This window comes from Mus caroli, unplaced genomic scaffold, assembly GCF_978045245.1.
Source record: "Mus caroli unplaced genomic scaffold, Mus_caroli_1 scaffold_8, whole genome shotgun sequence".
Classification (NCBI taxonomy): Eukaryota; Metazoa; Chordata; class Mammalia; order Rodentia; family Muridae; genus Mus; species Mus caroli.
The window spans coordinates 82978126-83121661 of NW_028227263.1; the positions used below are offsets into that span (position 1 = coordinate 82978126).

The following is a 143536-nucleotide window of genomic DNA, read 5'->3' on the forward strand; positions in this document are numbered from 1 at the left end:
TACCTAGTATCACACATTACCACACAAATGCCCAAATTCCCAACACTTGCCACAGCCCAGGATTGGGAAAAAAACATACATCTAATCTGTAGTATACAACTGCCTTCCTCTGGCCTTGTCCATCACCCATCAGCCACGCCCTTCAGATAGCTCTAGTGCCTGAAGGAACCACAAGCACTTCAGTGGAGGGTGGGGCGGGCGGGGGAGAATGGAACTGGTCCATTCAGGTCAGAAGCCTCAGTCCCCAAAGATTTCCCTTCCAGATGTTGTACTTTACCAGCTTTGGAGTTTCCATTTGTTTGTAGTTTCAATGTTTCTCCTTCATAATGTTTGTGTTTGTTTAAATTCTTGAATATTAGTCCATTTTCTATAAGTCAGGAATACTATAATCTATCTTATTTGTTATTTCTTTTCCTTTTTTTTTTTTTTTCCTCCAGAGACAGGGTTTCTCCGTGTAGCCCTGGCTGTCCTGGAACACACTGTAGACCAAGCTGGCCTAAAACTCAGAGATCTGTCCTATGGGATCAAAGGAGTTGCCACCACCTTCTGGCTGTACCTGTTATTTCTTGATCTGTTACTACTAATCCGACATTGATGAGGGGTTGGCCTCTTCCCATCCCCCCTCAGACAGTCCTGTGTTTTCTGTCAGTACTTCTTCTGCACAAGCACATGAGCCTTTTGAGGTCTGCCTTCAAACATTGTTAAGTCCTAATGGTTATTTACTTCTGCAGTCTCCATTGAACCAATTTGGTGTTCAATGATGAAATTAAAAGAGGCTGGATCAGCAAGATGGCTCACCAGGCAAGCCTGGCCACCTGAGGTCATGAACTGCGGTATGTGAGAGCCCATCCCCCACCATACACACCAATAAAAATAATTTATCTTTTACATTTTTTTCTTAGATTTACTTATTATTTTATGTGTATAAGAATTTTGCCTGCATTTGTGTATGTGTACCACACACATGCTTGATGCCAGTAGAGCCAGAAAACGGTGTCTAAAATCTGGAACTAGAGTTACAAACAGTTGTAAGCCACCATGTAAACACTAGGAATTGAACCCTGATCCTTAACCGCTGTGGTTAAGTGCTCCTAACCACTAAACCAAATCTTTAGCTCAATTTAATCAATTTAATTTTTTTTCTTTCTTCTGAGACAGAGTTTCTCTGTATGTAGCCTTGACTGTCCTGGAACTTGCTCTGTCACCCAGACTGGCCTAGAACTCAGAGATACTCTTGCCTCAGACTCCCAAGTATTGGGATTAAAGGTTTTCTGTGTCTTTAATAATTCTGTTTTTTGGTTTGTTTTTTTTTTTTTTTTTTGGTTTTTTTTTTTTTTAAGGGAAGATTTCCTTTAGGTTTGCAGTTTCCAAGGTTTCGGTGCATGGTGACTGACCCCATTTCTTTGAGCTTAAGATGAAGCCATGCATCCAGGTAGATCAAAGCTGCCCAGTTCATGCTTACCAGGAAGGAGAGGGAAAGGACCATCCCTAGATGATGTAGTAGCCAAGCATCTTCCCCAAAGAGCCCACTCCCTTTAGCTGGCAAACCCCTAGCTCATCAAACCACAAAACCATTGCTGAGGGCAGTGCCCTCATGAGTCAATCAATTCCCAGAAGCCCTCCTGGGAACACTGCTGCTTTGGGACTCAAGTCTTCAACACATGAACTTGGGAAGACATTTCAGGTAGGCACCATAGCAAACGGGGATTCTGGCAGGATGGAACAAGAGCTTTCTCAAAGTCTTATGAGCACTGATAATTACACTGGCTGCTGCCCTCTAGCTCCCTAATCTTGGCTTTGACTGCTTGACTGTCATTCGCCCATCCCTGAGGAGATGCAACCTACATAGAGACCCAGTGCACATCCGAAGACCCAAGAGGGCCCCGTGCAGATCCATGACCTTTCTATGCCTGGGTCCTTTCTCAGTTTCCCTGACTCCTGAACTCTAGCCTGTCTCCTTGGCTAAGTGCAAACATGGTCTCTGATAGGTCCTTCTCTGCAGAGGCCTAGGCAGTGCCTACAGGAGAACTAGGGGTTCTGTAGGATTCAAGCTCTTTTTGGCTGAGGCTCCTGTACTACCTGTAGCCCCGGTCAGCAAACCATTACATTTATTTCTTCCATTTTGAAACTGCAGTAGTAAGGACTTTTGTATGGTGATCTGTTGTAATTAAAAGTGAAATTCAGGCTATACAGAGAAACCCTGTCCTGAAAAACAAAACAAAAAAGTGAAATTCAGCTTATTGCAATTGGAAATGGAAGTATTTGCCAGTTTAGTGTTATGTAGGCAAAACTCCAAGTTGCTTCTTTAAAATGTTACCTGATGAAGGAGATAGCCTCAGAAATTATGTTAAAGTTTTACATACTTTGATTATGTCTTCAAATTTTAATGCATCAAAGTATTGAAAGTTATTCTTATTCATAACTGAATATTACCCTGGTAAATTGCCCCCAAAAAGAAATCAGACACATGGAACTGGAGGTGGCTTGGTGGTTAAGAGCACTAACTGATCTTCCAGTGGACCTGAGTTTGATTCCCAACACCTACATAGTTATTCACAACTAACTGGAAACTCAGTTGTAACACCCTTTTCTGGCTTTTGTAGGTACCAAGAACACACATAGTCTGCAAACACGCATGCACGTGCATAAACGTACACCCATAATTTCAAAAATTTTAAAATACTAATAAAATTAAAAATTTTCTTACTAAAAAAAAAAAAAAAAAAAGGAAGCCGGGCGGTGATGGTGAATGCCTTTAATCCCAGCAATGGGAGGCAGAGGCAGGCAGATTTCTGAGTTTGAAAGTAGCCTGGTCTACAAAGTGAGTTCCAGGACAGCCAGGGCTATACAGAGAAACCCTGCCTTGGGGGGGGGGGGGGGGGAAGGATCAGATCAGCTGTAGTCTCCGTTTTTCAACAGTTACCACTCTTTTTGTTATAGCAACCAAGTATGTACTTTATTGTTCATATATCTCTATAAGTTTGAGATAATTAACCCATGGAGTGCAAATGTTATTTTGGTATCTCCCTAACAGAGCGGGTCTGCTGAGAAAAATCAAAGCTTGTCAACACACACAGCGGATCGATAAGTAAATTGTTTCTTGGGCTGAGCAGAACTGGCTGTGTCTGCATCTGGATGGCCGCTGGTGAGGAAGGCATGATTTGTCTGAGAAACCCCTGAGAGCTGTAGCCTCTGGTGGCTGCCCTCATTTCCCCTGGGCACACAGGGGACAAGCAGAGAATCAACCCTTGGTTACACAGGCCCCTCCCTCCCCCACTCCTATGAGGCAGGTTGGCAGAAGGGACGTTGGGGACCATCTGTCCCAGTTGTCCCTGGAATCCTTCTGGATTCACTCATTTGCAGTAAGTGTGACTCCTTTCATTAAAAAAAAGAAAAAGAAAAAAAAGAAAAGAAAACAAAAACAAACAAACAAACAGAAAACATGCAATGCTATAAGGCAGTTTCAAATACAAGAGACCAAGTAAAGAAAACTGGGTCAAACAGAATTCTTAAAGACAAGTTGCAAAAAAGCAGGATAACAACTGTAGTAAGAACTTTTGACAAAAGCTATTTGCTGTGAATAAACTCAATTATTTAAATTCCTTCTCCTTAGCAGCCAGGACAAAACAAACAAAGAGTGTGGTTTAAAAAGAATGGTAAACAAAAAACAATACAACAACAAAAAAAACTCTTGCTGTCCAATTCTGTCGCTCTTAGTGGAAGCCCCAAGGAGGGTGGGGGTACAGGGGTGTGAAGGGGCCTGTATCTGAATTTCTGAATTCAAACAGTTGAGGTCTAGGCACTCAGGATACACACATGCTATGGATTGAATAACTCTTCTGCAGGACTCAAGACAGCATCCTGTCACTAAGAAGATTCACATTTCTGTGGTAAAATATGCAAATATCTGTTCAGTCTTGACACAATGTCTAACCCAGTCAGGGTTTGCCATCACATGAGTTTGCTACCGATTTAGGCAGAATGTCTTGGTTTTCAAGAATACTTAAATTTTAGAATTGTGTGTTAGAGGTTACAGGCCTGTAATAGAAGCTGTTAATTAACCTCTGGGGAGGGAGAAATGTTTTCCTCGTTCAGATATTTAATACCATGTGGACTTAAAGATATTGCATAAACAATATAAACAGGCTCACAACAGGGGTTTCACAAAAAGGGCATTGTTTCAACCAATTCTACCCAATGCTGCTAAATGGGCATCTGGCCTGTCTACAAGACACAGGGTCAGACAAGAGAGGGCCATTTAGGAGGGATGACCTCTGCCCTTCAGGACCCCAACTAAAGGCCAGAGCACAGAGGGTCAGAGTAGGCTTTGCAGGGGATGGGGTAAGTAGGATGTGTAGGGCTACAAAGGTGGAGAATCCAGTTTAAGCTAGACACAGCAGTCCAGACGTGCAATCTCATTACGGTGGACAGTGTAGCATCATAGCCCAGGCTCTGTTGAAGCTTTCTAGTCCTGGATGTTCTCAGGGGTCAGTCTTACCATAGGCTGGTTAAAAGATGTGACATTCTGAGATGCAAAAATCAGAAGGAACATTCTAGACCATTGCTCCCTGCAGGTTGGCTTTACCAGAAAGGAGACTCCCAGTGTATAATGCTTATTGGTGGGATTGGGGCTCCCAGACTCCCAGCTGTGGGGATGTGGCAGGGACCAGCTAGAACTGATCCCCGATCACATGCAGGGGACATCTGTGAGAAAAGGTAGGTGTGTATCCTGGTTAGCTTTCTGTTGCTGTGATAAACACCATGGCTAAAACTTGGGGAAACAAGGGTTTATTTCATCTTATACTTCCAAGTAACAGCCCAGTATTGAGGGAAATCAGGACAAAAACTTAAACAGAAGCCATGGAGGAATGCTGTTTACTAACTTGCTTTCTGTCTGGCTCTTAGGTAGCTTTCTTTCTTTCTTCTTCTTTTTTTTTTTTTTTTTTTAACTTTTTAGTGTGTGTGTGTGTGTGTGTGTGTGAATTTCACATCATACACCCCAATTACCCTCCCTTTGTACCTGCCCTCCACCCTTTCAACATCCCCCATAACAGAGAAAACAAAACAAAACCTCCGTGTGGAATTTTTACTGTGTGTTCCATACTATACCCTTTTGTCCACACCTTGCTTGCAAATGTCCATTGCAATGAATGAGTTTCTGGTCTGGTATGGGGCCTCTGGCTTTTGCCACACTATCAATACTGGAACTTCACTGAGTCTCCTCTTGGATATCTCATTGATACCCTGTGTTATGGAGATCCTGTAGTTTTGGATCTGTAGAACCAGTCCCTTTACACACTCTGGCAGTTCACTGATGGGGTAGATGCTGGGGTGGGCCAACTCAAAGCTCTGGATATGTGCCTAAGCAATGTCTGAGCTGGCCAGTCTGCCAGCTCTCCTGCATCCACACCACTGAGGACAGCACTCCTGTCCTGGCCCATTCAGAGTCACAGATAGCAAGGGCTAGGACCAGGTCTCCTGTTCTCATGCCCTCAGGGCTGGCTCACCTGTAACCTCCTCAACCAGGGCCAGCTCTACCCTTTTGCCCAGGCACTCCCAAGTGTTGCAGCCAGTGAAGCACAGCGTCAGTTCTCCACTCTCATTACCTTGGGGCCCAGCTCTCCTACCTGCCTGTGGTGAAGAATGAAGGAGACAAAGAGGGCAACTCTCCCTTGTCCAACCACTACACAGTAGACAATAGGCAGAGCCAGCTCCCCCAGCACCACCACCATGCCCTCAGGGCTAGCTTTTCTATACAGCCAGGACCACCTGCCCAAGGAATAGTTCTGTCCACTCTGGGCTGATCCTACTTGTCCAATCAAGATTATTTCTCACAGGTATGAATGACTGTAGATCATTTTGACCTGGCCACACCCTAAGTTAAGACTTCCTATTTCCGGGTAATTCTTGGCTGGGTCAAGTTGAGAATAAAAGCTAACCAGGGGTGGGCTGTGGAGGAGCACGCCACCAACTGGGGAGCACGGGGTGGGGCAATGCCCACCTTGAGAAGATACCATGCCTTAGGTATGTGGGATAAGGACTTGCATAGGGGCTGGAGAGTGGGATGCTGGCCATCCAGGCTTATACTGGAACTGTCTCTTTAGCCAGAAGGAGCAGGCCTAGGCACATAAAGAGGGTGAGCAACTTGGTCTGGCTCCCCAGATCCCAGACTCCTGCAAGGCTGCCAGGCAGAGGAGACGGGAGCCCACTACTCAGTTAGTGTCCCTGCTCTATACACACACAGCACTGATCTCTCTCAAGTCCCCAACCCTGTAGATACTGAGCAGGTATCCCACAAATCAAGAGCATTCCGTCCCACAGGCTGAGGACTTAGTCCCATCGCATATATCAGATATGACACCTTCCTGTCACCTGTGCTTTGGAACCATGGGCTACAAATCAGTGAGCTTCTAAGAGTTCTTCCTTGGGTTCAAACATGTATTGGAAAGCTCACAGAGTTCAGAAACAACAACAACAAAAACTCCACAAAAATAAATAAATAAATAAATAAAACCACTCTGCTTGCACTTACTGCTTTCATTTTTTTTACTTGTATTTGAATCTTATATCATTTTACTTTATTTTGTTTCATTGAAGCCAAAGCCTTACATGAGCCTGGAAACTGACTCAGGTCCTCAGCCCTGAGTAGTACTGAGGCATGCAGATGAAGGGTTGGGTAGGAGAGATGCAAAGGATCGAGTAGATGGAAGGGACAATGAGCCTCCGCTTCTCTTCCTCGGGACATCCATCCTCCATGGGTTCAGCAGAAGTTCTCCAAACTGTCTCTATAGCCCATTTCAGAGGTCTCCTTGTGTACACACAGTGAAAGACATTGCTGACCATTAATGAGTAGTTCTGTCTTTTCATCTGCCCCTGACCCCAGGTGTACTGGATGGTTTTGTGTCAACTTGACACAAGCTGGAGTTATCACAGAGAAAGGAGCTTCAGGTGAGGAAATGACTCCATGAGACCAGCTGTAAGGCATTTTCTCAATTAGTGATCAAGGGGGGAGGGTCCCTTATGTGTGGGACCATCTCTGGGCTGGTAATCTTGGTTTCTATAAGAAAGCAAGCTGAGCAGGGTAGTGATGGCGCATGCCTGTAATCCCAGCACTTGGGAGGCAGAGGCAGGTGGATTTCTGAGTGCGAGGCCAGCCTGGTCTACAAAGTGAGTTCCAGGACAGCCAGGGCTACACAGAGAAACCCTGTCAAAAAAAAAAAAAAAAAGAAAAGAAAAGAAAGAAAGAAAAAAAGAAAGAAGAGAAAAGAAAGAAAAGAGAAAAGAAAAGAAAAGAAAAGAAAAGAGGAAAGAAAAGAAAAGAAAGGAAGGGAAAAGAAAAGAAAAGAAAAGAAAAGAAAAGAAAAGAAAAGAAAAGAAAAGAAAAGAAAAGAAAAGAAAAGAAAAGAAAAGATGAGCAAGCCAGGGGAAGCAAGCCAGTAAGTAACATCCCTCCATGGCCTCTGCACCAGCTCCTGCTTCCTGACCTGCTTGAGTTCCAGCCCTGATTTCCTTTGGTGATGAAGAGCAGTGTGTAAGTGTAAGCTGAATAAATCCTTTCCTCCCCTTCTTGCTTCTTGGTCATGATGTTTTGTCCAGGAATAGAAACCCTGACTAAGACACCAGGTCAAGGTGGGTCTAAGAACTACCAACCCTCTAGTATAGGGATCTCCATCCTGAGGCTGCCTGAGAACCTTGGCCACCAGAGCCCTCGTTAGCACACAAAAACGATGCCTCATTTTGTAGCTTCCTTAGGCTTCAGGCACCATGTGACTAGAAAGGCAAGAAGGCCAACCACAAAACTCTCAGCCAGTTCCCAGCAATTGTGACAGAACCATCTGAGATACCATACTTAAAAAGTGGGAAAATCAATTCCAGAGCTCCTGTTTCTTTGAGGTGTCAACCGATGGTTACTTGGCCTTGTTAAGTCTTCGAGCCTGTGGCACAAAGAACACGAGGCAGGAAGTGTATGGGTGGAATGAAGGGGCTGTCGTCTTCATGGTGCCTGGCAAAGCAGGGACAGGAAGGGGCCTGGGCCTCAAGGATACATCCCCAGTGACCCAACTTCCTCCTAGTAGGTCCCCTTTCTTAAAGGTCCCACCACCAAGCAGAAACATCCAGCTGGGAACCAGACCTTTGAGGGAACACTCCACATCTGAGCTATAACACCCCACATGCAATGCATGCTGCCTGGTGTCTGGAAGAGAAAGGAATGTGTCTGGGACCTGCACACAGACTCCCCTTAGGGAAAAGCTACCATTTCTTCCGCTTGGTCTCAGTGGAGGGGGGCTGTCTTTGTATGGATTTGTCTCTGTCTGTGAGACCCACTCATGCCTGAAATTCAAGGAAAGAGTTAGTGACTTGGGCAGGAGGTTCTTGCTGTTTTACTCAGATGTGAAACTGCGCTTCTGAGTAAGTTGAAACCTGACTTTAGTGGCTTCTCTCCTCCTCCAGCCAGGGTGGCCCAAACTGAGGCAGGAAGTCAGAGCCAACTGATCAAAAAAGAAGGGACTGGGGAAAACGAGGGAGCTGAGGCTCCAGCCAGCTCCTCAAAGCCCTGCTCTGTCCCTGTGGTCCTTCTCACAGGGAAAAATGTGACAGTCAAGCTCCTGTGGTATAAGAAGCCTGTGACAGAGACAAAGGGATAAGGTTCTGGGTAACGCTGGGCCTGGTTGCTGAGAGCACAGAGGGACACAGAGGGAGGAAGGTCTTGGGGGTACTTTCTCATTCTGCATGGCTCCTTAACTAGCTGGGCTTCCACTGTGTGGGTCAGAAGGAAGGATGCAGAATCCAGCCCAGAGGAAGGCAGTGGGGCACACCCATCTGGCTGCCACCCACCCTCTGTGGTCACGTGCTGTGCCTGCCAGCCAAAGGTCCACAATGCAGCTTTGTGTGGCAGCTGGCTTCAAACACACGTCAGTGTCTGGGTTAGCCCTGGCTGGCCAGCAGTACCAGTCCTGGAAGCCAGGGATGCCAGGCTAAAGAGGGAGAATGTACCCTGCCAAATCCTCCAGGGCCTGGGTCAGGCGCTCTCCAGGAAGCCCATGGGTGGCATCCAGGATCCTTCAGGGAACACCCAACACCCCTAGGGTCTATATATGGAAAATAGTTTGGCAACAGTGCATCAGCTAACAGGGTCCGCACAATGCACAAGGTCCATTTCCCTGGCCACTCAGCCACGACAGAACCATATTGGGGATTTCTCCAGATATTCCCAACCCAAAAGGAAGGATAAAAAAGACAGTTTTGATATGTTTTCATAATGATGCATGTTTTTATTTTTTATGAGTTTTTTTAAATGTTAAAACACATTTTATAGATGAAATAATAAAGGCTTGATAGAGTATTTGTGAAAGATACTGGAAAAATTACATTGGTGATTCTATTTTCATCTGCTTAAAAACTTGGCCAGGCGGTGGTGGCGCACGCCTGTAATCCCAGCACTTGGGAGGCAGAGGCAGGCAGATTTCTGAGTTCAAGGCCAGCCTGGTCTACAAAGTGAGTTCCCGGACAGCCAGGGCTACACAGAGAAACCCTGTCTCAAAAATATCAATTAATTAATTAATTAAATTAAAAAATAAAACTTTTAACTCATGGATATATCTGGGCACATGCTTTTAATCTCAGTGCTAGGGAGACAGAGGCAGAGAGATCTCTGAATTCAAGGCCAGCCTAGTCTATGGCCAGCCAGGAGTCACGTAGTGAGACTCCAATTTTAAAAAAAAAAACTGCCGGGCGTGGTGGCGCACGCCTTTAATCCCAGCACTCAGGAGGCAGAGGCAGGCGGATTTCTGAGTTCGAGGCCAGCCTGGTCTACAAAGTGAGTGCCAGGACAGCCAGGGCTACATGGAGAAACCCTGTCTCGAAAAACCAAAAAAATTAAAAAATAAAAAAATAAAAACTTTTTTTTCTTCATGAAAATTGGCATTAATAATCCATAGTATGGCTGGGCTGGCTGGGTGCATTGAGAGCAGATGCTGGGTAGTCAAATAGGTAAAGGGGTTTTGTTAGCCCCCAGCAGGGAGAAGCCCAAGGTACCTGGGCTTCCTGAACCCTGTTTACAGTGCTGGGACCATACACTCTCCCCTCTAGCTTATGGGGATGGAGATGCTGGTGACTAGCTAGTCCACCCAGTGCAAAATGCACCTGCTTAGGTTTTCCTCAGCAGATGGAGGCACTCTGCATTCTCTCTGACTCCGTTTGTCTGAGTGTTGTCTTCAAAGGGACGATTGGGTATGAAGGAGCAGAATTCTTGCCTGAATAACTCCAGTAAGGCCACCGGGTTCTAAGAAACAACAGCCTTCCCCTGGCCTGTCCCCATCCCTACCCCACCACTCAGCCTCCTGGGGGTAGCTGTTCCGTGTACACAGGATAGTCCACCTGCCTGGCTGCCCAGTGGGAAGCTTCATCACCAGTTCTGCAACTTCACATCACAGTTTTGGGTTTTTTGTTTGTTTCTCTTTCTCTCTTTCTCTTTCTCTCTCTCTCTCTCTCTCTCTCTCTCTCTCTCTCTCTCTCTCTCTCTTTCTTTCTTTCTTTCTTTCTTTCTTTTTCGAGACAGGGTTTCTCTGTGTAGCTCTGGCCGTCCTGGAACTCACTCTGTAGACCAGGCTGGTCTCAAACTCAGAAATCTGCCTGCCTCTGCCTCCCAAGTGCTGGGATTAAATGCGTGCGCCACGCCACCACGCCCGGCTTCACATCACACAGTTTTAATGGCCTGCACTCCCAGGAGATTTCACCAGGCTAGACAGTGGTCCCTGAGCACCAGGGCCACCAGGGGTTCTTCCTTGGTGGATGTGCTTAAGAAAGGAGTCTAGAGGAAGGGCTGTTTAGCTTCTTCTATTTGAGGGCACAGCAGCACATCACACTCCATTTAGAAATGCTCTCATATTTGTATTCCCTTTGCCTTGGGTTGTATGGAAATTCTTAAAAATGCAAAAGGCCCTTTTTACTCCAGTCTTCTGGTTTTTAACTACCTCAGTTCTATGGATAGTATATGTCCAGACCAGTGGAGACAGATCCAGCTCTGAGTGGCTCTTTACTTCTGAAAAGCCAGTACTGACATCCCTACTGTGGAAGTCCTGGACAGGGCACACACTCCACTACCTGTCTCTCGGGATTGGGAGAATATAGGAACCTTGGTACACACACACTTGGTGACAAGATCTCTGCACTAGAGCCTCCAAGAACTGCTTGGTCTATAGGAGGCTCTCAGAAGTCTCCCAGGAGTAAACAAAGCAAACAATAGTAGTTAATGGTAGCTGGGAGGTTGGAAGGGATGACAAGTCTCCCAGAACAAAAACAAACAAACAAACAAACAAAAAGGATTCCCAAGTGAGTGTGCCTGAGCAGGTATCCACTTAGACAAGGAATAACATCCCACTGCAAATGTACATTGCCTGGCTACTGGGTCACTTGCTCTCTGCACAGCTTGTGAATTCAAGTCACCCAGACACACTCGGCTGAAGCTACAGATCGGGGTCCCCTGGTGTTTATCTCACAGCCTTGGCTGTGGATTTGGGAGGCTGAGAGAGGCAGTGTGGAGCTGGAAGAGCAAGCCTGTTTCCTTAGCTGATGCCAGGCACCCAAGAGACAGGAAGACAAGCAGCAGGACCAGCTCTGTGTGTCTACAGGGATCAGCCACTGTATGTCTAGGCCGTGTGATCTGGGTGCCTATAAGCCTCATGTCTCCTCTCAGGGTGTCCCTGCTTAGGGAGGCCCAGAAGCAATGTATCTATTTCTGGACTTTGTTCTATTACGCTTCTAAGGCTCTGTGGTAGCAGGGACTGGGGACCCTCCAGCTGCTTATTCCTCCCTCCACTCTCTAGCCAGTGGCAGAATCCAGCCCAGGGGACAATGACAAGTGTACTCAGGAGAGAGAAAATTCAAGAAGTGCACTGCATACTCCTCTGGCTGTGCAGGGCTGTGAGTGTCTAATGAGCAAGGCTCAAGCCTACTGCACCAATCTTGGTCAGGGCCACTGAGACCTGGCAAGGTCCATCCATCCCCGAAGCCACCATAAGAGGCAGTGTTTAAGCTAAAAGAAACATAATCTTAAGACTGTTCTCAGGGATTGTCTTGGTTAGCATTTTATTCTTGTGAATAGACATCATGACCAAGTCAAGTCTTGTAAAGGACAACATTTAATTGGGGATGACTTACAGGTTCAGTTCATTATCATCAGAGCAGCAACATGGCAGCATCCAGGCAGGCTTGGTGTAGGAGGAGCTGAGAATTTTGCATCTTCATCTGAAGGCTGCTAGCAGAATACTCCCTTCCAGGCAGCTAGGTCTAGGGTATTAAAGCCCACACCCACAGTGACACACCTACTCTAATGAGGCCACACCTAATGGTGCCACTCCCTGATCCAAGCTTTATACAAACCATCACAGAGCTCATCTCAATAGTTCATTACTAGAGGAGTTTTTCTGTGCCGAGCACCCAAGGCTGTGAGGTGGAGTTCCCTCTTCTGTGTGAAGCTGGCTGTAGGTGCTGCTTCCTGCCGCTGCCTTGAGCCATTAACGATCCATCTTCTCTTCTTGGAGAGAGTGAGAGGAGGGGAAGGCAGTCTGAGTGGATTTTGGTCTGTCTTTTATGGTTACCAAAGCGAGATAATTTTAAATTTTACTCAAAATCCCCAGAACATAACTGTAGTCATCTGGTATCTTGCTTTTTTTGATGTTGTTTTTGTTGTTGGAGGGGAGATTATGGTTGTTTGTCTGTTTATCTGTTTTCATTTCTTTAAGGGTTTTGTAAGTTGTCTGCAGGCTTTTTTTTTTTTTTTTTTGGTTTTTCGAGACAGGGTTTCTCTGTATACTGTATAACCCTGGCTGTCCTGGAACTTACTTTGTAGACCAGGCTGGTTTCGAACTCAGAAATCCGCCTGCTTCTGCCTCCCAAGTGCTGGATTAAAGGCATGCTCCAACCGCCCGGCGTCTGCAGGCTTTTTTATACTAGAGTTTTATTTGTGAATTTTGGACAAAATTTTGTGATTAGAGTAGAGATTTGTTCTTCTCTGAATGAAAAAGAATCTTTTTATTACTTGTTATTATGAATTATTATCATTATTATATTGTATATGAGCATTTTGCCTGCATAAGTGTCTGTGTATCATGAGCACACCAGCTGTCTGTGGGGGCCAGAAGAGGGCATCAGATCCCTGAAACTGGATCTACAGAGGGTTGTGAGTAGCCCGGCTGTATGGATTGCTGGGAACTGAACCCAGGTATTCTGCAAAAGCAGCAAGTGCTCTTAACTGCTGGCCTTCTCTCCAGCCCCAGAAACACCCTCTTTAAACAGGCTCCATTGACTAGCACTAGAGTCTAAGTGGCATGTGTGTAATGCTCACAGTATTTCTGCCGCTTTCTTGGGAAGGGGTTTTAGTTAGTTCAAGAATAATGGAGGGGGTATTAATTGTTGTATAGTGAAAAGGAGTCTACACCCAGGCAAGACTTGGGTAGCCTCCACCTTCTCATATCACAGAGGGAAAGATGATGCCCACAGTCCAGCATCCCAAGCCACAGGGAGGTGACAGGAAAAGGGGCTGACTCTGCCTGAGTGGGGAGACATGATCTCAGGCTCCTTAGAAGCCTTGCAGCTCCCCTGGGCCCAGCCTCTGCACAGAAGACACAGATGATCCAGAAAAGATCTGATGTCACTGGCAAGTATGAACAAATGTCCATGCTAAAGAGCAGGTGCAACAGAGGGTCCCAAACTCTGCCAGCCACCTACCACTGAGTGAGCCGGAAGCTGGAAAGGGCTCTCCGTGGTGCTGTCAGAGGTTTTGTCCCCTGGGAATGCTTGAAGATTCTCTATGCAATTCATTCTAGCACCTGAATATATGCTACTAACACTTTAGGTTTCTGAACATTTTGCAAGTACTCATGGCTATCCATATAGGGCCGTCTGCCCTTTCGGGTTACCTGGGACATCGCATGATACCTGAGCCCCAGATAAATCAGTAGCCCAGCTCCACGCCTAGCCTCGCCAAATATTTAGCTAGTTTTAGCTTCCTAATGCTTATATGAGAGTGAGTGGGTAGACTGCACCAGGTGATAGATGACCAGGCTGGGTGTCCAGGAGGCGCTAAGGACAGGAAAGCTACTGTCTGATCCAGCCTGGCCTGCCTACCATTCTTTATTCTCTTCCCGTGTCTCCTCCTCCAAACTGCACCTGAGAACTTGCAGCAGGAAGAGCATGAGGGCAGGTCTACAGAGGAAGAAGAGAAATACAGGCGGCACCTTCCCAGAGCTCTTGTGTTCCTTGAGGCTTAGACTGCCTTTCTCACTTCCCAAGTCTATGTTGATCTACAAGGCCAATCTCAATGAAGGAGTCTAGATGTCACCCTCAGTCCAGTGGGGCAGAGAAGATACCCATTGTGGTATTTTCTTAAAAGATAAGGAGAAAAGATCTATGTTATGTAAGGGGGAAAGGGATGCCTCCTCGGGCCCATGCTGAGGTATCCCTTCCCCCCTGAGGCACCAGCCACAGGGCAGTATAGTATAGTATAGTATAGAATAGAGTTTATTCAGGGCATGGGGAGGGGAGTTGAGAGGATAGTAGAAACAGAGGGAGATGGAAAGGGAAAGGAGAGGAGTAGAGGCCAGCCATGAGCACATGGAGAGAGAGGGGGAAGGGAATGGGGAGAGAGGGGGAAGGGGTGAGAGGACAGAGGAGAGCAAGAAGGCAAGAGAGCGAAAGAAAGCCAAGGGGGCAAGCAAGCCTTTTATAATGAGTCAGGCATAACCTGGCTGTTGCCAGGTAACTGTGGGGTGGGCGGAGCTTAGCTGGGATAGCCACACCCAGAGTGAGATTTCATCTGCCTTCCTTCCCAGAGCTGAACACTGTGACCGTTGTGACTGCTACTCATAACTACCCATCAGAACTGCTCGATGGCCCACACGATGCCAGCTCAATGCCATGGGTGAAGGCCACTGCTCCCTGTTTGCTTCCAGGAGACCCTTTTTTTCCCTTGCACAGATAGGGAGGCTACAGTGACTTCAGAAGCAAGCAGTTTCCAAGTCTGGAAGGTGGGGTGGGAATGGAGGGAGTGGCAGGGGATTGGCAAGCAGGTGGGCAGCAGCCGGGCCAGCTGGGCCTCACATCTGCACTCACACACCTGTGGGTAACAGCCAAGCTGACCATACTCCAGCCCTCCTGCCCCACATGGAGTCCACCTGCCTGTCCCCCATCTCCTGTCATTACTCACTTACCCACTAGGTGCTTTGATGGGAGAAATTCAGGGCTATAAGTGGGCAGCTCTGATGAGGGGCATTGGATCCCCATCTCCCTCGAAAAAGGGGGGACTGAGGCAGCCACTTGGATCTGTCACAGGAGGTTGGCAGCCCTGTCTGTGTTCTTTTGTGTTCCTGGCTTTTCTGTTTCTCGCTCCAGGTAGCACTCTGCAGACCTGCCATGTTCTGTTCTCATCCTGTAGGTGGGAGGCTGAGGCTGAGAAGTCCCTGTGCCTCAGATACGGGGTGTACCTACAAAGGCAGCTCTCCTAGGGGTGGTATGCAGCCTCTTCCTGTACTCTGAGTACTCCACTGGCTGAAAATTGCAACTGCCTGTTGTTGTCATGGTGACTGGTCCTGTGATTCCATCCTGCAGTGCTATGTGCCCATGGCACCCAAGGCAACCTATTTCTGCAGGAGAGAGAATGTCTATTGAGGGGAGGAGGGCTTATACCATATCCCACCTCTTCCTAGGCCACTGCCCTCTCTGCTGCTGCAAAATAGCAAGCCTCCAAGACTCTTTGAGTGTTGACTCCTGGCTTTTCACAAGACAGCTGACCTGTACTCACCTCCCAGCTCTGCAGGAGGCCGGCCTGAGTGCCAGGCTTTTGTTTGCTCACTGTCTATTACATAGGTACGGGTACACAAGCAGCACCCACCCTGGAAATGTGCAGTTGGGACCTTTCCAGTCTCTGGTTGTTCCAAACCAATCTGCAGAGAATAACCTCAGACATATGCCACTTTGCACATGTGAGACTATTTGGAGGAGAAATTCCTAGAAGTAACTTTACTGCGAAATGAGTGTGCGCACCATGTGGCGAGTACGAGCCAAGCGACCGACTCAGTGTTTTTTTTTTTTTTTTTTTTTTTTTTTTTTTTGGTTTTTCGAGACAGGGTTTCTCTGTGTAGTCGTGGCTGTCCTGGAACACACTCTGTAGCCCAGGCTGGCCTCGAACTCAGAAATCCGCCTGCCTCTGCCTCCCAAGTGCTGGGATTAAAGGCGTGCGCCACCACGCCCGGCCCGACTCAGTGTTTTGTCTGGATTGTTTTGTCTCATCTCACTCTAGGCCTAAAACAGGGGACATTTCTATCGTCTCTCACGTAAATGCAGGTCCAAAGCAGTTTGAGAACTTGCCATTCACTGTCCAGGCCAGTGTGGTGGAACAAGGAGAGAACCTGCAACTCCCCTATAGATGCGTGGGCAACGGGTACTGGCAGAGGGACCCCAGTCCTTCTCACTTCTTACTCAATCCCCATTCAAGCTTTGCCTGCCCAAGAGCCCTAGACTAGCCCCCTTCAGAACCCCCCAGGCTCTCTGCATCCTGACACTGGCCTTCCCACCTAGTCATAGAGCACCCCCCACCCCCTCCTCACTCCTGCCTATGAGCTACAAGACAGTGTCCTTGATCTAGCCACCTGCACCGTTCACAGTACCATCTTTTGGTCTCGACTTTCTTTCCCAGGTCCTGTCATCTTCTAGTAAGACTGTGGGTTCACAGAGAGTCAGGCGGAGCAGCATGGCAGCAGGCCCTGGGGAGGACAAAAGGAGAGGCTAAACTAGCTCTGGGACCCAGGAAAGCGGGCTGCCTTCATCTGAATCACAAAAAGGTTAGCATGCAGGCAGAGGGGGCGGCTATGCTCCGCCCTCATTTGCATGACAAAAGTGATTGCCCAACGGCTCTCCCGGGCTTTGTTGTGATCTGGCAGCCCTCTTGAGTACAGCCTCGGGAATTGTTCCCTAGCACAGGTCGTTCCCTGGCTCCAAAGCCACCCCAGTGACAAAGCCACATTGTAAGGCCTGTAGCAGCTGCCAGCACCTGCTCCCAACCCGCTGTTGTCCAGGGTTCCCGCCGTGTACCCACTGCCTTCACTAACCATGGTCATAGTGTCACACACACACACCCCTCCAACACAGTGACCGTAGAGGAATCTTGGCTTGTCCCCAGGGGTCTGGAGAATAGGCGCTGGCTAAGTAACGTTGAGGTCTCCAAGGTCACCAGTGGGGAACAGTGATTGTAAGCTTAGGAGAGGAAAGAAAAACCGTACTTTAAGGTGTGCTAGGCTGTGCCAAGGCATCACATTCTCACAGTGAATGCTCCCAGGTTTTTCACACGGGGGAAATGGGCTCAGAGTGGCTCACTAACGGGCATCAGCCAGCAAACCAAGGTTCCAGGGGTTCAAACCTTAGGCAAACTGCCAAGGTCAATTGTCCCTTTCCTTTCCCAAGTATCTCAACCTGCCCTCCCCTCCTCCTCCCCAACCGTCTTCCTCAGCAGCGAGCACATGGCCTCTCTGCCCTTGCCAAGTCCCTCGGATAGTCATTACTTCCCTCTTGGGTGCCGCCCTCTGGCTGTGCATCCCACACCTGAGAACACCTTATTAGTCCTAGGCTATTCTGGCCGTGGCCTCCAACACACCCGAATTCCCTTAGCCTTTGTCAACACCCAAACTCTTGTTATCTGTGAGCCTCCTGCTCACATCTCACCTTCCTCAGAAGCCATCTCTGAGTGCCACCTCTCCGTGTACACTTCCCTGTCTTGGCAATGTGCAGTTTTTGGTACTGATAAGACCTGGAAGCCATGTGGTAGTGCCTACAGTCAGCCAGCACCCAGGGACCTCTGTTGCTTTAGGCTATATATTCCACAAGATAACCATGTGGTTACTCTGACTTGTAGGAGACTTATTTAACTATGTCCCGCCCTTCAGGGGCATGGGGTTGTGCTAGTCACAGTACACAGTATAATCATGGATCTCTCTTGAGGCCTTGACAAAGACATGAACTGTGCAGAGGGGTCAGATAGGTGTGTGTCCTTGTCAGGGATGGCAAAGATTAGGGACAGGGAGCTGTGCTTTCAGCTTGGAAACAGCTGGATGCTATTTCTCCTCAGAGCAGAGTCCTGCTCCTACAGGAAACAGCCAGTCTTCTTAGTCCCAAGGAGAAGCCCCTCTTCTTCTATCCATAAGATCTCCTCTTGGGAACCCCATACCTAGCCCATATAACAATCCCCCTGGGGGAAGAGGCAAAGTGGAACAGAAGGGATCCTGGCAGAGCCCAAGGAAAGCTGCTGAGTGACAGCCTGCACCAAGCCTGGGTGCCACCAAGCAGGACAGGACATTGGAATGAACTGATTGTGCAGATAGGGAGGCAGGCTGAGGCCAGGCCCCCGAAGAATTAGACGTTAGCCTCTACCAGGGTGGACCAGAAGAAGAAACTTAATGTAGGAGAGACCCAAGGAGAAGCTGGAGGTGGTGGGCTGGAGTACAAGAAAGGGAAGACTAGGTCAATGCAGGCTTCAGTGCCACACCCAGAACAGGCTTGCTGGCCTAGATATTGTCCTGGGGGAAACTCAGTATAGCCAGGAAAAGATAAGAGTCAACTGTTGGAGGAGGGAAGGTCAAGGACAGTTCTTTAGGGCATCTTTCTTTCTTTCTTTCTTTCTTTCTTTCTTTCTTTCTTTCTTTCTTTCTTTCTTTCTTTCTTTCTTTCCTTCCTTCCTTCCTTCCTTCCTTCCTTCCTTCCTTCCTTCCTTCCTTTCTTTCTTTCTTTCTTTCTTTCTTTCTTTCTTTCTTTCTTTCTTTCTTTCTTTCTTTCGAGACAGGGTTTTTCTGTATAGCCCTGGCTGTCCTGGAACTCACTTTGCTGACCAGGCTGGCCTTGAACTCAGAAATCTGCCTGCCTCTGTCTCCCGAGTGCTGAGAATAAAGGCATGCGCCACCATGCCCAGCGAGGGCATCTTTCATCAACTCCTGTGAAGGGGTCTGTGCAGTCCAGTCCCCTCAGTCAGGCTCATAGTGAGAGACAAATGGACTGGCAACACTCTCAGGAGAGCCTTGGAATCTCAGAAGCTGCCAAAGGAGCCTTTAAGCCTCTGTTCTTCCTCTCCACTGCAACCTGACGGGAAGATATCTAATCAAACCTTCAAGAGGACACGGTACTTAAGGGAGTTCTCTAAATAGTGCAATGTCCCACAGCCTGGGTAAGGCAGTAGGGAGTGTACCAGGACGCCCTGTGGTGGGTGTTGTGGGAGATCCTATGGACTTTCTCCCAGGCTCATGCTCCACTCTCTGATCCTGGCACTGTGGTGTAGCAAGTGTTCACCATAGCCAACAGGAAGCCCAACTCTTTGGGAAATCTGTTGCTTGGGGTTGAGGGCTGGTCATGTGCTTTGACCACATGCCTGGCTTCTGTTTCTCGTTGCAGGCCCTGAGCTGGAGCCTTGGCATGTACCTCCTAAGCAGAAAGCTAGACTCTGCATGGTAGAGCAGCCATGAGAAGCATCTAGAAGCTTCTAGTGTTCTTTCTAGTCCAAGGAGAGCCACTCCCAGAAATCTGATAACGGGAGATCCTGGTTCCTTACGAGATGGTTGCCCCTGTCTTATTACTTGTAGTCCAATGGGACATCCTGGTTCTTTGAGAGAGAGTAGACAGTGTCCTGTTACCTATAGCCCAAAACTCTGTGTGTGTGTGTGTGTGTGAGAGAGAGAGAGAGAGAGAGAGAGAGAGAGAGAGAGAGAGAGAAAGAGAGAGAACGCAGAGTCATGAAGCATAAAGCTAAAAGCCCTAGTCCTCAAAATGTTTGTATCTACTAAACCGGGTTTATAAACTTGGTGAGTTAGTTTTGACTATCAATTTGCCATAATTCAGAATAACCTAGGAAGAAAAACATCTCACGAGGAATTGTCTGGATTAGGTTGGCTTGTTGTCTGCGGTTGGAAGATTTACCCTGAACATGAGCAGCAAGCACTATTTCGCCTTTCTCTGAATGAAAGCGGAGAACAGCTGAGCACACCGGGCAAGCATCCACACAAAACTCTGTTTTGTACAGTGGATGTGACTAACTGCTTCAAGTTCCTGACACCTTGATGCCCATGCATTGGTCAACAGCAACCTGGAATTGAGCCAACTACACTCTTTCCCCCTGAAGTTTGTCTTGTTAGAGTGTTTTATCACAGCAACAGAACAAACTAAAACAAACTTTGAATTGGAGTGGAACTTCAGCAGAAGTCCTAGCATAGCCAGCATGTGACCCACTGGAGTCATCAAAATGGGTTTCCTTCTTGGTAGGACTATATTCCTGCTGCATGCGGGCTTAGGTGGCTGTAACAAAATGTGGCAGACCATGTGGTTCTGACAACAGATGTTCCTGTCTCACCATTCTGTAGCCTCAGAAGACTGAGAAGTCCAAAGTCGAGGTGCCAGTAGACTGAAATCAGTCAGTTCTACACAGGCTGTTCTGCTCATTCTTATGTGGAAGAGACTCATTCATGCCCCTGCACCCCTTTTCTTTTTTTCTCTCTCCTTACAAGGACATCATGATGATCATGAAAATCAGCCTTCTCAGTCAAAGGCCCTATTTTCCTAATACCACCACACAAGGTGGTAGGACTTCAACATTTAAGCTTAGGGAAGACTCAGTCTAGTCCATAGCCATTTGGGAGAGCACTGGTCCATTCATGAAGTCATTGTAGGGAGCAGACAGGCCCCAGAAGCCAAGTGCTTAGTGTCAGCAATCGGGCAGACATTGGGCTCCATCAGTATCCTCCAGGAACCTGCCCAGTACCTGCTCTACCACCCAGTTGCACCCTCACTCGGGATGTTAGTTTCTGCCTTGAAAGAATGGCATGGTACTGGAATAAAATCTGGGGAAGAAGAGAATCAGGTACCCTGGGAGCTGATGGGCAGGGTCAGTCCTGCTCCTGACTCTATCCCTTCCAGGTTAAGTTCTACCCATACAGTGGGCTCATGGGGGAGGGTGTATGTGTGTGTGTGTGTGTGAGTTTCAGCTCTTTCTGCTGGCCCTTCATTCTTCAAGGACAGACCCCTGGGGGGGGTGGGGGGGCATTGTTCTTGCCAGTAATTCTCTCAGGAAGTTACCCTGAGGACACTACTAGGCAGGTGAGCCAGGTTGGCTGCCCAGAGAAGCTCTCAGATCCTATCTACTGGGGGAACCCTGGTGGGTAGCCACTAGCAGGGGTCAAGAACACCCTTGGCCTTCCAAAGGAATACCCAAGGGGACCCAACCCATAGTGCAGGGTGCAGCTGGTCCTAGTTGGGTGACCTTGACCATCTGATCTCACCATCCTGAACCAGCATGTTGTCCTCTCATCCTTTGATGTCAGGAGGGACTCCTCTGCCTGTTGCAGGGCCAGCCATTGTGGAGGGAAGTTTTCCGGTCTAAACAGATATTAGGCTACCACGGTCCCAGCCAATGTCACAACTACAGGCTCCTGAGACACTCCCCAGTTTAGCCATTTCCAAATCCACAGCCAGTAAGGAGCTAGTGATTCTTGTGATCTCAAGGCACTGGCTCCTGGGAGTTTTGTTAGGCAGCGATACAGGCATGTAATTAACAGCAGCAGTCACAGTGTGTAAGATAGCATGGGGTGGAGGAAAGAGCGGCAGATAGAGAGACAGTTCCTGTCCCCAGATAGTGGGACTTCTTAACTCTCTTGAGTTTTACATGTATTTCAAATTAAATAAGGCTATGAAAAGGATATAATTTGAGAGAGCCCTCTTATTCTCCTGACCTCAGGGAGGGCCAGTGCAGGGCTTAACTCTTCTTCATCTCCTCAGGCCAGTGGCTCTGAGACCTCAGCTTCTCTCTTCAGGTCCTTGGCACAGATAATGACTGGTTGCTTGAAGTCACTTCCTGTTGCTTTCCAGTTACCTGAAACGCAATTAAATCTGATATTTGATGGTCTCTGGCTCTCTTCCCCTTTCCTTGCTGGGGCAGCTTGTACTCTCCCTCTTAGCTTATCAATGGCCAGTGATTATGCAGCCCACTGTTTTACATATGAAAGAAGCCTCATACCTCACACAGAAAGCTTGTTACCAGCTGCCAGAGAGTCAACCTCAACTAGTACTGTAGTTTGGAAATATTTTAAAGCAGCTTATTTCGTGATAAAATCAGGCCTGATAGCTGCGAAGTCCCCCAAGGCCCTGCCCCTTGCTGCACGCTTTGTGGAGGACCTGAAGGAAGGAGTTGTCTAATCCCCATGCTAGCAGGTAAGATGCCTTGCCCAGGCTGCAAGAGCTCAGCAGCTCACAACCATTCCACATGCTGAGTCTTCATGACACCAGATAAGGCCAGCAGCTTCTCACTTCTGCTCTAGCAAGGACAACCGCTCCGTTTGTGTCTGCCCAGCTGAACTGGTCACTAGAACCAGGTGCACAGTCCTAGGTGTCATTGCAAGGATCAAGGGACAGAGCCTGCAGCAATCCAAGGGTCCTCCAAGAATACGGTTGCTCATCAGACAGGATCTTCAAAGAGCCCCAGCATTCTGTTCCATGACACACATTCCCATGAGGTAACCAGTTTCTTTAAGACTGGAAGCAGAGGTTCCATGATGAGGAAGGGACTCTAGATCCAGTCTAGGCTTTGGTTCTTGTGTGTTGCTTCCCAGAAGTCTCTTCTCTGGCCAGTTTTCTCACCCAGTGAGCTGAGAAGGGAGAACACTCTCCTTGTGTGTCAGAGCAGCGCATGTGCTGGGCTCACTATTGTTGACCTTGGGCTTGGCAAGAATTGGAGTCAAAAGCATGAAATGCAGCAATCGACCCTGGGCACCCACCCAAGGGAGAGAATTACATGTCATGAATGTCAGATGACCAAGGAGTGGGAGAGGAGGGGACACACACAAGAAGGAAGCATTGTCACTGAGACCAAGCTCCCTTAGATGGTGACTAAAAGGGTGTGCATGGGGGTGGGTATTGATGTCAGTGCCAGGCTTGGGAGTGGGGGCCATCTGCTCATCAGCAATGGAGCCAAGTCATCTCGAATGCTCCTGTCACACTACAGCAGACACTCTCAGTGTCACCCAGTCTGAGACCGATGGCGACTCAGTCTCAGAAGCACTTCTGGATTTAATCTTTGTCCATGTAAATGCACACCAGATGTAAAATGAGCTTTCATCAGGAAAACTCGATGAGTTATTTTGCACTCTGCAAGGCAGAGAGACAGAACATGACGTGAGAACAGCTTTCTACCGACTCCCCAGGGAGTAACAGCTCAGCTTGGTCCCTCTTTACATGTCAACCTGTTAGCCACTGAGACTAGGTTGACTACATGTTCCTCTCCCAACAATTAGTTCTGAAAAGGATAGATTTGAGGGTGGCAACACCTTTGGAGTCCTCAGTGGGTGATTCTTTAGTATCATTGGGGGTAACTTCAATGAGAAGCAGAGGAAGGGAGATGCTCTGGGACATCCCACAGCTAATGAATGAGCCCCAGGCACAGTGTGGTAGCTGAGGTGCCAGTCACAGGTGTTATGAAATGTCCTGGTTAGCCCAGCCACCTCTGCTCCAGGTTACTAAGTGGAAAGAGAAGAAAGAGAGAGAAAGAGGGAGAGAGAGAGGGGAGGAGAGAGGAAGAGGGAGGGAGAGAGAGAGAGAGAGAGAGAGAGAGAGAGAGAGAGAGAGAGAGAGAAATGGTCAGTGGTGATGCATGCCTTTAAACCCAACACTCAGGAGGCAGAGGCATCTTTGTGAGTTCTAGGCCAGCCTGGTCTACAGAGAGTTCCAGGACAGCCAGGACAACAGAGTGAAACCCTGTTTTAAAAACCCAAACTAGGGTGTGGTGGCACACGCCTTTAATCCCAGCACTTGGGAGGCAGAGGCAGGTGGATTTCTGAGTTCAAGGCCAGCCTGGTCTACAAAGTGAGTTCCAGGACAGCCAGGAACACAGAAACCCTGTCTTGAAAAACAAACAAACAAACAACAACAACAACAACAACAACAACAACAACAAAAAGTTAAAAAAGCAAAGCAAACCCAAACAATACCACCACCACTCCAAATAAGAGAAATAAAAATGAAATAAAAGGAGATCATGCTTAAAATATGGAGAAGGTTTTTGTTGTAGATATAAGGGAGAGAGTAGGCAGAGGGAAGTGTATAGGCTGAACATGGCCTGCAGATTAAACCTGACCATGAGAGGAGAGAGTAGGCGGGAGATCAGGAGAGAAGTTGCAGATCAAGAGAGGTGTCCCAGGCCAAGAGGCCAAAATGGTTGAGTTCCATAGGGATCAGGTTAGGGTTCAAGTAACCCGGGAGGAGCCACAAGTACTGAGGAATGCAGGGAGAGCTGGCCAGTGTTGGCTTTGATATGTTAATAAGTAAGCCAGCCATTTGTCCAGGGTTTCTGAGACTTTCTGAGTTACATATCATGAGCCAATGAAGATAGTTCATAGGTACCCTACAAAGGAGCAAAGATGGTACTGAGTGTCGATATCTTGCATTTTGACCGAAGAACACTCTATAGAATGAAGTACAGCCCTTACTCGTGGCACCAGTTTCATTTCACACACTTTTGTTGTTTTGCTTCCTCATTCCCATTAACGTAGGCTAATTAAAGAACCCTTCCCCCCCAATCTATGGATCCAACACAGTGACAGTCCAAGAGGCCCAGCTCCCCTCTAAAAGTCTAAGGATGGAGAGGAAGAACTTGGAGCACAGAGGCCGTAGGGTTTGCCTATTGAATCCATCCCTAAGTCATTGGGGGTTGTAAGGTTCTATCCCTAGCATGGTGGTAACAGGAAAGGGAGACCCTTTAAAATGAGTGAGGTATTTAGGCCACTGGGGAGATTTACAGACCCAAGCCATGAATTTTAGAGTTGGCCTCACCATCTGCGCCTGCCCCAAAATGCTGCTTGCCACAGGCCCAAAGCTGCAGCCAAAAGACCAAAATGTGAGCCAAAAGAAGGCCTGTCCCTCTGAGAATTGCTGTTGTGCTAACAGTCAATTTACACAAAGATACTCTTTCCTCAAAGCCCCAGTGCAGAGGTGGGACAGCTGCTCTCCTATGTAAATGTCTGGAGCTCGCTGGGCTAGGGTCCCACCTAATTGCAAAGGTACGTGGACTCCGTGGTCATGGCAACTGTGGAAAGGGCTTTCCCAATTTTAGCTTTTCCCTGCATCAAGTCATAAATCACCCTCTGTCTCCACTGGGGCACCTGTATCAGGACCCCTTGTAGATTAAAAGGTCCGAGGTGGCCAGGCCTGATGGCACACGCCTTTAATCCCAGCACTTGGGAGGTAGAGGCAGTGGATCTAATTGAGTTTGAGGCCAGCCTAGTCTACAAATTGAGTTCCAGGACAGCCAGGGCTACACAGAGAAACCTTGCCTCAAAAAAAGCAAAATGAAACAAACAAAAAAGTCCATTTAAGGATGGCAAGGTTGTGTCCTTGATGTTGCTTCTAGGTGGCTTTTTACACCTAGGGCAAGGGAGTGTCGAGTAATGACCAGGTGTGCTGTATTGCTTAGGGAATAATTATAAGAAAGCCTAGACAAAAGCCAGGCGTGGTGGCGCACACCTTTAATCCCAGCACTCGTAATTTCTGAGTTTGAGACCAGCCTGGTCTATAAAGTGACTTCCAGGATAGCCAGGGCTATATAGAGAAACCCTGTCTCAAAAAACAAAAAACAAACCAAACAAACAAACAAACAAACAAACAAAACAAAACAAAAAAAAAGAAGCCTAGACGTGTTCAGTACTAATGCAATTTTAAAAAGTTGTTTTCAGTTGGCAGCTGGCAATGCAGGTGTCTCATTGGCCAACATGAGGGCATGCAGTGTGCATAGGGTGTATGCTTCTTCTAGCAGAATATTCTCACAAGTCACACAGCATAGGGTAGGTATGCATTCTTGCCACCGCTTAAGGAATTGCTTAGGGTCTTCAGATGAACGATGCATTCTCCTCTCACAGTAGGGCCACTGTTTTGTGCTTTGTGCTCCTGGTCAACAAAGACTAAAACCAAACTGCCTGGGTGGCTTCCTTCCGGATTGAGGTACTGGCCCAGGTGGCTATGTAGAAATCTGCTGTTTGAAGTTGTGGACTGAGGTCTCTTTTCTAGGCAGCTGTGAGCCAGGGCCACTTTTAGGAACCAGAAGGCCACCCTCATTCCCTGTTGTGAGCTACTCACCGTCTTAGCCACTTCTCCTTCGCTGTCAGGCTTCTGGTCTCTTCACCTCCCAGTCTGTGACCTCCCCGACCTCTAGTCTCAAACTTGTGTCTGAACTCCATTCTGGGCTTTCAGTTTCTGACCCCTCCCCTGTGACCTTTAGTCTCTCAGGCCTCCATTTGTAACCCCCTTGACTGGTAGATTCTCTGACGAAGACTCCCCCCCCCCCAACCCCCACCCCAGTCCTTTGACCTCAGGATCCAGATTGAATAAACTCAGGTGACCAACTGGTTCACATCCTCTCATGTTATCTCCTTAGCCTAACCGCAACTGATTAGGGACAAAGCCGAAAACACTGGACCAACAGCAGTGGGGTGCTGGCTTCTACCGAAGCACTGCTACTTCTGATTTTAAATTCAGGGTGTGGTCTGTTGATTTCTCTGGTTGATGTAGGTGTGGCTCTTTTTCCTTCTGCTTGTTCCCATGCACACACCTTACTGTCCTTGGAGAAACGGATTAGATTATGATGCCTTTGCTCATTACCACCATAGAGGAGACACTGCCATGGAAGCGAACTTTTCCATCCATTTCATTTGCTAATTATTTCAAAACTCCAAAGTTTCTGCCAGTGTTTGCAGTCTTCTCAAGTTAGGTCAGTGCCCCTGGAAACCTTGGGTGCTTTCCTGCTCAGGTCCATTCCTGCCTTCAGAGCCACTGGGACCTTTTCCTGAGGGAGAATGCTGTTCCAGCCTATCCAGGGTAGGGTTATGAAATACCATAGCCAGGACTGGAGAGATGGATTGAGGTGAAGATTTTGCAGAGGACTAGGGTTTGGCTTCCAGCACCAATATGGTGGCTCACAACTCCAATTCCAGGGGATTGGATGGCCTCTTCTAGTCACCTCAGGTTCCAGGCACATACATGGTATATCTAAAATAAAAATAAATAAATCTTTTACACACATATACACACACACACACACACTACCATATTCTGTAGAGGATACAGGCAGTAGACATCTATTTCTCACACTTTCGAATTATGGGAACTCCAAGATGCAGATACGGGAAGATTCCATACCAGGTAAGGACCTGACTACTGGAGTACTATATTTGGCTATATTCTTGTGTGTGTGTGAGAACACGTGTGTGTTATATTCTTGTGTGTGTGTGTGTGAGAACATGTGTGTGTTGTGTGCTTCCTCTGTAGTCTCTTTGTTGGTTGACTCATGACTTTGCTCTGTAGCCCATGTTGGCTATAAACTCATTTTGGTTTTGTTGCTGTTGTTTTTTTGAGACAGGGTTTTTCCATGTAGCCTTGGATGTCCTAGTACTCTGTAGACCAGGCTGGCCTTGAACTCAGAGATCTGCCTGCCTCTGCAACAGGAATGTTGGAATTAAGGCTGGTTTATGCTAATATTTTAATCTGTCTCTATCCTCTGGATAAATAAAGGCTGGGCTACATTCTTTTTTTGTTGTTGTTTTTTTGTTTTTATTTTTTTTTTCAAGACAGGGTTTCTCTGTATAGCCCTGGCTGTCTTGGAACTCACTTTGTAGATCAGGCTGACCTCGAACTCAGAAATCCTCCTGCCTCTGCCTCCCGAGGGCTGGGATCAAAGGCGTGCGCCACCACGCCCAGCTTTTGGGCTACATTCTTGATTGATTCCTTTTTCTTCATTTCATCACACCCGTTTTGTTGTTGTTGTTGTTTGTTTCTTTGTTTTGTTTTTCTAGACTGGGCTTCAAGGTGCATTTCTGGCTGTTTTGGAATTTGCTCTGTAGACCAAGCTGGCCTCCAACTCACAGAGATCAGCCTCCCAAGGGCTGGGATTAAAGGAGTGTGCCACCAGTGCATAGCTAGCACCAATTTTTTTTTTTTTGTTGTTGTTGTTGTTTTTGTTTTGTTTTTTGAGGCCAAATTCTTTAAACTAGACAAGTCAGAAAGGCTAAGGTCAAACCCCAGCCAATGGGGAAAAGATGAAGTCACCATCTGAGTTAAAATCACTTCCTGTCTCAAAGTGCTCACTCCTCCAAGCACACCCTCTGGATCTATGGTAAAATGTTACCATGTCAAACACTTTGATTAGACTGTTAGTCTCTTTTATGATACACCGCCCCACAACTGGATTCTAATACAGCTAAGACATTCACTCCATTTTGAGTCCTTACAAGGCTGGGACTCAGAACAACCCTTGCTTTGAGCTTATGCACATAGAAAGCTTATGCTCCTAGGCTTGAGGGAACCACTGAGTTCCCAGAAGGACATAGTCCCCAGTGTCTACTTCATGAGAGACTGAGGAGCATAGCCACAAAGGAGAAACCTTGGGAGTAGGGCAAGAGTTACTGAAGGAAGAATTTCCTCTCATGGGGAGGGCAATATTTGCCCTGCAAACCTGCAAGGTCATTATGGATACTACAGGCTGCCTGCCTGTCCCCCAAGTTGGTCTATTTTGTGGTGTTACTCTGTCCCTATATATTGCTGTACACTGACAGTGATATACAGAGGAGTGTGAGTTCTTTCATTGTTGTTATAACCAAATACCAGAGGCTGCTCCTTCATGAAGAAAAGAAGTTTATTTACTTTAGACTTTTGAAAGTCCAAGATTGTGTGGTCCCATGAGTTTGGGCACTGGTAAAGATGCTCACTGCTCTGTCTCAGTGTAGTAGAAAAGAGAAGTTGGAGTCATTCTGAAATTTAGTTTCACTCTTCTTCTAACAACCTGTTTTGTTTGTTTGTATTTCTAAAGAGATGTAGCTGTTTTATTTGTATGTTTCCCCTGTATGTATGTTTGTGCACTAAGTGCATGCCTATAGCCCTTGGAGGTTAAAGGAGGGGGTGGGGGTGGGCAGATTCCATGGAACTGGAGCTATGGATGGTGGTGAGCTACCATGTGGTTGTTGGGAAGGGAAACTGAGTCTTCTGCAGTAGCAACACTTAACCACTAAACCATCCATCTCTCTAGCCCCATAACAACCCATTTTTGTAGGCACTCACACCTTCCTAGAGACTAGCATTCATCCCTTTTGAGGTTGGTGCTTCCTTCCCACACTTAGGCCCTACCTGCTAAAGGTTCCACCATCTCTTTCTTTTTTAAAATTTATTTATTTATTTATTTATTTATTTATTTATTTATTTATTATATGTAAGTACACTGTAGCTGTCTTCAGACACTCCAGAAGATGGCATCAGATTTCATTACAGATGGTTGTGAGCCACAATGCAGTTGCTGGGATTTGAACTCAGGACCTTTGGAAGAGAAGTCGGCGCTCTTAACCGCTGAGCCATCTCACCAGCCCCAAGTTCCACTATCTCTGAATCCTACCTAAATACAGTGAGGGCTGTGGGTACTGACAATTTACTTTTAGGTTATAAGCCTCTAGACCAAAAGGAACCATATGGGCTCTATGGAGAATCAGAGCATCCTACAGAAGTTCTGGGCCTTAAGGTAGATGCCACACAATGTGTTTCAGTGAATTCCTTCCATTCCTTCTGCCTATAGATCCAGATTTAAAAGGCACTTGAGATTAGGTCAGGCCACCCAGAGAGTAGAAGATGTATTTTGTGCAGGGAGAGGGGATAAGTAACATTGCAAGGTTAACGTTCTCCCTTCCCCTCTGCCATGGCAACCAGCACACTGCAGAGAGAGGCTGTACCATCCACCTGCTGATTGCAGGCACCTCATGATGGATGTGCAGTGTTCCAGAAACAAAGAAATGCAACACAGCCAGCCCTTTCTAACTGATGGAGGATGCTGTCACTCCAGGCTCTTGAGCAAGCAGCAGGGCAGCTCTTGGCTGGAACTTCCTCTGCCCTCTATCCTGTGTTTAGTACTCTGTTTCTTGTCCTCTTCAGTTTGGTGACTCATGAGCTCAGGTAGCTCCTACCATGAAAAAGATACATTTCCCCCACAAAGGGAAGGGAACTTTTGTTTTGTTTTGTCTGCTTTTGTTTTTTTAAGACAGGGTTTCTCTGTGTTGCCCTGGCTATCCTGGAACTTCATCTGTAGACCAGGCTGGCCTCAAACTCACAGAAATCTGCCTGCCTCTACTTCCTGAGTGCTGGAATTAAAGGCATGGGACACCACTCCCCGAACAAAAGACTGTTTTGGGGGGTTGAGGGTGGGTGGGTTTCGAGACAGGGTTTCTCTGTGTAACTCTGGTTGTCCTAGAACTCACTCTGTAGACCAGGCTGGCCTTGAACTCAGAAATCTGCCTGCCTCTGCCCCCCCAACCCCAAGTGCTGGGATTAAAGGCATGCACCACCACTGCCAGGCTGGGAAGGGAACTTCTTGAAACCTCTTGCGTTTAAAATGCAGTCAGGCTGTGTAGCAAAGTTTCTGTCAGTTATAGACAACACACATCACCATGATCCCTAAAGGGAATCCCTAATAGATTCCCATCACCTCCAATACGCCAAGTATGGCAATGTTCACAGGGAAATGAATTACTTACCTGGGGTATTGGCACAAACCAGCCTACTGTTCTGCTGGTCATCCAAAAGCAGAGGAAGGCGCATCCGATAACTGTTACTCTTACAGTTTGGTGTAGTTCCTACCAGGACAGCCAGGGCTATACAGAGGAACCCTGTCTCAACTCCCCCCTCCCCCCAAAAAAAATCATCGTAAAATAGTGTGTTAGGATTTTTAAAACAGGGAACGGTTATTCTGGCTCACAGTTTTAGAGATTTCAGTCCTGGACAAACGGCAGCAGTCATCAAGGATGAATGTAGAAGAATGTCTAGGATCTCTATCTCCTCAAGGGCTTCACCATAACTCAATAGTATGCACAGGGTACAGTTATCCAAACTATGGTGAAGAGTATTAATTCAAGCTTTCTGTGTCTCTTCACTGTAAAAACACACCATACCCTTTGGGGTTACCAACACACAACTCTCAGTCTTGCATGGGCACTCTGCAGTGCTCACAGCAACTTACCTGCCCAAGGAGACATTTCCTACAATGTATCCCTCCCTATTGATGGATGGTTATATTTGGATCACTGTCTAGCTCCATGACAGCTATGGTAGTTTTCCTCTTGCATTCCCAAATCTGTTTCTTTGCTCCCAGCAGCCAGTCCAGCTGTGAGAAGCCCATTATTCTGACTCCAGTTCATAGGTGAACTACAATTAACACCAGGTCACCTTCCCTGATACTCAGAAATTTCAAGAGTGGTAAGATGCAGTGTGGGGATTTTCTCTCAGGCCCTTACTCTCGATGGCTGTCCCAACACATGTTCTCTGATTGTCAAGACTTCCCTTGGACTAATTAATTCATCAGTGATTTTTTTTCTAGCCACCATGTCAAGGTTAACTGACCAAAGCACTTTCTGGTTGATTCATTTTTTTTTTTAAAGATTTATTTATTCATTATATGTAAGTACACTGTGGCTGTCTTCAGACACTCCACTTGAGAAGAGTCAGATCTTGTTATGGATGGTTGAGAGCCATCATGTGGTTGCTGGGATTTGAACTCAGTACCTTTGGAAGAGCAGTCAGTGCTCTTAACCGCTAAGCCATCTCTCCAGCCCCCTGGTTGATTCTCTAATTTTCTTCTTTCTTTCCATTTTATGCTTTTGTGGATTCTTTCTGGTTAATGTTCTCTCTCAGTCTTTCCACTGAAGTCTTTGTCATTTATATGCTTGCTACTTTGCTTTAATGCTTCAAGAACTCTTTCTTTTACTCCTAAATATTTCTTCACACATACATTCCCTTTGCAGACTGTGGTATCCTTTTACATTTCCCTGTTGATATTATTGGCTGTTTTGTTGATGTTTACTTCTCTCTATATGGCTTGTTTCCTACAACTTAACAAAAATAAAACCAAACAAAAACCAACCCTATTGTGCCTTTGTATTTCCTGATGCAGGGTTTCCTGACATGTCAGCTCAGCTGCCCACTCTTGTTTGCCTGGGAAGGACTGAGATGGATCAGAAGTCCTGTGTCAAGTGGCACCTTTCACTGTGGCCTTCTGTGTAGTGTGCTAATTGGATCCTTGAGCAGCTATGGATGTCAGACTGTTTTGATCATTCTCTGTGGCCTGGTTAGCTCAGCCCAAAAGCCTCTTCTAGGCTCCTGGCTCCCTGTGCCATGGAATCCCCGAAAGGGGCGTGTAGGTATCAGTAGGCGCATGCGTACCTACTACCTCTGATGCTGGGGACTCATCTGTCTCCTTTAGATAGAGACAGTCTCTCCTCAGGAAGAGGAAGGGGAAGGAAGCTGTGAGGCTACATGGAGCTGGCAGCCGATCTAAACCTCTCTCAACAGACTCTAGTACAATCATTTATCATCATTCTTAGTTCAAGTCCCTTTCCCTTCCATATCCAGTGTCACTATTTGTGAACCTTGTGGGGAAACTTTCCTTCCTAGTTCAGGCTTTCATTTTCTTAGGTCTATGGGTACATTTCAGCTTTACTGGCTGCGGCTGCTTCGTCTGCTCTTGTCCATGTTCTTGTCTTATAGTTGAGATTTCTACCTTATATTTGAGGTTGTTTCAGAGGTTCCAAATGGAACACAAAAAACTTCACCCGTCATTAGTTCTCTTATGGTTCATTTGCTCCTACTTGGTCCACTCTGATCTGTTTTGTTTGGGTTTCTCCTTTTCTTTCCAGCTAAAAGGAAACATCCCTATCTCACTTACCCATACTATTGTTGTCAAGTTCCTACTAGCACAGAAATGTGGACCTAGAGCTATGAGATATTTACTGGAGAGTAGAGCCGTACCCCTAGGATATTTCTATCTGGGTTTGGGACAAGAAAGGTCTCAATTTTGAGATCCCAATCATTTTGTACTTGGTGAGTGAACTGGTGAGAAACCACTCAAGGTAATGCCTCTTGTATATAATATCCAAAGGGGAAAACCCTTTGGGAGACCATCAGGAAGAAAGCTTGGATGGGGTATGTCAGAAGGGTTGATTGATGCAGGCTATCCTAGAAGCCTGTAATGTAGGAGTCCAGTGAATATGTATGTCCTAGGAAGGTCCACCTTGTCTTAGTGTAGGCAGAGCCCTGGAGGACACCACCAAAAAGTTTTTTGTTGTTTTTTTTGTTGTTGTTTTGTTTTTTTTTTTTTGTTTTGTTTTTCGAGACACAGGGTTTCTCTGTGTAGCTCTGGCTGTCCTGGAACTCACTTTGTAGACCAGGCTGGCCTCAAACTCAGAAATCCACCTGTCTCTGCCTCCCAAGTGCCGGGATTAAAGGCGTGCATCACATCTGACCAAAAAGTATTTTATGTACTGCAGAATGCCCCTGGCTGCAGAGGGACAGGAAGACATGCATGGACTGAAAGGCAGTGTAGGGGCCAGCTCTTTCCCAATGAGATGACTGTCTGTGGCATGTGGTGGGAACAGAGGAGCAATCTGAGTCATCACTTGGTCAGGACACAGTCTCTTAAATGTCATCAACATAATTTGCCTGGAACAAAGATGACTACTTTCTGCCAAGTGGAGACCCTCCTACAAAGCCCTGATCCAGCTTCTCCACAAAACAGCAGCCCAATAGTGCGGAAACTCAGGGTGTGTGCTCACACTCCGGGTGTTCAAATGTTAACCTAAAGTTTCACAACTGAAAATTCCAAATTGCTCAGTTTCCTCGATTATCAGAAATCAAAGTCTTTTATATTTTAGGCTCCCATTTAACTTGGGGAAATCAGAGCCATGGTTCTTAATTTTCACCAGTAGTAAGGTGACTGACCCTTCTTTAGCTCACTGGGGTAGACCAACCGGCAGTCGGGTCTCTCTGACTTGGTAGCTGACTTATTTCAAGGTATCATCCACAATGAAAAGGAGAGGCTGCTGATCCTATCCTCACAGGTCAGAGGCCAGTTGCGGCCGGAGTCTTTTGAGTGTGTTAAGATTGGTTCAAATGCAGTTGGAAGCTACGGTCTCTCTGATGATGGCCTAGTGTTCAGAGAGGAAAGAACACGAATGTGTGTCTAGACTTTAGAGCAAGGTGGCCTAGTTGGAAGGCCCCGGCAGGACGCAGCAGAGCATTTCCTTCAGAGGCCCAGACAGTGGATGGGTGGGGCGCCCTGGGCGGGGTCCTCGCAGCTGGTGGTGTTTGAAGCCTCCACGACCGCGGTGGGAGAGGGGCGGCCTGGAGAAGTTGGCAGCAGGCCTGGGGCAGGAAGGGGGAGGAAGGGGCCCCGCGTTCCCTGAACAGCCGCGACCGCAGCCCCAGCACGTAGCTCACTCCCTCAGCACTGGCAGTGGTGGGTCCTGCATCAGCCAGGTTAACATAGGCTCAAGGGCAGTTCGGCCGCGCGGGGGCGGGGCGGCCCCAGTGGTGACAAGGCTCGGGCCAAGGTTGCGTAGAGAACCGGAGCTCAATAGGAGCGGGGTGAGGAGGTGGCTGGAGATGGGCAATGCAAGCCCGGCCACCAGAGAACTCCGCTGCGGTGGGGTGAGGCTCGGTAATGTCCCGCCCATAGGCGAGGTCGGCCGCTTAGGTCCCACCGGGACCGATACGCCACCTTGCCCGCACTCCAGGCGGGCGGAGCGACCACAGGGTGTCTTGCTCAGCGTTGCCATCCTCGTGCCACCCACTGCTGCCTGCTCACAAAAGCTCTGGCATGGAAAGGGCCGGCGGGGTTCCCGCTGCGGGAGGCACGCGCCCCAGCCCTGCGCCGCTACACAGCGGCCCGCCACCCTCGGACGTCATGCGTCTGCGCGCCGCGCGCCCGGCTCCGATTTCCGCCCCTCCTCTTGCAGGCCCAGGGGCACGCCCACTGGCGCGCGCAGGTCCCGCGGCCAGTAGAGCCCTCTCGAGGACCGGATTGGCTGCATAAAGTACTCAAGAGCCAATGGAGTTCGCGTCTACCACTGGCCACGCCCCTCCTAAGGCGCGGGCGCGCGACCGCACCGGAGGGACGGTGCGCGCTCCAGGCTCCCCGCCCCCTTCGTGCGCGCTGCTCCCTGCGGCCGCTGCCGCCTGTAACCTGCGCCGCCAGGATGTGGCTGGGGGCTGACGTCGGGTCCAGATGTGGCCCCGGCCCCGCCCACCCCCGGGGCCGGTCCGCCCACACCGAGCCGCGGCGCGCACGGAGGCTGTCCCGCCTGCCACAATGCACGGTGGAACTGCGACCACAACTTGCAGGGGTCGTGCCTAACGTCGCCTCCGCTCGACGTCCCTAAGACAGGCCGACTCTGACGCCGCACGCGGACCCTCCTCACTGGAGCCCCCCATGCGCTCACCCTCCAGTGCCCGGCCAGGCGGACGCGGAGCCGCGCGGGTGACGGCAGAAGCGGCTACGCGCCCAGCCTAGCCCAGCCCAGCCCAGCCGGAGAAGAGGGCGCGCCGCGCCCCCGCCCCCCGCCGCTCTCCGGAGGCCGTGGGTGCGGATGCGCCGCTGACGACTCCTGCGAGAGCACCGCGCGCCCGAGCCCGCAGCATGGCAGCCGCCGCCTATGTGGACCACTTTGCCGCCGAGTGCCTCGTGTCCATGTCCAGCCGCGCAGTCGTGCACGAGCCGCGGGAAGGACCTGAACCCCGGCCCGAGGGCGCGGCCGCCGCCGCCCCCACACTGCCCCGCGTTGACGAGCGCCGCGACGGCAAGGACAGCGCCTCGCTTTTCGTGGTGGCTCGGATCCTAGCGGACCTCAACCAGCAGGCGCCGGCGCCCGCCCCCGCGGAACGCAGAGAAGGGGCCGCTGCGCGCAAGGCGAGGACCCCCTGCCGCCTGCCGCCTGCGCCCCCTGCGCCACCACCCGGCCCAGAGCCCGCCTCCCCGGGACAAGCAGGCGCGCCGGCCGCGCCCCCCAGCCCCGCGTGGAGCGAGCCCGAGGCGGCATTGGAGCAGGAGCCGGGCCCCGCGGGGAGCGGCGAGCCTGGCCTCAGACAAAGGGGTCGGCGAGGCCGGAGCCGCGCGGACCTCGAGTCCCCGCAGAGGAAGCACAAGTGCCACTACGCGGGCTGCGAGAAAGTTTACGGGAAATCTTCGCACCTCAAGGCGCACCTGAGAACTCACACAGGTCAGTGGGGCGGCGGGGACGCCGCGAACGCGCGGACTAGGGACTGCTTGGGACCGGCCACGCCCCCAGAGCTCCGGGCCCAGCGCAAGAGGGGGCCGGGGCCGAGGGCGGGGAGCCATGAGCTGAGGGCGATCGCAGCCGCGCCCCTGTCCTGGCGCTCCGGCCTCGCGTGACGCTGGCCGTGGCGCTTTGAGCCGGCGCCCTCTCGGCGACCGCGCCCCCATCGGGCACGCCCCCTCCCGGGCTCTTGGGGCGGGGCCGCGGGGGTAGATGTCGTCATCCGGGCTGCGGGCGGCGCGGGCAGGTGCGCTGGAGGTGGTTGGGGGGGGGGCGGGCGGCGCTCCCTTTTGGGGCGTAGGTGCTCGGGGAGCTGGAGTCTCGCCACCCCCCTTCCCAGGCCTCCGGGCGGGCTCTGGCGAGGGAGGGGCGGGCTGGGGCGGGCGAAGTTCACGCGGGGACAGGGCTCCCTTCAGCCACTCGGCACATTCTTCGTTCTCTTCTTCCTGTAATTTTTCCAGGGCTCTAAGGTTTAATTTGTCGCAACCCGACCCAGCGGCGGCGCTGGCCGACGCGGGGGGCGGTCCCAGTCCTCGCTCCCTACCCCGCGGCTCTTTGTGGGAGCCCCAGCCCATCCGGCCGGCGGGGGCGCGCCCGGCCGCAGGGGGCTGCGCTTGCTCTAGGAAGGCGCGCTCCGTTCACTGACCTTTCTGATCCAACTCTCACCTGCTCTTGGGCTATGTGCAGGCAGGTGGCACCTGTACCAGGGCGGCCGGCCTGCGCCTGAAACCTGGGGTGGCGTGAGGTCACTCCCCTCTCTGGTTTCCGGGGACCGCTTCGCAGCGCGACTCTTGGTAGTTGATGTCGAAGTCCGACTTCCCCCCTCCATTTTTGGTGTTAACACAAACATTTAGGGTTGGTTGTTTTTTTTGTTTGTTTGTTTTTTGTTTTATCCTGTTTTGAGCTCACAGAAACTCTTTCGTAACAGTTAACTCTCAAGTTCACTGCAAAAATACTTAATTCCGTTACTTTGTTACCGGAGTCTGTTCTTTTTTTGTTGTTGTTGCTAACAGTTAAGTGGCAGACCGAGAAGCTCTAGACATGGAAGTCGTGGAGACTAGAGCTCAAGGCCCGTGTATTCCTAATGGAGCGAGCCGGAGCTCTAGGCCAGGGAGGTGTCAGAACTTTCTCCATAGAGGCCGGGGGATGTGGGGGAGGGGTCTCAGCCCTTATCTGTGGTCCCTCAAACCACGTGGCAGGTGATGGGATTGAGTGAAGACTGTGTCATCTCCCGGCATTCGGAGTCCAAATTAATGGTCTGTGAGCCCAGAAAGTGGGTGGGGTTTGTGTAGGGTTCCCAGTTCTGCTCGGGAAAGCCGCTGCTGGGGTGGGTGTGGCCATGGGGGAGGAGCAGAGAGCTTGGTTCAGAACTTGATGGACCAAGAGTGCTGAGTTGGGGCGGGGGTGTTCTGCGAACTATCGGATTGAGAAATCTTGGTGCAGAATATTTCACCGTGGTTTCCCACTTGCAGCACCCGGTAGCCGATCTGGTGAAATGCAGAGGGCTTGCCTGAGGGGAGGGGCTGGATGTCGTGGGCGGGTTGGGTCCAAGATGTTTTTCCTTTTTGGCTCGCTCCTCCTTTCAGTCTCAGTTGGCGTTTAGAAAACGTTTGGGGGCGCTGGGGACCGCATCTTCCGTAATGGAAAGGGAGCCATTCTCTTCGGAGCGCCAGGAAACTCAGAGCAGGTAGAAAGAATAGAGTCGGCCTTCTTTTTAGTGCCAATAGTGTGCTATTCGGTTTGTTTAAAGAGTAGGTAATCGGAGCCGCCCTCCATATGTGCCGAGGGAGGGAGGCTGCACCTCTGGGGTTGTAAGGTTCCAGGCGGTCTTGAGAGCGGGGTTAGGGAGGCCTGTAGATGTCTAGGCTGCATCTTATTTGGTACCCAGGTGAGTCTGATGATGAGAGGTGCCCATTTCAAATGCCTGCCCCTGGGTGGAGTCTAGTTCTGCCTCTAATCCGGGAAGCCCTGGGAAGCCATTGCTAGACCTTTGAAGCGCTTAAGTAACTCATGTTCTTAAGAGACAGGGTGTTTCTTGGGCACAGAAAGGATTCAGCAAGGTGGTCCCAGGGAGTGACTTAATCTTCTCCGGACTTCCGAGTAGGCTCTGGCTCTGGGGCGGTTTGGTTCGAGGATCTTAGTAGGGTAGTGGCTGACTGATGCCTTGCCACATCTGCTCCACCCGAATACCCCCCCCCCCTCGAGAATAATAGTGGCAGGAGTGATTATTTTCACCGCTTTAGCTAAAGGTAGCCGGCAATTTCCCCAAGCCTCGCTGTGGTTTGGTGGCTTGTGCCTGGCCACTTGGAAAGCTGGGATGTTTAGTGCCTTTCGGAAGGCCAAGGGTCCCTAGCTAAGGGTTTCCTCTGGTTTGGATGTCCTTTGCAAAGAGCTGCCCCTCCTGCTTAGCTACAAGGTGATGACCCCTCCCTCCCTAGTAGTCCCGTGGACCATTGCCTACATTTCTGTAGTCAGTGTTAAAGCAAATGAACAGAACAAAGAAGCACAACGACCCAAGCCACTTGTTTATTTAATTGGAACCTCTCAGCCCATATTTGGGGAGTTTGGTGACCTTACTTTTGGAGGAGCACGTTGCTTTGGAGGCTGGGGGATTCGAGGTGGGAATATGAAAATTTCCAGGTCTACTTCTTTGAGCAGCACACTCCCCTACCCCACCCCAGTCTGGACAGTCTACCGGTAGGCCTGCGGTGGAATGGTGGTGGGTCACTCAGTTTTCAGATACCCTGAATAGATTCCTCGTCTCTCCTTATTTCCATAAAGAATTGTTTTCAAAGCTGTTTTGCTCTGCTATCCTTCTAGCACCTAGAACCGAAATATTTCCTTGTCTGCTGCCTGGGCCAGGCTGCATTGTGGCTCTCAGGGCACCCTGAGGCAGGTAAGCACAGTGTAGGCATAGTCTCTCCCGGCAGCCAGGAGTGAGGTTTGTGGGCACCTGCTCTTGTTTGGGACAGGGACAGGGGCTGGGAAGTAAAATGAGATTTCCTGTGGTAGTTTCCTGCATTCATTTCCGAGGGTTAGCCTGCAAATTTCTCCTTCCCCACTAAGCAGGAATTTGAGTCTTCATGGGATTCTTGGGCCACATATTTGAGCCTCCACTTCCCAGTGTGCACACTGACCTCAGAACCTCATTTCAAATACACTGCTGGCTCTGTACTCTCTAACATAGCTGCCCAGAAGGCAGTCTATCTGAGCAGGGAGGGGATGGCTTGGCTAGGACTTCCTTGACCCAGGGCAGAGCCAAGATCCTTGATAAGCAGCCCAAGAGCATGCTATCCCAGTGACTTCTAGCCCTCTCTTAGCCGTACTGTGAGTGGTCTCTTCTGAACAAGCAGCACAGAAAACTGTCTCCCAGATACCCATTGCTACCTGCGCTGTGCATCTCTCTCTGGATTCCTCTGTGTATTTACATGTGTGCATACTTGCACGGCCACATTGACATTTAAGACGTGCACGAGTAGGACCCTCTGCAGGGTTTGGTCCATGTGTTTACTTAAAGGAGACAGTATTGTTCTTTGTGGTGTGAGTCTTTGGACCGGTTCTCAGGCCAGGCCCTGGCTTTTGTGACCTCCTGTCTCCCATTGAAAGCACAGTTGTGCCACAGGCTTTGGTTCTTCTGTTTCTAGCTTTTTTTTTTTTTTTTTTTTCTGTTTTTGTTTGTTTTTCGAGACAGGGTTTCTCTGCGTAGTCCTGGCTGTCCTGGAACTCACTCTGTAGACCAGGCTGGCCTCGAACTCAGAAATCCACCTGCCTCTGCCTCCCAAGTGCTGGGATTAAAGGCGTGCGCCACCACTGCTGGGCCTGTTTCTAGCTTGTAGGTGACTGTGTCAGTGCAGAGGAGCTGAGGATTCTATAGAGATCTGGTGACATTACTCACTGCCTGTGACATGTGGGGCCGATCGGCCTGAAAGACAAGGAACCAGCTGCACCTCTTGGTCTTCTCTGGGTGGAGGGGGAAACCTGCTGTGTCACTGCTGTCTTTCAAAAGAGTTTTTGTCTCTAGTTCTTCTTTTACTGCTGTAGAGCAACGGTTTGGACCAGGCCCCACACGCTCTGGGCCTGCTCTCCTGGCTTCCTTAGCTCTGGCTTTTCCAGGCCCTTGGAAGTGCTCACTCAGTGTTCGGGTCCCTTTGACAGTCAAGTGTGCTCTGCACAGAGGCTACTTGCCTGACCAGGGGCTGGGATGTGCTGACAGGCAAGAGTAAGTCATAGACTAGCGGTCACTCCAGAAGAGCAAATGGACAGGGTGAATTAGATCCCAAAGCTGTTAAACGTGAGGATGGAAACAAGCAGTTAAGATACACATACACACACACACACACACACACACACGTGTATGTGTGTGCGTTTAAATGTATGCCCAAAGAAACCCGAGGAGCATAATGGGATGCGCCTGGTGCTGTCTGTGGAGAGGTGCATCATTCTTGTGGTTAGCAGTCCTGGGCCTGCATCAGACACCCTATATAATCCAACATTCCTCACAGAGAGTTTTAGATAGCAGTGCATTAAAGTGGATACAGTTTATACTTGAAGAAGGCACTTTAATTGGTTCATGAGAACATCTAGAGCAATGGTTCTCAACCTTCCTACTGCCATAACCCTTTAATAACAGTTCCTCATGTTTGCGGTGACCCCCAGCCATAAAATTATTTCCTTGCTACTTCATAACTGTTATAAGTTGCAGTGTAAATATCTGATATGTAAGATACCTGATGTGTGACCTCTGTGGGAGTCATGACCTACAGCTTGAGTCACTGATTTAGAATGATAGGGGTAATGCTCTCAACCACATCCCTAACACTGCCAAACTACATGCTCGATGTTAAACATCTCTACTTTTTCAGGAGGACCCTAGGATATAGGGTTTATTTGTGTTTGCAGTACTGGGGAATCAAACCTGAGTAGGCATCTGTCTTAGGGTTTTACTGCTGTGAACAGACACCATAACAAAGACAACCTTTTTTTAAAATATTATTTATTTTATTATATGTGAGTACACTGTAGCTGTCTTCAGACACACCAGAAGAGAACATCAGATCCCATTACAGATGGTTGTGAGCCACCATGTGGTTGCTGGGACTTGAACTCAGGACCTCTGGAAGAGTAGTCAGTGCTCTGAACCATTGAGCCATCTCTCCAGCCCCCAAGGCAACTCTTTATAAGGACAACATTTAATTAGGGCTGGTTTACAGGTTCAGGAGTTCAGTCCATTATCATCAAGGTGGGAGCATGGCAGCACCAGGCAGGCATGGTGCAGAAAGAGCTGAGAGTTCTACATGTTCCTCTGAAGGCTGCTACCAGAATACTCCCAGGCAGTTTAGGACAAGGGTATAAAAGCCCACACCCAGTGACACACCTACTCCAACTAGGCCACACCTAATAGTGCTGGGCAGAGCATATACAAACCATCACAGCAGGCTAGGTAAGTATTATTCTATCACTGAGCTGCATCCTCAGTACTTTCTTAGTTTATGTCAAGGCAAGATATTCAGATGTGGCCAAGGGTGACATTCAGCTTTTGGTCAACCACCTGGGTAACTGGGATTTCAGGAGGAGTATGCAACCATATCTGACAGAACTAGTGAAATAATAACCCATTTCAAGTAAGGAAATTAAGGTTCAGGTTGGTTACAAAATGCACAGGCTGGAGAGATGGCTCAGTAGTTCAGAGCACTGACTGCTCTTCCCAGAGGTGCTGAGTTCAATTCTCAGCAACCACATGGTGGCTCACAACCATCTCAAATGGGATCTGATGCCCTCTTCTGCTGTGTCTGAAGACAGCTACAGTGTTCTCACATTAAAAAAAGAAGAAGAAGAAGAAAAAAGAGCCGGGTGGTGGCGGCGCACACCTTTAATTCCAGCACTTGGGAGGCAGAGGCAGGCAGATTTCTGAGTTCGAGGCCAGCCTGGTCTACAGAGTGAGTTTCAGGACAGCCAGGGCTACACAGAGAAACCCTGTCTTGAAAAACCAAAAAAGGTTTGCACAGCACAAATCCTACTTACCATGTGCTCCTTGGACATTGCTCTTGGACCAGCATCAGTGTGACACAGGTGAGCAAGGCACTCATCTCCCCCCACATTTGTATGATGTCTGCAAGTGCTTTGGAGTTGGGGCTGAGCAGTTGATACTTTGCTCTGCTCTGCTACTGTACTCCATCTCTTCCCTTCCCAGAGTCTTTAAATATGTACTGTCTGTGTTCAGTTTCTGTAACAAGTCCCAAGATTCCTGCCCAGGATCTATCTAGGCAGTACACCCTGTCCTTGGCTTCCTTGAGCCTAGAACAAGTGTTTCTTTCGGCCATTGGAGAAACTGACATTTAAGAGAAGTTAAGTGTATGAGTGTTTTGCCTGTGGGTATGTTGTGTGCCATGTGCATGCCTGGTGTCCCAGGGGGTCAGAAGAGGGTACCATATCTGTTGGAACTAGATTTACTAGCTGTGAGCCATCATGTGTGTTCTGGGAACTGAACCCAGGTCTTCTGTAAGAGAAACAAGTGCTCTTCACCTCTCCAGGGAAAAGATGTCAACCAGTTCCCTTGCTGGATCACACAGTTAGATGGTACTTGTTGAGTCCCTATTGTACAGGGACTTAATAATAATAAGCCTGTGGCTGATGCTGTGAGACTGGCCACCTGCCTTTGCTCATGCTCCCGTGTTCCCCTGGTTGGTTCCTTTATTTTCTTCTTCTTCTTTTTTTTTTTTTTTAAATGTTTTTGTTTTTCGAGACAGGGTTTCTCTGTATAGCCCTGGCTGTCCTGGAACTCACTTTGTAGACCAGGCTGGCCTCGAACTCAGAAATCCACCTGCTTCTACCTCCCAAGTGCTGGGATTAAAGGCGTGCACCACCACAGCCGGCTTCTTTATCATCTTCTAACATCCTTGACTGCACAAGTGTGGGAGGTTTGGGGTCTCCACTTCTTTTTTTTTTTTTTTTTTGGTTTTTTCGAGACAGGGTTTCTCTGTGTAGCCCTGGCTGTCCTGGCACTCACTTTGTAGACCAGGCTGGCCTCGAACTCAGAAATCCGCCTGCCTCTGCCTCCCAAGTGCTGGGATTAAAGGCGTGCGGCTGGGGTCTCCACTTCTGATGGCTTTTAAAGTCAACAGAGTATCCCGAAGGAACGTTAGGCATCCCCTCCCCACCCCCAAGCAAATGCATGAGAGCATTACTCATAATGAAAGTGCTCCTGGATGCATTTGTAGCCAACTCAAAGGGTAATTGGTATCATTCTTGGCCAGACCGCCTGCCTGTACGCTCACTTGGCTTGCCCTTGTGTCTGGGTGGCTGTTATCACCAGCACCTATAAGGACCTGGTGAGACTCTGCCTCCTTTCAAGAAAAAAGAACCCTCTTGTGCCCACTGAGTCTGTGGGCTTTGTTTGCTTGCTTTTGTTTTATAGCCTTAAGTAGGATTTTTTCTCAAGAAATTAGCTTCTCTTCAAAGTAGAAAGTAAAGGCTTGGTAGTTTAGAAGTTGGCTGTGCCCTATGAGCAGGATTCGGGTGATAAAGCAACTGCCACCCAGTCCCTAGACATAGAATGTAGAAGGATGCAGCCATTGTCATAGGCCAGTGTAATAGGGAGCCGAACCTCAACTGTTGGGTCTTCCTAGCAAGAATAGATTGGGAATAAAAGGTGCTTGTTGGAAGCCAGAATAATGACCATTCACTCAAAGTTCTGCCTTTATTCCTTGAATGTTTGTCTACATACATGTAAACCCACATACATGTACACACGTTGTGAAAATTTGAATGATAAATGTTCCCATACTCTCTGTCATTTGAATACTTGGTCCCTAGTAGTTAGTGCCATTTGGAGAAGCTTAGGGGGTGTGGCCTTGCTAGGGAAGTATGTCACTGGGGGTAGGCCTTGAGAGTTTAAAGACAGGCACCATTTTGAGTTTGCTTTCTCAGCTTCCTGTTTGTGGTTTGAGGTGTGAGCCCTCAGTGCTCAGCTTCTAGCTTCAGCCACCACATCTGCTACCTTCTGTCTCCACCATTATGGAATCTAATCCTCAGGAAATATAAACCCCCAAATAAATTTATTCTTCTAAAAGCTGCCTTGCTTGTGGTGCTTTATCACAATAGAAGCCCTAAGACCCACGTAAATGTAGTGTCTGTGCCAGGCATTCAGAGCTGGAGTATGCTGGCTACAGGAATACTCCGCTTTCTACTTCTGAGTTATATTGTGGGGTCTTATCCACAGCCCCAACAACTGTGGATGGGATTTTTAGGAGTCTTGCTCTTGGTAGAGGTATAGGGTTGCCTTACTTGGGAATAGGGCTGTGTGGTAAGGAGGTGTCCATCTGCCCAATCTGCCCAATCTGCCCTCGTTTGATTGGATGTTTTTCTATTTCTTTCTAGAGCCATCCATCCATCCAAATGAGATCTTGCTGTTTAGCTAACCTGCCTATCTGTCTGTCTGTCTGACGGTCTATCTATCTATCTAGAAGGGGTCTTGTTAATCAGCTTGGGCTTGCCTTAAACTCAGGCTTCTCCTGCGTGCTGGTGTCTGTGCCCAGCTTTCTCTGACGTGTGGCTGTCTGTTGTACCTTCTGTCCTTCCAGTATGACTCTTGAGGAAGGGCTGAGGAAGGCACTGTGTGGGTGTTTGTGCTAGTGTGGGCACGTGTGTGTATATATGTTATACATGCACATTTGGTGGAACATGGCACGGTATTATGTATGTAGCTTTGCTACAAACAAACCAAACCAAGAACATGCTTCCAGAGAATTTTCCCCCCCAGGGGTGGGGGTGGGCATCTGTTTATTGTTCTCTTTTTTTTTTTTTTGAAACACAAAAACACTTGCTAACCAGGAACTTGGCTATACTCCGTGGCCATTGGCCAGTCTGTCCCAAGGTGACCTGCTTAGAAAAGCCCTGAGGCTTGAAACCCTAGATTAAATGTCCTTGTACTTCTGCCATAGAGGTGTGGGGGAGCAGGGCAGGCTTATCTCCTTAGAGCCAAACTCAGGGTGCATCATGGAAGAGCAAGACATGGGGACCCAAATTAAAAGACACTTATCAGGTCTCGGGTGTGTGGCTCAGTATAGAACACTTGTAGAGCGAGGCTCTGTTTGATCCCCAAGTAAAAAAAGCCACTTGCCAAAGAGTCAGTGACTCAGTGCCTTCCCTGGGTTCCTCTCTTGAAGGGACTTCTAAAAGTAGAGCTTTGGTACTGGTTGGTCGCCTGTGGAAGTAAGTTTGACAGCAGCTAGAGATTTCACAGAGGGTTACTTTGCTCCAACCATGTTGACAGCACACATCAAGTTGAGGCCCAAAACAGGATCCCCTAGTTAACATTTATGGGTATGTGGGCCTTCCCCAGTCTAGCTCTTTTCTTACAGTGAGGAGAACCTTGGATACAACAGCAGTCCTCAGGTTTGTGGGACTGAGGGGTCCTTGGGTTTCACATGTGGGATCCCAAGGCAGTTAAGCTCTTCTTACGGAGGCTGGCGTCCTTGCTAGGGAAGGGTGCAGCCTTTGCGAGGAACAAGTCTTCTGGGAAGTTCTCTAGGTTGCAGGTAGCTTTAGGGAATCCTTAAAGTTGTTTTTCAGCCACAGCAGAGTATGTATCAGGCCTGCAATAACAGCAGGAATGTCCTACTGCTGTGAATTCCTTCTTTGACCCCTATTGTTCTTAACTATAAGAAAGAGAACAGGACTGGGAAATGGCTCACTTGATAGAGTGTCTGCCACCCTAAGCAAGAGGTCCCAAGTTCACAGAACCTGGGAAAAGCTGTGGAGGTAACCCCAACCCTTCCTAGCTGCGGGTGGGGTGGGGAATGGGAGACGAGAGGACCCCTGAAGCTCATTGGCTGGCCAGCCTAGCTGAGTCAATGAAAGTCTCTCCCAAAAATAAAAGTAGAGGGCTGGAGAGATGGCTCAGCGGTTAAGAGCACCGACTGCTCTTCCAGAGGTCCTGAGTTCAATGTGCCTCATAACCATCTGTAATGAGACCTGATGCCCTCTTCTGGTGTGTCCGAAGAGAGCCATGATGTACTCATATACATAAAATAAATTAATTTTTAAAAATGTGGAAAGTATCAGCCAGAGTCAACAACCTTGTGTCTCCCCAGATGCCCATGTGTACTTGCACCCCCCCATGTATGTGCATGCATGTGCGCACGCACACACACACACACACACACACACACACACACGACTGGGGAAGAGAATGAACAAAGGGCGCTTGCTTGGCTTGGGAAGTAGGCAGGAGGGTTGTGAAGACGTGCTAGGAAAGAGGACGGATACTTGTACCCACAGACCACACTCCTGTGTGTTGTTCGAGGGGCACTGAGGTGTGTGCTCAGAAGATTGGCACCAAGGGTGAACCTGGGCTTTTTTCCAAGCACAAGCCCCAGACATGTTTGAACAAGGATGGTGAGCCTAAGTTAATTACATAGTGGCCAGTCACATGAAGATGTGTTGACTGTAGTCTAGTCCTTAGCAGGCTCTCCATTGTCTTCAAACCCACCAGAAGAGGGTATCAGATCTCATTATGGGTGGTTGTGAGCCACCATGTGGTTGCTGGGATTTGAACTCAGTACCTTTGGAAGAGCAGTCAGTGCTCTTACCCACTGAACCATCTCACCAGCCCTAATTGTATCACTCTTAAGTCCACACTCTAGCTTTTGAAAAACTTCAGCCTTTATTTCCCTGTCCCCATTCTTCTACTCTGGCATAAAAATAAGTAGGATCCCCTTACTAGAGATGGAATCCCAGGTTTTATATATGCTAGGCAAGTACTTTTTCCACGCAGCCCCAGCTATTTTCCTCTGTCAGTAATCTCATTAAGTTTCCTGGGCTGTGCTGGAACTTAGGGTTCTCCTGCCCCAACCTCTCAAAGAGCTAGAATTATAGCTCTTCACTCCCACATCTGGCTCATGGCCTGAATTATGATCCAGTGTTTTGAACTCATTTGTTAAATTACCCGTGGAGCTCAGCTTGGAAGAAAGAGTTTATGTGGGTGTGTATGGATGTGTGCACATATACGAGCCATTCAGCCAGCACATAGGACAGTTGCTCCCTTGGATGGAAGTTAGCCATAAGCTGTCCTGTAGGTATACAGGCTGTAGCAGGAGTGTTTGTTGCTGTAGTGCCATGAGCCTTTCAGAAAGCCTGATGCCCTGCAAGAGCTGAGGAGGAGGGAGTAGTATGCCGGGCGTGACTATGCCAACAGGGCTGTCCTCAGGATGTAGAGAGGGACCCGTAGTTAAGCACAAGGGACTCTGCCCTCCATCCCTTCAGGTTTCCTCACAGATGTGGAGCCTGGGTGGGTACTGAGTGTGGGCATGGGCTGTCCAGCTGAGGGTGCAGTCTGGGCACATCCACCCTTAATTTCCTCTTTGTACTTTGGACCCAAGCTGGTTCTAACTTGCCTTCAGTGGTTTCCAACCCCCAAGGAACCCCGGGGCACAGGGGACTGAAGGAAGGAGAATGTGGGTGCCTCTCCTTTGTGCTATAGGTAGCTATGCAGGGGAGACGGCTGCGTAGCCATGAAGGAAGCTGTGGCTTCCACCTTCCGCTCTCTGGGGACACCCTGGCACCTATCCTCTGTGGTGTTAGGGAGGAGGTGGCTTGGTTGGCTGTTCCTGGTCCCAGCCAGGGTCCTCCTACACAGCAGAACTGGAGGTAAATACTGAGTTGCCTTGACAACCAAGCTGAGTCTGGGCTCCAAGGGCTCCTTGGCTGGAGAAGCTTTCATTGTCTCAAGTTTCTAAGATGGGTTTCTATTTTGATTTTTTTTTTTTTTAAATTAGCTAGTATGACTAAGATTGCAAAATGCCTGACCTGGTTCCCATAATTTCTTAATAAACATTTATATTCCTTTTATAGGAGGAACATTTCTGTGATTCATTGACTTTCTTTTAGGTTGGTGAGGCAGGGTGGGGGCAGCAGAGAGGGCACCCCACTGCCGACAGCTGGCACAGTGTAGGCTTCGGAGTACTGGCTGAGAGCCAGAGGCTAGGAGCGCTTACGTAAACACCACACCAGGATTTATTGGCTTTGAGGCTGATTAAGTTCCATGGAAAATTTTGGGGAGCTGTTTCTCTTCTCAGATGCCCATAAGTGGAGCTTCCAGAGCCCGGGGGCCACCTACCTTCCTGCCCAGAGCCAGTCTTCCTGGAGGAGTCTAGGGTGTGAACTGGTTTTACACCTCAGCCGTGCCAGTGAGGATTATGTTTGCTGTTAAACTCTAACTGTTCTTGCAGGCAGCCTGGCAGTCTGGGTCAGCTGCATCTGGCCAGGCTCTCCTGCCCACATGCCTGGCTGTTGATGGGAGTATCCCTGTGGGAATGGCCAGCCCATGAGTAGATTCAGCAGCAGGTTCCCATGGCCTCCTCTTTTGCCAGGGTCTCTTCTCTGGCTTTCTGTCGGTCACCTTATATATCCTTGCCCCAACCAAGAGCCTGGTGAGTAAGCTGGGAAGCTCATTCATTCACTTTTCTGACCAGAAATGCTGGTCTAGGTCACCTGGTGGATGGTTTATCCATTGAGGCTCCCCTTACGGTTGTGTAGGGTCAGTCTCGTGGTTTATGTATGTCAAGGGGGCTGGATTGTTTTATGGGCTGTTTATTCCATTTTCAGTGTGGACCTGCCAGGAAAGCACCTCTCTGCAGTAGCCGTTAAGAGTGGCCACGTGTGGCAGGCCCCCAACCCAGCACCAGAGCAATGTCCAGATTGGCTGTCCTGATTTCAGATTCAGGGCTGCCTTTCCTTCCCCTGTCTAAACATCCCAGCTCTGCCTGCTTTCACTAGGGAGCAGCAGCTGGCCTTCAGTAAGAGGCCTGGCCGAGCCCCTGAGTGGAGGGCTGCTTGGTGTCCCCATCACTGAGAGTGCCTTCCCACCCCACTCTGTGTAACTTAGACATGGTCCTGCTAATATGACCAAGGGTTATCTTTTTAAGGATGTTTGCAGAATTGAGGTTTTTGGGTTTTTTTTTTTGTTTGTTTGTTTTCCAGAATTTATTTTATTGTGTTAAAAACCAACTAGAGTTTTTACCATTGCGTCGAGGGGTGGTGAAGACCCTAAAGCACGGATACGAGACTTTTGTGTGTTGTCTATAAGGCCCAGTGGTGTTGCTGTCTCTGTCCCTGGCCAGCTGTGTGAGGTTTGACTTCATAGATGGTGTGCTTTAGTGCCCTTCTTTAAAAACCTCTTGGTGTTTCATTTTTTATAAGTTGCTTTTACGTTTACTTTTTTGTGTGTGTGCATGCACACGTGCACATCCCACAGCATACATGTACGTGGAGGTCAGAGGACACCCTGGGGGAGTCAGTTCTCTCTACCATGTGGGTTCCAGAGATCAAACTCAGTTCACCAGGCTTGGTGATGGGTGTCCTTACCCATTGTGCTATTTTGCTTTGAGGAATGCATTCTATTTGATAATACCTTATTGTGTAAACAAAGATACTGTAGCTCATTAGTAAGGAGCCTTGGCCTTGAAGTACAAGCGGACTGAACACCACCCTGAATTTTCATCCTTAGTTCCCGTCTGTCTGGTCATGATGACCTCTGAAGAGCAGAAGAGAAAATGACTCAAACATCCAAGAGGGTTTGTGCTTAGGCACCCTGTGGCACCTACCCACCCCTGCCTGAGTGCATGGATGTTGCCTGAGAAAGCAGAATTTCATGTACTGAAGGGTTTTTTTTTTTTTTTTTTTTTTTTTTTTTTTTTTTTTTGCTTTTGGTGTTTTTGTTTGTTTTTCAAATCAGGGTTTCTGAATGTAACCAGCCATGGCTGTCCAGGACTCCCTTTGTAGACTTGGCTGGCTTTGAACTCATAGAAATCTGCCTCTGTCTCCCAAGTGCTGGGAGATACCACACCCTGAATTGTGCTGGAAGTTTTTAATGTAACCATTTTGCTTGTAAGTTCACCATGTGAGTGCAGTACCTTCCAAGGCCAAAAGAGGGCTTCAGATCCCCTAGAACTGGAGTTACAGACAGTGGTGAGCCACCATTTCAGTGTTGGGAACTGAACCTCTCCCTCATCTGTAAGAACAGCACGTGCTCTGAACTACTGAGCCATCTCTTTAATAGCCCTGCAGTTTTGCTCATGGGTGCCCAGATGTTTCTGCTGCTTGTCATGTCCCTAGATCCCTATAACCTTCTCTGAAGGACCTAACTACAGCAGAAAGAACTGCAAGCTTCCATGAGCATCCTTGGATTGCTATGGAGACTTCCTTGCTAGTATTAAGCTGTGTTCAGATTAGGGAGTGTCAGCCCCATCTCATTTGTTGCTAGGTAACCAAGACCTCCCAAGTTCAGTTAATTGTATTCAGTTGGACTAATTTATCAGGAGCAGATAATCAGAAAACTCAAGGTGAAAGGCTTGGATAAGGCTTAGTGGGCTGAAGGCCAGTAGCCCACACCAGGTCTGTAGTTTCAGACAGTTTCATAGGAGGTGGCAGCAATGCCAGCCTTGCAGAGTGTCCCAACCCAAAGAGAAACAGTCCCGAGTCCAGATGTGCTCTAGGCTATAGTTTCCAGAAGTCTTGAGCAAGGGTGTTAGCCTGTTCTACAGGGGAACTAGCACCCTGCAGGTGTCATGGCTGGTTTTGTACCTTCACAGTCTGATGGCTCAGGCATGCTGTTTGTAGCCACATACCCAGTATTTCTGTGGACTCCTGGGACAGGCCTGCTGTCAGTGCATGGACATGAGTGGCATCTGTGACCTCCCTGGGCTGCTCTGGCTTCAGCAGGCATTCTTTTCAGAAGTGATTACTTTTGCCAGCTTTAGCTATCTACCCCCCCCCTCCATGCTCCCCTCCCCCACTCTCCGTCACCCCATGCTTTATTTTCTTTGGGGGGGGGGCAGCAACTCTATTTGCAAATGCAACAATTGTTTCCTAAAGGGAAGCCTGGAAGCATTTTTGAGGTTGGCTTCTCAGCTGTGAACCACCCTTTTTACCTCTTTCCTGTCTTCTCGGCATCTTCCCGTTAGTGTATTTGGCATGAAAATGCTTCCTGTGTGGTCTGAGGTGAGCATGTTGACTGATTATAAATAAGAACATGGCTTGCCTTTCCCCTTGTATCTGATTGCTCCAGAGGTATACTTAAGAATGTAGCCCCTGTGGAGAGCCTATTTGTTGGGGAACAAGAGGCAGCCTTGACCTTCTGCCTGCCCAAGGCCCTGCTTAGACAGAGCATGCTGCGGCCATGCATTTCTGAGCCCTGTTCCTGTGGTCTTTAGAACAGTCTCTTTCCCTCCCTCCCTGACTCCCTCCTTCCCTCTCTCTCTCCTTTTTTTGGGGGTGGGTGGGGCATCTGATCCCCTTTAGGGGCTGTATACAGGATGTACTGCTTAGGCATCTACTCAGCACCATCCTAGAAGACCCGATTGCGAGGCGGTTTAATTGGCCACATTTGGATGTCCTGGAGACCATGGAGTAAGTAGAAAGCAAAGCTTGGGGGCTGTTAACAGATGTGTAAGAGATGTACTCTGTGACCCAGGAAGCCTCCCATCTCTGCCCATGTACTGTGTGTACCTAGGCCTGTGCTGTTCTAGGACTTGCCTCCATCTTTGTGCAAAACAATAAGAAGGAGAATGGGAAGACATGAAGACCAGTAGGGATTTCTGTGGAGACCCTTGGATTCTGGTGCTAATTTGTCCCAGTAAGGACCAGATATCTACCCATGAGCCTCCACTCTGGTCTATAGAAGCTCAACCTACATTTCATTGGTAGGAGACAGTTTACAACTACAGAAAAAAAATGGCTAAGCGTTGGGCTCAGGCTCTGCTATCATACCATGTAAGACAGAATGACGGTGCACCTTCTGGCAGAGGCACCCCTAGAAGGCCTTCCTAGTGTGTAGGCCCAAGTGTGTAGGTAGCTTGCATGTACCCTTGACTCCAGTACATAGAATTAGCCAACCTAGCCTTCTTGGTAGGCTTGGGAGGTGCTGAGGCTAGTCCCCTGAACAGTCTTAGCTTGGGAATGGTCTCTTGCCCAGCCCACTCAGCCTGTGGGTTGTGTGTGGCTGGTTCCCATTTCCTTTATGTGAGGTGGCTTGCATTGCCCTTAGAGACCTGTGAGCCACATGTTGCTTTGGTTAGTACCGGTCAGTGGTCAATATATAAAGTACTATGTATAAAGAGCTTGGCTTTCAAGGATGCCTTTGGCCTGATGGGAATCTTCCTCAGCCTTAAGATACACACCCAACAGTACCTTCAAACTCCTCATGGGCACTTGATATCTGTGAGGTAGTGGCCTTGTTTTTGCCCTATTGCTTACGGGCAGGAATTCACTTAGGAGCTGAGCCTCAGTTCTCTCTGCCTGGCTTGCTTATTTATTTATTTAACTATTTGGGTTTTTTAATTTATGTATTTTGATAATTGTCTTTTCCGTCCTCAAATCTTCCCTGAGCCTCCCTACTTTCCTGTCTACCAACTTGTTCTCCCTCCCCTCTCCCCCTCCCCCTCTCTCCCTCCCTCCTCTGTCAAGAAAGAATCCAAACAATAAACTCACAGAGACTGTTAGCATGCATAAGACCTGCTGCTGGAATTCAAACCAGACAAAATCCCAGCATGGATACAAATGGATACAAAATACTCCTAATGAAGAAGCTATTGCAATTGATACTTGCTGGCAAAGGAAATTACTAGAAGGTTAGAAGGTTATCACTGGATGTATCAACCACACTCTGGGAGGCCTCATGCTCAGGAGCAGTTGACTAACACAAAATGGAGTCCATGGATATTCTGGGGGTACTTTTTGCTGTTGTTGTTCTGCTTGGTTCTCTTCTCCTTATACATTACCATGGTCAAGTGGCCATGGTATTGTAAGGTATTGTAGGGCCCTCCCTGTTCTTGATGTGTAGGGGAAGGCAGCTAGCTAGGTGGAGTGGAGGTAGAGAAGCCTAGGTAACCCAAGAAGAGGCTGAGGTGTCCCGGCCGAGAGCCTCTCAGTGCCCCTCTTCTTCTGCCTATGATGCTTCAGGATGGTTGCTGGGCTGGGTGTGGACTGTGGAGGTATGAGGCCAGTGCTTTCCAACTCCTGTTCCTTCTTAGTTTGTCCTACATCCTGGGAGAAGCCCTGTACTTGGGGAGAGAGGTGATGGGTAGGGTCAAGGGTGTAAAGTAGGGAGAGGGGCCTGGGCAGTTCTGACCAGTGACACATGCTGAGCGTGACTGTAGTGCCTTTGTGGGGTATGACTAGGGAGTGCCGGGTAAGTGACATGAGGTTCTTCTCCTTGTTCCCTGAATGTTGTGAGGGCCCTGGCTTGCCTGGTTCTTCTGTCCTGAGGACTGGGATACCTGAGGGCACTTCTGGGAAGCTCACGTTCTTTCTCCGGCCCCCTTGGCCAGCCTCCTAGGGACCTCCCTCTTCCCTGAGGGAGGTGCCTGGCTAAAGTGTTGTTGGGGTGGGGCAGGTCTAGGCCCAAGTGGCTTTGGTGTGCTTGAGGGCAAGCGGTGGGGGAGGGAAGTGTGTCACCAGATCATATCCTGAGACTGAAAATCCTTCAGCGATGTGTGTTGTGGACATGATTGTGAAAACCTGCATGTGAGCTGCTCTGGGGCCTCCTGACCCCACACCGTGGCCCCTTTCTTACCACACTGGCTTCTGGTGTGCCCAAATGGGTAGACCTCATCTGTTGAGCATGTGCTTTGGGCCTGAGAGCCATCACCACTGACCGATGTGATGCAGGACCACTCCACTGTGTAGCCTTCTGCTTCATGTGCACCTGCACCCCCTGCGTGAGTGCTCTACACACTGCCAGTCATATCAGATCCTTGCTCTATGGTCCAAAGAAGACACGTGACAACCCACAGGAGAGGATTCCAGTTGCAGTCCTGCCCACTGCTGGGTACAGTGAGCAGCTGCTGGTTGGATATATATGCTCCTCCCTTCTTGTTCTAAAGGAAGAGAGTGGGAGTTCAGCCAGAGCACCCACTATGGGCTGGCCAGACCCCACGATGGTTCTGTATAAACACCAAGGTTTATCCAAGGAAAGATGCATCCTGGGGTTCAGGGTTGGCGGGGGGTGGGGTGGGGTGGGGTGGGGTGGGGTGGGGCTGCAATAGGAATAGGCTGTGCTATTAGGCAGGCAAGAGTGGGAGCTTGGTCCCTGTCCCCTGGACCTGTGATAGCACACAACAAGCTCAACGGGTAGGAGGATGTATGGGCTTGAGGAATGAGCTCTGTTGGGATGTGGCCACTCTAGGGATCAGCAGGTGTCCTCACAGAGCTCTGTCAGCAGAACTAGCCCTATGAGGAAAAGGCTTCTATGTGCACCCTGGGAACTACCTGGGCACACCAAGGCTACCAACTTCTTTTGTGAGACCCACTGGACTAGTGCACTATGGGAATTGCTGCCATCAGCATCTGTGGCTGTAGAAATGAGGGAGTTAGAAACAAGGTTCAGCCCCCAGAGATAGACATCCTGGGGGTACAAGGCCAGGGCAGCCATTTATAACAGGGCATACCTACCTCAGGAGACTGGCCATGCATGGTGCCTTGACTCTGGTGGTATGTGATCCTGGTCTGTGGATTAAGTGATAACTTCTGAGAGAGGAGAGATCTGCACCAGAGTCCCATCAGCATGAAAGGCTGAGATGGGACAGGTAGATGACAGCATGACTTGGGAGGCCAAGGGAAGAAGTGGCCACAGGCATTTGTGATCACCACCCAAGGGTATCTTGAAGGACTCAGTCTCTCTGCTTCCTCCAGGCATCTGGAACCCTGTGCAGCATGGCTGTTGTTGGGGTGGTGCCACCTCTGTGTTTCCATACAGTTTAGTAGAGTATGAGTGTGTATGCTTTTCCTGGTTACCAGCCCCCAAGGATAGCATTGGTCCTCAACACAAGAAGGAAAGGCATGATTCTCAGTCATGCCCCGCACACTTCCAGCCTGGCCTTTGTCCCACTCTGTGGCTCTCCCTCACCCTTGAGGCTGCTTCTTGCTGCTTCTTGTTTTCTCTGGGCATGTTAGTGTCTGGAAGCTGGGGACAAGACCCACACGAGAGCTCTCTTCCTGGTGAAGGATGACTCAGGAAAGGGCAATCCCTGGCTCTTTATTCAAGTCAAGCATGGAGCTGGGGCGGACACTTGCCTTTCTTGCCAGAATGACCTGCATGGGATAAAGTCCAAACGAAAGTTCACTGCAGAAGCACATGGAGCAGCAGGTGCCTGTACCACCCCATTTACCCCGCGGCACATTGTACATTGATTTGACAGCAGAACACAGAGGGCATGCTGCCAGCTCAACTTGTGTGTTCCAGACAAGAGCAGCAACATGAATAGCAAGCAAGCACACACACACACACACACACACACACACACACACACACGTTTTTACAGAAAGTGATATGTTACTGCAGAACATTTCACTGATCCAGAAATGTTCAAAGAAGAAATTCAGCAGCCCCAGAAGATGCACCCAAGGGAGGAGAGCGAGCTGCTTGGCCTTGTTCTCACTGAAGACTTAGGAATAAACGGCCCAGGTACAGGTAGCCTTTGTTACCAGCCATATCTTGGCTGGCAGTCACTGCACAGATGTGAGTGCCTGCTCTGGCTACAGAGAACTGCATGCATTAGAGGAGTCATGTGTCATGCTTGCTCAGTCTGTGTCTTGGTCACTGTTCTGTTGCTATGAAGAGACACCATGACCTCGGCAACTCTTAGAAAAGGAAACATTTAATTGGGGGCTTACTTACAGTTTCAGAGGTTAGTCCATTATCATTATGGTGAGGACCGTGAAGGCAGATAGGCAGACATAGTCCTGAAGAAGTAGTTGAGAGTTCTGCATTCTGATTCCGTAAGCAGAGAGGGACTCAGATCCCACCCCCAGTTCTTGCCAGAAGGGCACACCTCTTCATCCTTTTCAAATCCTGCCACCCACTGATGACTAAGCATTCAAATACATGAGCTGTGGGGACCATACTCACTCAAATCTCCACGGTCTGCATCTCTGACCTCCATCTCTTTATTCAGGACCCTCAGTTGACTGAGTTAGTTTTAGCATGGACCATTTCTAGTCTTCATCCTTTGGGCTGCTGTCATGTGCCATACGTGGACTAGAAGTCTTGAGAACAGAAGGACCTTCTAGAGGCCGGAAGGCCAAGTTCATGTCAGCTTCAAGTTCAGTGTCTGAGGGTTTTCTGATGCACTCTTCTATCCCAATTATGAAAACTAATTCACGTCAGAGGTTTCAGCCCCCTTGTGCCATCATGTTCCATGAGAAGATTTCAACGTGGATTTTGGAAGGAGACACAGTGTGTGCAGTGTTTGTTGAATCGGGTAGCATAGATGATGGGGTAGGGTTAGATTCTGTGGGTCTGCCTATTGCTCCTCTTCATAGGACTTTTCCTGCACTCTGCCTCTCTTCAGGACCACAGCTCTGTTACTTCATCTTGGGGAATACTAGACCCCTTGGGAAATGCTTCTGCCACCCATTTAGGGAGAGGAAGTGGAAACTGGATTTGTAATATGTTACAATATTACATCATTGTCTGGCCTGTGATGCTTTTCCCAGAACTCCAGATGGACTCACAGCCACCTTCCCCCATGTGGAATCCTGTATCTTGTATGGTAGCAGTGGGACACAGGGAGACGCCAGAGCATCTCATGCTGTGCTCACGCTGGTCCCCTGCCAGGTCTTGGCCTTTGCTTTATATTACCTTACCCCTTATAGTTTCTGCTGCTTAAGTGTGGGGCTTGTGCGTCGTCTGAACCCCACAGCACTAGAGAGGAAACGTGCTGATGGCTAGAGAAAGAGGGACCCGGGGAGCTGCTATACAAGTGGGTGTTGGCAGGCCTATGTATGCTGTTACTCCTGTGGCCTAAGTCCTTGGAACTGCTCGAAGGCTGTTTCTGCTGGGCAGACATAGTCCATTGGGAGGTGGGGGGTCACAGCTACCAGTGCCTCCCCTACCAATGTGAACTTGAATCTTAACTACTAAGTTCATCAAAAGCGGATTAATTCAATACTCCCTGGACTTCTACATGAAGGTAGATGGTAGGATGTGATCAGCCATGTATTCCTGACTGAATCGCAAGTACTCATAGCATTCTTAAAGCTGCTGGATCGTGATAGCAGCCTTCACTGAGCTGTGACCCTCTCCTAGATGGTGTGCTCTTCATCCTGCGCTGTCCTGGGAACAGGGGCTCTGACCTTCAGTCATCCTAGGACTTAGAGACACTACTACATGCAGCCTCTGCTCTTTTTTGGTTTTTCAAGACAGGGTTTGTAGTCCTGGCACTCACTCTGTAGACCAGGCTAGCCTTGAGCTCAGAAGTCCACTTGCCTCTGCCTCCCAAGTTCTGGGATTAAAGGTGTGTGCCACCACTGCCCGGCTGAGTTCTTAGTTCTTAATCTCTTGCCTTCATACATGAGTCCTTGCAGGCTAGAAAAAGTAGACCAGTGACAGAACAGGCTCCGAGGTGCCCACTCAACACATAGGTCTATAGTCCATGTCATGGTAGAAGGAGAATAGCTGTCTGTTGCTAGACATAGACATCTGTGAGTGGATCTCCAAGGAGGCGAGGGTAGCTGTCAGTGAGGATGCTTCTCCCTCACATAGTTAACATTTAGGAATTATGTGTTTCCGTGAAAGAGTTTTTATCATGGTTCATGGTAAAGGACATAAACCTGGAGTCCATTCACCAGTTTGGAGAAAGCTGTTGTGTAGGATGTGATCAGCCATGTATTCCTGACTGAATCGCAAGTACTCATAGCATTCTTAAAGCTGCTGGATCGTGATAGCAGCCTTCACTGAGCTGTGACCCTCTCCTAGATGGTGTGCTCTTCATCACTATTATGTGAATAATGTGGTCTAGGGTTCCTGCACTTATACTTGCTAGTACTTGCAACCTACACAGGGTATGGCTCTGGCCAACCTAAAGACCTCAAGGGACCAGGCTGCTCAAGCCTAGAGTCAGTTCTCTTAAGAAGGGTAGTTCAGGTCAGCAGAGAATGTGAAGCCCACTGAGTTCTGAGAATCCCCCATAGTTTAGCCAAAGCCCAGGCTTGGCAGCCACTGGCCTGGATCCTTGTGGGATGGAGTGGTCTTCATGGCCCTCCTGTGAGAACATGGTGCTGACAGTGAAAGATGCTAGAAGATAGATAGGCCATGATTGTCCAAGTGGAGGAGTCTTCTGTCTTCAGAACAGCTCTGCAAGAACACTCCACCCCCACCATCCCAGGACCTGGAGGCAGATTCCAAATTATGTCAAGGTCTGAGAAGCCTGAGTTGACAGTTGAGTCTCATTGTTGGGGTTGTAGGGGCAGCGTGAGGTGTGTGCTGCTGTTCGGAAGACATTACCTTGTTGAAACACTGACTTGAGCGTCTTCTCTTCACTTACTTTTCTGATGGCAACAGTTGAATGTTTTCATTAAAAAATATTTAGGCAACAGGAAGCTGTCCAGGAAAGATTCTGAAAGGAAATCAAGCACTTCACCTACAGTCATCACTCTTGTTGACGTTGTCAGTGGCGGTGGTGTTAGGAATTGAACCCAAAGCCTTAGCTTCCCAGCTCTGCCACTTGTTTGATTGTGGGAGTGTCCACAAGGCACTAGTGGTTTTTAGCCTGACTTGGGTGTGTGCTTTGCTAGAAATGACACCCAGAGCCTTGTGCTTACCCAGCCCACAACCCTAGCCTGGCCTTCAGTGGGCTGCTCCCGTGCAGTCGGTTTCTCTGCCTCCTTACTCAAGCCCCAGGTCAGATAAGCATGGCCATCTCCATGCTCTCCTGAGGCAGGCAGCCTTGTGACTGCTATCCTCAGTAATTCCAGTGTGAATTCCTAGGAGTCAGCTAAGGAATGTGCCTGTCAAGGGTCAGTCAGTAGTCTTTAGCAAGGCCTTAGGACTCCTGTGCTCCATACCTCAGCAAAGAAGGAAGTAGAGAGGATTTTGCAGTAAACAGAAGTCACTGTTGAAGTAGGCTTGCAACAAGAGGGGCCCAGACTCACCCTTCACCCAGAAACTGTAGCCTCTTCTTTTAAAGGGATATAAAGCTGCTTCCAGGGAAACAGCACACCCTGTGGCTCTGCCTCACACCCTGAACGCTTTATGATCCAGCCTTGAAAGACATCCCATAGTGTTCTCAGATGGAGCAGTTGAAGGAAGGAGTTTCTAACAGAAGCCTGTTCGGGGCCAGCCCACAGAAGGCTTACAGTGGGCTACACTACCACTTTTCACTTTACCCAGTTGTCTGCAGGAAGGGCCCCATGGGCTTTACCATGTGCCTGCTTCCTTAAGGCTGTTAGAATTCTGGCTTCTGCTTGGAATGCAGACTTAGTGGCCACTGTAATGAAGTGGGCCCTGCTGGCTCTGCCAGGCCAAGTGTCGACAGCAGACTTAGTGACTGCTGAGATTGACACCTGTGTGCAGTGTCTCTTGGTGGTGGTCTGACTCTGGCCCAGGGCACCCTAGGCAGAATCACCCTGTCCCCTACTATGCACCATCAGGAAACTCCTATTTCTTGAGAAAGAAGCACACTGGTGCCCAGGGAGAGATCTGGCTTCTTCCCTCTCATATGGACCACTATTGTGTTTATAAAAACTCGAGAAAGGGGGGATATGTTCTATGGAGGTGTGGTAAGGTATGGTGGAAGGGGTCCACTCAGCATGTTCCCATGCTGAGGCATTCCTTCCCCCTGAGGGACCAGCCACGTGATGGCATTGTATAGAATAGTTTATCCAAGGCCTAGTGAGGGGAGTTAAGTGGGTAGTAGAGGCAGAGACAGGGGAGTGGGGGAAGGGAGGAGTAGAGGCCGGCCATGAGCACATGGAGAGGGGCGGGAGGGAATGGGGAAAGAGGGGGGAAGGGATGAGGGGACAGAGCAGGAGCTAGAAGGGGAGAGCAAGAGAAGGGGAGGACAAGCAGCTCTCTTTTTTAGTGGGTCAGGCCTAACTGGCTGTTGCCAGGTAACTGGGGTGGAGTTTAGACAGAAAGCTAACAACTGACCTTGGGGATGGGACCTCTTTTTCCTTTTTTTTCATTTTCTTTTTTCTTAAAGATTTATTTACTTATTTATTTACTTGTTTTACACCAGAAGAGGGCATGAGATCCCATTACCGATGGTTGTGAGCCACCATGTGGTTGCTGGGAATTGAACTCAGGACCTCTGGAAGTGCAGGCAGGCAATCCTTTTTTTTAACCACTGAGTCATCTCTCCAGCCCCCTGATATGCCTTCTGGTTGATTCATTTCTTTCAACATTCACAAATGGATTGAAAGACACTTAATAAAAGGTTGTATTCAATCTCTTTTATCACATGGCCAAAGCCAGATTCCCTAAGGAACAGGGAGGGCATCATTTCTAAGTCCCCAATGGTGGACATCACCAGATAGAAGAAACCCAGGACACTGAGCAGTGGGTCCTCCTGGGTAGGAGCTGTTGTTGGGAAGGGAAGCTTTTCAGCATGGAGTAGGACAAGGTTAGACTGTGTCCCCCAGCCCCACCCCCACCCCGCCTGTCTGCAGCCATGACACAGCTGGCCTGACTGGGTGTCACTGGCACCTCCTCTCAGCCTGTGTCCTACTCAGACACTTGGGTGGGCCTTCAAGAGGAGGGGCTGCAGAGGGTAGTGACAGAGAAGCAACGCCCCGCCCTGGAACTGGGCTTAAGCAGCCTCCTGCTTAAGTGAGTCTCCTGGCACCCCTCAGATTCCCTTTTGGCTTGCTTTCTTTGTCACCAAGGCAGTTTCAGTGGGTCATGTTAAAAAGGAAAATGGCCAACAGGCCCAGATCAAGAGCCTTGCCAGCCTGGTTATAAGGTGCAGTCGTTGTAGGTTTTACAGCTATGGTGCTGGCCACCCAGCAAAATAGTCTCAGCTAGTTTAGGACTAGGAAGGCTTGTTGGAAGATCTCTGTAGCCAGAGTTGTAGGTGCCCTTGAGTGTGTTGCCCAGGATATAGAGGATCTCCTTGCAAAGTGGGATACCATGGGAGGGGTCTGCTATGCCATCTGGCCTGGCCCACCTGGGGCCACCCTCAGCGTGTCTGGTCCCATCAGGGCTTGGGTGCCTTCCAGAACTGTTTTCATTCTCAGTTCCCTTTATTGCTAAACCACCTCAGGGCCACAGAGAACAAACTGTTGTCCTCAGCTGACCTCAGATTCCTGGCCTCAATTGTTTGCAGTTTGCTAACTTTAGCTTCTGATCGTTTCCACCCTTATCCTCCCCCCAAAGGGAGACACAGACCAAGAATAGCTGCTGGGAAGGGGGGCTGCAGGGGTTGTGGCCAGAGTTCCCACAGTGAGCCATCAGCCTGTGTGAGGCAGCTTCTGCTGCCTAGCCTTGAAGGAGGGGTTGTCTGGGCATAAGCCCAGGGCCCCAGTCATAGGCCCTGTACCCCTAGGTGCTTCCAGGCTTTGAGCACAAGATGATGCCTGTTTCCATTTCGTTCTCCTTTTATATCAAAACCAGGCTAGTGCCAGGAAAATGGCATACCCCCACAGCCCTGCCTCACCCCCTGAGAATTGCTGACCACAGCACCCAGGTTTATAGTCTGGGGTCAGATGTAGCACTTGGCTACAGCCCCCCCCCCCCCAATGGCCCCGTGCCCTAGCATGTCACATGTTTGCCAAGTGCAGCCTTAGTGTTTGCCCAGCATTGCCTTCCCAGTCATGGAAAGCACACTAGACTCCAGTGAAGGGACAGTGATTGTGCAGGTCTACAGGATGGACCCAGCCAGGGAGGGGAGGATGGGCAAACCCTGGAGCAGGCCTTCCAGCTAGGGAGGAAGTGCGGCCAGTGTGTTGGGCCTGTTGCTTGGGATTGATTGCTAAACTACCATGGTGAGGAACATCCCACAAACACCACCCCATCTCACCCTCCCAGTTGTTTTGAAAGATTTTCTGGAACACCCCATTACTCTACCCTGCGTAGTTAGATGCCAGGTGTTTTGTTTTGGTTTTTTTACTTGAAAGTCCAGCATGAAGAATAGCACTCTGTGACACCTGAAGAAAACCTAAAACCTGATCCCCCTCACCTCAAAGTTGGAGCCACCTGTAGAGTTGGGATGCAGCCCTGTGATTGAGTGTGTCGTGTTTGCACGCATGGGGCCCCACACTGGAAAAAGAGGAAGTTTAAAAAAGCATACCCTGACCCTCCCTCTGCTTCAGCTTCTAACTAGCTGTGAGTAAGACAGGGCGGCTTGCCTGCCACCAGCGCTGTGCTGCTCCACCCACTTCTGAAGCCAGCAGGAGGCAATCAGAGGCAGCCTGGGGAGCCCAGCTCCTTCAGGATGGCCCCTCACCTCTCCCAGAGCTGGGGAAGTGCTTTATCTGCACACACCTTAGGAGACCGAGCAGGGCCAGCTGTCTCCAGGGCGTAATTCTTCAAGGAACTGCTGAGATGTTGTGTCCACCCCATTTTGTTTTGCAGTAGGATTTCAAAAACTATTATTTGAATAAAATAAAATTGGTGAGTGTGCACATCCAGCAATCTATAAAGCTTAAGTAGCAGGTTATTGCACACATTTTATTATAATAAATGGCTCCCTTGTTGTGTCCCCCTCCCCCCCCCCCCCCCCCCCCCCCCGTGCCTCTCCCAAGGCAGCACTGTCAGTTCAGTTCCATGGCATTTGGCCTCTAAGAAGGAGTCTGGCTTTATCTCTCGACTTACATGATGGCAGATGAGGATGTCGCCCCCCCTACCACCCACCCATGGCACCTTTGCTCCTCTCCCATGGTAATAGGATCCATTTGTAGGTGACTGCATGTGAGTTGCAGGGGACCTGTACACCACATTGTGTGCCTCATTCCTACCCCCCATCGACTCAAATCTAGTTGTCTTTGGCACAGGTTTCTCTGTTACTGGTTTTCCAGATGTCTTCCTGGGCCTGTGCACCTGCTGGTGTGTCCCTTGGAGGGTGGAAGCTCATGTGTGCTTCATCTTCATGGGGCATGCCTCCACTGCTGCTGAGGAGGGTGTGGAGTGGGCTTAGAGGATGGGAAATGGCTCCATCTTGGTCTTGGTCATTCAGATTTGCCTGTGAGGGTTTTCTTCGGAAATGAAACCCACATTGCAAGGCTAGAGCCCTTCTGCTGCTGGCCATTCGTGTCTCCCCTGCTTGGCTCCCCTCTGGACTGTCTCTCTGTCTCTGTTTCTCTCCTGCCTCCCCTCCCCTCCCCTCCCCTCGGTCCCTCCCTCCCTCCCTCCCTCCCTCCCTCCCTCCCTCCCTAAGACTTGTTTAATTTTGTTTTGTGTCAGTGGATGTTTGCCTGCATGTATGTATGTGTGTGTACGTGCCACATGTATGCCTGATCACCTGTGGGGACCAGAAGAGGGTATTTGATCTCCTGGAACTGAGCCATGTGAGTGCTGGGAACCTAATCCAGGTTCTCTGAAAGTACTTGAAATACTGAGCCATCTTTCCAGCCCAAATACTTTTTTTTTTTGTTAAAGATTTATCTTTATTATTTTTACTTTATTTTTTTGAGAATTTCTTATTTTTAAGATTTATTTATTTTTTATGTATATGAGTACACTGTAGCTGTACAGATGGTTGTGAGTCTTCGTGTGGTTGTTGGGAATTGAATTTTAGGACCTCTGCTTGCTCTGTTTAGCCCCACTTGCTCAGTCCCTGCTTGCTCCTGCCCAAAGATTTATTTATTATACATAAGTACACTGTAGCTGTCTTCAGACACACCAGAAGAGGGCTTCAGATATCATTATGGGTGGTTGTGAGCTACCATGTGGTGGCTGGGAATTGAACTCAGGACCTTTGGAAGAGCAGTCAGTGCTCTTACCCACTGAGCCATCTCTCCAGTCCTTGAGAATCTCTACGTGGGTACAGAATTTGCATTGTCCTCCCACTCCCTCTCATTTTCAATTATGTTTGTGTTTGTGTGGGTTTGTGTATGTGGGTACAGATGTCTGCAGAGGGGTGTCTAATACCCTAGACCTGGAGTTACAGGTAGTTATGAGCTGCCCAGTATGGGTGCTAGGAATTGAAGTCAGGTCCTGTATAAGAGCAGAGTGTGCTCGTAACCACTGAGCTATCGCTCCAATTCTGGGAGGTGTAGATTTGTGAGCATGCCTGTTGTGGGCTTCCCCACCCCCCACCCCCGTGTGGCTTGTGAAGGGTATCCTTACATACTTGCTTCATGAGCTATCTGACCAGCCTGGGATGGGGGTGGGGCTCCATTGCCTGGGACTGAAACTATTTGGATTGGCCTTCATTTCTTCTTTCCCCTCCTTATCCATTTGTCCCATATGCTGTTCTCTTTGAATTTCCTTCAGCATTTGTTCTAACTCTAACCAGGCTTTTCATTTCTGACCCATTTTCTTCCATTGCTTTCTGCCTCAGGCTTCTGTGGCTCTTGTGCACTTCCTCTTCCGCTCCTGCCGTGCTCAGCCTCGGGATTGTAGTGGGAGCTTGGGAAGTGTGCTTCTCATTCCTGACTCTTTCCCCCTGCTCTCCACTGTCCTTTGACCTACAGGGCCAGGGGCTGAGTTTTCTGGTGTCTGGTGCTGCTCTGATGGTAGAGGTCTTTTAGGCCATTTTCTTCAGGCCTTTGCCTCAGGGAAGAGTCTGCTGCCCTGCGGGGGGTGGGGGGGGTGGGGATGGGGGTGGGGGGGGTGGGGATGGGGGTGGGGGGGTGGGGATGGGGGTGGGGGGGTGGGGCCAGAACCAAATTGGGGAGGGGGACGGACACTAGGGTGGCTACATCTAGCCTGTGAGCTGTTCCCCAGTCTCTGTTGAGAATGCTGCCACACCCTGAGCCAGAAGACTTGCTGTTCAAAGCCTTCCATTAGCTAGTCTCTGCTGTAGCAGGTATGGGAAGGGTGGGCAGGCAGCCATGAGGAGAGGGATCCTGTGTTTGCATTGCCTTTAATAATGTTCTTGATCCTATAGCTGCCAGAGGCTTCTGATCCCCTGGGTTGGGTACATTGCATAGGGTAAGGAGTGCCAGTGCCCCCTTTCACTGCCTCTCTCGTCTCTGGTCCAGCTTCTAAGTGTTACCCTTGCCCTTATCTCTTGCTTTGTCTGATAATTTGTGTCTGTGGAAATCAGAAATCAGCTTCCAGCTTTACCCAGAGTTCCTGTTGGCCTTAGGTCTAGGGAGAGCTGAGAGCTAGAAAAGAGATGAACAACAAACTGTTTATTTATTGGGGGAGGAGGCATGCCCTTGGTAGTCAAAGGACAGTTGGGATGAATTGGTTCTCTTCTACCAGGCCCAGGTCCTAGGGCTCCTTCCTTCTGGTTCTAGGTCCCTACATGGACAATCCAGGCCTGGTGTAACAGCCACAGACGGTGACCAGAGGTCTGAGCTCATTCCCACTTTTCACTGCAGTAATTTTTCAGCATTCAGATTGGGCCATTGTCACAGCATGGGACACGATGACATCTGCTCCTATTGTCTTAGAAGCATTGGAACATAACCAGGGCATGAAGAAAGGGAGAGTGAAGGAAGTATGCCCTGCATTTTTTGTTTTTTAAAGGAAATGCGCCTAGCGTAGGTTGGTCAGAAGCAGTTCCCAAAGCCAGATCTAGGGCAGTCTGCAAAGAACAGTCAGCCTCTCAAACTGAAGTCCGTCCCTCTGAAGAATGGTTGCTGGGCTAGTCGATAGTGTTTGCAACCCACTGCTGGGTGGTTCCTGTGCCTACCTTCCAGGTGGGAAGCGACTAATTAGGAAAGTGTCTGCTCGACAGAAGTGACCACCGTGGGTTGCTCTTAACGTAGTTGAGGAGTCGAAGAGATTAGTTTATCCATCTTCATATTTTTCTGTCTATTGAACCTGATTTAGCCATTCGCACTAGCTCAGCAGTAATACGTTGTTACTCCAGCTAGAGCCATGTGACCGTTGTTATGATCACAGAAGGCAAAGGACATCGTTGTCCGTCATCCATTAACTGGACTACGGTGATCATGTTTCCCTGGGTCCCCCCTGCCGTCTAAGATCTGATTTGTTTTTCATGGTTTTGGTTTTGTTTTGAGACTCCTGGGCCTGGTAGAAGAGAACCAGTTCATCCCAACTCTCCATGTAGCCCTGGCGGGAGCTTGCTATGGAGACCAGCCTGGCCTTCAGCTCACTGAGTTCCACCTGCCTCTACTTCCTGGGTGCTGGGATTAAAAGGGAGCCCAGTGTTGCCAGGCTTTTTTGTTTGTTTTTGTTTTTTTGGTTTTTTGAGACAGGGTTTCTCTGTATAGCCCTGGCTCTCCTGGAACTCACTTTGTAGACCAGGCTGGCCTCGAACTCAGAAATCTGCCTGCCTCTGCCTCCCAAGTGCTGGGCTTGCGCCAGCCACACCCGGCACCGTTTTTTTTTTTTTTTAAATAAACACTTTTATTTATTCTTTGACAATTTCATACACACATACCACGTGTTTATTGATTCTTGGTCCCCAACTCTCCTCTCACATTTTCCCTTACCCCTTCAGCTTGTCTTTCTTTAATCCTTATGTTCTTTAAAAAAAAACAAAAAAAAACAAGGCAATGAGTCCAGTTAATGCTGCCCTTCTGCAGATGGGTATGGGGCCGTTCACCCACCAGAGCACATACAACTTACCAGTGGCCACAACCCAAAAAAATGGTGGTCCTACTACCACAGCAGCCAAACCCCATCAATTGCCACATAGCTTGTCAGCTGGTGGTAGGAGCTCGTGAGCCCTTCCCTGGCCCATGCTAGAATGCTCACAGGCTTGATCTTGTGCAGGTAACGTCAGAGGATGTGAGCTCATTAGTGCAGCAGCCATGCCAAGTCAAAAAGAGGTAGACCTTCAACAATTTTGAGGGGTATTGGCTATGATGTTCAATTTCACTGTCAACCAAACTGGATTTAGAGTCACCCAGGAGACACTTCTCTGGGAAGACCTACCTGATGTGTGTGGGTGATACCACCTGATGATCTGGGGTCCCAGACTATATAAAAAGCAGACACACACCAGCATTAATCTCTCTGCTACCCGAGAATGCAGTGTAACCAGCGGCCCAATGCTCCTGCCTCGATGAACTGTTGTTCCCCAAACCCTGAGCCCAGAATAAAGTCTTCCTTACATCTCTGTGGTCAGGTACTTAGACCCAGCAACAAGAGTAGCAATTCTACACAGACTAAGTGTTCTGTAGACTGTTCCTCAGCCTGTAGCTGTCTGATCTTTCTTTCTCTCGTGGTTGGATTGGGTTTGTGGCTTTTGGAGGTAAACACAGCAGAAAGGAAGAGTCTTTCTCTCCATTTCATGCCTGTGGGGAATCCAGTTCATGTGAATTTAGTGCTATTTATGTTGTTACTCAAATATCCCAGCCCTGGACACAGGGACTCTTTAGGCCTGTTCCTGTGTCCTTTTGACATGCCCCTTCGTTTTTGAGTTTTTGTCTGTTTCCTGACTTTCTGGCATTATATGATGCTCGGGCTTACGGACTTTTCCTGTCCCAGCCCACAAATCAAATCCAAAGGACCCTGTTTCCTCTCACTGCAGAATGGTATCAGAATCCAGGATCTGGGTGTGCTCCTTGTGACGGGGGTGTGGCTGCCACTATGCCACTCTGTGAGTAGAGCTGTGTGTGTGTGTGTTTAACACATTAATGAAATACACCATATCTCTCTGTCCTTCCATATCTAGGTCTTCTTATTTGTGGCCAGCCTATGGGACTAGACTCCCAGTGGACTGCCCCTTTCTGTGACCCCTCTACATCTACCCCCCAGCAGTGGCCTTACCTGTGTCCCCTTTCCTTAGTGCACCTGGGTGGCAGGTGTAGATTGTTAGACCACGCTTAGAGTTGATGTTTTGCTGACTACAGTGCAGGTCCTTTTGCCTACTCTTAAGGAGTGTCCAGTCACAGCACTGTGTTCCCAGTGACTTAGGTCAGCTGCTGTCCCACCCTGCACAAAGGCATGTGACTCAGTCTGTTCCAGACTGGGATTCCCCAGCTTCCTGGTTGGTGTTTATTTGTGTAGCCCGAAATGCCTTGTTTGTGAATACAGTTCCAAGTGCTGGGGTTTTGTTGTTGTTGTTGTTTTATTGTTATGGTGTTGGGTTGAGATCGAGACTGCACTAAGGTTACCCCCAACCCCAGAACTGACAAATGCAGTCTTTATCTACTTACTGTCCTTATACCACTGTAGAAATCACCCTGTTCATCCCCTTATAGACGCTAACCAGTCCCAAATCCTTCTGTCCTTGATGGGATTTCTGTCTATAGGTTTGTGATTTACAGAATGAAATATAAATAGAGCCATGGGAAGTACAGCCTTTTATGTCTGGTTGTTTCACCTTAGCGAAATTCATTCATAACTTATCCATTTTGTTGTGAGTCAGGAGCTTCTTTGTTAACCATTGAATAATATTCCATTGTGTGGGTACACCAAAATCTGTCTCTCCATCTGTAGAAAGTGCATGCTTCCATTTGAGATAGTTACGAATAGCTGTTTTAAGGTTTGTGTACAGGTCTTAGTATGAGATCTATTTTTAGTTCACCTTGGTGAAGGCCTGTGAGTGGGGTTAGCGTGTTGTGTATAAGGCTGTATAGATTCATAAGACTCTGTGGGAGACTTTGCACAGTGGCTGCTTCTCTCTCCTAGTGTGAGAGTGAATGGCTCCAGCAGCACTCAGTGCTGGCAACTTTCTGATTCTAACATTGCCATGAATGTGTGTAGTGCTGTCCTCTCCTGTTCTCATTTGTAGTCATAAGGTCAGAAGATGCTGAGCACCCGTGAGCTGTTCACCATCCTCTTCAACATCCTTCTCAGACTATTGTTGGAGCTGGGAGCTTATTGTTGAGACTTCAGAGCAGTTTATATATGCTGGATGACTGCAAGGTTCTCTCTCTCTCTCTCTCTCTCTCTCTCTCTCTCACCCGTGTTCCCCCCCACACACACACACACTCTGTTTCTTTGTGACTTTTTTGAGACATGATTTCTCTGTGTAATACCCAGACAGAGAGTGTTGATGCTGGCTTCTGAAATGGGATATGGTCCCTTCAGTTCAGGATGACAAAGCAGGCCCCCATGTGGCTCTCTGCAGCTTAGGGACGAGGAGCCAGGAAGATAGACACACTGTTGTTCCTTTGGAAAGCAGTTCTGCGACCTAGGAATTGAGTGGGAAGAGATGGAAATGTCTGCTTTTTGGGTTCAGCTCACTCCCCCTCATAGCTTGATCGCCTGGAGAAGAGCTTTGACAGAGCATTCTGCATCTGAAAGCTTTTACAGTGGCTATTTCTTCCGTCGCTCGCGTATATCTCCAGTAACAATAGGGCAGAGCTCCTGAGAGAGCCTGTCTGTGATGGCTGCTAGCCTCCCGGCAGAAACCAAGAGTGTTGATTATTGCCGTTTTATAGGGGTTCAGAGAAACGGACATTTTCAAATGTGTTTTGTAATCCTTAGTAAAAGGAGGGGAAACACTGTTATGAAATGTCTGCCGTGTGCTCCTTTTGACCTCTCTAAGCAAGTGTGCCAACGTGTGCAAACAACGTGTGCAAATTAGTGCTACTTCCTTGTCAGGTTGGGGTGATGGTTTGGGGGTGGGAGATTTTGAGAAAGAATGTGTGTGTGTGTGTGTTTGCTTGCATGCTGGTAGGTATGTATGTATATGGCTTTATGTATTGTTATCCTCTTTATGACTGCCTGAACCAGCTCAGTTGAAAATACAAGAGTTTCAGAAAGGACAGTCAAACACTGTATCTACCCCAGAATATTCCATGCTTCTTTCCTGTGCTCATAGAGTCATACTCTTTGGTACTCCATAGAGTATGCCGTTTGCCTGCATCCAAACATGGCTTCAGGAGTTTAGCTGTGTTTAAACCTCCCTGTCTGTTGCTTGTGAAAACATCAGACAGTTCCATGTGCTCCCCCCACCCCCACCCCCACACACCCTTATCCTAACCTTCCTCCAGATGAATGAAGCAACTGTAGATGCCACCAATCATGGAGCGCCACCCTGAACCAGAGCTTGCTGGAGAGGGACAGGATTTGGGACAGGGTTCCAGCTCTGGGAGTTGTCCTACTGTCACCAGACCTCCCTTATCACCAAGCAGCACGGGGTAGATGTGGGATAAAATCCCTTGCAAAGCTACAGTGGGAAGGTCTTTGTAATCCTGCATGTATAGAGTATAGCACTTGCCTTGCTCTCTTTCCCGAGTGTCTCTTGGATTAGCTCCTTGTAGCTCCCTTGGGGTCCTGCTCCAGGCCCGGTAGCAAAGGGCATAGGAAATAGGGTGGGGGGCAAGACAGGGTTCAAGGAGGAAGGAAGGGCCTGTGTAGAAGCAGTGGCAAGGGCTGGGTCTGGAATTAGGACTGGCCTTGTCTCCTAAATGGCTTCCTGAGCAGATTTCCCAAACTTGTGAGCAGCTGCAGGCAGAACTGAAGGGACTATACCTGTGGCTATGGAAATTTTGCAGGAAAGCCTGTTCTCAGACTAGACCTATGAATACAATGGTTTTCCCAGAAAATGCTTGGTATAAATTGCCAGTAACTGGAGACATCTGTTGGGTCAGTGGGCCTGTGATCCTGTAAGAAATTTTCTGGCTGGCCTTGAAGATGTGAAGCAGGAATCCCTACCACTCTGCAGCTGTTCTAGAAATGACAGGTTCCCCCCCCCCCGCCCCCACCCTTTTTCTTTCTTTAAAATAAAAAGTCAGGTAATCTGGCCCCATGGTAAAACAAAACAAAAAACGACAGTTCCAATGTGTTTGCTTTATGAAATCAACTCTGGATACATTGTTTTATTATGTCCTGCTGGCAATTTCATGGGACCTCCCTCTCTCCAGTTAATTAGAACCCTCTGAGTCAGCGGGGCGCACGCCTTTAAGCCCAGCACTTGGGAGGCAGAGGCAGGCAGATTTCTGAGTTCCAGGACAGCCAGGACTATACAGAGAAACCCTGTCTCGAAAAACCAAAAAAACAAACAAACAAACAACAACAACAACAAAAACCAAAACCAAAACAAAACCCTCTGTATCAGTTGGGGCAGGCCTGAATCGCTGTTCAAGACTTTGAGGTAGTCCCTTTCAGCCACCCCCAGGTGCTAGGTGTTGTGTGATGCAGAAGAACATTGGAGACTGGTACCTGGGGTTGTTCTGCAGGGGTGCTGCCTTTAGCTTGCAGGCTGACTTGGAAATCAAGTATTAGCCAACTGCTACAACCCAGTTCTGAAGTAGCTGCTACCCTTCCCTTGCAGAGCCTGAAGGGACAGGGTGCTGAGGGTTGGGTCTATCTTGGCTCAGCCCCCATCGGTGGGTCAAATGGGGGCACTGATTTCCTCTGGATCTCTCTTTTCCCCTGTAACACGAGTGTGCAGGCATCAAGCTCTAGCAGCATCGACAGCACGGCTGTGGCAAGGAAGGATATGAAAATTCATTCCTAGTCAAAATCCCAGCTTTGAGGCCCAGCACTCTGATGGGCCTTGACTCCCCACCTGATGGGCTCGCACACCTAAGGTCTCTGTTGGAAAAGTCAGGCAAACTGGCAAAATGGGAAGGTGAAGCTGCCCCTCTGTGGTTGGCTCCTGCCGTTAGCGTGGGATAACCGAGAACATAAGCAACTAGGAGGCACCCAGGGTGGGGGCGGGGTGGACAAGAGGAGGAGAGAGGAGGAGGGCACAGCGATTACCACAGGTGCAGAGTCTCTCTCTCGGCTGCTTTCAGGGTCCTGGGGATGTGGGGCAGAGCTGCCAACAGTGCAGCTGGCACATCCCATCACTGTGCCCCACCCAGTCCCGAGGCCTTGGTGCCACTGAAGTTTCTTTTACACAGGAGAAACGTCCTCCATCCTCATCCCCGGGTAGGCACAGGGCCTGTGTGTACTGAGCAGCAGGTGATGCTCTGCGGATCTCCTCCCCAGATCCCCGTGAGCAGCTGCTGGGTCGGTGCTGTGCCAGACATCGCAACCTAGCCCACGGTGCCAGAGGAAGTACTCAGGCTTCGTCTCTTTGTGCCTGTTGTCCTCCCATTCTGCCTTTTTCTTTTTGGTCCCGGAGTAAACTGTTTCACAGAAGTCTGCTGCATACCTGGTGCCCGCCACTCTCTAGCTGATACAGAGAAGCCTGCTCTCCTTCCTTGGTGGATGTTGGGGTGTGTGTAATGGCGGCAGGTAGGACTTGGCCTCCAGGCTGCCAGCACCTGCCCATATACACAGGCAGGTTCAGGGGAGAGTCTTGAGGGGTACAGGCAGTTCCTCCTGATGCTGCTCATATTCTTCTGTTGGGTGCTGGTCACCTGTCACCTTTTAAATCCGACCTGATCTACTAGATTGCCTCAAGCCCTTTATACAGGAATACCCTTGAACAGAACTACTTCCTGGGAGATCCAGGGTCTCTAAAGCCTGGAGCCTTGCCTTGGAGCATCTCCTGTTGTTAGGAATTGTACTTTGTTGTGCTTTGGGGTTTCTCATACAGCGCTACCCCTTCCACCCCTCTATGGCTTTAAGAGAATCTTCTGAATGACAGGCATGTTAAGAGAGCTGGCTGGCAGGAGAGGTGGCTGGCTGCCTGGCTTGCTCAGTGGTAGGGACCTACATTGGTTTCCCAGAATGCACATTAGGCAGCATACAACCAGCATCTGAGTTTCTGGCCACCAGTGGTACCTGCACTCACAGGCAAAGGCACCCATATAGGCATGGACACATAAACATAGACATGGTTAAGAACAGAGAACTGGTGAGGGACAGGCGTTGGACAGACTCGAATGCAGATGAAGCTACATGGATAGGGGCTTGGCCAGGGATGTGCAGATAAATTACTATCCTTTATTACTGATACAGTGTTTTACATGAGCCCAGCTTGGCCTGAAATCCACCAAATAGCCTAGGATGGCCTCAACGGAGGGCAATCTCAGCCTCCCCACCCCCACAATGCTGGAATCCCAGACACGAGCTACCATTTCCAGCTGAAATGTGACTATTTAAGGTCTAATTTTTATCCTTCTTTTTTGTCATGCTGGAATTGCAACTCGTGTGCTAGGCAAGGGGCACACAGGGCTGTTCTCCTAGCCCCAGTGTCTAGTTTTTAAGGTTACAACACCCATGAGTCTCATTTTCTATTTTTTTTTTATTATTGTGTGCTGTATATGCATGCACACAGCAGCATTTGTGACACAGCACGCATGTGGAAATTAGAGGGCAGCTGCGGGGTGGGGGGAGGCGGCTGCTTCCTCTGTGCTCTCCTTTGAATGTGGGGGTCCAAGAACCTGATTCTTGCTGTCGGGCAGGCGTGGTAAGCGCTTTTACCTGCTGTTCCATCTTGCCAAACCCATCATGACTAGATCATTTTCTAGTTGCCGTATGGATTATTTAAGGAGTTGGGGAGCTTGGCTTGGGTTAAGTTGTTCTCCAGTCTTTCTTTTCTTCTGTCTGCCTGGAGGGAGCCCATTCTCACTTCTGTGCAACCCATACTGTTTATCCAAATGGTCCAAGCATTTGTTCTGGACTTGGCCTTCCTCACTTCTGTCTATAGCAGTCCACCAAGAACACTCACTTTCTGTGGTACACATGTTCCACAGTTTCCTTAACCATCTATTGAAAAACGCTTCTTATTTCTGGGCTTCAGCTATGCTGATCCGTCTTGTGTGAGTGCATTTTGTAAGTGTGCAGGTGTGCACACATTTGTCGGCTAGGCACTGAAAGGTTTAGAGGGTTGAAGGATATGCAGTGTTTAAAATGCAACAGTGGGGGCTGGTCTTCTCCAGTAATGGGCCAGTACTGAGCTACAGTCTCAGTGGCCACGTTTACAATCTTTCTAATGTTGCCAGTCTCCCAGAGAGGAGCTTTTCACAGTTGTCCTGAGCAGAGGGACAGAATGGCTGTGTCCCTGTAGCCTGACCATCTGGTGAATAATAAAAAGTACATTTCAGTGGACTCCTTTGTCTTGACATCGTGGTAGAGGGATGTCAGGGGTTGTTTGAGAGATCCACTGTATTCTCCTTATGAACTGTGTCTGCCTGGTTTCCACTGGCTTTTCCAGTTTCCATGACCTGTGTATATATTGAAGGTAGTAGCTTCACATACATATTTTGCTGTTTGTCACTTACCTTTTGTTTATAATGACTTCGTCCATGATGCTCTGTGTAGTCCAGTTATCAGTCTTATCTTTCATGGCTTCTGGACTTTGATTTATATGGAAAGAACTTTTACCCAAGTATTATAACACAGTTCTCATAGAGCATCCATGGTTTCATCTTTCACGTTCGAATCTGACAACTTAAATGTTCTCTTAATTTTTGAAATTTGAACCAGTATGTAAAAGTACTATCTATTTATGGAGGGCCATGTGCTGTACTGATGCCATGTAGAACTCATTCTAGTGTAATACATGAAGTGTGGTATGAACCACTATAGACACTAGTTGTTTTAATACATTTTATGCCCCCCCCACTCCAGTTTCTGGTCACCAGTGGCACCTCACAGGCAAAGACACCCACCTAGACAGACAAATAAACATACATGTATTTAAAAAATAGAATAAATCTTTAAAATGGAGCTGGTGAGGGACAAGTGATGTCTGATGGCATTGCCACTGTGTTTGGGTCTAGCTCTGACCTCCTGCCCACCAGTTACTAGCTGCCACAGTTGTATCCTCTAACAGGGGTGGTTCCTTCACAGAGCTTTCCTCACTTAATCTTCCAGACACATCTTAGTAACAAGTTACCCCATACCAAATTGCAACAGCTAAAATGCCAACATCAGGAAATATCCTTACATCCATTGCTGAAATTTTCAAGACACATAGCAGTCCGAAGTGGGTTCTGAGGTTAAGTAGCAGTCTTCCTTCTGCGTCCTGATGGCTCGTGAGTGTGCTCATCACTTCTTAGCCTCTTGGCTGAGATCAGTGGCACTGGCTCCCACAGCAGCAGGCCAGGGGCTACAACAGCATCTGTAGCCAGCGGTTCTCACTGTTCCATGCATTACCAGTTTGCTCAGGCATACATCTTTGTGTCCTGCAGGAGTTCCCTCACATACCACCCCCACCCCCCACCCCCAGGGACTGAGAAAGGTAAGATGGCATTAGCAGCAGTATGGGGTCAGAGGAGACAGCTTCCTTGCTGTGTTGTGTGCATCTCTCCTGATGCAGACTGAGTCAGGGATCATACCTATGACTTTGGCTCTGCCACTAGCCTGCTTCTCCTCCTGGGGGCGCATAGGTCTCTTACCTGGTCCGTGGGTGGAGGAGACAAGTCATCTGCAGATCAGCTGTCTTGGTCACTAGCATTTGTAGCGATCAAGACACCAACCAGATGTACCCTGAAGGAATTGGGAAAGTCTATTCACCATTCAGAAACAATTCTTTCTAACCCACTGAGGCTATCTATATACCCGAGTTTTCTTGGAGGTCTCCAGTTGATCAACCCAAATACTTAGCTGTTTGCTGAGCTGTGTGTATGCTAGGAGAGCAAGCAGGCCTTCCCGGAGTGGGAGACTACCTCAAGGCATTCTTGAGGTTGAAACTAGAAGTGGCCCTAAGCCAGTGACCACAGACTGAAGCTCTTTACTAATGAATGGCAGCCCACTCTGGTATGGAGTAGCTGAGACTGGGAGTCTGCAAGGTGTAGGATCTCTTAAAGGGTTCTTACCATTCTGCCTTGCCTCCCGACTCGCACATAGATTCTTTATGCCTACAGAGGGCTGATCTTAGAATCTGGGATACTGCATAAGATGGATGGATGGATCTATCTGCATTCTCAGGATCTCCTAGTCAGAGCTACAGGCCCTGGCCCTCTCTTATCCCTCCACAGTAAGAGAGCAGGGTAGGCTTCCAGTTGGATGCTGGACTTTGGGCAGTAAACCTAATCCAAGATTAAGCAGGTGGCTGCTCTGCCCCACCGCTATCACTGCATACAAGAAGCAGAGGTGGGAGAGCAGAAAATCCTCTAAAAACACTTGCTACTCCTGAGCCGTAGGCTCACACAGAGCAGCAAGGAAGGCACTGTGGTTTGTGCAGGTACTGCTGGAGCCAAGAGCCGCCCACCCACCTGGGGAGGAGCTAGTGGCAGTGAGGCTTAGCTATCTGGCTAGTGCAAGTATTGGGAGTATGCCCTTTGGACCAGAGGACCCTTAGTAGCAGCCTAAGACCCAGCTCAGGCTCTGAGCTAGAACACTCTGGGAGGCCAGCAGCACTTGTGTGTCCTTCTGCTGCGGGACAGTGCGCATTCAATCCCGGTGAGGGCTTTGGCGGCGGGGAGAGAGCCTCTGCGGTCGCTTCCCCTCCTCCGGCCGGCTTCACTGAGAACATGCTGTTCCCGCCCAAGCCTGCGGCTTGGGCAAGAGCATATGGGACGTTGTGTTCCCTGATAAGATGAGGCAATCACGCTCAGCCCGCGCCATGCACTGCTTGCTGCTACCAGCGGCCTCGCGGCGGCGCCAGGGAACATTTATGTAACCATGTCTCTGGCGCGCCAACTGCCCGTGGCCAGTCCCATCTCCCACCAAACCCCAGGGCACACTGTACCTCCCCTCCTCCCACAAGGCTTAAATCGCCCCCTGCCTCCCCTTACCCACTCGCCTCCCGCACCCAGCATATAGGGTCCCTCCCAGCCTTCACTTGGCCTATAGCTTGTGCCTGTATAGGCACTTCCCCCACCCTGTGCCACAAACACTGCCTAGCCTTGACAGCAGTTGGCCTTCAACCTCCTTTCCTTTTCTTCCCTGCCCACCAGGTCATCGTGGCTCAAATTCAGCTCCCCTTTCCTCCCAAGAAGGCCAGTGCCTTCTTTTGAATTAGACTTCACCTTATCCTTGTGGGCTGCGCTGTCCTCGGAGGGCAGATGCAGGCAGGATTCCAGTTCGTGGTACTGGGGCTGTTGGTTAGCCCACCCCACACCCTCTGCTGTGATGGGAGGTGGAGTTACCAGCTGTGGTGCTGGTCTGCCTGCCCGCCCCAACCTTCCCCTGCCTCTGTGGTGTGCCTTGTGCTGTTTCAGTTCAGGTACACCCCACCCTGAGGCCAGTCTCCAGAACGGCACTTTCAGAGCGATGCTGGGGTATATACCTCCTGTAGGCACCTGAGACCCTTTCATAGGGCTGTGAGATAAAATTGTGTTGACTATAGTAACATTACCTACCTTACCTTTGCTCTTCATAAAGAGTTCAGTGAAAAATTCCAGAGGCCATGGGATAATTGATGGCCTCACTTCTCTGGACTGCTACTTGGGTTTTGTTTTGTGTTGTGTTTTTTTTTGTTTTTGTTTTTTGGTTTTTTTCTTCAAATACAATTCCTACCAGAGGCTGTTCAACTACTAGGAGCTCTGAAGTATGGAGTGTTGTGTCCCCCACCTCCATCCATCCATTCATCCGTCCATCCATCCATCCTTGCTCATACTAGCTCCTGTCAATCTCCTCAGCAGCCTTTGATATTACCACTATAGATGAACATCCAGATTGAGTTTCTGTAATTTCTGTCCACAAACTTTATTTTATTTTATTTTTGCATGTGGGCTGATGCAGGCCTAGAGAGCAGATGGAGGCCATCATCTCTTGGGGTGGGGACTGTGTCCCGAGGGCCCTGTCTTGAGCATGTACTCAGTGAGATTGGGGAAAGACCTTCCCACCTTCCTCTCCCTAAGGAAGCTGTCTCCTCAGATGTTGCCCTTACAGTACTGTAACCATCCGTAACATCTCACAGGCTTCCGGGATGCAAGCAGAAAGGTCCCAAGAAGGACAGGGACCCAGAGCTATTTAGGAAATAGTTGAGTCTGAGTTCAGTGGATTCTGACTCCACCCTGAACCCAACTCCCATCCCTAACCCCTATCTAAGCTGGGGATAGCAAATAAGAATAAGGCACTTAGAGCATGCTAGGCCTGGGCCAGAGCCGGCTGTGAACAGCATCACCACGTGGGCCCTTTGGTGAGAGCTGGGTAGCAGATTCACTTCTGTAGCTGCTGTGCCATGCAGCCACAAAGAGGACAGCTACAAGCAGCTGAAATGTACTTTTCAGATTTCCTGAATGAAACCAGAAATCTAAGAGCAAGACACTGGCTGGCAGGAGTGGTTCTTTCTGGAGGCTCCAAGGGAGAATCACTTTCCTGCTCCTCCTCATCTCCAGTGCTGGAGCTGGCAACGCAGAGATTATAGACTGTTCCAGTCTCTTACTGCCATGTCCCCCTCACTAAATTTCCCTCTTGTAACTTGTAGTTTATCTCAAGATTTTTACCCTAATTATATCTACAAAGAGGGTTTTGTTGTTGTTTGTTTGTTTGTTTGTTTGTTTTCTCCTCTCCTTCCAAATTGGGCCACCTCAGAGGTTTGGGAGCGGTTAAGGTTTGGCTGTGTCTTTTCATTGCTTATCCTGCTTGCAAGCAGCTGGGCACTTGTCTGATGTACCGTCTGTATAAAGGGGGCTGGGCCTGACTTAACACATGCAATGCCAGACCCTGCCAAGGTGCTAATGATTGATAGGCCTTGTCAATCAATGTCTGAGAATGGAATCAGCATGTAACATTTTTCCATCTTCTTTTGACAAGAGCCCCCTCCTCTGGAGCCAGTTAGCAGTGTATTACCATTTCTCTGACCATGGTTGGGTTAAATATTTCTTAAAATGTATTTAAGCATCCTTTTTTAAAAAAAAAAAATAGGATATGGTGATACACGTGAGTGGCATGACATGTGTAAAGATCAGAAGATAATTTTTAGGAATTGGTTCCCTCTCCCATGTGGGTACTGGGGCTGGAACTCGGGGTATCAGGCTTGATGAAGCAAGTGCCTTTACCTGTTGAGCCATCTCTTGCAAGCCCTTAAAGATCATATTACTCTTTACTGTTATTTTTAAGAAGACCTGCAATACAGAAAAGCTTATAATAAAGCTGTGTTCAATTCAGTACTGTTCCCCTGATCTGATTTCAGTTGTCCTGTTGGGTACTGTTATATATATATAATTTTTGTTTCTTAATTTCTCAAATTAATCTGTTGCTTTTGTGCAGTTACATTTAAGAACTTACCTCAGTCATACCCTTCTCCTCATCTCCCCGTGAACTGATGAATATATAATTTTAATTATTATATTATTTTAATTCTACTGTGTGTCTTCCACCATTTCCTTGAAAGCCACATTTTCTGATGGGCAGTAGGATTTGTCTGTGACACTGATCCTACGCAGTATTGAAATCTAGTGCTGGGTTTCTGTGACTGGAACTGTAAAGTTTCATAGACCTGCTGGGGCCTGTGCTGGGATTACAGTGCCTTCTGCATTCTCCTGGCCCTGTTGGAAAAGATAAGAAGTTTTACATACGAAAGGCACCCAGAGCCTTTGGGCTCTTGGCCGGCTGCACACAACCATCTGGCATTTTAGTGTGCTTTTAATTTGATCCTTGTTGTCTTGTGTGCAGATCCGTCCTATATTTTCTGTAGCTTGTCACCTTTTTTCTCTAATAAAAATAAAAGTAAGTTCTCCCCATGTCTTTAAGACTATCTGATATGTTGATCATGCTTTCTGCACAGAACTACTTTCTCCCTGGAATTATTGCCTCTGTGCACCTTTGGGCCCTATAGAGTCGCCTCTCCAAACCTCCACCTTGCCCTTGGCTCATGGTTTCTCTTGGTTTTGCTGGAGTTATGAGATGTGAACTCAGCTGCCCTCCAGCATGTCCAGCCTGATGTACACATGTAGTGTCTGTCTGTCCTGCCTGGCTCTGGTGGGGATAGCCTGGTGTTTGTTTCTTTTTCTTTTTCTTTTTTTTTTTTTTTTTTTGGTTTTTCGAGACAGGGTTTCTCTTTATAGCTCTGGCTGTCCTGGAGCTCACTTTGTAGACCAGGCTGGCCTCGAACTCAGAAATCCGCCTGCCTCTGCCTCCCGAGTGCTGGGATTAAAGGCGTGCACCACCACGCCCGGCCTGGTGTTTGTTTCTTGCGTACTACCTATTAAGTGTTGAGGTCTCCTTTTTCACTCAGTGCGGTAATTATGCAGAAATCCTCCTAATAGGATGCTATTCTGCACATGGCCTCCCTCCCTCTGCCCAGTTCCCCATCTTACTCTCCCACTCCACTCACACTGACAAGTCTGTTTTTCATTCAGCAGTTCAGCATATTCATTGTCTTCTATTTTACCAGTCTGTACCTCTTTTTACATATTTTTAGCCCTTGTGCTGATTCTAGGAGGTTTCAGCTTTTAGCCCCTCACTGTTTGTTAAAAACAAAAAGCTAGGAATATACTAGAAGCACAATCCTGGAAAATGGAACCAACAGGCATGGGCAGCCAACTAGTGGCCATGCCCCAGGTTGCTTGGTCTTGAAGGTCACTTCTCAGGATCTTCCCCTGAAAATTAACAAGGAAACCCAACACAGCATACATGGGCCTTGTCTTCAACAGTCCTAGGAGTCAGAACACTGGACATTCACATATTTTGTAGAATTTTGTTTTTTATTTCAGGATAGTTCTTTCTTTGAGTATATTTCCAGCTTTTTTGGAGTTATTAAGAATATTTTTGGCCGGGCGTGGTGGTGCACACCTTTAATCCCAGCATTCAGGAGGCAGAGGCAGGCGGATTTCTGAGTTCGAGGCCAGCCTGGTCTACAAAGTGAGTTCCAGGGCAGCTAAGGCTACACAGAGAAACCCTGTCTCGAAAAACCAAAAAAAAAAAGAAAAAAAAAAAAAAAGAATATTTTTAATTTCTCAGTGCTGGTATGTGTATGTGTCCATGTCCTCTGAACTTGCCTTTTTTTTTAAAGGTTTATTTATTTTATGTATATGAGTACACTTAGCTGTACAGATGGTTGTGAGCCTTCATATGGTTGTTGGCTGTCCTGGAACTCACTTTGTAGACCAGGCCGGCCTCGAACTCAGAGATCCACCTGTCTCTGCCTCCCAAGTGCTCAGATTAATTTTTCTTTGGCTGTCAGGTGACCCCAAGTGTCCGTGGATGGGTGGGTGCTGTGAATTTCTTTTGTTGGACTTAGGTGGGCTAACTTAAGGAGCTTGCAATCTTCCTTATGGCCTCTGTAGGGCATGGAAGCAGAGAAAAAGAAAGGCAACTGTGGGACTCCTCCAATTCCAGAGAAGTTGATCCATCTTTCTTTCCTTTTCTTTCTCTCTTTTTTTTAAACCCCCCACTGTGTATTATAAAGAGTTTGGGTAAATGCTAGCCTGTCCCTTGATCTGAGCAAGGAGAGCATCCTGGTCCATCCAGACTGAGCAAATCCACACTACCTCTGAGTTCCACTGTGATTTGCCTTCTCCACGCCTGTGTGGGCCCCTTCTGGGCTAGTGGGGGTCATCATTGTTGTCTGTCATCCTGCTCTGAGTCTACAAGAGTCTGTTGGAAATTTGATACATCCCCAGCCTGCTGTAGGGTCTCTGTCAGAGCAGGAGCAGCAGGCCATGTTCTTTCTTCGTCTGCTTCCATCTCAGGTGTGGGCTTGGCACAGGATGGGAAGGAAGATAGGCCTTAGAGGATGGTGAGAGCCAGTAGCCTGGCTCACGGTGGCGTGGCCGTGACTTACCTCTGTTCTGTCCCCCCCTCGCAGGTGAGAGGCCTTTCGCCTGCAGCTGGCAGGAGTGCAACAAGAAGTTCGCACGCTCGGACGAGCTCGCACGGCACTATCGCACGCACACGGGCGAGAAGAAGTTCAGCTGCCCCATCTGCGAGAAGCGCTTCATGCGGAGCGACCACCTGACGAAGCACGCACGCCGCCACGCCAACTTCCACCCAGGCATGCTGCAGCGGCGCGGCGGGGGCTCGAGGACCGGCTCGCTCAGCGACTACAGCCGCTCGGATGCCAGCAGCCCCACCATCAGCCCAGCCAGCTCACCCTGAGCACCCGCACCTGGACCGCGCCTCCTTACCCCTTTGGTAATAGGAAAGCTGAGCGAACTTGAGAAGTCCACAGCAAAACAGTTTTCTTCACCTCAGGTGTCAATTTTTAACAAAAAGGAAAAAAAAAATCTCAAAAAAATTAAAACAAAACAAAAACACCACCCACAAATTGCACAAATACAGCTATCCACGAAGATGAGATTCAGCGGTGTTGAAGCCCCACCCCACCCCCCTTTCTCAGGGATGAACGCGGTCCACGAGGTCAGTGAGGGCATGCCTTTCTGCCGCCTTACTTTGTACATAGATTTGCACTCTGGAGTTTTCTGTGAGGTTTAAGATTACATTGGGGCAGAACAGGACAGCTGGGGACAGCGATGTGGTGTTTTTGCAGTACAGCCCCCCCAAAGGCCTAGGACCCTCTCTTGCCTACCACTCAATTGTGGTTCTCTGCCCTTTGGCCTGGCTAAGAGACCGGCCACCTCACAGGGATGTGGTAAGCCATGACAGACCATGGGAGCACTCGCCTATGGAACTGTGAAGGACCTCTGCCTTCTAAGGCTGGTCCTGTCTGCCTGCCTGACTGCCTGCCTACCTACCTGCTTCCAGAAATCCTTGGGAAAATGGAGGCCAGATGCAAACCCTGCTCGGACTGGCACATCATGGTTGCCAACCACCCATGGAGGCGGCTGGGCCCTGCCTGTCCTACAGGAAGGCACCTGGGACCCTTCACTATCACACTATGTTCTCAGACTGGGAAATAGTACCCTGGGCACATTGTACTGAACCTGCTTCTCCCCAAAATTGGTGTTGTTTTATCTGGCTTCCTAAGCTCTCGTGGGCCACTGGACAGGACCACCACGCCCCCTCTGCCTCTTCAATCTGTGAGTGTGGCAGCGCTCACACATCCCACAGGACTGATGGTGGCAATGGCATCGTCAGTTACGGGCCTCAGAGCAGCACAGCAGGTATTCCAGGAGATGCTATTGGAGAGTCAAGGACTGCTTCTCTGGGGGACACCGGATGAAAATTGTGGGGATGACTTTCTCAGAACCTTGGGTACAGACTTAGCAGACCCACAGTTCCACACTGTTGCATTACCCACTCTTCTGGCCTGCTTCTGCCTGCCCTGCTTGAGAGCACCCAACCGCACCCAGTGTGCAGTATGGGTCAGGGCAGGGGTGGGTGGCCTGCTGCTGGTAGGACAGCAGGAATAGAAACCAGACCTGCTCTATTTCTCCTGGAGCCTAGACCTGGGCTACATTGGCTTCAGGTGCTGGGCCTCGTCAGCAAGACCATATTCTGGTTGCTCCTTTGCAGATACTTGGAGTATCATCTCCTCCCACCCTGCAGAGGTTCAGGCATTCTTCCCCTTCTCCCAAGAACTCTGGGGCCTAGGAACACAAAGCCCCAGGACTGGATATGTATGTGTGTGTGTGTGTGTGTGTGTGTGTGTGTGTGTGTGTATGTGTGCACATGCGTGTGCGTGAGTGTGTATTGGGTGGTGGGTGGGTTTGGGATGGACATAGGTTATCTTACAGAGACCTCTCTTCATTTTGATGTGGAGGATCGGCCCTTGTGACTCAGAGGGTCATAGATGGGCTTCCTGGGCCCAGTGTGCCTTGGTTGTGGCCATTCTGCCTCCGCCCCAACCCTCACACAGTGTGGGGGTGCAGCACAGGGGAAACCCAGAGACCATGCCCAGCCAAGTCTGCAGTTTCCGGCTGTTGTCATGTGGCTCCCACATGGATCTTGGGCACCCCTTTCTAACTACCTGTGTCAGCTACAAGAGGCTAACAGTGGCATATGGTGGCTTCTGGTGGCACAGTAGGTGCTGAGTTAGGCTGTGGCATTGTTGCTGCCAAAAGCAGGCATGGTGGGCGGGGGTGGTCCCTGCCCTGGTCCAATGTAAAGCTGGTAACAGCTCTGCTTGCATTTCACCTGGGGAAGAGAGTGGGGTACGTGGCCAGGACCTTGACTGAAGAAGGGAGCCCTGGGTGCTTGGGGTGTGGCGATCTTCATGCTGAGTTCCAAAGTGTAGTCCCTCCCAAAGTCATTTGTGTGAGGCAGAGAAAGCCACACTCTGAACACATTTCATGTCTCAGGAATTCACATTCCAGATTCAGGAATTTTATTCCAAAGTCCTTTGGTGCACCTACATCCACAGTTCTGAAGACAGAGGCAGCAGTGTGCCCCAAAGACCAGCCAAGGTCTCTCCTTGGGAGGAGCCAGGTGTCTCCCTGTGACCTACCTCCCCACAGAGTCACAGCAGGAGGCCTTCTGACTCTGCCACTGTCTGCACACAGGAAGGATAAAAGGACTCTAAGCCCCATCATCTTGGAATAAAAGAAAGAGCTGGTTTGTTTTAGAGCGGGTTGGGGGGGAGGGGGAGGGAGAGTGGGCGTAGGCTGTTTCCAAAGAGAGCACTTAATTTAATTTTTCCTCTGAATGACCCAGGGCTGTTCCATCTGATAGATGGAAGGGTAACGTTGCCTTAAAACAGAAATATGCAGGCGTTGGCTATTTTTGGCAAATGAACGTGTCTTCATTCCCAAAGTGGTTCTCCTTTAATGGCAGGGTGTGGTCCTTTGGCATGGGGCCAGGGCACCCCTCATAGACCCCCCCCCATATCATCTGGGGCTTCAGTTCATGTCTTCAAGGGGTGGGAGGAAGGAAGGAACATGACTAACTTCAGTTCCAGTGGCTTTTCATTAGGTTCCCATCTTGTCATAATAAACAAGGGATGCCTTCGAAGATGCAGTCTTCCCAGACCCGGGTCTGTTGTAGGATCTTTGAGTTTTCGCGGTTTATGGCCATATTTTCTGGTTTCAGTTTGACTGAGGAACCCCTAGGATGCCCAGGAATAATACTGAAAAGTCAAATCTTTATTTTCGGGATGGGAATCAGAGATCCCACAATGAAAGTGCCTGAGTGAAGGGAGAGTTCCTGCAGCAGTGTCGGAACTCTGGACTTCAGCCATCAAGGGGCTGGAGTTTAGCTCATGTCCCAAATGAGAAAGTCCTTCTTTGCATCAGCCATATTATGGGGTCACTGTCTGTTCCCCAGATGCCTACTGAATTCTACAGCCATACAGAAAATAGCCCTTTCCAAAGAGGGCCTTCGGTTCTCTCTTGATGGGTGCTACGTAGGGGTGGACAGTGATGCCCTGGATGGGAGTGTGGTCCTGGAGGTGCCCTACTGTGTCCTGCCATGCCCCTTACTCACAGGACATGAGATGCAAAGGCTCCCCACCTCCAGCCCACACCATGGCAACCTTGTTCTGAGTCCAGCACTGGGGCAGGTGGACAATTCACCAGAGTGCAGCCTCCGGGTGCAAAATTCTGCACCCTGGCAACCCCAGTGAGGGGTGGTTTAGATGTGGGGATGGATGAGGGGAGGTGACATTCTCTGGTCCCAAGAGAAATGTGGCAGAACAGAGCGGATACCTTTCAAGACGAATGCCTCGGCCCCACTCCGTCCAGAAGACTGGCCCTTTTCTTGCCAGAAGCAGGTGCTACGATGGACTGCACAGGGTCACAGCATTTCCTAGAGGCTGGGATCTCCACCAAGCAGGGGTGCCCGTCCGTGTGAGACTAACCTGAGCAATAGCTTGGCCTTGTCTCTCAGCTCTGATTGTGGCTTTGGTTACAAGGCTACCTATTTTGACCTCTGACAGGTGTTCCCCGTTGTCCCTCCCCGTCCCCTGTCCCACTTCACAAAAGGTCATTTGGTTAGAGACAGTGCTGGAAGGTCTGTGTGTAGCTATGTTGTGATCGGGAAGAGATGCTTTGTAGGTCACCCACTTTTGTCTTTTTTTTTTTTTTTTTTCTGTCCAAAGTTTCCATCTGTCCGTTCTGGAGGCTGTATCTTTCAAAGCTAAAATCCAGATGTTTGACTCACTGTTTTGAAATTAGGATGGCATGAGGAAGAGCCAGGTCCTGTGACTAATTTTCCTGATTCTGAGTCTTCGAAGGTTTGTCCTGGACACATTCCAGAGAATTTCGTACCCAAACATGGATGCACAGTCCAGCTTACTACTGATACAGGCCTGAGCACTGCTGAGGGAGAGGCCCTTTCTCTTGGTGGCCAGCGGTCCCATTCCACCAGGGAAGAGAGGCTTGATTGGTTTCTTTGACCCATACAGAGTTAGTGGACTTGCTCTGGAACTCTAGCCTAGCCCAGCCCAGTCGTAGTGTCCCCTCCCCCATCTCACACAGCTTTAAAACCTTACTACTTTTATTTAGAAACAAACAGGATGGCAGAGAGGACACCTCCCCCGCATTCCTGGGGGTGGGCAGGAAACTTAGGTCAGGCCTGAGAGCAGGGTTTTCTCCTGGCTGTTTCCCTAGAGTACTTAGTGTGGGTAGGCTGCCTGTGCTCATTTGCCCAATGCTTGTGGGCCAGGTTGCCTGTCTCAGTACTGAGACTCTAAACTTAGGAGAATTCCTCCCCCAGGAGTAGCTAGTTCTATGTCTCTTGTGACTCAGACACTGCCTGGTCATCTGCTCCAGTGGCAGACCTGACTTATAATGTCTACCCTAGTATGTGGGTAGAAGGATCTTTCTGTTCCCCCATTGCACACTGGAGAAGCCCTGGGTACCGAGTGTGGGGACCCCATGGACAGTACCATAAGGCTCCCTGCTGAGCCACTATGCATTGTGGGGTCAGAGCTCCTGTCCCTCCTTGGTGACTGGGAATCCCTGCTGTGGTTTTGTTGGACAGGCCCAGGTGACTGCTTCCCATCAAAAGCCATCGGTGGAACTTCTGGGGGATCCTTTGCCAAAACCCCAAGGCAAAATCCAAGGTCCAAGGCCATTTCCAGCAGCTTCCCAGTTCCCTTTCCCATACGAACTTTTTTGTTTAAACCTAGCTCCCAACATGCTTCCAAAGGCCATGTTCCGTCTTTCCTGGATCACTACAGTGAAGTATTACAGTTGTACAGTTTCCCAATCTGGCCTTGGCTTGCTCGGATAAAACTTTGTTATGTATTTTGTAAGGCATAGATTCTATATTGTAATGTCCTATGCAAAAGAAAAAAAATTAATGAAATTGTAAATTTTATTGTTTTAACATGTATGCATGTTTAGTGACGTTTACATTTTGAAATAAAATTTATGATTCATTATTTTGTTTGCCTAGGTGATTCAGTTGAGGGGTGTGGTCTACAGAGGTTCTGTTAAAGGGGCAGAAGCTAAAATCTGGAGAAGCTCCAGCCACTAATCGAAGAGGCTGGGGCTTTGAACAAGGGTGACTTCTCTTTTGGGTATTCTGTCTTGTCTTGTGGGGCTTCTTTGAGCCCATTAACTAAAGGTCAATGGGAGGATATGATGCCCATGTCTCCAGAGGCTATAAGCTTCCTTCAGCCTTCCTTTATGTTACATGTCACTATAACAAATAGGATAATCAACTCAGTTTAGAAAGGGATGCACACGAGTCTTTTGGCTCATGGTTTCATAGGGTCAACCATTGCCAGTTCCTTTACTCTGAATAAGGCAGCATGTCATACCAAGAGGGAGTAGGAGGGGCAGTGCCACTTACTTTTTCCATGAGGTAGAAGAGAGGGAGCCAGGTACACACTGTGCCCTTGATGGGCACAGTTTCATGACCCTTAGACTTAGACCCAAAGACTTCATCTACCAATATTACCACATGGACACCTGGAAGATGCTTCCAACTCAAGCTATAGCACTCCCAACAAGCACCTACACTCTCCCTGGATACAGCTACCCTTTGTCTAGGCTTCTAGAAAAATGTCTATTTCTAGCCACAGAAGTTACACGGTTGGTTAGAGGCCAAAATTCACTGCCTAGGGAAGAGGCAAGAGATCTGGTCAACACCAGAGGCCAAATTTATGTCTGTAGCTGCTCCTGGAGGCCAGCAGTGGAAAACAACAGCCAGCAGGGTCAGGTGTGTGACTGGGTCTGTCCCCCACACGGTCTGTATCCACAGTAGCATGTGGACAGAGGTGGGGGCGGCAGGGAGAAGACCGGTTGCGGCCATATCCACCTTTTGATCCAAGAAAACACAGTGGTGCCCATGCTGTAAGCCGTTTCAGTCTGCATCTGTAAGAAATTCTAAACACTAATAAAGGAAGGCATCTCAGTTGATGTTGGGATTTGCTGAAGCTACACAGACACTGTTTCCTAAGATGAGGAGAGGTGTGTGTGCTGAAAGCATCCAAACATGTTAACAGCTATAAACACATCATCCTGAGGTATGTGTTGGCACAGGATACTTGCGGCCGATTCTCAGTTGGAGTCTTGCCCCGAGACAGTGTAGTTCACCTCCTCTGCAGTGTTCCCGTATTGTGCAGGAACTTCCGAAGACAGCAGTAACCACAGGGTGGGTCTGCTTCCACAAACAGTTGTGTAGGGAAAGGGTCCCGGAGGCTTTAAAAATACTGACAGGAAAAAGAAGGGCCTGCCACTCATGACGTCACCGCTGAGAGCTCTTTCTTTTTTCTTTTTCTTTTTTTTTTTTTAAAGATTTTTTAATTTTATTTTATTATATGTGAGTACACTGTACCTGTCTTCAGTCACTCCAGAAAGGGCGTCAGATCTTGTTATGGATGGTTGTGAGCCACCATGTGGCTGCTGGGATTTGAGCTCAAGACCTTCGGAAGAGCAGTCGGTGCTCTTAACCGCGGAGCCATCTCACCAGCCCCCTGAGAGCTCTTTCTAAGATGGAAGTTGCATTGACTGCCCCAGAGACCTTGAGGGGGCCCCCAGTAGTGGAAAAGAAACAATCCATCCTCTAAGAAGCAAGTGTCAGCTTTTACTGATACTTGGAAGTGGGATTCATTAGTACGTGTGATATCCAAACAGCACATCCTTGGGACGCCCTGTGACAGGATGAAGAAAGGCCCCTCTGCAGTTGGTGGCAATTTGATGGAGCACCGTATCTGCCTGTGTCCAGGCCAGGGGAGGGGTGGTGTCAAATGGGAGTGAGTGTGTCAGCCTTCCATCATCCTAGAGAGCAGAGGCTGGTTCACAAGCCACATCTGCCTCTTTAAGGATGGACTTATCATGTGTCCTTGTCTGTCTGCTGCTTTCAGGGATGTGGTGTCACAGGGTTGGTTATAATGAACAGAGGTTTCTTTTGGCTCAGTCTTTGACAGACACAAGGTCTGTTGCTCACATCTGATTGCCTTCTTCCCAGGAGAGTACCAAGACAGGACATATAGAGAGGCACGGGTGTGCATTGCATGTATCACCTCTGGATTCTCTTTTTATGAATCAGTCATAGGGACTTCACTCCTAACCAAATACCTTGCTCTAAATAAACATCACAGTGGGATTAAGCTTCTGCCTCTTTTACCCCTCACAATGGTTTAACTCCCCCATGCCTTTCTGTTGGGAAGGGACCAAATCCAAACCACAGTACCACCCTTGGAAACAGCCTACAGACTGTGAGCACCCCAATGCTTGAGACATTCAAGCAAATGGTAAAACACTGCTTGGCCGGAACACCACGGAGAAAGCGTTGTGTTCTACAAGAACCACTTACCGTGCACAGGGTGGGCTGCCTGCTTTAGGTGATTCACAGGGCATGCTCATGCAGACCCTTGGAAGCACTTCTTGTAGCCTGCTGGCCATTCGCCTGCTGAAGACCTTAAATGACAAGTTAGGCATGTGATTTGTGCTGAGGACACACAGAAGGGTTCAGTCTCTCCAATCAAATCTCGTAAGCGCCGCCATGATAGAACATTTCCTGTGAGCAACACTCCTCGGGTCTTACATGCAAAGCAGTGTGATCGGGTAAAGACCCAACTCTGAAAAGCCACATCATGTCTGTCTGTCTGTCTGTCTGTCTGTCTGTCTGTCCTGCACCAACAAGGGGGAAAGACTGGCTCCATGATAGTAGGAAGGGTAGGAGGCAGGCTTTCGCAGTACTAAACGGGCTCATCCTGGACTCCTTCCTGTTACTGCTCTAACAAACTTCTCCAGACAGCAACTTAGGGCAACACACATTTAATTTTCTTCTCATCAAAGCTCTGAAGGTCGAAAGTCTAAACTGAGTTTTCCTGGGTTGTAGTCAGGGTATCAGTATGTCTGGTTCCTTCTGAAAGTTATTAGAGTCCATGTACATTTCTTGGCTTGTGGCCCCATCATCTCTTCCAAACCATCAGGGGAGTCTTCTCTAGTGTCTGCCTCTGTGATTGCATTGACCTACCTAGTAGTGCAAGCCCACCAGGCTGCACTTAAAGAACAGAAGGGTTCGGAAGGCCCCAGGTCCCCCCGAACTGAGGTCCTTCATAGCTTTTCCTTCGATTTAGATTCCAGATTACTCCTGGAAAATGGGCACCATCAGCACCACCCATTCCCTGCAAGCATACTCAGCCTTCATCACAGTGGTGACTGTTGCAGTCCTGGACGGGGCTTGGGTCTCAATGCTGATACTCGGATGGGCTTCCCATCTTGAACACACTGAGCATGACTTGGACAGCTACAGTGAGCCTGAGCAGGCTTTTGTTCCCTCCTGGGAAATAGGCTTGGCCTATTGGTGTGTGGAGGTGAAGATCACAGTGAGGCAACAGAGGCCAGGAGGCGCATCAGCAGAACAGGCCCTGGGCCAAGCCTTCAGGCCAACCATGGTCTGGCCTCTATTCCCAGACGCTTGTGGGAAACAGCATGCAGCCCTGCAGGATTGTTGTGGATGGAGACCAAGACCAGCCTGGGATGAGGGTTGTCTGGCTCATACTACCACACCTGCCTGGATGCCTGGAGCAGCAGCCAGCTCTGCTTCTCCACTTCCACTGCTGTCTGATATGTCTGTACACCAAGGGGCAGGTGCTGCTTGGTCAGCACTATCAGCAGGAGGTATGAACAGTTCTGATTTATAACACAGAAGAGAGAAAGAAAGTCAGAGAGGTAAAGTGGCCTTCCCAAGGTTGCACAGCTCACAGAGGTCAGAGATTCGTTGGTTTAGGCTTTCGGTTAAGCAAAAAGTTATAACCTATCTGGGGGTACTTCTGCTGCCCAGTTGTTAATGCCACAAGTGTGTTCCCCCAGTAATTTCAGTCATGCATGAATCTCCCCAACACCCCGAGTTCACGTGCAAAGGCACGTACACGCAGCAGTGAGATTGCCAGCTCACAAGGGAGTTCTACTTTTAGTGTGTTCAGGCTCCTCTTTGTTGTTTCCATAAACACCAAAGGTTTCCATTCATTCCTGTTGACTATACAGATTGAGAAGGGGCCCCTTTTCACAACATCCTCACCAATCCTTGTTTGATTTTGTGGTTGTTTTGTGAGAGTGTCTGGTTAGCCCAGGTTGGCCTAGAACTCTCAATCCTCCTGCCTCAGCTTCTTCAGTGTCAGGATAACATGTGTGGTGTATAGCACCATGCCCAGCTGGCTTGGGGTTTTTGATAATGCCAGAGTCGTTCTTTATGACTGTCTGAGTCTCAGTGTCCTCCATTTTCAACCTTACTAGTTAGGACATGACTTACATGTGGCCCCTCCAGAATCATCAGGTGAGAGAGAATCTATAGTATTTGTCAACATAGCTTTGTAATCAGCTGTCCCCTTGAATCCCTGAACACAGATACCATGGAGGCAAGGTTGTTAACTGAGTGCTGTTGATGCTTAGGAAACTAATCAGTACGTGCTTACTCTAGTCAACAGACCAGCTCCCACCTCTTGCCTGTGTCCTGATCTTTTCTCTTAGCCACAGACGTCTGCAAGATCAGTCCCTGGACTGTAGCCCTAACACTGTCAGACTGGGAAGATGGCCTTATTCCTCAGTTCAACCACGTCTTCCCCAGTGAGCTTCCTACCTGTGAAGACCTCTACTGTAACAGGAGCAGGCGGCACGGAAGCTATGTAGTGATGGACTTAGAAACCCCAGATCCAGGCAGGTAACGAACGCCTCTGCAGTGGGGAGGAAGGGCCAGGAGAGGCACACATAGCAATTGCCAGCAAGCTGGTGCTAGTGGGAGGAGTCAGTCTGAACTCACACTTCCCTCACACATACTTTTGCAAATGTAGCAGATATTAAATTATGAATTATGACAGCCAAAAATATTTAAAACCTTCTTAACATCCAAGGTGAGGCATTGTCTCAGTGAATCATACAATAGCCAGCTTATTTCTAAGGGAATCAAATTCTGTTAGAATAGGATTTGGTTAGGGTGGGGGCTGGGGTGGGACCTCAGGAGGTGGCTCCAGAGTCCTGTCTGTATGAGTGCATAGGCCTGGACTTGGATCCCCAGTAGCGCTGTAAAAAGGGGGTATGGATGTGCCAACCATCCCATCTCTGGAGGAAGCAAGTAGGAAGACCCCTGGGATTTGATGACCAGCCAGATTGGCAAAATCAGTGAGTTCTAGATTCATCTAGGGACCCTGCCTTTTGTCATAATAAGGTAGAGAGTGAGGCAGACACCCAGCATCAATGTCTTGCTCCAAATCCATACACACATATAGTTCATGCACATGTGCAAGCGCACACACACACACACTGTTTACAGCTATTCAATGTTGTTATTATTCATGTATAGAAGAAAGGTGTGTGGGACATGAACTCGGGTGCATGTTACCCTTTGGCATCCAAAGACACAGAAGGCATTTGTCTACTTGCTTTTCTCTAAAATTTCAAAACTACTCAGGTAGAGTTTACGTGAGGAAAACCTACAATAGTACTCTTCTGAGGTAAAGGCTTGCCAAAGGCCAGCTGATGACATGTGGCCTGCCCTTAGAACAGGATGGGACTCACCCTAGATATCCCCAACAGGAGTCCATGGGAGGACAGATGTGCTCCAGGTCTCATCTCCCTGTCCCCCAGCACAGTAGCATGAAGAAAGGACAAGAAATTAAATATCCCATCCTTTGAGTCACACCTCAAATTAGCTGTCCCAGGAAATCGAGCTACAGAATAATGGGAGCCATTCAACCATGCCAGCCTCCCACACAGTGTTGCCTTCTGCAGGCTGAATGTCACCTGCCTCTCTTCATATGTTGCACCTGAGTCCCTAGGGAAGGAATTAAGTCACCAGGAGGTACTCATGTTTGCACAGTGCTCATGACAAGACTGGTACATTCATAAGAAGACAAGAGAGATGATCTCTCCTGGACACTTGAGGACATAGGGAAGAGGTTGGGACTCGCAAGCCCAGAAGCCTGCCCTCTCCAGACACTGGATCGGAACCACCCCAATCTTCCGTGCCACTAGATCTGTGAGCAATAAATATTACCGATATGTGGTGGTTTGTTTTAGCAACCTAAACTGACTCTAGAGTCTAAAGCATGACTACGAAATCACATGGTGAAGATTCACTATCAATTAGATGGCTCCGAGCCGGGCGTGGTGGTGCATGCCTTTAATCCCAGCATTTGGGTGGCAGAGGCAGGCGGATTTCTGAGTTCAAGGCCAGCCTGGTCTACAAAGTGAGTTCCAGGACAGCCAGGGCTATACAGAGAAACCTTGTCTCGAAACAAAAACAAAAACAAAAACAAACAAACAAAAAAAATGGCTACAAAGGCCCAGGGGTTCATCATGTCCACATGTTACATTTAAAGTTTATTAGAGGGGCATGTGCTCCCTCTCTTTGTGCTCCATGTGTTTGAATTTACAGGATCCAGGTTCTTGTGTGCATTCTGAACATGTCTGATATTTGCTGAAGATCATCCCTGCAGCGTGAGGACCGCAGGGTGTGGGGATGGCAGTGGCCAGTCTGTTCTCTGTACAGAGCAGAGCAGTGTGCTCCAAAGGAGGGATGTTGCCAGGGAGTCTGGCACCCAGATCACTGTTCAGCTTGGACTCTAGCCATTCGGTGACATAGAGTAAAAATAGAATAAGCTGTCTCTAGTAGGGAGAAGGGGCCTTAAGCTTGGTGGGAAGCCTCTTAAAGGAGAGCAGGTTTTATTAATGTGAGCCCAGAGAAGGATGCTGTGGTGTGGGTAGGGTCATAGGTACCTGAAGGTGGGTGATGGGTGCTCACTGCTCTTTCAGGTTGACATCCAGTTCTTGGGTAACCATTGGAGATGGTTTGTTTTCCTGTATGTATGTACTCGGGAAAAGAACAAATGTACCATCTACATTTGGTGATGGTTGTAAAACTGATTAAGAAAAAGCCAGTGGAAATGCTTCAAAATGTCCAAGCAGCAAATATTTTATTTTAGCATGCTGTGTCAAGGCACTCAGAGACTTCGAAGGAATTTGATTATGGGCTCCAGTTTTTGTTGTTGTTGTTTTTTTTTTAATGAAAAAAATTTAAAAATGTATTTTATGTACACTGTAGCTGTCTTCAGACACACCAGAAGAGGGCACTGGATCCCATTACAGAAGGTTGTGAGCCACCATGGGGTTGCTGGGAATTGAACTCAGGATCTGTAGAAGAGCAGTCAGTGCTCTTAGCCCCTGAGCCATCTCTCCAGCCCGGGCTCCAGTTTTTAAAGCTAGTGAAAGGTACACAAAGGAACAAAACTTTTAAAAGTAAGAGCCCCTCCCCAAATCTCAAGAGTCTCTCCTTCTCGCCTGCTCCACCCTCCCGACGGACCAGTAAGATGAGTCTCCTATTGTTTCGAAACCTTGCTGCTGAGGTCCAAATCTGACATTACCAAAAAGCTCTGAGCTCTGTACAAAATGTCAGACTCCTTTTGTCAGCAGGGCCTCCTCTTCTCTACCTGGGGGGATCCACCCCTCCACCTACATGAGGAATGCCAACTAGCCTTGCACCTGAGATTCCTGGAGTACCTCCCCATGCTAATGAGGCATACCAGTACCTTTGCCCACCCTTGATAGTCTCATCCCCTCTCCCAAAACTATAGAACCCTTGGTTCACCCCAAATAAAGGAAGACATACCATACCACCAGAATAAAGAAATATAAACAAGCTATGATTGTCTCAGAGAGCTGTTCCCTTGAAGATCGTTGGAGAGGGCCTTCACCTAAAAGAACTGTGACATTAAGATCCTTGGGAAGGCCTCCTCCTCTGCCTTGTCCCTGGTACTCTTTCCCAGCCTGAGGGGGGCTGGGAGTCCCTGCAGAACTCCACAGGTTCCCGTCTCCACTCCACCCTTCCAGCCTGGTGTGCAGCGGGTGCCTGGACACCCCGAGAGGAGGGAAGTGGGGGATGAAGAACCTCAGCTGGACCCCAAAATGCATACCCGCATTTTTGTAGCACTTAAGTATTGTTTGCCATTATCTTTTAAAGGCTTATTTTTATTCTTTTTAATTATCTGTATCTGTGTGGGAGTATGCATGTAAGTGCAGGTACCCACGGAGGCCAGAGGTATTGGATCCTCCTGGTGCAGGATTACAGTGAGCTGCCATGTGGGTGCTGGAAATCTACACCATGTCGTCAACAAGAACAACAAATGCTCTTTGCTGAGCCATCTCTCCAATCGCGTGTCATCCTCTTAAAGAAAATGATTGTCCATTCTGATTCAAAGAATGAATATGGTAATTAACTCTCCGTCTCAGCCTCCCAGTCCTAGACCTGAGGTTCACTGGTGTATCTCTCTCTGCTCCATGGCATACATTCTGAAGTTACACAGCGCCCCTCCCGCCTCCCGTTTGCTGATCACCCTTCTACTTTTCTTCCCTGCCCTCCTCAGCCACTTGCTTTTTGTAAACTAAAGGCAGATTTGTGCGTATGCGCGCGCGCGCGCGTGTGTGTGTGTGTGTGTGTGTGTGTGTAGACAGGAGGTTGAACCCAGAATGTCCTTCCTTGGAAGCTATATACCTTGGCTTTTGAGACAAGGCCTTGCTCACTGGGGCCTGGGTCTGGCTACTAATACACAGGAATCTGCTTATCTCCGCCCTTAGCCCCGCCCCTTAGCCCTTAGCCCCACCTCTTAGGCGCAGCCCAGACATTTAGTCCCCCTTTTCTCCTAGTTCTCCTCAGGATGGATTTCAATAGTTCAGAAGGGCTTCAGGGTAACCATGTTACACATAATAATTGACAGGCTGTGCAGCGAAAGGTCCTAAGGACATTCCCTTCTTTGTGAGCCTAATGTGGCACTAGCTGATACCATGTAAGGAAGATATTTCCGACATCAAGAGCAAATTAGAAGCCAAGTGTGGTGTCCAAGCTACTCGGGACTTCTCTGCTGGCTTTGGAAGTGCAGCGCGACCTGTTTCTGAAGAACAAGCACACAAAGCTGAGGTTGGAGGGATAAGTGAGCTATGAAGAGCTATAAGTGCTTCTTCAGAGGACTCGAGGTCAGTTCTCAGCACTGAGCAGCTCACAACCTCCTGTAATTACGCTCTAATGAATGCAACGCCATTCCGGTCTCCATGGACCAGTGCGCGCGCATACACACACACACACACACACACACACTATCTATGTTTTAAAAAGATTAGATAGCTCCCTTTCCATTGACATTTTGTTTACTTTCAGGTTGAAGCTTGGTTTTCTTGCATATATCTTTGTCTCCATAGCTTTGAACCCCCACCCCCGCCCCCTTCTTTCTTCTTAGTAGCACAACAGTGCCCCTTTGCCACCATTCTTCTGCCCTACACCTCCTTCCCAGCCTTCTACCCTAATCTGACTACTCCCGGCTGGGTCTGGGACTCCCTCTGCTTTGATGGGTCACCAAAGCCCATGCCTTTTGCTTAATTTTCTTTCTTACTTTGCTGGACTACATTCTTTAATAGTTATGGCAAGGATATGTAGGAGGTGTGATTTATTTTAGTTTTATCTTTATTGTGTCTCATACTTAACTGATAGTTTGGCCCAGTATAGAAAATGAGGCTCCACAGTCCTTGACTCTTGCACGTCCATTGCAACAGACAGGAAGTCGGATGCCCCGGAGTCCTCGGCCTGTGTAACAAATGCACATTCACCCATCTTTGAAATCTGTCAAGCAGTCACTCCCTGTTGCTTTGTGCTCACACATATATCTCTCTATGGTCCTTCCTTCACCTGCATTCCTTGGGCAGCCCCGTCTGGGGACTCTCTTCCATCCTAAGTGTTTCTTCACCTTCTCCCCGAGGAAATCCTTAGTGGAGAGTGGGCTTACTGAATTGATTCTCCGTGTCTCTGCTCAGTATTAGCCTCTGTTGCTTCCCCCCCCCCCCCGCCCCCTTTTCCTGTTTTTCTAAAGCTGAAATAACCATTTGCTTTCAGGTCTTATTCATCTTCTGAAACCTAGACCATCTGTGTGGTATGTCAGTCTGTCAGGTCCTTTTCCATCCTTTTCTCTGTCCCCAGGAAGTGCCATGGTCCCCTCTGTGTGGTACCTTGCCCCTGTTCAGTTCTTATTGGGCCACTGATACAGGTAAGGACTACCTGCCACCCTTCTCTGGAGCAGAGGCTGAGGAGGTTTCCCTGGCTGTGGGAACTTAGGGATGTAGTTGGTTGTGAGGACTAACGAGGTGAGAGTCTGTGGGGGAACTTACGGAGGATTTAGGGGGCTATGAAGGGCTGAATGGAGCTGCAAGGGCGAATTGGGAGGTAATAGTTCTTGGGCCATAGGAGACAGAGGGAGCCGTGTATGTCAGTCTTTGGTGCCAGTGAGGGTGTTTCCCTCTTCAGTCTTACAGAGGCTCTCAGGGACAGTCAGAACCAAAGGAGGGACAGAGAGACCAGGCCAGAAAGCCTTCCCAGAACTTCCCAAGGCTCTCATAAATTCCTGGAATTCTGAACTGCTTGCCCTCTGGTGTTTTCTGTGGAAACTTGGAAGGCTGTGAATCATGTCTGGGCTGATAGTGCCTGCTGGGCTGGGAGCCCCAGACTCAGGAGAAGGAGGGGGTGCTCAGGGCCTGCCACTTCCCATAACTTCCTACACAGTGGCTCCTCAGGCCAGCTTTCTCATAGTTGGACCCCATCCCCAGGACAGTGGCAGGTTCCCTTGGGCAGTGGTCGCTGGAGATCCTGAACCTGGCCCAGAGCATCCCAAGTGCTTTGGGCCCACTCTTGCCCCCCTCTCACTTGGTTCCCAAAGCCCCTCTTGGGAGTAGAGATGGGACCGTCACAGTGCCCATCTTCCTGTTTGATCTGTCTGGGGAACTATGACCTTGCTCAAGAGCCACTCTAGACTGAAGGAGGATGTTGTTTGGATAATTATAATCGCTGGCGGCATCCTTTGCAAGCTCACAGTTGTTTCTGAGGTTGTTTTAAGTTACTGTGAGGGAGAGGGTTTGGTCAGAGGACAACAGTGGTTCTGGGAGGATGGAACACAGAAGTTTTGGAAGAAGGAGTCTTTCCCCCTGGTGAGCCATCTCTGGAGTCCTGTACTTTGGATGTTTAAGACCATCAGAGAGAGGGACCCTTATCATTAGGGAGAGGACTGAGGACTGAGGCTTGTTCTCCCTGCCCCTTCTCTCTTCTCTCCCTCTGGCCTGTCTTAGCTGCCCCAGACCCCATGACTTGGCTAGCCTGTCCCTGAGCTTCATCCTACCAGCCCTTGTAACCATCCCTCCCCTCAGGGTCCTCTGCTTCCTGACCACACATCCCTCTGTCCTCCAAGTCCGCAGGTGACCTGTAATGAGTCTCTTCCTGTGTTCCAGTCTTTCCCGAGGCTACTGTAGCTCTGTCTTCTCTCTCAGGACGGATTCAGGAGGATGATCTGTTCCAGGATCTCAAAGTGGAGTGATCCCAGTAGGTGACATTCCGGAAACTCCGAAGTCTGCCCTTGTTTCAGAAGCAGGGACTCCAGGACCTTGACGCAGGTGTGGTGAAGACTCACGCTGATTCCCTCAAAGGTTCCTTTCCTACTAGATACTTTCAGAAGGTCTGATTCCTGAAGCAGAGGTGGCCTGTTCCTGAGAGCTCTGAGTGGGGTGTGTGTGTGTGTGTGTGTGTGTGTGTGTGTGTGTGTGGTGTGTCTAACAAGGCCTTGTTACACACTGGGAGGGGCAGGTGTAAATCATCACCTCCATTTAACTGAGAGGAGGCCATACCACCTCATGGCTGCCACTCTGGCCTCAGCTCTGGCTGGAGCAAGACCACAGCCTTCTTTCTGTCTCTGCCTGGGGCCTTGGACAGCCTCAACTGGTTGGAGACTGGTCCACAGGCTCTTTCTCTTAAAACCTTTCTCCCTGCACCCTCTTTGCTCCTGTGGAGGTCAGGGAACAGCTTTCAGGAGTTAGTTCTTCATGTGGGTCTCGGGGAACAAACTCACACAGTCAGGTTCGGTAGCAACACTTTTGTCCACTGTTTTGCTGTCTTGCCCAACAGTTCTTTTCTAATGAGAACCCTGAAGCATTTGGTACAAAAAGAGTTACTAGTTTCCTGGGACTGGGAGCTGAATGAGCACTTTCTGATGTGGCTGTTGGGGTGCGCTCCCCACTTCCTGCAGGCTTTGCTTTCTATGAATTCCTAATATGGAGTTGTCACCCCAGCCCCTTTAGCATTTTTTTGGCCCAAGGGACAGGTGACTTGGCTGTTCAGCCTCCTTCCACACTCTTCTCTGCGTCTGCTTATCCTTGTCCCCCAGAGCCAACCCCTTTGTGCAGGGTGTCGGGGGGGTGGGGGGGTGTCGTTGCGCAGCAACTGCTTCCGCCTCCTGGACAGAAGGAGAAACTGGGAAGCAGAGACAGGCACCAGGCAGCAACTGCTTCCGCCTCCTGGACAGAAGGAGAAACTGGGAAGCAGAGACAGGCACCAGGCCGACTCCAGCTGGTGTGGCCCCCCGAGGTGGTGATAAGCAGCATTCCTGCAGAAATTATGCTCAAGGTCTGCTCGGAACAGCTCCAGGTAGTAGGTGTGCTCACAGTTCCTCCCCACAGCCCTGCCCATGAGTAAACAGGCATACCTGGAGAAAGAAGAGCTAGCCACGGAAGATCACATCTTGGCCTCTCGTGCCCGAGGAGAGGAATTCAGCCGCGGTTTTAAACCTGCATAGTGAGCCCTTCCCCCAGATGCCTCTGCCAGGGGTTGGCCTTGGTGGACAGGGGCTCAACTTGACAGACAGCAAAGGCAGCAAGCAAACAAGGTTGTTCTGATGGTGGGCTTTCTAAGAAAAATGTAAGAATTGAACACCAGGGGAAATCTTAAAAAAAAAAAAAAGAAAAAGAAAAAGAAAAAGAAAAAGAAAAAGAAGCGAGAGCTCAGATGTACCTGTATGGAGAGAGCTAATTGGTCTGGGAGGTGGGTACCCAAGCCCCTACCCCACAGCATGGTGCAGAGTCTGAGTTCAGCTTCTACAGTTGGAAGAGGAGATGGTATGACTTCTCCAGACTCAGGGGTTCATTCTGGACAAACTGCTTTTCAAACCTGTGGGAGACAAGATAAATTGCATGGTTTTGCAGCTTCTAGGCTCCAGAGCATGTGGTAGGGGTCAGCTGCTTTCCTGGAGTTCTGTGGATGGCAGATTTCCTGGTCCTGTTTTAGGGTCTTGTTTTTTTTGGGGGGAGGGAGTTTTTTATTCCAGATCCTTTACAAATAAGCAATGGGGGGGGGTGTTATTTTTCTTTCTGGCTACTTTCTAGTGGCAGGGGACATGTACTTTGGGGATTCTTGAGCCTAGAGAGATTCTATGAGTTTTATAGTCCATTTTGCAATTGTCCCAGGTGGTCGTAGTGATAGTCCATCAGGAATGACTGTAAAAATGTCAAAACTCAGGATAAAAATGTAAGTTTGAGTACGATTAGGAGAAAGGAAAGAAGTAAGAGGGAATGGGAAGGAACCAGAGCCCAGCAGAAGAGGAGGGCTTTCCTCCTCTGGGTCTTCCCAGTTTTGAACTATAGGTGTAGAAGAATCATTATTCCTAGGGGAGGGCACGAGCCCCTCTGTTGGAAGTGGTCAGGAGGTTTGGGTCTGTTTAACAGGTAAAGAGTCCAGCGGATCTTGAATTGTGCCCCTCTGATCTTAAGTTTCTTTGGTACAGCAGGGCTAACATAATTCTTGGGGCCAGGCTCCAATCCTGGGAACCTGTGGTGGTTATTGCAATGGAAAATATTGTAGCCATTATTACCATGGATCTAAAGGGGGAAAGGGTCTTTTTCTCTTAATTTAGGATTGGTCAGTTTGAACAAGGACAAGATAACTAATTGGCCCACAATTGTGCTGCCCTGATCTGGCCTTAAAATTATCAGGGCTTTAGAGGGGTTCCTACTGGCCTGGGGACAGAGGCAGGGAGACAGGGAGGGACCTGCTGAGCCTTTGTTTTAAGCTGCCAGACTTTTGTTTTAGGTGAGGAAGAAGTCAGCCATCTTGGAAGTTTGACATTTTTATTTCATAGTTGTAGCCCCTCTCTCTATCTGTATATTTCTCAAGGACCTGTCTACCTACTACTTACTTTGTTCCCCCTTCTTAGAGGTTAGCCTAACTACTGTTAAGGGTGTTGGAAGCACAGACCATTCCGACTGCTTCCAACCTGGAAAAGGGGTTGATGTTAAAGGGGCATCCATTAGAGCCACCAGAGGAGGGTGAATATAGGGACCATGATAAAACTTTACAGATGACAGAGATTCATAACATAAAACAGCCCTGTGGTGACATCCTAAGAGCATGCTATGTGAATGAGGTAACATCTGTAATGTGCAAATATATATATATATATATATATATATATATATATATATATATATACATACATACATATATATATTAGTACTGTTGTAATTCCTACTAATGGTATAGGTGATAGTTTTGCCTTTGTTAGAGGAAAGAGCAGGTCTGAAGAACGACCCCCCCCTCCATCACCTTTGTACACTATAAGATGTGCACCATGGAGTAGGCCGCTTGTTTGGCTCGAGAGTTTGAGAAGTGTTTTATCAGCCAGCTTAAATTCTGAGGTCAGCAACGGGCTGTCCTCTATTATAACCCTCGGGGAACATTAACAGACAAAGTTAATGAGGGAGATTTCTCAACATCATGGTTAACCCAAGTTTTGTTTAGTAAGGTGAAATGTAATCATACAGATGGCAGGACTGTGTAGCAGAGCCCTGCAGGAGGATAAAGTAACTGTGCAATCAGCCGTTTGTTATACTAGACTCTTGTATGAGCAGCGAGGACCTGGGGGCTTTATAAGAGAAGTCAACTGAAGTCAGCATCTAATGGACAGTTTAAAGGACAAATCGAATCCCACTGGATCACCATTTTTATACGATTGTTCAGCAATGTCCCAGGGATACCACTGGGACATCCTGAATCACTTCCCCCAGCCTATGATTTTGATGACAGGGTATCTGGTAATCTTATTTAATTGGGGAACAGGGTAGCTATGTGCAGAAGGACACATTTTCCAGAGGGGAAGTGTGTGTTATAGTTGGTGACATCTTTTGCAGGGTTGAAATGAGCCAAGGTCATGTCTTAGACCTGGATAATTTTTTTTTCAAGTAGAGAATCTTTAGTGATAAATAGTAATAGCAGTGCTGTCCTTTGGACTATTGTAGACACACACTGTTCATTTTAATCCTGCTTATAGTTTTCTGTGGGGTGGTTCACACCATGTAAGTGGCCAGAGTTAATCACCCTTTCTTTCCTGTGAAGGGCAGTTGAAGATCTGCTCCTCAAAGGTCCCTTGGGCTTGGGAGGAGCTGCTGGTCTCCTAGACTTCCTTTTATCAGTTGTCCATCGACGTGAGGCTAAGTCAAAGGCCTTTCTTGACCATGGCTTCAGTTGAAAATGTGGATGACATTTTCCCGCTGTGTTGACCCTCCTCTTTGTAGACCGGATACAGTTAGCGTGATGACTTGAATGAAAATGGTCCCCAGAAGCTCTATTGGAAGGTGTGGCCTTGTTGGAGTAGGTGTGGCCTGTTTGGAGGAAGTGTCTCACTGCCGTGGGCTTTACGGTTTTCAAGTGCTCCAGCCAGGAATAGTGTCACTTTCTCTTCCTGCTGCTGTGGGTCTACATGTAGAACTCCCTGGTTCCTCTCCAGTGCCAAGTCTGCCTGCATGCTTTCATGATCTCTGCCATGATGACAATGGACTAAACCTCTGAACTGTAAGTCCGTCCCAGTGAAATGCGTTCTTTTATCAGAGTTGCCATGGTTATGGTGTCTCTTCACAGCAATAGAAACCTTAATTAAGTTAGTTAGGGTCCACACAGTGGAGTCTTCATGACCTCCCTGAACAAGATGCTCCACAGTCACGAGGCATTTTGACAGATACTCTACAGTCCTCTGGGATTTAGAAGACTTTGGAAGGCAAGGGGGAAAAAGTCTTTCCTTTTAGTTCTTCTGATCACATCAGTACAGGTGTCTTGAATATGGTTATTGAATACTGTAAAGAAGATACCAGCCTGATACTTTTAACTACTATGTAATGTTTCAAAACTGAGGCACTTTTAAATAAACTTTGATTAGACATACATTTTAGCCTGTCCTTCTGATTGTTGACCTTTGACTTTAAAAACTACAAAATGAATTTTACTGGATTTTTCCCTCTTATTTACAGAATAGTTTTGTGGGTTGAGAAAAAAAGACTACAGTTTCTTCCTAAGCATTTGGGGGTGGGGTGGGGATGTACCAGTGATACTGAAATTAAGCCAGTGGGGACCATGAGAAACATATTAGTATCCTCTTAACCTCATCTGGAGGACAGATCAAGGTGAGAATCTCTGCCTTTGAAGAGATGGCCCCAGTTCTGTTCTATGGGCAAATCCAGGTGAGAGGCGCCTATAACAGAAGAAAGAGAACCTTTCCTCTCTTCCCAAAACCTAAATAATGGCTTCAGGTCATGTGATATGCATTGATGTAAACTAGTGTTAGCTGTCCTGTCACGTAGAAGGGATTGGGACCCCAGTGCACCTCAGCTAATGAGAAAAGTACAAGCCTTGGCCAAACAGAAGCTTTGAAAGTTTCTGGCAGATGGAAGGGGAGAGGAAGGTACAGATTGCTCCAGGAGAAACAGAAAGGGCAATTCCTCTTCCTTAGCATCTCCATGACCTCATGAATGTTCATATTGTATATAATGATACATGCATATGTTATATATATATTTAGATCTAGATTACACCTGTGGTGACATGTTTGAAGTTCACCACATCTGAAGTGGACTTAAGTACCTAAAGTCTAGAGAGCCACAAGCATAAAAAAGAAAAAAAGTATAAGAGGATGGTAGTATTGAGCTATTTTTTTTTCTTCAATATCTCTCTGGTGTAACTGAAAGGTAAATTCAAAAACCAGGATACCAGGCTGGAGAGATGGCTCAGAGGTTAAGAGCACTGACTGTTCTTCCAGAGGTCCTGAGTTCAATTCCCAGCAACCACATGGTAGCTCACAACCATCTGTAATACCACCTTACTAAAAGTGAATCCAAACTGCATCCATAACATAATGCAGCATTATCATAACCTGTGTGCATGCTGTGAAAGCACGAGGCTTCATAAGTACCCGTTCAACCTTAGAGAACACACAAGACAGTCTTTGTACAGCTCACGAAATCATCAGCCAGAACTATGCTTTTGAACTAGTGTATGTAGCAGATACAAGCAGCATCATTTTGGCTATAAATATAAAGATGGCCTTGTAGGTAGTGACACACCTACAGCCTCCTCTAGAAAGTGGCTAAGGAAGCCCTGTCAGAACTCTCATATTGGAGTTATTGATAGAAAGTCCTGCCTGTCCTTTCCAGAACCCATTAGATGCTTTTACTACAGACGTCTCCATATCATGAGATAACTAGTAACCTATGCTGGAGATGGTTTGCACATTAGCTGTCCTTAAGAGAGACATCCTTTACTATTGGGCTGTTGTTGCTCTCTTTTCCTTGTCACAGAATCAGTGCCTAGCCTGGTTGAGAACAGGGTTTGGGGGATATTTTGAGATAACCATGTTTGGGTTTCAAATGGGAGGGCCAAATCCCATTTTCAGAGCCAGTTTCTGCATGAGTAGTACTCACAATTTGCTAACAGAACCTATGTTCTGCTCCTCCCCTCACCGTTTCTGCATCAACATGTTCTTCAAGCCTCTGGCTGGTTCTGTCCTATCAGAGACCATATTGTGGATGGTTGCTCAAGAAGGAAGAAATCCCAGATCTCAATGGGGCCTTGCGTGGCACAGGAAAAGGGATTGATGAGCCAGCCTTTGGTCATGGGGCACAGAGAGGGCCTCAGAGGTCAAGGAGGATAGATTGTGGGGACAGAGGTATGGAGGAAGGAGGCCATGTATATATATATATATATATAGAGAGAGAGAGAGAGAGAGATGGGGTGGTTATGGCGCAGCTGATGAAGTTAGACAGAGAGGGAGCTTATCTGACAGATAAGCTCTAGGGAATTAGGTTTAGAAATTAGATCTAGTAAAACCCCTGCTGTGGAGAGGACCAGAGAGCAGGAGGGGAGCAGACATCAAAGGAGGCTTGGAGATAAGGAACTCTATTTACCATTCCATTGGAGGGAGGAGTTGAGGTCCTGCAAGATGGTGTGGTCCAACATGACAAATTTAGGCCAGCACTTTCAGTTATCAAGGGGAGATCTTGATTCAGATGATGATCCAAAATTGAAATGCAGTTGTTCGAATATATATGATGATAGGCCAAAGGCCTCTCTTTGGGTATAGAGAGACTGTTACTCACGATATAGGTCGGAACAATGGGAGCTAGTTTCCTGCTTGAGGCATCCTTCAAATCTGGAAATATCACAGAACAAAGTTTCTAAGAGTTTCTCAGATATTCCCAAGGGAATATTCGGGAAGAAACCTGTCCCCTCCCAGGACCCCCCTCCCCCGACCCTCCTCCCCCAAAACTAAGTTGAAGTCCCCAGGCACCGTGGGGATCATGAAGCCCCTACTTGTGTGCTCACGAGGGAGAATGGCGGTGGCATGTGTGGCCGGAAGTGGGACTAGAGAACAATTGAGAGAATGGGTTTACCACAGACAGAGTAACAGTGGCTTTCAGAAGATTAAGAAGAAAGGAAATGGGAGATTGTAGAGGGAGTTTAATCCAGCATTATGGCTACAGACACTCTTAGCACACATCTTTAATCCCAAACAATGAAGTTAAAGTTAGTTTGTAGAAGGAAGCACCCATGTTTGAAAGTGATGTCAAATTGAAAGGAAGACGAAGTGACAAGTCAGAGAAAGATTTGACCGAATAGGATCTGCCCTATTCTCACGAGAACAGAAACAAGAGGCTACTCAAGAGAGCAGTGCAGAAAGAGGAGAGAGGGCAGTTTTTACCAGGACAATTATTTAGAAACAGGTTGCAGAGAAAGAACAAGCTAGACCCAGGAGAAGACAGAACAAGCCAGAGAATCAGAAGGAGCCAGAAGGTTAGAACAGATTGCCCAAGGTAGTATGAGGCCAAGGGGAGAATTCAGGAGAAGCTGAAAGAAGCCAGTTTGAATCAGTTGGTATGGGGAATTTTGAGACAGAACAGCTTAGATGGCCAGCCAGCCAGACTTCAGAAAGAACTAGAAAGGGTGAACTTATTCAACAGCAAGTCTCAGAGGCTGAAAAAAAATCCTGGCCTAGACAAAATTGTACAGAGGCTAGAAGCTTCCAGGACTAGGCCTGGGTTAGCAGACAGAGGCAGCAAGCCTTGGAAATGACAATTAGAGGAGAGTGAAAGTGACTTTTATAAAAGGAGGTGGAGAAAAGAACCTGGTGGAGGAAGGGTCCTGGTTTCGTTGGATTCATAAGGAAGCCCTTCCTGGGTTTCTATATCGAAGTATAAGAAATAAACAGCCTGGGGGAATGAAAGGATGAGAACTTGGATCCACCTCTGTAGAGAGTGGACCCTTTCTGGTCTGAGAGGTGTCGTCACCCCAAGATCCTACCTAGGGTATGGGAGAACTTCTCACTATGAAATACTGTGTGTCATCAAAGGGGTAACAACAGCTGTGGATGTAGCTCATTGGTAGAGCTTTGTCAAGCATGAAGACCCTGGTTCAAGCCCCAGATAACAATAAAAACCACAACAGTGAAGATTTGGCATACCCGAGGATATATTAAGTTAAAGGAAAGGGAAGAGAATGGAGGGTCAAGATTAAGATCAAGCCAGGCAACATTCTCCAATGCGCCCGCATGTGTGTGTGTGTGTGTGTGTGTGTGTGTGTGTGTGTGTGTATGTGTGTGTGTGTTGGGAGACACTCAAGGCTCCACCCCTAGCTGGAGAGCTATGGGCAGCTGATGGCCGCTGGGAAGGAAAGTTCTTCTCCTGGTGATGTAGCACTATTCCAGCCGACTCCTTACATGCACATAAGGGCTTGTCAGCTGGGCTTGGGCTATAGAATAAAGATAACTGAGCAAGCCGCTGGAAAGCAAACTGGGAGGCAGTGTTCCTTTCCTTCAAGGTCTCTGCTTAAGTTCCTGCCTTGGCTTCCCTTGATGATGGACTGTGACAAGGAACTGTAAGCCAAATAAACCCTTTTCTCCCCAAGACGCTTCTGGTCAGAAGGTTCTGTTAGAGCAATAGAGAGTAAACTAAAAGAGCATGGTAATAATTCAACCGTCTTATGTATGTATCTCTGTGCATTTCAGCATTTTCACAGACACAACCATCACTATAGAACACACGCAGAAGGAAACCATGCATGCTTCAGTTAGCACCCCGTGTACCTCCCTGGATTTGCATCTCTGAGTATTACAGTGGAATCCTAGAATGTGTCCTTGAGTGTCTGGCTGCTGCTGAGTAACACATTTCCAGGGTCATCCAGTGGTAGCACGTTAGAACCTCATCCTTCTTTATGGCCCAGTGATCATGTTTGTGTGGTCATACAGTTAAAAAGAATACACAGAGTAACTGGTGGGTGTTGGGTTGTTTTCTGCTGGGGCTGTTAGGAGTGGAATTGTGAGAAAGTTCCTGGCACACGTTTGTGTGGGCACAGTTCACTCCCTATGTACATACCTGGGCATGGACTTACTGGGTCATGTGGTAACTCTGTTTGAAGAGTTCCCAGACAGTTTTAACCTGACCCGTTCCCACCCCATGAACAGTGTCTGTGGGGTCCTGCCCTCCTCATGCTTCCCAGCACCTTCTGTGGCCCACTCTTTTGAAGTATCACCCTAATGGATAGAAAATGATCCTTACTCTGGGTTTGATCTATTTTTTCCCCCTGAATGTGGAGGCTTGCACTTTATCTACAGTTTTTTTTTTTTTTTTTTTCTTTTTTGAGACAGGGTTTCTCTGGATAACCCTGGCTGTCCTGGAACTCACAATGTAGACCAGGCTGGCCTCGAACTCAGAAATCCGCCTGCCTCAGTCTCCCGAGTGCTGGGATTAAAGGCGTGCGCCACCACGCCCGGCTTATCTACAGTTTTAATATCAAGTTGTACTTAGTAATATATATAAAAAAATAGCCTAATAAGATTAATTGAAAACTGGGTGAGAGTCCTGCACGTTATGTTTCTGGATGGCAGTAGATCCAGCATCCTAATCTCAGGGTCATTGTTGAGGGATCCCCTCACCTTCCTTTTGACACTTAAGAGCCATTGCTGCATGTCTGCCTAGTTGCTGGGGTGCCTGAACACCTCCAGCAAGCCACTCAGAGGAGACAAGTCTGAGGATCTGTGGCCCAGAACAAAACGTCGCACTGGGCTTTGTGGTCTGGCCAGAATAGCCAAGATGGTACAGCTCTCCAAAGGGAATCTCATGAGGGCAGATGGCCACAGATTTTTCCCGCTACTGTCACAGCATCTCTGCTAATGGCAGCAGTAGCAGGTGAGCTGCGGTGGGCATAGCTGAGGCAGGGGGTGAAAGCCCAGCCTCCTGTGTGGATCTGAGGTCCAGGGATGAATGCTTCAGGAGAGAAAACTCTGCCCCAGAATGTTACAGGTCAATAAAACAGCCGCTCTCAGTCAATCCTCGGTGAAACAACTCCTGCCCTTTATTTCATGTGGATAGGGACCTTATAAATATTTGGGGGGGGGGGGGGTAGGGTGGGATCCAGGGGTAAATTCTTCCCATTGGTTCAGCCTGAGATGTTAGGGGTGCTCTATGTGCATGGGGAAGGACTTCAGGTGCTGTCCCTATGTCACTGATTGTCATGGCCCTCTTAATGGGGGTGTCCTGGTTATGTGTTCTAGGACAGGTAGAGCTTAGCAGGGAGCTGGTTCCACGCCTACTGTTCTCAAGTGTGAGACTCCCTGTGGTTTTGAACCTGCTTCAGCCTTACCAGCTCTCCTATCTTGTGGCATGGTCTACCGGCCCTGGGCATCTGTCTTGGGAACCAACCATCGTGTCTCTCCATCCTGTGCCCAGCCTTGGAGAACAACCTCTGCTCTCCTATTCCACAGCTCCTGTTCTGCATGCATGAATGTCCTTCCCCACACTCTCATCTGCCTGGGTATGCAGAATATTCCACTGATCCCCAAGCCTCACAAAAGACTGGAGTGGAAGAGATACCATTTAGGCCTCCTGCCTAACATGCAGAGTGTGGGAGTGGATGCAGGGTGATTTTCAAAGCACTGGATCCTATAGTTTCACTAGAATGTGTGTCCAAGAGGACTGGTGAGCACGACTTGCACCCAGAGCTAGGTATTAGGGACCCACAGAGACTCTGGAGCATCCTGCCATCCTGTCCCTGCTGCTGTACATCTGCCCTGAGTATTCTCAGATACCCAGATACTTGTGAAGATGCTGCCTGTTAGGAACAAATGACCAGGACTCAGACTAGCAATGTAAAGCAGCTGCAGACAGTGTCCCTAGGAGGGAAAGAGCCATCCAGAGGACGTTAGCCACCTTCTGTCTCAGCTGACAGGAGGGTTGGGAGATGGTTCAGGGGCGAAGGGACTTTTGAGTAGAGTTGCAAACTTCTGTAGTGGACTGCCAGAGTGACTTGTAACCCCTCTCCTGCCATATAGAATAGGAAGAGCAACAGAACAATTGAGATGGCTCAGCCTCTGGCTGGAGGCTGGGTGGGGTTGTTAGAGTTCTAGGCACTGTCAGCTGAGAATGTTGTCAAAGTCATAGAATGGTTCTCCAGCAATGAGCAAAAAGCCTCCATTTAACTATGCCAAACGTAACATGTGTGTCTTGCTTAAGACAGTCTGGCTCATAGCCGGGCGTGGTAGCACACGCCTTTAATCCCAGCACTCGGGAGGCAGAGGCAGGCGGATTTCTGAGTTCGAAGCCAGCCTGCTCTATATAGTGAGTTCCAGGACAGCCAGGGCTACACAGAGAAACCCTGTCTTGAAAAACCAAAAAAGCTTCTTCTTCTTCGGGAAAACACCAAATGGCGGATGACGCCGGTGCGGTGCAGCGGGAGGGCCCGGAGGACCCGGGGGCCCAGGATTAGGAGGCCGCAGCGGCTTCCGCGGAGGATTCGGCAGCGGTCTTAGGGGCCGCGGTCGTGGCCGAGGCCGTGGCCGTGGTCGAGGCCGCGGGGCTCGTGGAGGTAAAGCTGAAGACAAGGAGTGGATCCCCGTCACCAAGCTGGGCCGCCTGGTTAAGGACATGAAGATCAAGTCCTTGGAGGAGATCTACCTGTTCTCCCTGCCCATTAAGGAGTCTGAGATCATTGACTTCTTCCTGGGTGCGTCTCTAAAGGATGAGGTTCTGAAAATCATGCCAGTGCAGAAGCAGACTCGGGCTGGCCAGCGGACTAGGTTTAAGGCTTTCGTCGCTATTGGGGACTACAATGGTCACGTTGGTCTTGGTGTTAAGTGCTCCAAGGAGGTTGCCACTGCCATCCGAGGGGCCATCATCTTGGCCAAGCTTTCCATCGTCCCTGTGCGGAGAGGCTACTGGGGGAACAAGATTGGCAAGCCCCACACTGTTCCATGCAAGGTGACAGGCCGCTGTGGCTCTGTGCTGGTGCGTCTCATCCCTGCCCCCAGAGGCACTGGCATTGTCTTTGCTCCTGTGCCCAAGAAGCTCCTGATGATGGCCGGTATAGATGACTGCTACACTTCAGCCAGAGGCTGCACTGCCACCCTGGGCAACTTTGCTAAGGCCACCTTTGATGCCATCTCCAAGACTTACAGCTACCTGACCCCTGACCTCTGGAAAGAGACTGTCTTCACCAAGTCTCCTTATCAGGAATTCACTGATCATCTTGTGAAAACCCACACCAGAGTCTCTGTTCAGAGGACCCAGGCTCCAGCTGTGGCTACTACATAAGGATTTTGTACAAGAAAAATAAAAGAATTAAGTCTGCTAAAAAAAAAAAAAAAAAAAAAAAAGAAAAAGAAAAACCAAAAAAGGTTTGCACAGCACAAAAGCTACTTACCATGTGCTCCTTGGACATTGCTCTTAGACCAGCATCAGTGTGACACAGGTGAGCAAGGCTTTATAAAGCAAAAACATTTGGTAGGTTGAGTTTAAAAGATTAAGGAAGAACTTAGCCTTTATGGTTATAATTTTAATGACTGATATATTCACAAAATCTTTGATGCTAAATACAATCAGGTCAGAATCATGTGCACATATCCCTCTGAAGATACCAAAGCGGAATGAACATGTTGGAGTGAGGTGTCAGGGATTTGGGCTGGGACTCAGGCTCCTGGGCTAGGGAGACCCCAGGCTGACTTGGTCACAGCAGCCTGTCTGGTTTTGTTTTGGGCCTTTTGAAACAGAGGCTCAGGTGGCCCTGGCTGGCCTCTACCTTCCAAGTGCCAGGATTACAGGTATGTACCACCACAGCTTCTCTAGCTGGGCCTTAAGTCTGATGGTAGGACAGATGAAGGGATCATTTATAAATGTCACCCATAGCCTATTCCCACAGCTCAGAATGACACCCATCCTGCACATCCTGAGCACATAGGTACAAGACCCTGTGGCCCTCTGAGGACAGGTTTGTCCCCGTCTCCTTTCTTACTCCCACCCAGCCTCCTGGCTTGTGGTAGAGACTGCACTAGGAAGCAGCATCCTCCCTCAGAACACTCCCCCACCTTGCTGACTGCTCTTCACCTTTCCCCTGCTCAGCAGAGGCCTTGGACCTCATAGGTGAGCCTGGGGCTTCTCCCTTTCCTTTCCTATCAGTCAACAGCTTTCTGTGGCTGTTGGTTTGTTTAACTGGTTGGGCTAGTTACGATTCTTGTCATCGCTGGGGCTGTAACCGGACTTTTGGCTACTTTGTGAGTTCTTTTTTTCTTCTTCCCTTCTCCACCTCTCTTCTTCCACCCTTTCAACCCCCTAACACTAGGTAGGAGAGAAACAAGGGTAGAGGGGAAAGTGGGTCGCAATAGCGTTTGACTACTTCCTGCAGATCAGGGAGTCAAGTTTCTTGGAGCAAGTTTGAACTTTGCGGACAGGAAATCTAATTTCTTCTCATCCCTTTGCGCAGGACTACAGCAAACAACAGCAATCAACTACCAACTGGCCAACCTTCTTTCGAAGCCCCAGAATTCCAGACATCATACACTCATAAAAACTATCTGTAGCTAGCAAAACCATGCCTCTGCTAAAAGCGTTAGTCAAATCATAGTCATCTGCTGTGAAACAGCCCCATATCCCCACACCTGGATTAAAACAAAAACTATACCCATAATATTTGTGTGGTTTTTAAAAAGATTTATTTATTTATTTAATGCATACGAGGATACTGTAGTTGTCTTTAGACTCACCAGAAGAGGGCATCAGATCCCATTACAGATGGTTGTGAGCCACCATGTGTTGCTGGGAATTGAACTCAGGACCTCTGGAAGAGCAGTCATCAGTGCACTAACTCTGAGCCATCTCTCCAGCCCTTGTTTTTGTTTTTGTTTTGTTTTTTAAGAAGCCAAAATTCCCACTACATTGGGCCAAACCCTCAACATAAGCAGCATGTGTTTGCTGGGCATGGTGGCGCACGCCTTTAATCCCAGCACTTGGGAGGCAGAGACAGGCAGATTTCTGAGTTCGAGGCCAGTCTGGTCTACAAAGTGAGTTCCAGGACAGCCAGGGCTATACAGAGAAACCCTGTCTCAAACAAAACAAAACAAACAACAACAAAAAGAAACATGTGTTTTTGTTCACAGTTTTGAGCCGGTTGGTCATGGGGAAATGGAGCAGGAGGTGGCTGGTCACAGTGCATCTGCAATCACAATGCAGAGAGTGATGCTTGTGCTCAGCTCCTGTTCTCCTTTTTATGCAGTCCAAGCCCCCAGACCACCACATTCAAAGTGGCTCTTCAAGCTTCAACCAAGCCCTCGAAAGTACCTCCAGAAGCTAACCTAACAAAGCCAGTTCCTCACAGCCTTGCCTCCAAGCTGGTTCTAGACCCTGTTAAGCTGCTAATATTCATTAACCATCACACTATCTTTTGCTTTTGAGACAGGATCTCCTGTAGCAGAGCCTAGCCTGTAACTCTATGTAGTTAAGGATGATCTTCGATTCCTCATTGTTCTACCTCTGAGTCCTGAGTGCTGGGACTTAAGGCCTGTGCCCTAAATGCCTAGTTCGCTGCCATGCATTTATCTTCTTGTGGCGAGAGTTTCCTCTTACATCTGTGTACCCTAGTGCCTCCCATGTGGAAGTTTTCTGCTACCTTTGTAGGTGATCAGGACACTCATGGAACACACGGGTCGTGTGGGAATCACTGGCCTCTAGTGAGAATGCCTAGGCTCACTAACTTACCTGGATAACACAGCTTATCAGAAGGAAAGCTGGGGCCCATGACTCATGAAACCTCAGCCTAGACCCGTGGCCATGGCTGGGAGGGTAGGTTAAAGAAGGTGCATTGTCAGCGAGTGTGGGATCAGTCCTTGCCATGGTCCAAAGGGCTGTCTCCAGGACAGGTCAGGTGGAAAAATTCCTGCCAGGGTTGTTTGGAGGTGGGCTCTCTGGAAGGTAACGAGGGTGAGATGAAGTCATGAGGGTGTGGCCCCCATTAGTGGCCTTACAAAGAGAGGAAGAGAGAACCAAGCTAGTCACTCTTCTCTCATGAGGATGCCCTACTGTGCGATGGTGCAGCAAGCTAGCCTTCACCAAATGCTAATGCACTACCTAGCCTTGAGAACTGAAAGGTGGATGTAATGGCTATTCCTGGTTGTCAAATTATATGATATCTGGAATGAACTATAATCCAGAACTGGAGGGCTCACCTGTGATCCAGATCTTGAGACTACAAGATACAAGCTTCTGATCTGGATCTTGGCATGGACATCCCTGAGGCACAGTGGCCATGAAAAGCTTAGGCCCAGGAGACTGAGGCAAGGAGATCTCTGAGTTCAAGGTGAGCCTGGGACCAAGCAAGTGCCAGATCCAGGCGTGGTAGTACGCACCTTTACTCTGGGCCACACCTTCTACAGGAGACCTACATAAGGACTTTGGAAGAAAGACTCACTCTTCTTTGCTTGCATTTACTTGCCAGCACATCTGGTGGAATCTACTTCTACAGAAGACCAGCTGAAACAACTAGCCTCATGGGCTTGAGCAACTTTCCCATTCACAGCTGATTATTGTTGGGTTAGTTGGACTACAGACTGTCAATCATCACAACAAATTCCCTTAATATAGAGAGACATTCCATAAGTTCTGTGACTCTAGAGAACCCTGACTAATACAGTGGATAACCCTCAATTTTTTTTTTAAGATTTATTTATTTTATTTATGAGTACACTGTCGCTGTCTTCAGACACACCAGAAGAGGGCATCAGATCCCATTACAGATGGTTGTAAGCCACCATGTGGTTCCTGGGAATTGAACTCGGGACCTTTGGAAGAGCAAGCAGCCAGTGCTTTTAATGGCTGAGCCATCTTTCCAGCTCCCCCCTCCCCACTCCCAATTATTTATCATCTATCCAGTTTCAGTTATTTTGTTATAGTGGCAAAAATAGAGTAAGTAGCCCTCAGGGTGACTCAGGGACAATAAGTATTATTCCAAGGGAGGAGGCACAAAGATACAGAAGCCCAATAGAGGGCTCAGGGGAAGGGAAGGTCTGTGGGTTTCAGAAGCAAAGGGGAGATCTATCAGGGGACACTGGACACAGAGAGGGTGAGGGACTTCAGGAAAGCGGGCACCTCGATGGCTTGGTTCACACTGAAGCATGCTGGTGGGAGCTGGCCTGGGGGTCCTGCCCACATAGGTATTAAAGGTGAAACTGGAAAGAGGGTCATGGCTCCCAGGCAGTGGCTTTTGAAGGCAGATCTGGGTCTGCACTGTAGAAGCTGCCTGGCATTCTGGGTCTGGTGGGTCAGGGTGGCAGTCTCCTGGTCTGCTTCATCTCAGAGCTTCTGCTACCTTTGAACATTAAGGAATGGAGGCAGGGAGACTAATCTGAGACTGAGACACAGCCTGATTGTGAGCCCGCTTTAGAAGGGGTCTGAGCCTGTATACCTGCATACCTAAGTCCCTGTACTCTGGAGGGGAACATTTAGACAGGACATTCAAGGTTAGCTGGTGTGTACAGGCAAAAGAGTTACTGGGAACCATTGTAGCAGTTCTTGGTGGGAGAAGCCCTTGGGTTGCAGGGCTCAGGAGGAAAAGAAGACAGGCCTGGGTGATGGAGATGGAATTCAGGAGCCAGGGGGTCCCATATATGGCTGCATCAGCATCTTTTGGGCAGCTTGCTGAACACACGTTCTGATTTTACAAACCCAGGAAGGAGCTAGAGTGTTTCTTGGGTGCTGGGTGCTGCTACTGACACTTAATGCTATAAACTATCTTTATGCCTTTTCCCTTTCTTTCATGAAGAAAGAAAGGAGCCGTGGACAAGGCCAGTTGAGCCTGTAGGGTGTAGTTTGGGGTGGGGTGACCTTGACATGCTTCCTCCTTAAAAAAAAAAACAAACCTCAGAACTCTTGTTTGTTTGTTTGTTGTTTGTTTTTGTTTCTCTGTTTTGTTTTAAGTACCCAGAGTGCCTGTGGGCCTCTGACAAGGCTCTTTGTCCTGGACTCCCCTTTGGCCTTGTTACAGTCTAATGGGCCTTCCTGGAAGTGGAGCTGGGTCCTTAGTCCTGTCCAGATGTCCCTGTCCTGGAGAGTGCCGGGCCAGGAGAGGGCAGGGTGAGGTGATTGCTAGGAAGGGAAGTACACCCCGTCACAGTCAGCCTCTTCAAGCCGATTTAGGAATGTCAGGAGGGGAGGGGAGGCAGGTACCGTAGAGGGGTTTCTGTTAGAGACTTTGGACCTCACGTGGAGGGCAGAGTGACCCAGGGGTTCCTCCGGGTTCCCACACGTGCGGTAGACGGCCCCTGTGGTCTTGCTGTATGGTTGTGGCACGTAGTGTTCCGAGCCCGAAAGCAGTTAGGGACAGGTGTTCAAGCCTACAAGAGGTGTGGTGTGCCCTTCTTAGCCCGAAAGCATAGGAGATGGGTACCGGATCTCAGAAGCAGAGGAACCCGACCCTTCTCTCCCTACAACAACCGAAGGGACTCAGCCGCCTTAAAACGGGCGGGGCCCCGTGACGTCATCGCTCGAGGGAGGAGCGAGCTGTTTTCCGGAGCCACTTCCCACCAGCTCTTCTGTGGTGGGTGGTTCCTGGGCCTGCTTCTAGTTTAGGGCAAAGTCTTGATTTTCTAGCTCCAAGAGCTACTAGCAAATCACTTAACACCGTCAGGCACTGTTCTCTCATTTATGAAATAAATGCATCTGTTTATAGCTCTAGAGGAGCTAATGTATGTGCAGTACAAGGCTGACCTTTGTGCACGCACCATCGCCTTTGACACCGTTTTAATTTTTAAAATTAAAATATTCTCCGTGTATGGGTGTTTTACCCGCATGCGTGTCTGTTGCCAACTAAGGGTACTTGATCTTTCCGAACTGGAGTTACAGACGGTTTTGAGCCATCTTTTCTGGGATACGACTAATGTTCTCTGGAAGCAATCAGTGCCCTTAATTGACATCCCTCCAGTCCTATCACCATTTTTTTTTTTTTTTTATGGACCGTATCCAGTGGCCAGCATCTCCTGGCAATCCTGAATGCTGACGGATGAGGGTTGCAGATGGAGTGGAAGGATGCAGAGCACATGAGTAGATGTGGAGTCTGTCGACTTCTAAAGTGACGAGGTCTCATCCCCTCCATTTCTCCCATCTTTCTGGGGTGGGCCTCAGCCTGAGGAGCTAGGGCAAACTAGCCTTCTGAGGAAAGCATCACCTTGGTGCTGTTCTCTTGGCTGACCTCAAGTTTTCCTCCATCTGCATAGTACCAGTGGGCCCCGGAGCCCATAATTAGACTAATGAGGTGTCTGTTGCGCACACGTCTGTGCCTAGGCTCCACTCTGATGGCTACCCAGTAATTTGCCTGATCTCTCGGATAAGTCCTTTGCCTGGACAGGTTCCCACCACAAAGTGCCCCATCTCAAGGGTGGAGCCTGTAATTGCTGCTGCTTTGCACGCTCTATTTTCCTACCTGCCCATGGCCCTGAGAGTGAGTCCTCAGGGGCCCGCCATCACATCAGGGGAACCCACTAAGCCAAGGGACGGGGCTGTGCAGGAGATGTAATAGACCATATGAACTGTCTGCTATTTGAAGGCATGGTGGAAGAGGCAGCCAAACCTAGCCAGCTGTTGATCTTTTGGTACTGTGAAAGGAGTGGTGGGTATCTGGGAGATGCTCTGTCTGTGGGTCTGTCCCTCAGTGTTCATCCATGCTCATTTACAGTACCTTGTTCCAGGGCTTTGGGGCCTTTGTCTCTTCTAGATCTCTCTAAACACCTTGGTTTTTGAGCCGCAGCACCACAACCACAGCCTGCGAAGAGTGGGTGTTGGTGTTAAAACAGGACCATTGGCCCTGGAGAGTCTAAGTAGGAGGCTGCCTGTGGCCTACAAATGAGAGGCAGTGGGCAGCCGGGTACCATTTCCAGCTTTCCTATCCAGGCAGCCCCAGGCATTCCTGGGCTGGAAGAGCTGGCAGCCCTGGCAGCTGGGTGCCATCCATATGGCTCCCTTTGATCTACTCCAAGAACTGGTGATGTCACCGGGTGGCTTTTCATTGAAGATGGCACCAACAGCTCATCCTTGCCTGGGTAGTCAACCCTGGCTATGGAGGTCCTCACCCTGTTTTCCTTTAGAGAGTGCCACTAGTCACCTCAGGGGATCAGGAACAGATGCAACTATAAGAAGCCCCAGCTAGGCTGTGTGTGTGTCCACCCCCTTCGGAACTGAACTCACCTGAAAACAAGGGCTCCTCTGCTCCAAAGGATTTAGTGGGCGTGGAGTCTGCCTTTCAACATTGCCAAACCACCGCATAATCCCCTCAGATTCCCACAGCCATCAGGCCCACGCAGGGGCCCAGTGATACCTTGACACCCACTGCTCCAGGCCCAGGCCTGTTTCTTTCATTCCCAGAGGAGGTCCGGGGGCGCTGGAACCTGTGCTGCCTTCCAGCGCTGGGTGTGCCCTGAGTCAGAGCTGGCTCACACTGGGTGGTTAGAAGCACCAGAATGCTGTCCTTGGAGGGGCACAGGAGCACTAGCCACTGGGAGGCAGGTTCTGTAACTCAGGGGCTTTGTGTCCACGGGGACCACGAGGAGGGGCTGGCAGCCTGTCACACTGGGCTTCACATCTCCCTGCCTTATGCTCTCACAGGCCCCTTGACTCGTTGCGGTCAAGCCTCTGTAGTCTCCTTTGAACTGAGACTATGTCCTTCATTCAGGGGATCTACACTGAGCTGCCTAAGGTGGGGGGTGAATCAGATTTCCAGGATAGCATCCTCGATGCTGGAGGGGAATCACAGAGGCAGACATCAAGAGGTTCAGGACCAAGAGGGGACCCAGAACCCCTAATTTTAGAGCCTGCCAGACATGGGTCCTACTCTCTCCTTCCAACCCCTCCTCCTCCTCTCTGCTTGAGCCTTCATGAGGCTCAGCCTTTGGGCTTTGCTACTTCCAAGGACTTCAGGAATCCAGGGAGTGCAGGCATCCAGGCTGGGGGTGGGGGATGGAAAAAAGCCCCACCTTCACTTTCAGGCCTGCATTTTACCTGGGGATGGGCTGAGAAGTGCATGCACATGTGTGTTCACGTGTGTATGTAAAACAGGAGACATTGCCTTCTACCTTGTTTGAAGCAGGATCTCTGTTGTTCGCTCTCCATACAGCATACCAGGCTAGTCTGCCCAGGGACTGCTTGAGAGTCTGCCTGTCATCTCTCTGGAGGGGCTTGAGAATTACAGATGGGGTCTGGGGTCCTCTTGTATGAATGGGAACATTCTACCCACAGAGACATCTCCCAGCATTCCCCTCTGTTTTAGATAAGATGGTCTGACACAATCTTCCTATCTCATCTAATTCTGCAGTAAGGAATCATACAAATGTGTACCTTCATGACTAGCTTTGATTTTAGCCCATGGTGGATTTGGGGTCTTCTGATTAGGGGTGCTCACCCCTGAACTTTCTAGTCAGATAGAACCATGGTGAATGGTGCTAAAGATACATCTCATCTTCTTCTGCTATAGCAGGGAGGATGAATGACTGACCCAGATTCCCTGCCTAGCACCTACAGGGCAGTGTGACATGGCCATCATTTAAGTGACACCATTAGATGACTTGTCCAAAGGAGATACTGTGCCGGCTCCCCAGGGCAATTAGATCCCACCTATTCTGACCTGCAGAGTTTTGCTCTTTTCACTATTGTCCACTGGGTCTGTCTGCTGCCCCCTGCTGGGTGGCACAGTCATGTTGGTGAGCACAAACCTTCTAGCCAGTTGATGCATCCAGATCAAAAATCTTTCCACACAACAACAACAACAACAAAAAATAATAATAATTGGGCCTGCTTGCCTTGAAGCAGGGATCCTGTGGCGGCTTTGCAGGGACTACCTGCAAGAAGGCGGAGCCGGGCACTTCTTTGTATAGACAAAGTGACTGTGTTTGTTTTGCAGAGGAGAAAACAGAGGCTCAGAGATGGAGGGTTCATCATGCTAATGGATGCCCTTGCTCTGGGTAGCCCTAGCCTTCCACATGGTCAGGTTGAGCCTCCTCACACCTAGGAGCTGCATTCAATGGGAATGTCCCAGCAGCTCCAGGCAGAAGCAGTTTCACCCACAGGCAGCTGGTGTCAGGATTGCCTACCCGAGGATGGCAGCTGCCTAATTCCAGAGGCAGGGCCTTGGTCCACCTCTCAGCAGAATGTTCAGACCCATGTGGGGACAGGGATTTCTAGAAGACTCCAAGGATTCATCAAGTCTCTGCAGTGCTAGGTTCAGGCCAGACAAGGCAGCCTGTGTAGAAGAACATATTCCACAGACAGGCAACAGTTTTTGGCATATCCCCCGCTCCAGTTGTTCGTGTCCCTCATGAAGACCAAGCAAGCTGCACATCTGCTACATATGTGCAGGGAGGTCTAGGTCCAGCTCCTCTATGCTCTTTTGTTGGCTCTGGGAAATGTGGTCTGCCTAGAGGTAGGTGAGTGTGGATACAACTTCTGACCTCTACCTGTTAAGTCTGAGAGGCTCTACAGAAGACTGAACCTGAAGCTGCCAGCTCCTGGCTTTGTTGCTCTTGGTCTCTGGCTTCCCTGGGGGAGCTTATCCCAGAGGAACCCAGGGGTGAGGGTGAGCAGGGGTCCTCAGGAACTGTCCTCTCCCTCAGGAAGTTTCGCTGGCTTTATTCACTTCAGCCCAGCTCAACTGAAGCTCAGGACAGATCCTGGGGGACCACGGGAAGACTGGAGGTAAGACTGGGTAACATGGGAGAGGCTTTGGTACTTGTGTGAGCTTGGTGACAGGTTGGGATGTGTGTGTGTGTGTGTGTGTGTGTGTGTCTGTGTGTGTCTGTGTGTGTGTGTGTGTGCGCGCGCGCGCGCGCGCGCCTCATTGTTCTTGGCTTCCTCTTCTTTATTTTGTTTGTTTGTTTTTTTTGAGACAGGGTTTCTCTGTGTAGTCCTGGCTGTCCTGGAACTCACTCTGTAGACCAGGCTGGCCTCAACTCAGCAGTCTGCCTGCCTCTGCCTCCTGGATGCTGGGATGAAAGACAGGCACCATCACCACCCAGTTTCTTCCTTATTTTATTTTATTTATCACTTTATATCCCACTCACTGCCGCCTCTCCTGGTTCCTCCCTCCTACAGTCTTTTCCCCTATCCCTCCCCTTCTCTGAGAGGGGTTCCCCCCGACCCTCATCAAGTCTCTGCAGTGTTAGGTTCAGGCCAGACAAGGCAGCCTGTGTAGAAGAACATATTCCACAGACAGGCAACAGTTTTTGGCATACCCCCCGCTCCAGTTGTTTGTGTCCCTCATGAAGACCAAGCAAGCTGCACATCTGCTACATATGTGCAGGGAGGTCTAGGTCCAGCTCCTCTATGCTCTTTTGTTGGTGGTTCAATCTCTGAGAGCTCCAAGGGTCCAGAGCTGTTGGACTCTGTTGCACTCTTCCTGAAGAGTTCCTGTCCCCTTTGGGACACTCAATCCTTCCCCCTACTCTCCCATAATAGTTCTCAAGCTCCACCCACTGTTTAGCTGTGTGTGGAGTATCTGTCTGATTCAGCTGCTGAGTGGAACCTCTCAGAGGACAGCCATGCTAGATTCCTGTCTTTGAGCATAACAGAGTATCATTAGTAGTGTCAGGGATTGGTGCTTGCCCATGGAATGGGTCTGGAGTTGAGCCAGTAACTTGTACATCACTTTGGACATCAATTTGGTGTTTTCTCAGAAAATTAGGAATACCTCAAGACCCAGATATACCACTCCTGGGCATATACCCAGAAGATGCTCCAACATCTCACAAAGAAACTTGCTCAATAGCAGCTTTACATAAAATAGCCAGAAACTAGAAACAGCCTAGATGCCCCTCAACGGAAGAATGGTAGAGAAAATTTGGTACATCTACATAATGGAATACTATTCAGCTATTAAAAACCAAAGACATCATGCATTTCACAGGCAAATGATGGAACATCTTCCTTTGGAGAGATAGCTCAGGGGTTAAGAATACCTCTTGATGAGGACCTGGTCCTCTGCTTATTGCTTTTGGGGGTACTAGGCACACGTGTGGTCCATAGACATACCTATGTATATATACATGTATGTATGCATGCATGTCTGAATGTGCATATACATGCAGGCAAACAACTCATACACAGAAAACAAAAATTGAAAAGAAACAAATTATTTTTTGAATTACTTTTTTTATTTATTAACTTTTTGAAGGGTGGGACATGTGCATGCCACAGAACACAGATAAAGGTCAGAGGATGACTTTTGGGAATCTGTTTTCTTCTGCCACGTGGATCTCAAAGATTGAAATGAGGTGGTCAGGTTTGGTGGCAAGCACCTTTACCCACTGAGCCATCTAAGCATCCTTTCCTGGTTGGTTTGTTCGGCAGTGTTTCATGTAACCCACGACAGTCTTATACTCTTTGTGTAGTAGAGCTTGGGAAGATGACGTTGAACTTCCAATCCTCCTGTCTCTACCTCCTGAGTGTCAGTATTACAAGCTTGAGCAACCCTCCCAGCTTCTCTTTTCAACACTGAACCAACTCATGTCAAATCCTTCACTCAGCACTGTGTAACATGGAACCACGCATTGGGAGCCAAGGCTGTAATGAAACTGCTGTCCACTGCTGGCTGAAGTGTAGATGTGATTGTTGCAGCTACAGAAGCTCATCTTGGACAGTGAGGCATTGTTGGGAGTGGAAGCCACATGCGACCCAGACTTTATGAGTAGAACCTACATTTTCAGTAGTGCGCAGACAGCTTTTGCTTTTGTGTTCTTGCATGTGTGGTTTGTATAATCTATGATTGAGTTAGGGTTTCTTGGGCTGGAGGTGGCTTTGCCATTCAAGGTTAGACTCATAACTAAAAATATAAGCACTCAGGTTTCTTTATCCTATAGACAAAGACAATATTAATTGGCCACTCTAAGTGAATCTACAGATAATATTTCTCATGCAAAAGTTAGCCAGTGGTTGTGGGTGGTTGAAACTCCACGGCTGAGGTAAGTCAGTTAACTTGTGGGATGTTTTGCCTTTGTTAGGGGACACCTCCCAAACACTGACCTGTCACCAAGGGCATGACACTTGCCAGGATGAATGTTTGGGAGAGAGGGAACTACCTCAGCTCTGATGCTCAGAGGGAAGGGTGAACACCCCTCTTCTTTCCCTTCTTCTTTGCAACTCACAGAACTAAACCAAAGCAAAGTTGCAGGAGGAACAGAGGAGAAGTGGGTGGGCAGAGGTGGGCATCTATGACTCCAATTTTCATGGACTTTCAGAAAGAAAACAGGAGACTCTAGCTGTACAACTGTACTGGCTAGTTTTGTGTCAACTTGACACAGCTGGAGTTATCACAGAGACAGGATCTTCAGTTGAGGAGATGCCTCCATGAGATCCAACTGTAAGGCATTTTCTCAATTAGTGATCAAGGGGGAAAGGCCCCTTGTGGGTGGGACCATCTCTGGGCTGGTAGTCTTGGGTTCTATAAGAGAGCAGGCTGAGCAAGCCAGGGGAGGCAAGCCAGTAAAGAACATTCCTCCATAGCCTCTGCATCAGCTCCTGCTTCCTGACCTGCTTGAGTTCCAGTCCTGACTTCCTTTGGTGATGAACAGCAGTATGGAAGTGTAAGCCAAATAAACCCTTTCCTCCCCAACTTGCTTCTTGGTCATGATGTTTGTGCAGGAATAGAAACCCTGACTAAGACAACAGCCCTGAGCAGTGGTAACTCAGGAAAGCATCAGGAGGGACTGGAAGCCCTGGGCAATGGTGAGAACCTTGGTGGACCAGACACTTCATTTAGGGGTATGGATATGAAAGAGAACAGTGGTGTTAGGCTCTGCTTGTCTCTAACCCCAGCTCTACTAGGCATGAGGCAAAGAAGCTGACAGTTCAGGGGTTGTACCAGAACAGAGCCAATGAACACAGGTTGGACATCTGCAGTGAAGCCTCACCCTGAACGTGGTGGTGTAGGAGGCTGTGGTAGGTGATTACTTCAGGGTGGAGCCCTCATCAAGGGGATTAGTGTCTTTCTGAAAGACAGGCCAGGGAACATCCACTGCCTCCCAGCATGTGAGGACGCAGCAGGCAGAGGCCATCTGTGCCAGGAGGAGTACCTGCTGCAGACACCAAGTCTATTGCTCCCTTTGCTATTGGACTTTCTAGCTTCCAGAATAGCCAGGGATAATGCTCTTGTTGGCATGGTGTTCAGAGTGTGGAATCTGTTCTCATGGCCCCAAGTGAGGAAGGGGGGTGCAATGGGGAGGTTTGGTGCCCACCAGAGAGCAGCCCTTGCCAGCCTGGCCCTGTGTGGGAAGAGGTGCCCTGGCACCCTCTAGTGAAGGCTGCTGGTTACTGTGACTCATCCACAAGGACATTCATGCCACCCTTCCCAGGAAGAGGAGCGGCCTGCTGAGTAAACAGACCTGGAGGCAGCAGGGATCCCCGCCAGCACTTGGAGCATGACTCTGCCTTCCTTTTGTGTGTGAGAACAGGTAGCCAAAGATGACAACCACACGATGGAAGGGAGGGCCAACCAGAACAAATGCTGCTCCTGGAGGAAATGGGTTTGTGAGTCGAAATTATCATCTCAGAGACATCGGCGGGGATAATGTATTCACAAAACCAGAGCAGAAGCTGGGGAAAGGAGATAGCAGAGAAGGCTGAATGAAGGAAGGTACTGCTGTCAAAATTAAAATACCGAGGGGAAGATGAGAAATTCATGCAACACAATTCTCTAGGTATTGGTGTGTGTGTGTGTGTGTGTGTGTGCGCGTGTGTGTGCATGTATACATGTATGCATGGGTGTGTATGTGTTTGTCTGTGCATGTATACATCTATGCATGGTTTGTGTGTGTGTGTGTGTGTGTAAAAACAGATAGTCTGAGTGGACAGCTGGACTTACATATTGAGTGAGAAATTCAAATGTTCTGAGCAGGAGTTTAGAGAGAATGAACAGCCATTGAGATTGGAAGGGAGGTGTCCTGACACCTACCATTGTTGGAACAAACCTTTCTGAAAAGGGAGACTTAAAAAAAAAAAAAAAAAAAACTCGACTGTGTTATGCTGCCTAGCTACAGCCAAAATGAGGAGCTAGCAGAACTTCTGGAAGCCATAGAAGAGGTGACTTCTAACCTTTCCCAACATCTAGAGGTCACCTTCCTTCCTTGGCTGATGACCTCTTCTCTGGCTTCAAGGTGATCTCCAAATCTTCTGTGATTTCTGACTCTGTTATTATATCACCTTTTTTTTCTACCTACTGCACTATTGTATCTCTCATCTATAACCACATTGTCTGTATCATGTCTGTCTGTCTGTCTTAGTTTAGGTTTCCTTGCGGGGAAGAGACTCCACTACAAAGGCAACTCTTATAAAAGAAAGCATTTGATTTGGAGTTGACATAGTTTTCAGCAGTTTAGTCCATTATCATCATGGTGGGAATATAGATAGACAGGGTGCCAGGTGCTGGAGGAGACCAGAATTCTCCATCTTGATCTGAAGGCAGCTGAAAGGAGACTGGATTCCACACTGGGCAGAGCTTGAGTGTAGAAGACCTCAAAACCTGCCCCCACAGTGACATGCTTCCTGCAACAAGCCCGTACCTACTCCAATAAGGCCACATCTCCTAATAGTGCCACTCCCCATGGGCTAAGCATTCAAACACATGAATCTATGGGGGTCATACCTATCCAAACCACCACACTATGTTGTATGTATGTATGTATGTATGTATGTATGTATGTATGTATGTATTTATGTATGTATGTATGTATATATGTATGTATATATGTATGTATGTCTACTATCATCTATCCATCTATCATCTATCTATCCATCACTTTCTCTCCCTCTCTCTCTCTATCCATCCATATATCATCAATCTATCAGTCTGTTTTTGTCTATCATTTATCTGTCATCCATCCATCCATCCATCCATCCATCCATCCATCCATCCATCCTATTAGTTCTGTTCCTTTAGATACCCCTAACCAATACAGAGCCCCCCAAAAAGGGTCTTTGAAATATTGGACCAAGAGCATGGAAGATGGTGACTGTTTGTACACAGATGTTCCTCATTCTTCTGTCACCCATCCACTCACTCATTCATTCATTCTCTCCCATCCCCCCAATGTTGACTACCTACCATGAAGTGATCAGAGGTGAGAAAAGCCATGGGAAGTGCAGCTAGTCCATGTGTGCAGGTCATAAGATATTATACTTGAGAACTTCAATACTCTAGAGGAAAACTGATTCTCCAGTAAGGCAGGAAGCTGATGAGAAACCCAGCTTGCCAAAGCAAATAGACCACCATACTCTACATTTTCTTATACATCTGAAATTAAACAATAAAACCAACTTCCTCAAGGAACCCAAGGGAGAGCAAAGAGACTTGGCTGAGATTCCTAGTGGTGTGGTAACATCTCCATCTTGCCCCATTCTATAATACATAATGGAAAAGTCATAAGCTGGGAGAGGAAACTAACAGTGTCTTCCTTATGAGACGCTGGTATAGAAGCCTTAGCAAAAACCTCGCAGTAGCACTCACCTAAATAAAGGTGATGCAGAGTAGAAACCTTATTACATTGTGGGGCGAAGGCACCAGTGGCCCAGTAAAGAGAACACCTCTATTAACGTTCCATCAGAAGGGCTGGAGAGATGGCTCTCAGGGTAAAGATGTTTGCTACCAAGGCTGATGACTGGTGTTTGACCTCCAGTTGGTTCAAAGAGAGTGCTAACTACTGCAAGTTATCTTCTAATCTTCATGCATGCACTGTAGTACATCTACACACACACACACACACACACACACACTCCCACACACACACACAAATTAAGATATGAATTAAGTAAAATATGATAAAACATTAAAGACCCAGTGAATACCTATGTACCAGAAGTAGATAGGTATTCACTTTCTAGAACGAAAATTATTTACCTTTATCTGATTTTTGAAGAAAAAAAATGCTAGATTTTTTTAACATGTAAAAAGTCACTAACATGTTAAACCTGTAAAGGAAAAGCAGCAATATTCAAGATTAGATGAGTCATTTTAGCAAAGAGTTGGAAACTGCAGAATCCAGTAGAAAAATGAGGAATGACAGTCACCACCAGCAGCTGACCACAGAGATGGGGATGCTCTCAGCAGCCAAGGGGAACTTGAAGGTAACCTCACAGAAATATTAGAAGAAAAGCAAGCAACACCACAGCGGTGAAAACAAAAGACCAACAGCCCAAGGGCAGTGGGAAGAGCACACCTTGGTTGCTCTTCTCAAGCTGAGACCAAATATCTGACACAAAGCCACTTAAGGAAGGAAAGTTTTATTGCAATCATGGCTCAGAGGAAGGCACTGGAGAGGAAGCAGCTTGGGCTGTGGTGCCAAGGAGCAAGCCAAGAAACGGTAATATTCATGCCTGGCTGGTTTGCTTATTTCTCCCCTTTAGTTCAGTCCAAGACCCCATTCTACAGAATGGTGCTGTCCATATTCAGGGTGGGTCTTCTTCAGTTAAACTTCTCTGGAAACTTCGGTTAAGCCTCTCATGAATACACCCAGAGATGTGTCTTCTAGGTGATTCTAAATACCACTACATTTGTATGGCTAATCATCAAAAGTGCACCTCTTGTCATTTTGACACCCAAGGCAATGGCCAATAAGAAGGCCACAATTCTTCCCAGAATGACATAGCCATTCCACTCCCAAAGCCTCCAGAATCCTAGACTCCCAATATTGTTTAAAAGTCCAGTTTGAAGTCTCTTCTCAGACTCAAAAGGAGCTATTACCTCTGAGACTCCTGTAAAGCCTGAAAAATAGACCCAATCCCACTTGCTACCAGGGATTCTCTAACAACCACATGTGACATGGACTCAGATAGGCTATCTGCAGTCTCCATCCATTTGGGTTATCCTACTTTTGTGGCTACTTTCCATGACACCCACCTCCTCTCATTCCATCTCCCTTGCCAGATGCCAGTCCAGTCCCCACCAGGTACTCTTCAGTCATTACATATGACCCAGAGTGTCAGAGTTTTTCCAGCTGCCTGACTGGGATCCTTCAATTGTTCTATCTAGCCTTCAGACATAGAACCAGTTCACACTGCCAGGGGAACCTTGTGCCAGTCTCTTGAACAAACTGCTAAAGGCAGCAGACTGTAGCAGAGAAACACAAAAGCTGGATAGAGACTGTGATCCCCAAATACCAGACAGACAGCTATATAATACCAGATCCCAACCCAGCTATAAAGTAGTGCCACCCTGAGTCTTATAAACACCCCTGTTTAAAGAAGAAAGGTGAATTGAGCAAGAAAGGAAGAACAAACTCCACATGTGCAAATCTGAACACACAAGAACAACGTAAAATCAATAGTATGTCACCTCCAAATAATACAAATCCCACAGGAATGACCCCTAATGACAACAACATGGGAGAGCATCCAGACATGGTCAAACCACTCAGACATAACAAAGATAAAGAGATGAATGCAATAAGGAGATGAAAATGAAATTTGAATTTTAAAAGAAATCTCAAAATGTAAGACATGGAATTCAACCACCATATATATTTTTTTAATCCTTAAGATTTATTTATTTATCTCATGTATGTGGGTACACTGTCACTGTCTTCAGACACACCAGAAGAGGGCATCAGAGCTCCATTACAGATGGTTGTGAGCCACCATGTGGTTCCTGGGAATTGAATTCAGGACCTCTGGAAGAGCAGTCAATGCTCTCTTCAGCCCTCAATCACCATTTTTTAAAGAAACAAAACGTAGAAGAGTTTGAAGACATAAAGAAAAGAGTTAACCTTTGCATTATAGGCATAGAAGAAAAATAGTGAAGACACAGAGAATATCTTTAGTAAAACCATAGAAGAAAACTTCCCAAGCTAAGAGAAGTGTCTCTCAATATTGAAGAATACAACATAATACTGGTGATAAATAACTCAATCTTGTGTGCAAAATAAAGCTTAAGACATGACTATATCAAGACTTTGTAAAGTAGATGTGACATGTTCCATAAAGATGAGTTCTATAGATTGTCTACATGTGACTCCTTTGTTTGTTGTTGTTGTTTTTTTGGGACAGGGCTTATCTATATAGCCCTGGCTGTCCTGGAACTCACTTTGTAGACCAGGCTGGCCTCGAACTCTGAAACCCGCCTGCTTCTGCCTCCCGAGTGCTGGGATTAAAGGTGTGTGCCACCACGCCTGGCTTGTGACTCCATCTATAAAGATGAATTCTATAGATTGACAAGCTCATAAAAAGGATTTGAGGAGAACCTGGTGTGGTCTCAGCTACACAGCACAAAGGACATCAGGCTCTCAGTCATATCTGCTCCCAGCTACATAAAAAACACAAACCAAGCTACCTTCTCACCTTGCTTGATTCATTATTCTGCCAGTGATGTTGGTCACAGAGAACCCTGCCGAGCACACCAAATAGAAAAGACCAGAAAATAAATTCTCCCTGGCAGATTATAGTTCTAAGATAAAACACAGAACAAAGAGAGTTCATTGAAATCTTAATGACGAAACATCAAGTTAGTTGTAAAGGAAAGCCTATTAGTATACCACTCTATAGGTGCTTCAACAGAACCTTTTTTTTTTTGTTTGTTTTTGTTTTTCGAGACAGAGTTTCCCTGGCTGTCCTGGAACTCACTTTGTAGACCAGGCTGGCCTCGAACTCAGAAATCTGCCTTTCTCTGCCTCCCAAGTGCTGAGATTAAAGGGGTGCGCCACTACCACCCCAGCTCAGAATCTTTTTTTTAATTGATATTTTCTTTATTTACATTTCAAATGTTAACCCCTTTCCTGGTTTCCTCTCTGAAAAACACCCTCCCCTTATCTCCTCCTCCCTCCCACTGCTCACCAACCCACCCACTCCTGTGTTCTGACCCTGGCATTTCTCCACACTGGGGCATAGAACCTTCAAAGGACAAAGGGCCTCTCTTCCCATTTATGTCTGACTAGGTCATCCTCTGCTGCATATGCAGCTGGAGCCATGAGTCCCACCATGTGTGCTCTTTGGTTGGTGGTTTAGTCCCTGGGAGCTCTGGGGGTACAGGCTAGTTCATATTGTTGTTCCTCCTATGGGACTGCAAACCCCTTCAGCTTCTTAGGTCCTTTCTCTAGAAACTTTTAAAGCCAGAAAGATCTGAAAAGATGTTCTACAAGTCCTAAAAGACCATAACTGTCAACTCAAACTATTATACCCAACAAAACTATTAAAATTGAAAAAGATATAAAAACTTTCTATCATTAAAACAAGTTAAAGGGATTTATAGCACAAAACCAGCTCTACAGAGATGTTAGAAGGGCTACTCAATCTGAAGGGAAAGATTAACACATTCAAGAGGGCACAAGGAACAAATAAGCCAGGATAGGTAATCAAAAGAGATGTGAAAACACACACACACACACACACACACACACACACACACACACACACACACATTCACAAATGACAAGAATTAATACATGTCTTTCAACATTAAATGAATGTTAATGATTCCCAATCCCTTCTGCCCCCCTCCCAAAGACATAGAGTAAAAGATTGGACTGGATAAGAAGATGCGTATTTTGATGTTTCCAAGATATACACCTTACTGTTAAAGACAGATACTTCCTTATGGTAAAAGGATGGGAAAAGGTATTGCAAACAAATGGAACTAAGCAACACACAGCTATTCTAATATCTGACAAAATAAATATCAAATCCAAAGTAGTCAGAAGGAATAAGAAGGACAGTTCATACACATTACAGGAAAATTCCACCAACAGGGTATTACAATCCTACATATATATGCACCAAACACAAAGACATCCAATTTCATAAAAGAAACACTATTAGATCTAAAAATCACACTGATCCTAACAATAAGTATTATCTGTTGGTTGCAATAGCCCACTTTCATCAACAGATAAATTATTTGAATATAAATAAAACAGAGATACCCTGAAATGAAATGACACCATAAATCAAATGAACCCAACTTATATCTGCAGAACACCCCACCCAAACATGAAAGAATGCATTTGGGAACTTTCTCCAAAATCAAGCACATATTAGTACACAAAGCAAGTCTGAACAAATATAGAACAAATTCAAGGCACGTGCTACCTTCTGTCTAAACATGGTGGAACAAAGCTGGCTACAAAAGCAATAGAAATTACAGAAAATACACAAACTCAAGGAAATTAAACAGTGCATTACTGAATGACATTATTGGATCAAAGGTGAAAATTTAGAATTCCTAGAACAGAATAAAAAAGAAAATACAGCATGCCAAAATCTATGGGACAAAATGAAGGCAGTTCTAAGAGGAAAATTTATATCTCTAAGTGCTTACATTAAAAAAAAAAAGTTCAAGAGCTCTCAAATTAATAACTTCATGATGATACACTTGGAAGTTTCAGAGAAACAAGAAAAATCAGCACACAGAAAGAGTAAACAGAAAGGAATAATTAAACTCAAGGCTGAAATTAATGAAATAGAAACAAACCCAAATCATACAGAGAACCAATTAAATAAAGAGTTTGTTCTTTAAAAAGATTTAGAAGACTAGCAAACCTTTAGGCAAATTAACCAAAGAGAGAGGACCTAAACTAATAATATTAGAGATCAAAGGGAGATGCTATAACAGATACCACTATTATAATAGACATTCTAACACCATTATGCCAGAATCATAAGTACATACTCTACAAGTTTATATTTCAGCAAAGTGGATAATCTAAAAGAAATCAGTTAATTTTGAGATACATAAGTTCTCCAAAACTAAATCAAGATGAAATAAATAATTTAAATAGACTCATGACCACCAATTAGATAGAAACAATAATTAAAACTTTCCTAACTGAGGGAGAATTAGCTTTTCCCAGGCATGAGCCCTGTTCCTGGTTGTCCAGTACAAAGTAATCAGCACTGAAACTATATCTACAAAAACAATGGAAACAAACCCAACAGGTTGTATTTATATTTTTATGTATCTGTGTGTGTGTACGTATGTATGTACATGTTCGTATCAAAAATAACCAGAGAAAAAGAGGCTATCAGTTTGAAAGTGGAGTGCATGGAAGAGGTTGGAGGGAGGACATCTGGGAGAGGCTGGAGGGAGGAAGAGGGTAAAGTGATGTAATTCTATTTTAATTAAAATGTATTAAAAAATAAAACTCTCCCAACTTAAAACAGAACAACAACAACAACAACAAAACCCCACAGGGCTGGAGAGATTCAGTGCAGGCTTCTACAAAACCCTCAAAACAAACAAAAATTTAACAATACTCTCCAAATTATTCTACAAAATAGAGTAACGTTTCTAAATTCTTCTTACAAAGGCAGCACCACTCTGATAACAAAGCCAGACAAAGATCAAACAGAAAAGCATAGGGCTGGAGCGATGGTTCAGTGGTTGAAAACACTTGGTTCTCTTTCAGAAAGAAGATCCAGGTACAATTTCCAGCATGCACATGGTGGATCACAACCACCTGCAACTCCAGTTCCAGGGCATCTGAAGCCTTCTTTTGATTTCTTCAGGTACCAGTCATGTACAGAGTGTACATACAGGGAAAGCATTCATACATGTATGCAAATAAAAATACATCTAAAATTTTAAAAAGAAAATTACAGGCCAATACATCTAATGAACATGGATGCAAAATTCCTCAATAAAACACTTGCAAACTAAATTCAAGAACACTTTGGAAAAATTATCCACTGAAGTGAAAATTTCTGGTTTCTTTGGGAACTTAGGCTATAATGATATTTTGCTGGGTCAGACAAGTAAAAGAATATTTTGCTAAAGCAGACATGTAAAAGAATGTTTTGCTGAATCTGACACAGGTAAAAGGCTATTCTGCTATATCATACACATGAAAGGGCTCATGATATTTAGAAAGAATGTAAATATGACCTCACAGACAGTGGGAGCTCGAGGGTTTGTTTGCATTGCTCCTACTTGCTAGTCTTTGCTGAAGATGTGTGTATTGGTTCGCCTTACATTGTGTTGCTGAGCTTCGCTAGTGGTGACTTCACAGAGAGAAATTCACCAAAGAACTTCTCAGTGAGGTTCCTGTGGCTTCTTGATGCTTTTGCAGGCTCAGGCCAATAGGCAAGCCTTACAGTTTCTTTTGGATTGAACTGCCTTTGCTGATTCATGTATGATATTTGCCCTGAGTGGACAGCACTGTGGCTGCTGATTCATGTTTGGTGTTTGCTAGCCGACTGGACTGAGAGCAAGAAAGATCGGAATCACCCCAAAAAACTATTTCTAAAAAGGTCCATTTCCTCCATATCCTAATAACTTTTCTTTTCCACTACCTCTGGTAGGTGATAGGCTAGAGGAGAGGTTGAACCCTTGTTAAAGTAGTTTGTGAAAAATATATGCCCGCAATCCACCATGATCAAGTCAGTTTTATTCTAGAGATACACAGATGATTCAACATATATAAATCAGTAAACATGATCTGGACAAACACAGACTCAAGGACAGAAGCTGTATTTTATTAACAGGTGAGCTGGGTTTTTCAGAGGGTGGGTTACAGAACAAGCATTTAAAATAATACAATATCTCTCTGTGATAAAGATTTTGTTGCATATTGTTACAGAGAAACAAGGGGAAAGAATAGGAAAGCTAAAAAGTGAGAGAATAGAGGAGAAGGTAAAGGAGGACATCTTAGGTTTCATTATTATAATGGGACACTATGACCAAGGCAACTCTCATAAAGGCAAACATTTAACTGGGGTTGGCTTACAGTTTCAGAGGTTCAGTCCATTATCATCATGGTGGTAAGCATGACACTGGGCAGGCAGACTTGGTGTTGGAGGAGCCAAAAGTTCTACATCTTGAGCTGAAGACAACCAGGTGAAGACTGTCTTCTGCAGGCAGTGGGAGGAGGCTCCCATTTTACATTGGGTGGAGCTTGAGCATAGAGACCTCAAAGCCCACCCCCACAGTGACATACTTTTTCCTACAAGGCCACACCTACTCCAATAAGGCCATGCCATCTAATAGTGCTGTTCCCTGTGAGCCAACAGTCAAACACATGAGTCCATGGAGGCCAAACCTATTCAAACCACCACAGAGGGAATATGGGGAGGGACAACTAATAGTAAAGGCCATTTGAAAAACCATATAAAAATTTACTACTGTAGAATATTCTACACGTTATACACACACACACACACACATACACACACACTATATATATATATATATATATATATATATATATATATATATATATATATATATGAATGAAAGGAATTTAAATGAAGCCACCAAATAATAGGTGAGACAATGTCCTAACTAGATGAGACAATGTCCTAACTAGATATTTTATGCCCCCAAGTAAAATCTCCAGTACCAAGAACAGGTTATATCTTGTTGAGTCATTGGCAAAAGGGTCCCCATGGAAACTCCAAATCATTGCAGATGATTGCCAAAGGTATTTGTTACTATCTATAGGTTGATGGTAAAGCCCTGAAGACACCATTTGCATCTGTCATCAAGCCTAAAGAAGTCAAGTTGGTGCCTAACTAGAAGCTTTACCTCTGCTGACTATCATTCATGGTCCTTGATGGTATGCTGTACTATACAAGGAGAAAGATAATTATACATCTCTCCCAGCTATAAAATATGCAACTTATAACAGTAGTTTGCCTGCTAGATATACTGGTACAGTAAAGGTACAAATGTTATGGAAATAACCAACTGCTTTCTGATTGCACTTATGGCTTGCTATGTGAAATGGAACCCATACCCGAACTGCTAAAGTGGCCAAGAATCTGAGACTAGATAGGCTATGGGCCTAGAAGAAAACCTAATACTATTATTCTGCTAAAGGCATACAGCAATGAAATGACTCCCAATGACATTCTCCTATATCCACAGATCAGTTTATCACTCAGACATCATCATAGAAACTTCTTTTTGCAGTAGATGGGAACAAACACAGAGATTCTCAACTGCAGGGGTGAAAGACCTTGGAGCACTTAGTCCTAAATGGGATGTCTTCATCAACTACACCCCATCCAAACACATACAAAGGCTCAGGAATCTATGAGGAAAGGGACATGGAAATATTATAAGAGCCAGAGGTGATGGTTGAGTCTAAGGAAATAGTGTCTTCCAGACACAACAGGATTGTGAGCATGTGAACTCACAGAGACGATGGTAGCATGCCTAAGATCTGCACAGATTCAAGCCAGATGAGATTCTAGCACTGAGAGAGCGGTAAGTAGACATGGACTCTCACACCCAATCAAGAAGCTATCTGCAATTGATAGCCACCGGCAAAGGAGAAACCAGTTTTCTCCAATGAAGTCTCCCTGGATATATTAACCACACTTCAGGTCAGGCTCCGTGCCCAGAAGTAGATGGCTAACATAAAATGAACTCAGTGGAATTTTGTAGAGATTTTGTTTCCTTTTGCTCTGTTTGGGCTTTTATTGTTTTAATTTTAGTTTTTTTTTGTTTGTTTTTTTACTTACTGGCCTTTGCTTGTTTATTTGATTTCTATCTTTGTTGGGGAATTTGTACATGTTTCTTATTTTTTTATTGTTTGTTTTGTTTTTAAAGAAAGGTAAAGAGAGAGAACATAAAGTTGGGAAGGAAGAGAGGTGGGGAAGACCTGGGAGAAATGGGGGAAGAGAAAATGATCAAAATATATTCTATAGATTTTTTGTTCAATAAAAATCCACTTTTAATTACACTAGCAATAGAGGAAAACATCTTTATTGATGTTTGAATGTAGAGCATGATAAAGACCTGTAACTAACATATCTAGGAGTGAATAAAGACAAATGACACTTTGAAGACTCAGTTGAGGCAAGGGTGAGACAAACTATCTTCTTCCACACACAGAATGAACTACAGGCAAATTTTTTCAAAATGCTTTAAACATTTGTCTGTTTTCTAAGGTATCAACAGGCAAAACTCAATTGCATTTAAATATATCAGAAAAACAAACTTCTAAGATGTTAGACAGTGAATTTATTTATTTATTCATTTAAGATTTATTTATTTAGTTTGTGTATGCGAGTATACTGTAGCTGTAAAGATGGTTGTGAGCCTTCATGTGGTTGTTGGGAACTGAATTTTTCTAGGACCTCTGTTCACTCTGGTCAACCTTGCTCACTACGGTCAGGCCCTGATTGCTCCGGTCAACCCCACTCGCTCAGTCCCTGCTTGCTCTGGCCCAAAGATTTATTTATTATTCATTAGTTCACTGTAGCTGACTTCAGACACACCAGAAGAGGGTGTCAGATCTCATTACAGCTGGTTGTGAGCCACCATGTGGTTGCTGGGTTTTGAACTCAGGATCTTCAGAAGAACAGTCAGTTCTCTTACCCGCTGAACCATCTCACCAGCCCCTGAATTTTATTTATTTTTGAGACAGAATTTCATGCAGTCTGAACTGGCCTGAACCTCTTACTAACTGGAGTTTGAACTTCTGATCCTTCTGCCTCTACCCCTCCCACCAAGTACAGAGATTTGAGGTATGCATCACTCAGCTCAGCAAGACTGAATTTTTAAGTGTCATAAATTACAATGTCATAAAGTAGAATACAATTCTATAACAGAACTCAAAGACCTAATTCCCCCACAAAGACACTAACTATAACACATGGTCCAAAATACTTTTGGGACTATTCTGCTTTCCAGTCACAGATCCCTAGGCAAGATCAGCCAAGTCCAGCCCCACTGAAACAGACTTATGTGCTCTAGCTGTTCCTTAGAGTGAAAAACCAGTTTCCTCTTGGAGAAAAACAACTCTTTGAGGCAAAGAGAAGGGTGAAACATACAGAGACCTTTCCCTTTCCAACTTCCTGGACACCCGGGAGGCTGCTATTGTCTCATCTGATTTGAAGAGCTGAAGAAAAAAACTTTGGCTATTTGGGGACTATAGTGAATAACCAAGAGCCCAGTGGTTTGTTGCAGTGACAAAGAACTGTCAGTATTGAATATATTCCGAAGAAGAAGGAAGGAATTACAGTGCTGAAAACTCAACCAGAAAAGCTCTGTCACAAGGAAGTTACATACCAACCCAGAGAAGATGCATGACCTGGGTAGGTAACCCAATGTGAAATATGTCCAGAAAGATGAGAGAAGGTGGCTGCTTTGAGTAAAGATACAAACAAATCATGTGATGACAATACACGTGAACATGGCTCAATCAAAGGAATAAGATAAATACCCAGAAACTGAGCCTTAATAAAGCTATCAACAAATTACTTTAAAAAAATTCAAAATGATCAGTGTTCTATAAGAAAAGTTTTAAAATGAAGAAAATAGACAATTAGGATCAAAGCTTTGGACCCAGGAAGGTGATGAAGCTGATCCAGGGCAGAAGACCAAGCGATGGGGGAGTCCCAGCACATGAGGGAGAAGCTGTGGACCCAGAGATGATGCCAGAGCTTACCTAGGCTAAGGCACCCAGGTGCCAGGAATCTCATAGTACATGTGGTGAACCTGCTGACCCATGGATGAGGCTGGAGATGACCCATGGTAAAATGGCCAGATCTACAGGTCCCTTAAGGGACATTCAGCAGAAGTTGTAGACCCAGGGAGAGAATCTGGAGATGAGCAAGAGTGAAGTGCCCAGATGTGTGGAGTTCAGGTGTGTGGGAGGCCATAGAAGTGGATATCAGAGTCAAGCTTATCCAGGGTAAGATGTGAACTGTTACACTAGATAGCAGCAAAGGCAGAGACTAGAAAAGAGTGTGTAGACCTTCAGAAAGTGATGTGTTATTTCAGACTGTAGGAGACTTTTAGAGGAATACTGTGGATAGATCCCAAGGCCCTAAATATCAGTTCCAGAGAGAACAATATCACAGCCCTACTGCAACTTAATTCTCTCCTAGATATTGCAAATACCTCCACTGGAAGAAAGGTAGATTGAAAAGAAGGAAGGAAGGAAGGAAGGAAGAAAAAGAAAGACCTAATAAACTAATTCTAGATGTGTAAGTATCATCATAGAAACAAAAACAACACACACACACAAAACCTAAGACAACATGTCTACAAAAGTTACTAGTCTCATTGTAATGTGTCTCCAATGAGAACAACTTGGAAGAATGTCTGAGAAATTAAAATGGTTGGTTATAACTATGTCCAAACAAATCAAAGAAGACATGAATGTTTTCCAAGAGAACAAAAACAAAGCACTAAAATGAAATAAGGAAGTCAACTTAAATTATGAAAGTATAACAGGGCAGCTACACCCATGAAATCTAAACTAAAAGATATGTGTCTTTTTTTCCCCCTCTGATTTCTAATTCTGTCTGTGAAAGCACTTCCAGAGAGTTAACTGATAGAAGAGCTCTTTGACAAGGGGCAGAATTTCCTAGTAGTGACCTAGATAGATGGAGGCCCAGGGAAGAAGTGGGGCTTCTTGCTTGCATGACCTCACTTCTTTCTAGTGAGTGTGTCCACTCTATTGTTCCTATTGCCATTGGAACCCACCATCTTGGACCTTCAAATGTGGGCTGATGACTAGCAGTTCTCATGAAATCCCCAAGCCCTCATCATGAGACTGGGATTAAATAACCCCGAAAACCACTGACCTAACCAACAACACAGAATGCTCTATTCAGCGTGATCAGAACACATATTCTTCTCAGGCTCACACAACATGCCTTGGATCTTAAGATTTTTAAGAAGATTAAAAGTAGGAAAAACATTTCAAGATACAAGCACAGGCAAAGACTGAACAGGGCTCCAGTTGGTCAGGAAAGAATGCCTGCAACTGACAAAAGGGATCAATGGAAGCAAAAAGCTTCTGCACAGCAAAGGAAGTAGTGAGTGGGGTGGGGGAGGGGCAGCTGACAGAATGGGAGCCTCTCTGGCAGGTACCCATCTAAGTATCTACAATATACAAAGAACTCAAAAGTAAGAGGAGAAAGAAGGAGGGAAAACCTCCATCAATGATGAGAAACAAGAGAACCCAATCTATAAATGTGCTGAAGAAATGAGCAGGAAGGCCTCAAATGATGATGAAGTAAACAAACAAACAAACAGATAAATAAATAAATAAATAAATAAATAAATAAATAAAATAAAAAAAGAAAGAATGAAGACAAACACTTAGCCAAACTAACTAAAAGGCAGAGACACCAATGTACCAAATAATTTAAGTATGGGTGTCTTAGGGTTTTACTGCTGTGAACAGACACCATGACCAAAGCAAGTCTTATAAAAAACAACATTTAATTGGGGCTGTCTTACAGGTTCAGAGGTTCAGTCCATTATCATCAAGGCGGGTGCATGGCAGCATCCAGGCAGGTATGATGCAGGCAGAGCTGAGAGTTGTACATCTTCATCCAAAGGCTGCTAGTGGAAGACTGACTTCCAGGCATCTAGGGTGAGAGTATTAAGCCCACACCCACAGTGACACACCTATTCCAACCAGGTCACACCTATTCCAACAAGGCCACACCTCCAAATGATGCCACTCCCTGGTCCAAGAATATACAAACCATGACAATGGGGTACAGAGCTAAACAGAGGAATTCTCAACAGAGGAATCTCTAATGGCCAAGAAGCACTTAAAGAAATGTTCAACATCCTTAGTTGTCAAGGAAACTCAAATCAAAACAACTCTGAGATTCCATCTTAAACACTTCAGAATGGCTAAGATCAAAAAACTTAAGTGACAGCACATGCTGGTGAGGATGTGGAGCATGGGGAACACTTCTCCATTGCTGGTGGGAGTACAAATTGTATAACCAGTTTGCAAATCAATCTGGTGGTTTCTCAGAAAATTAGGGATAATTCTACCTCTATATGCAGCTATACTACTCCTGGGCATGTAGCCATCCACCAGACCACAAGACACTAGCTCAACTATATTCATAGTAGCTTTATTTGTAAGAGTCAGAAACTGGAAACAACCCAGCTGTCCCTCAACTGATGAATGGATAAAGAAAACCTGGTACATTTACACAATGGAATACAACTCAGCTATTAAAAACAAGGATATCCTGAAATTTGCAGGCAAATGGATGGAACCAGGAAATTTCATCCTGACTGAGGTAACCCAGACTCAGAAAGACACGCAAGCTATGTACTCATTTATAATGGGAGTATTAGCCATAAAATACAGGCTAACCATGCTACACTCTACATACTCAAAGAAGCTAAGTAAGAAGGAAGGCCCAAGGGAGGATGCATGGATCTCACTCAGAAGGGGAAGTAAAATAGACATTGGAGATGGGTGGAGGGAAGGAAGTGGGGGCAGAGATGGGATCAAGTGTGAGGAAGGTTAGAGGACTGTGAGAGAGAATGGAATTTGGTGGATGGGTCTCTGGGACTAGAGGGAGACCTGGTAATGGGAAGACTCCTAGGAGTTTGTGAGGGTTAACCATAGCTGAGACTCCTAGAAGCAGGGGATAGGGAGACTGAAGTGACCACCTCCTGTAGCCAAGCTGGACTTCTAGTGTAGGGAGGGGAACACCAAACCACTTACAAAATCTTCAATCCAAAAATTACTCAGCCTACAAGATGTATAGGGATAAAGATGGAGCAGAGATTGAAGAGATGGCCAACCAATGACTTCCCCAACTTGAGAACTGCCCCATGGGTGGGAGCCAACTCTTGACACTATACTATGCTTACAGAGAGCACCCTAGCATAGTTGTCTTCTGAAAGGTTTCATCCAGCAGCTGATGGAAGCAGATGCATAGATCCACAGCCAAACTTTACAGGCAGCTTGGGGAGTCTTGTGAAAGAGTTTGTGTGTGGTGGAAGGATTGAGGGAGCTAGAGGGGTCAAGGACACCACAAGAAGATCTACAGAGTCAACTAACCGGGGCCATGAAGGCTCACAGAGACTAAACCACCAACCAAAGAGCATGCATGGGCTGGACCTAGGCTCCCTACACATATGTAGCAGATGCATAGTTTGGTCTTCATTTAGATGGATCCCCTAACAATTTGAGCAGGGGCTGTCTCTGACTCTGTTGCCTGCCTTTGGATTCCATTCCCTAGCTGCCTTGTCTGTCCTCAGTGGGAAAGGATGCCTTAGTACAGCTGCCACTTGATGTGCCCGGGTGGGTTGGTACCCATGGTAGGGTGGGCTTCCTCTTCTCTGAGGAGAAGGAGAGGTGTGAAGTGTGGGGGCGGGGAGGCTATGATCAGGATGTAAAGTGAATAAAATAAAAATAATAATAAAAAAGAACGATAAAGAACAAAAAAGTTTAACACTACCGCCTATCAGAGAAATGTAATTAAAAACTACATTGAGATTCCATCTTTCTCCAGTCAGAGTATCAGCTAACAACAGATTCTGGCAAGGATAAAGATTTAGCTAGTCTAGCCATTATGGGAATTAACATGAAAGTGCCTTAAAAACTGACAATAGATCTACCATATGATCCAGTCCAACAATCTACATGGTTACCCAGACGCATCTGACAGAAGCTCTTCTTGGACATCAGTGTATTGGAGCACTAGTTACAGTAGCTAACCCAGGGGACCAACCTACACTCCAACAATAGAGGAGTGGATAAAGAAAATGTGAGAGATAAATAGGACTATGAGGGGCTATGCTCAACACACAGGATACATTTGTATAAAATGTATGTATGGGATACTGCACCATATACAAAGAATATACATAATAACAACAAAATGTTTAAAGTGTAAACCAGACCAAGTGTTTTGTCCAACCACATAACTAAAGATCAGGAGTAAAAGCAAATCTGGGAAATAGCAAAGAATGTGGAGATGAAACAACACATTCCTAAACAACCAACCAATGACTACATCACAAAGGAATTGACAAATGTAAATGAAAATAAAACAAAGACGTCAAAATGTTTGGAGTTCCAAATAGAAAGTACTACGATTTTTTTAAAAAAGGTAACAAACACCTACAGAACTGCATTTAAGAAAGAATAAAGTTCTTAAGTAGGCTAATTTTACATCTCAAAGAAAGTATTAAATGTGGAGAATACGTGTTCACCCGCTCACCTATAAACCGCCCCACCTACCACACTAATCCCTTGGAGTCTGGCCTGGAATGCCTGGCCAGTGAGTGCACCTGTCAGCTTTTCTTGGAGAAACATTTTAGAATATGTAGCAATCAACAGAGACCCACAACTGGTAAATGTGCAGGAATAAGAGCTCTCGGCCTAAGTGGGATGTCTGTATTATCTCCCTTCCTTTGAGAAAAATCTAAGACTTTTTCTCCCACTTTTCTCAGCTTCATCTCGACATAGTCAGACCTCCAAATAAGAGGCTGTTTTCCATTTGGTCAGGCATCCAATAAAGCCAAATGTTGGTCAGGGTGACTCATGGGACCTAACTAGGAGGCTTCCTGGTTAGGTTTCTTCTGGGCCTCACAGGAGTTGTTCTCGATTTTGAGATTCTCTCAAAAGTTCCAGGAACTTTCCACAGGCCCCCACAGGCTCCAAAACTCAGAATTTTCCAAAGACTGGGAAATCTCTTGACTCCTGGAAGGCATGAGTCTGGGGATGCCTGTCCTATTTTCTAGGCACATTTGGCCAATCTGAAACGTGAGGGATTCCTTGGAAGCTGGATCTGACCCTCATTTTTTTAAACCTTGATCCCTCACCTGCCTGGGAATTATCATAGCCAAAAGTCTGTTTACAGGATAACTTAAAGGAGATCCAACGAAGAGAACGGAGACTTTGTGAGTCTCTTTCACCTTTCAATACAAATCTAGCCTTGATATACCCTGGACAATGACAACCGTTGGCCAGAGTTCAGAATTTTAATTCTAATATCGTAACTAGTTTAGGTAGCTTCATAAAACAGAATGGAAAGTGGCCCAAAGTCCTTTGTGTACAAAGCTCTTTGGCTGACCCTTTCGTTTTTTCTTTTTTTAAAAAGAGATTTATTTATTTTATGTAAGATCACTGTGACCAGAACAGGGCATCAGATCCCATTACAGATGGTTGCAAGCCACCATGTGGTTGCTGGGAATTGAACTCAGAGCCTCTGGTAGAGCAATCTGTGCTCTTAACCACTAAGCCATCTCTCCAGCCTGGCTGACCCTTTCTATATAACATTTGTTATGCCTAACACATTTTCCTCATCCACTAAAGTCTCATCTCCAACCACCCAAACTCCACCAACCTCTAATTTTTACCCTGCAGATAACTTTCTACCTTGGTCACTCTACAGACCCCCATCTGGCTCCTGTGCCTCTGTCCTCAACCACTCCCATCCCTTCATCCCCACCTCTTTTACTTCCCTTACACAGACTGCTGATCTCCCCTCTATCCACCACTATAGGAAATGGTCCTTCCCCATCCCTATCCTCAGCCCTTCCAGCTTCCCTGTAGACCCTGGTCCTTCCACCATCCTCACCTAGTCAGGACATATGTTCCCCTTGAAGGAGGTAGCAGTAGGAGATGGTCTTCCTACCCTTATCCATGTTCCAGTCCCCATAACTGAGATGGACCACAAAGAGGGAAAACTGGGGTTCTCAGGAGAAAATTTATCACACTCTTCCAGGTTTAGTCTCTTACATGGCAGGGTGTTTATTAAAAATTCATGTCTACCTTAACAGCAAATGAGGAAAAAAAAAAAAAACAGCTAGTGTCTTACAGATAGTGTTATGGCTTACTGGCAACAACACAGAACTTAACTGTACAGGTCTCTACAGCCTGGCTTGACTGGTCATCAACACATTGTAGCTATGTAGAGTAGGATCCTGAGGCTTGTTGTTGTCCACTGTGGAGATCTGCTATTATAGACTTTCTGCAGAATTTCACCGTTCCTGGTGGCTGGTCTGGGGCTCTGATCCGATGATTACATCAAATCAGTAACCATAATCCTCTGGGGCATAGATCAGAGTGGGGGTGGGGAAGCAAGGAATAATAGTTTGGATAATTAGGCTTAAAAGCTTATAAACTCTGGGAAATGGAATTTTGGCCTCAAATGGTTATCTAATTGCAAAATGACCTCCTTACAAAGGCCACCCTCTGCCAGGAGCTGAAGGCTGTAGACATCTCTGTCTCTGTTCATACCTTGGATCCATGGAAAGTCTTGGCACCTCCCCTAATAATAAAACTCTTTTTCAGATAGAAACAGGACAGCCAATTCTCAAGCAGCCCTTTTGTTCCCCATGCTCCCCACTTTGAAATGCTGCCCTTCATAAACGGTAGCCACACGACGCTCTCTAAAATGCAACCTGATCTAGAAAGACTGTTGGGTCTACCTGACAGCAAGACAAATTA

The 143536-nt window shown here is 47.7% G+C and overlaps 1 protein-coding gene, 1 long non-coding RNA gene and 2 pseudogenes across 2 annotated transcripts; 3 read left to right on the forward strand and 1 right to left on the reverse strand.

Annotated features, from left to right (window-relative positions):
• Positions 1–12116: 12116 nt before the first annotated feature.
• On the reverse strand, positions 12117–16778 carry LOC147002966 (uncharacterized). The gene is made up of 3 exons (XR_015047738.1): positions 16665–16778; positions 15210–15641; positions 12117–12535 (listed from the first exon to the last, which is right to left on the reverse strand). It is a non-coding gene; the product is annotated as an uncharacterized LOC147002966 (long non-coding RNA).
• Positions 12372–12575, forward strand: LOC115031683 (small nucleolar RNA U3; annotated as a pseudogene).
• An 18311-nt stretch (positions 16779–35089) lies between the features above and the next one.
• Klf13 (KLF transcription factor 13) lies at positions 35090–85614 on the forward strand. Its single transcript, XM_021167116.3, has 2 exons — positions 35090–36089; positions 81491–85614. Exons 1-2 carry the CDS (start codon positions 35510–35512, stop codon positions 81778–81780), a joined length of 870 nt encoding a protein of 289 aa, XP_021022775.2. The 5' UTR covers positions 35090–35509; the 3' UTR covers positions 81781–85614.
• Positions 85615–109821: 24207 nt separating this feature from the next.
• Positions 109822–110726, forward strand: LOC147002967 (small ribosomal subunit protein uS5 pseudogene; annotated as a pseudogene).
• Positions 110727–143536: the final 32810 nt, after the last annotated feature.

Bases quoted from the DNA above. Each gene is read 5' to 3' on its own strand.
- Klf13 (XM_021167116.3), top strand. From the start codon at position 35,510: ATGGCAGCCGCCGCCTATGTGGACCACTTTGCCGCCGAGTGCCTCGTG. The intron at 36,090-81,490 runs GTCAGTGGGGCG...CCCCCCTCGCAG, and splicing joins GCACCTGAGAACTCACACAG to GTGAGAGGCCTTTCGCCTGC.